The 114,750-nt window shown below is 36.6% G+C and overlaps 3 protein-coding genes across 18 annotated transcripts; 1 reads left to right on the top strand and 2 right to left on the bottom strand.

Moving 5' to 3' along the window:
- Positions 1-4,564: 4,564 nt before the first annotated feature.
- LOC127878149 (nucleolar protein 6-like) lies at positions 4,565-62,428 on the bottom strand. 10 transcript variants are annotated; one of them, XM_052424587.1, is made up of 24 exons: positions 62,307-62,428; positions 52,058-52,179; positions 45,556-45,712; positions 41,463-41,579; positions 39,492-39,674; positions 38,174-38,342; positions 37,719-37,865; positions 36,134-36,291; positions 27,435-27,555; positions 25,725-25,888; positions 22,407-22,522; positions 21,164-21,341; positions 20,741-20,863; positions 19,667-19,818; positions 19,139-19,391; positions 18,604-18,724; positions 17,765-17,919; positions 17,188-17,351; positions 16,468-16,620; positions 14,288-14,385; positions 13,731-13,942; positions 12,123-12,308; positions 11,812-11,913; positions 4,565-4,805 (listed from the first exon to the last, which is right to left on the bottom strand). In XM_052424587.1, exons 2-24 carry the CDS (start codon positions 52,177-52,179, stop codon positions 4,647-4,649), a joined length of 3,510 nt encoding a protein of 1,169 aa, XP_052280547.1. In that variant the 5' UTR covers positions 62,307-62,428; the 3' UTR covers positions 4,565-4,646. The 10 variants fall into 10 exon arrangements, with proteins under 10 accessions (XP_052280547.1, XP_052280546.1, XP_052280552.1 ...); XM_052424586.1 differs by lacking the exon at positions 62,307-62,428 and adding an exon at positions 52,866-53,003; XM_052424592.1 differs by lacking the exons at positions 45,556-45,712; positions 52,058-52,179; positions 62,307-62,428 and adding an exon at positions 45,522-45,533.
- On the top strand, positions 52,872-83,802 carry LOC127878163 (uncharacterized). 6 transcript variants are annotated; one of them, XM_052424617.1, is made up of 7 exons: positions 52,872-52,977; positions 56,542-56,688; positions 57,233-57,415; positions 81,814-81,909; positions 82,256-82,368; positions 82,667-82,806; positions 83,622-83,802. In XM_052424617.1, the coding sequence occupies exons 2-7, from the start codon at positions 56,572-56,574 to the stop codon at positions 83,756-83,758; spliced, it is 786 nt and encodes a 261-aa protein (XP_052280577.1). In that variant the 5' UTR covers positions 52,872-52,977; positions 56,542-56,571; the 3' UTR covers positions 83,759-83,802. The 6 variants fall into 6 exon arrangements, with proteins under 6 accessions (XP_052280577.1, XP_052280578.1, XP_052280579.1 ...); XM_052424618.1 differs by having other exon boundaries at positions 52,892-52,977; positions 56,546-56,688; XM_052424619.1 differs by having other exon boundaries at positions 52,931-53,004.
- Positions 83,803-87,355: 3,553 nt separating this feature from the next.
- Positions 87,356-112,561, bottom strand: LOC127878158 (organic cation transporter protein-like). 2 transcript variants are annotated; one of them, XM_052424606.1, is made up of 11 exons: positions 112,489-112,561; positions 100,586-101,073; positions 99,916-100,147; positions 97,823-98,012; positions 96,826-96,958; positions 93,195-93,295; positions 92,597-92,814; positions 92,109-92,229; positions 91,794-91,866; positions 91,290-91,383; positions 87,356-90,474 (listed from the first exon to the last, which is right to left on the bottom strand). In XM_052424606.1, exons 2-11 carry the CDS (start codon positions 100,955-100,957, stop codon positions 90,347-90,349), a joined length of 1,662 nt encoding a protein of 553 aa, XP_052280566.1. In that variant the 5' UTR covers positions 100,958-101,073; positions 112,489-112,561; the 3' UTR covers positions 87,356-90,346. The 2 variants fall into 2 exon arrangements, with proteins under 2 accessions (XP_052280566.1, XP_052280567.1); XM_052424607.1 differs by lacking the exon at positions 112,489-112,561 and adding an exon at positions 112,351-112,447.
- Positions 112,562-114,750: the final 2,189 nt, after the last annotated feature.

Raw genomic sequence — 114,750 nt, 5'->3', positions numbered from 1 at the left:
AAAATATATACTTTTTAGCTCGACTATTATATATGAAATATATATAGTGGAGCTATCCTACTCACCCCGGCGTTGCCGTTTGCGTGAGCGTGCAAATGTTAAAGTTTGCGTACTACCCCAAATATTTTCAATGTCCCTTGACATATTGCTTTCATATTTTGCATACTTGTTGACCATCATGACCCCAACCTATAAACAAGAGCAAACAACTGTATCAAGCATTTTGACAGAATTATGGCCCCTTTTATACTTAGAATAAGCATATTATTACTAAATCTATGTAAAAGTTTGACAAAACAACACCTGACATACCACAATGCACTCCACCCAAACCATCCCCCATGCCCCCCACCCCCAGACCCCCCCCCCCTAAAAAAAAAAATTGTTTTTCTTATTTTTGAAAGATCATCTATTAAATGATCACACACCCACATTATATCCCCCCACCCAAAAAAAATAAAATTGTTTTTCTTATTTTTTGAAAGATCAACTATTAAATGATCACATACCCACTTTATACCCCCCCCCCCCCCCCCCTCTCCATGATGGCTTACATTATACTGTAAAGCACTCGAATAGTCGAGTGCGCTGTCCTCTGACAGCTCTTGTTTCCTACAGGACTCGAATTTGAATGAAAAAAAAACACTGATGTGTCTTTAAAATTAAATGACATGCTGTCTCCAAAATTGTAACAGTGGTGGCATTTTGTTTAAAAGTGCCTGATTAATAAAAGTTCAGTTTAAGACTGCCAAGTGAGTGAGCAGTTCTTGTGGCTCACGCGCTGGTCAGGTGCAATAATTTTCTTAAAACAACTCCTTAACTGCTGTGCAGATTTGCGTGTAACCAGCTGGAATTTTTCTTGGTTTGCCCCTTTCAAAAGTTGTTCATAGCATATAGGTCCATTGCAAATGTAGGTCACTTGTGCTAAATGTAGGTTTTTAGTTGAAACCGCAAGGGTCAGGGGTTTAAAATTTCTTATGCACCATCCTGTAGAATAGTTTTTCTCTAAAAATTTTGTCCCAAATTGTGCTTGTGTTCAAATAAAGGCCAGGCCAAGGGGTCACATGAAATAATTATGTACAAATAAGGTAAACAACTTAAAATCTATGAAACCTCAATTATCAGGGTTTTAATACATGGTCGGAAGTATTGCAGGATGAACCTCATACAAAATTGGTTCAACTCGTACTCCTGGGGTCATGGTTATATCTGGTTACTTGCTTCCCTTTGATGTTTATAGTAAACTCTATAAATATTAATCTTTGTATTTGGCATGCAACATTCTGTGGTGGAGTTCTACTGCATGTTTTATTCATGCCCCTGGGGTCAAAACTGCCCAGACCCAAGGCGTTGACTAGTATATAGATGAAAGTGAAAATTCATAAAACAAGAGCACCGCATAACAGGTGCCATGCTCGGCTGTGAAAGCTTGTCGGAAATTGTGTTTTTTTTAAGAGGTCACAGTGACCTTGACCTTTGACCTAGTGATTCAAAATGGGTGTAGCTTGTAGAACTCCTCAAGGTGCATCTACATATGAAGTTTCAAAGTTGTAGGTGGAAGCACTTTGATTTTAGAGGCAATGTTAAGGTTTTTATGTCCCCCACTATAGTAGTGGGGGACATATTGTTTATGCCCTGTCTGTTTGTCGGTTGGTTGGTTGGTTGGTTTGCGCCAACTTTAACATTTTGCAATAACTTTTGCTATATTGAATATAGCAACTTGATATTTGGCATGCATGTGTATCTCATGGAGCTGCACATTTTGAGTGGTGAAAGGTCAAGGTCATCCTTCAAGGTCAGAGGTCAAATATATGTGGCCAAAATCCCTCATTTTATGAATACTTTTGCAATATTGAAGATAGCAACTTGATATTTGGCATGCATGTGTATCTCATGGAGTTGCACATTTTGAGTGGTGAAAGGTCAAGGTCATCCTTTAAGGTCAGAGGTCAAATATATGTGGCCCTAATCGCTTATTTTATGAATACTTTTGCAATATTGAAGATAGCAACTTGATATTTGGCATGCATGTGTATCTCATGGAGCTGCACATTTTGAGTGGTGAAAGGTCAAGGTCATCCCAGGTCAAATATATGGGTCGAAATTGCTCATGTAATGTAACTTCTGCAATATTGAAGCTAGCAATTTTATATTTGACATGCATGTGTATCTCGTGGAGCTGCACATTTTGAGTGGTGAAGGGTCACGGTCAAGGTCATCCTTCAAGGTCAAACGTCATATAGGGGGACATTGTGTTTCACAAACACATCTTGTTGTTAAAGTTTTATATTAGAGGTCAGTGACCTTGACCTTTGAGCTAGTGACCCCAAAATGGGTGTGGCATGTAGAACTCATCAAGGTGCAACTACATTATGAAGTTTCAAAGTTGTAGGTGGAAGCACTTTGAATTTAGAGCCTATGTTAAAGTTTGATATTAGAGGTCACAGTGACCTTGACCTTTGACCTAGTGACCCAAAAATGGGTGTGGCGTGTAGAACTCATCAAGGTGCATCTACATATGAAGTTTCAAAATTGTAGGTGGAAGCACTTTGATTTTAGAGCCAATGTTTAGCACGACGCCTACAGCGGACGTCGACAATAGCTTGGGTTTTCTCCGAAAACGGCCTCGCTAAAAAACTACAACTGCAAGTGTCAGAGGTTTAATATTTGGTGTGTATAAGTTCACAGGTGAACAATCTAGAGCCACATTGGTCCTCTTGTTTAAATATTCGTGCCCCTGTGATAACATTTGATATCAAAATAACTGGGGTCCTCTTACAACATATTTATATGATCTGATGTTAAAAGGTTTAGGAGTACAAGTCTTTTTCATGCTTAAAGCCCTTAAAACTCTGGCCAATGCAGCTATATGTTAAATACCCCTTTTAAAGTTGTTAAACTTGTGGACAGACTTTATATTCCCATTCCCAAGTACCCTGCAAACCAATTTGTACTAGCATTTGTCGCAAAAGTGAGGAAGAATGCCCCACACCCAAAAACATGATTTCATAGATTTATATATGTTATTAAAAGTGTGACCAGTTTTGACCATAGGGGTGTGATAAGAACATCTAGTCTAGAGAACCACAATGTTAAGCCTGAGTGTACTTTACCTTCGACCTCAAATCTTATAGGAATCTTTCCTCCAAGTATCCAACATACTATTACAGATGATAGCCTAAACACTATTCCAACTTGGATGATTGTAGGTCAAAGGTTACTTGAGATATCTGCTGAAACGAATACTTTATGTTAAGTCCCTGTAACATGGACATAATGAAATGAGATAGCTTTTTCCATTCATCACAAGTGACCAGAATGCAACATTACTTTATAATTTAAAGTGTTAAGATCTTGTGAATTTTTTATGTCCCCCACTATAGTAGTGGGGGACATATTGTTTTTGCCTTGTCTGTTGGTCTGTTGGTTGGTTGGTCTGTTGGTTGGTTTGCGCCAACTTTAACATTTGCAATAACTTTTGCAATATTGAAGATAGCAACTTGATATTTGGCATGCATATGTATCTCATGGAGCTGCACATTTTGAGTGGTGAAAGGTCAAGGTCATCATTTAAGATCAAAGGTCAAATTATATGGGTCAAAATCGCTCATTTAATGTACACTTTTGCAGTATTTCAATATTCAAGATAGCAACTTGATATTTGGCATGTATGTGTATCTCATGGAGCTGCACATTTTGAGTGGTGAAAGGTCAAGGTCATCCTTCAAGGTCAGATGTCAAATATATGTGGCCAAAATGGATCATTTTATGAGTACTTTTGCAATATTGAAGATAGCAACTTGATATTTGGCATGCATGTGTATCTCATGGAACTGCACATTTTGAGTGGTGGAAGGTCAAGGTCATCCTTCAAGGTCAGAGGTCAAATATATGTGGCCCAAATCGCTAATTTTATGAATACTTTTGCAATATTGAAGATAGCAACTTGATATTTGGCATGCATGTGTATCTCATGGAGCTGCATATTTTTAGTGGTGAAAGGTCAAGGTCAAGGTCATCCTTCAAGGTCAAATATATGGGTCAAAATTATGTCACTTCTGCAATATTGAAGCTAGCAATTTTATATTTGAAATGCATGTGTATCTCATGGAGCTTCACATTTGAGTGGTGAAGGGTCAAGGTCAAACGTCATATAGGGGGACATTGTGTTTCACAAACACATCTTGTTTTATTATGTAATAAGTTCTGGTGATTTTGAACTTTTCACCTTAAAATCAATAAGCCTCTTCTTTTCCTGCCAAGTACCCAGCAAACAAATGAAACTACATGTATATCATAGCATTGTCTAGATATTGTTAATAAACAACATGGCAAATATATAAATATTTACATGTACACATAACATAGATATGCAAGCATCAACCTACGACTCAAAAACCTTAAGGAATTCAAGAAAAACATAGTTTTAAAAGGAACCCGAATGTGTCTTACAAGCTTGTATACTGCAAACTTGTGTTGAGATCAAAACCTAATAAGGCTGGATTACCAGCACACAACTTGTTTTCAAATTTACCACTTAAGAATGAAAGAACAACAATTTAAAGATTACTGTACTTGTTTAATAACTCAATAATAAGACATTTGCACAATATATAATAGAATATAAAGTCTAATTTGCACGTGAATCAAGCTGGTTTTTTGTTCAACTCAATGGAGCGAACGATGCCTTTGCCCAGCACCTTGATATCTTCAATGACTGCATCAACATTGAGGGTGACCATCAGCTGCTCGGTTGTCTGTGAAGATGTCCCGAGATCCAGCTTTGTGTGGTTGACATGGGAAACCTACCATAAAGTACACGATTTAATAACATAGCACACAAATGCCAAGATGCATGGTCTATTTCAATATGGTTGATAACTAGTGTCATTGTAGTGACAAAGATACCCATAAAATAAATTCTATTGTCACTTAACTTTAACCAGGGTTACACATTTCCAAGAAAAAAAAACAATTAAGATGCTTTATTCTTATCCCCACGTTTTTCGGAGAAAAAGTGGGGATATTGTATTGATGTGCGTCTGTCCGTCCTGGCCACCTGCTCCTCCTACACTATTAGTACTAGAACCTTGAAACTTACATACATGGTAGCTATGAGCATATGTGCGACGGTGACAATGACGGAATTTTGATCTGACCCCTGGGTCAAAAGTTATGGGGGTTGGGGCGGGGCCGGGTCAGAGATTTTCACTTATTTTTATGCCCCCCAGGTATGGTGCATTGGCCATAACTTTTGCAATATTGATGATAGCAACTTGATATTTGGCATGCATGTGTATCTCATGGAGATGCACATTTTGAGTGGTTAAAGGTTAAGGTCATCCTTCAAGGTCAAAGGTCAAAAAAACAAATCCAAGGGAAGTAATAAGCTTTAAAGGGAGGTATGTAAATACTGTAAAACCATTAAATTTCGTGAAATACGAATTTTCATGGAATTCGTTGGTCCACTGAACCACGAATTCAAGTACCAACGATTATTTATACATTCTTTTAGCCGAAATCAGGTCATTTCGGTCATTTCCGAATGTCATTTCCGACATTTTCTTTGTTTTCGGTTATCCGAGATATTTGTTTTTTGTAATAATTACTTCACTTCAGTAGGTCACATTACACAATTTCTTGATTAATTAAAATATCTCCGAATTGAAAATGTTTTCTGCCACTGAATCGTTAGCGACCTGTGTCAATAATGCTTCAGTCATAGACTGAGCCTTTGCAAAGTCGGGCAATCCTGCTATAGTAGGGGAACGTGTCTGAACTGTTTCCGTTTTCAACCATTTTGAAAGAGACATTGTTTGATTGAGATATGCTAGTTAATACAATATGTTGTTTTCTTGATAAGTGTCTGGGTAATAATACTTTTTTACGTGACGTCGTCAAATATACAGTTTGCAGATTTATCACATATGTTAATTAGTGCCAATTAACGTTAAAAGAGATATAACGGTTTTCACACGTGTATTTTGGGGACCTTATTACTTAATTGTTACTACTAAGAGACCGATTGCGCTGATAATTGCACATATTGTCAAAACAACATTGATGGCAATAAGCGAGCAGGGACCCACATGTGCGCCGCTTTATCGATCTTTTTGACAATTATTGGCATTCGGCAACACTTTCATGTTTCGGTGCACATTAACCCCAAGTCTTGCTGTCAACACAGATTAGCAGATTATGCTTCGTTATTACTCTGGTTGTTTAAATAAAAGTTTAATTATTATTCCCCCAAAAAATGAAATCCACGAAATTACGTGCCAACGAATTTGTTGATATTTATTAAACCACGAAATTTCATACCGACGAATTTCTATATGTTTACAGTAACCTGCCAAATGATATAAAAATTTTAATAAATCAAAGTGGCGCATAGAGTTACACAGTAGTGGCGCAGAGATGTATTTAGTATTCAATTGTTTGTGTTAACTCATCTGTGAAATGGTTTAGCTCAATCTAATGTTTATACAAGGCATTATAAAATATTGGCGCAAAGGGACACCTGTATATGAGAGAAGAGATAGAATGCAGTCAAGCATGAGAAACTCATGGAATATAGCCTCAAGAATCTATAAAAGGGCTGAAATTATTTGTGCAATTACAATTTTAGACTCATTACTGAAAATCTGTCAAAGTGTGTGGGAAAAATGTGAGAAACAATTTAAAGCAAGATGGACTTTGAACAGGCACATCAAAGACAGACTTGAAATTCAACATATTCATTGTTGTGTACAAGATTGCGATAGAAAATTTCTGAGACGCTAATATTGAGTCAACCATTTAACCTCAAAACATAACTTTTCCAAAACAGATGCAAGAAGACTGGCTATAAGAGAGCATGTTCAGTCATTTCATAAGTCATTCCAATTAGGATGACATGTACATAATTGACTACAGTGAAGTTGATTCATTATTAGATTTGTAAGGAGAGCAGGATGAGGAGAAGAAATTAGGGTATAGATTTTTACTCATTTTTTAGGTTATTTTACATTAACTTCTTAATTTCTACATTGAATTACTTCAAATTTATACTGAACATCTCTTATGACAATACGGTCAATCTCAACTATGCATGGCCCCATTACCAACCCTGGGGCGCCCCTGTGTCAAACATGTGGCATGGGGATACGCGTCGGCCTCTGCCGCGCCATTTCTAGTTTAATGTTGTCATTATGTTCCAAAAAGAAAAGTACAAAATTATGCAGTATTATCTGAAAAACATAATTTAAGGGTTAGGTGAGGGGGGGGGGATTCATGGTTTTACATTTTGAAGATTGTAACCAGCAAAAAGAAGTATCTTACTTAAAGTTTTCATGTGTTATTCCTTGGCATAAGTATATTTGTAACAAAACTGGACATCTCACTATCATCAGTGATTTGCAACCAATGTAAAACTTGACACATATATGTCAAGTTTGACTTCTATATATATAGGAAAGTAGATGACAAAGGTGCTAAATATGTCACTCTGTGTGAAAGGGTAAATGGTTTCCTTTGTGGACAGATAATAGCTCCTTAGAAAATTCCGCATGCCTCACACATGTCAAACAAGGGACAATTTGAAACTAGTTTATGGCAGTCTCTGTCTCTTTTTAGTTGTGTTTGGTAATTGAGGTAGTATACTGGAACAGTTGGATTACATAATTTGAAGTTGAATATGGCTTTGATGAAAGAAAAGTTTCTTTTAGGATATTTTTAACCCCGCCATATAAAAAAGTTGATGCAAAATGCGGTAAATTTATGCAAAAGTGGGGGCCCCGTCTTATAGTCAACCCGTTTATAATAGAAGAAGTATGGTAACTTTATTGCCCTAATTTTCTAGAGATTGAAGATGAATGCAGTACAACGGACATAATACAATTCAAATGTAAAAATAATACAAAGCATACCCCTTAACTCAGGTACAAGAACAGTGTATGCAAGGTAAAAGGATTGTTTGTGGTATTATTTAACTGAATCTAGTGAGACACTTTATCGAATATGAAAAGCTGTTTGATCTGCATACAAAGAAAACCAACAGACTATCGCACTAATAGACTCATACCTTCTGCACATTTTCTTAATGACAAATTTTTTTAAGTGAAACTTTTATATAAATTCTTCAAAGGAGATAGTAGAATGGAGTACAGGTATGGCTACGACACAAAACATAAAAGTTTAGGCATGTTTTATTAAAAGCCATCAAAAGGTATAGGAGGTGTTGATCAGATATATTTTACAAACAGACAAAGGGCATTCCTATAATCTCCCTCCTGCTTTGTGGCAGGCAATAACAAGAGCACCGCCTTGCGGGTGCAGACCGTTCATCTATTTTTCTTTTCAAAGGTGTAGGGACCTATCTTAATTACAATCACAAAGGAGGGAGGGGTGGAGTGGAGAGGGGTGTATAGTGTGGGGTTGTGGTCATTTATTACATTATCTTCCAAAAAAGCAAAAAAATGCATAAACATATATATTTTTTTTGGGGGGGGGGGATTCTTGGGTGGGATGGTTGGATGGTGTTTCAAAAATAAAATAATATAACTAAATATTTGTGTTTTTTAACCATGTTTGAAAAAAACAGGCGATGTGTTTGTCAGAAACACAATGCCCCCTATTGCGCCGCTTTGAAATTATTTTTTTGACCTTGAAGGATGACCTTGACCTTGAAGGATGACCTTGACCTTGAACTTTCACCACTCAAAATGTGCAGCTTCATGAGAACACCGCTTTGAATTATTTTTTTTACCTTTGACCTTGAAGGATGACCTTGACCTTGAAGGATGACCTTGACAGATGACCTTGACCTTCAACTTTCACCACTCAAAATGTGCAGCTTCATGAGAACGCTGCTTTGAATTATTTAATTTTTTTTACCTTGAAGGATGACCTTGACCTTGAACTTCCACCATTCAAAATGTGCAGCTTCATGATAATTTTTATTTTTTTTACATTTGACCTTGAAGGTTAACCTTGACCTTGAAGAATGACCATGACCTTGAACTTCCACCACTCAAAATCTGCAGCTTCATGAGAACACCACTTTGATTTTTTTTACCTTTGACCTTAAAGGATGACCTTGACCTTGAAGGATGACCTTGAATTTCCACCACTCAAAATGTGCAGCTTCATGAGAACACCGCTTTGAATTTTTATTTTTTTTACCTTGAAGGATGACCTTGACCTTGAACTTCCACCACTCAAAATGTGCAGCTTCATGAGATATACATGCATGCCAGATATCAAGTTGCTATCTTCAATATTAAAAAAGTTATGGCCAATGTTAAAGTTTTCGGACAGACAGACGCCATTTATTTGACATTTGACCTTGAAGGATGACCTTGACCATCACCTTTCACCACTCAAAATGTTCAGCTCCATGAGATACACATGCATGCCTAAATATCAAGTTGCTATCTACAATATTGAAAAAGTTACGGCCAATGTTAAAGTTTTCGAATGGACAGACACCATAAATTTGACATTTGACCTTGAAGGATGACCTTGGCATTGACCTTTCACCACTCAAAATGTGCAACTCCATGAGCTACACATGCATGCCAAATATCAAGTTGCTATCTTTAAAAGTGAAAAAGTTATGGCCAATGTTAAAGTTTTTTCAGACGGACGGACAGACTAACTGACATACTGACAGACTTTTCAAGTGCTATATGCCACCGTACCGGAGGCATAAAAATTATTTAATTATGTTTTTGGTGTGGGAGGTATAGTATGAGGGTATGGTGGTTTTATTTATTAGATTATCTTTAATTAAAAAAAAAATGGGGGGGTGATTCGGATGGGGGGGGGGGGGGGAGGTGATTCGGAGGGGAGGGGATTCAGGGGGGGGGGGATGGTTTGGGTGGAGTCTATTGTGGTATGTCAGGTAAGAGTTGTTTTGTCAAAGTATCAATCGAATCTAATCATAAATTAAGAAGTTATGGCAATTTTAGCAAAATTTAATAATTTGACCTTGAGAGTCAAGGTCATTCAAAGGTCAAGGTAAAATTCAACTTGCCAGGTACAGTACCCTCATGATAGCATGAAAGTATTTGAAGTTTAAAAGCAATAGCCTTGATACTTTAGAAATAAAGTGGATCTAAACACAAAATGTAACCATATATTCAATGTTACTAAGTCAAAAAAGGGCCATAATTCCGTAAAAATGACAACCAGAGTTATGCAACTTGTCCTTTACTGTACCCTTATGATAGTTTGCGAGTGTTCCAAGTATGAAAGCAATATCTATGATACTTTAGGGGTAAAGTGGACCAAAACACAAACATAAACCAAATTTTCAAGTATAAAGGGCCCATAATTCTGTCAAAATGCCAGTCAGAATAACATCACTTTGCCTGCACATTCCCCTTATGATAGTTAGTAAGTTTTGCAAGTATGAAAGCAAAAGCTTTTATACTTAAGAAATAAAATGGACCTTAACACAAAACTTAACCAAATTTTCAATTTTCTAAGTATAAAAAGGGCACATAATTCTGTCAAAATGCAAGCCAGAGTTATCTAACTTTGCCTGCCCAGTTCCCTCATGATAGTAAGTAAGTATACCAAGTTTGAATGCAATAGCATTGATACTTTATGAAACAAGGGCTGTTTGTAAAACATGCATGCCCCCCATATGGGCTCTCCGTTGTAGTGACAGCCATTGTGTGAATATGTTTTTTGTCACTGTGACCTTGACCTTTGACCTAGTGACCTGCAAATTAATGGGGGTCATCTGCCAGTCATAATCAATGTACCTATGAAGTTTCATGATCCTAGCCATAAGCGTTCTTGAGTTATCATCCGGAAACCATTTTACTATTTCGGGTCACCGTGACCTTGACCTTTGACTTAGTGACCTGAAAATCAATAGGGGTCATCTGTGAGGCATGAACAATCTACCGATCAAGTTTCATGATCCTAGGAATAAGCGTTCTTGAGTTATCATCCGGAAACCCTTTTACTATTTCGGGTCACCGTGACCTTGACCTTTGACCTAGTGACCTGAAAATCAATAGGGGTCATCTGCGAGTCATGATCAATGTACATATGAAGTTTCATGATCCTAGGCATAAGAGTTCTTGAGTTATCATCCGGAAACCATTTTACTATTTCGGGTCACCGTGACCTTGACCTTTGACCTAGTGACCTGAAAATCAATAGGGGTCATCTGCCAGCCATTATCAATCTACCTACAAAGTTTCATGATCCTAGGCATAAGCGTTCTTGATTTATCATCCGGAAACCATTTTACTATTTCGGGTCACTGTGACCTTGACCTTTGACCTAGTGACCTGAAAATCAATAGGGGTCAACTGCGAGTCATGATCAATCTACCTATCAAGTTTCATGATCCTAGGCCTAAGCATTCTTGAGTTATCATCCGGAAACCATTTTACTATTTCGGGTCACCGTGACCTTGACCTTTGACCTAGTGACCTCAAAATCAATAGGGGTCATCTGCGAGTCATGATCAATGTACCTATGAAGTTTCATGATCCTAGCCCCAAGCGTTCTTGAGTTATCATCCGGAAACCACCTGGTGGACCGACCGACCGACATACCGACCGACATGTGCAAAGCAATATATCCCCTCTTCTTCGAAGGGGGGCATAAAAAGTGGACCTAAACGCAAAACTTAACCGGACGCCGACGCCAAGGTGATGACAATAGCTCAAATAATTTTGTTTATAAAATTGGTGAGCTAAAAAAAATTACCATTGGGATATGGTCAGTATTGATGACTGGGGCATGGTTTTTGGCCAGAAAGACAAATCTTAATGTTTGTTCCAGTATAGAACCCTGTCTCAGACATACCTTGAATTCTTTAGGTGTGAAGACATTTGGTTTCCAGATTAAACCAATCACATCCCCGCCGTGCTGATCATGGAAGAACAAGCAGACATCACTAAATGAGTCCTATAAATAGAAGCCATATTAATATGAATTCAAATCTTTTTAAATGGCCACATTTGTTTTCATCAAAATACCCACATGGTAATTATTACTAGTATTGTTTAAACTGACTCAAGAAAGAAGAATAAGACATTTTGCCTTGTATACTTTCATTTTAACTTTGGCAGGTTAATTTCCCACGATATTCTTGGACAAGACTGCTCACAACTGACCTTCAAGTCTTGTAAGAACAGCCGTGCTGGGTCGAACTCTGTCACTGGAAATCTCTCTTTATCCACTGATTTCCCATAACTGATTGTCTCCACACTTGTGCTTAAACCTTCCTGTTTCCGTGGTAACTGATTCTCATTCAAATAAATAAGAACGTCAAATACAGTCAGTGAAGGTCTGAACACAACCTGAAAGGTAAAGCACATGACATATGAGTAATTTCTAAATGGGCCTTGCATTTGGAAAACAGGGTTTAATGCATGTGTGTAAAGTGTTGTCACAGATAAGCCAGTGCAGTTCTCACAGGTTAATTAGGGACGACACTTTCCGCTTGTATGATATTTTTCATTCAAAGGAAATGTCTTCTTTGCAAAAATCCAGTTCATCCAGAAAGTATTCACCCTGATTAGCCTGTGAAGACTGTATAGGCTAGAAAGTATTGTCCCTGATTAGCCTGTGAAGACTGTATAGGCTAGAAAGTCTTGTCCCTGATTAGCCTGTGAAGACTGTATAGGCTAGAAAGTCTTGTCCCTGATTAGCCTGTGAAGACTGTATAGGCTAGAAAGTATTGTCCCTGATTAGCCTGTGAAGACTGTATAGGCTAGAAAGTCTTGTCCCTGATTAGCCTGTGAAGACTGTATAGGCTAGAAAGTATTGTCCCTGATTAGCCTGTGAAGACTGTATAGGCTAGAAAGTATTGTCCCTGATTAGCCTGTGAAGACTGTATAGGCTAGAAAGTCTTGTCCCTGATTAGCCTGTGAAGACTGTATAGGCTAGAAAGTATTGTCCCTGATTAGCCTGTGAAGACTGTATAGGCTAGAAAGTATTGTCCCTGATTAGCCTGTGAAGACTGTATAGGCTAGAAAGTCTTGTCCCTGATTAGCCTGTGAAGACTGTATAGGCTAGAAAGTCTTGCCCCTGATTAGCCTGTGAAGACTGTATAGGCTAGAAAGTATTGTCCCTGATTAGCCTGTGAAGACTGTATAGGCTAATCTGGGATGTCTATAGGACGATACTCTATACACAAGCATTAAGCCCTGTTTTCCCAGAGTAAGGTTCATAAAGATAAGCTGGCGACTACAAAATACTTCTTCATTCTTCATAAAACATAACAGAAATAGTCTTTTTTCAATAGCACTTATATTCACCAAACTTTCTTTAAAAAAACAAAACAAATCACACCATTGTTCTTTATCTGTTGACACATTTAAAACTTCAACTAGTTAAAACTTTATCATTTAAGGAAACATGAAACTACTGCTATTGTTTCTGATTTAGTAGTAACATTCATTCAATAGTTACCTTCACTACCCTTGGCAATAATTGAGCGTCTTGGAAAACTGGGCTTCACGCATGTAAGTTGAGTGTTGTTCCAGATAAGCATGTGCAGTCCACACAGGCTTATCAGGGACAACACTTTCCTGTGTTATGGAATATTACCTTTAGAGGAAGTATACAAAGGATCCAGTTAAGGCGGAAAGTGTCGTCCCTGATCAGCCTGTGCAGACTGCACTGGCCAATCTGCAACGACACTTTAAGCACATGCATCAAGCCCAGTTTTGCCAGAACTAGGCTCAATTGTTAAGTGCCAGCACAAGACGGTGTTTTACCTTGACCTCCTGTGTGTCGCCATGCAGTAGACTGTGTTGCAGCAGCTGTGCAGACTTGGCAGCCAGCAGGACCAGTCTTGTGAGGACTGCGGGCGAGGGCTCGTGCTTGGTCCAGTGCTGACTGTACTTGTCCAGCGGGGTGGAGATGAACATCAGTGGCAGAGTGGGGCGCTCCTTGGAGAACTTGGTGGGAATTTCAATCAAATCTGCATCTGAACAAAACAATTAAAGATTGACAACAAGAGGGGAATGTTGGCCCTGGTCGCTCACCTCAGTAGAATTAATGTTAAGTAAGGGTTGTAACAGTGTTTTGTGAAAAGGAAAAAATTGTTGTTTTGGCAGATATATAAATACATGCATCACAAATAGTTTGTTAATTGTTTGAAATTGACATTTATTACCAATTGCCTCAAAGCCATATTTAAGACTAGAGTATAAACAAGATTTTACTATAGCCAAATAAGGAAAAATGCCCTTCCCCCAGGCAGCAATATTTTTCAATGGACCGAAACCGGTACTAAATTCTGTTTGCTGATGTTCAGAATATTAACAAATACCTGTAAATTCACTGTTGAGGTTGATCAGTAGAGGGGAAGTCTTCCAGTCAAATGAGCTCAAAAAATCTAGAAACCTCTGAAACCCTACAAGCCCCGACCTGAAAATGTTAACAACAAGAGATGTGTTTGTCAGAAACACAATGCCCCCTATTGCGCCGCGTTGAAATAAAATTTCAATATATCATTTGGCAGGTTAAGAAATTATCTCCCTTTTAAAGCTTATTACTTACCTTGGATTGTATTATTTGACTTTTGACCTTGGAGGATGACCTTGACATTTCACCACTCAAAATGTGCAGCTTCAAGAGATACACATGCATGCCAAATATCAAGTTGCTATCTTCAATATTGCAAAAGTTATGGCCAATGTTTTCGGACGGACGTACAGACAGACTGAGGGACAGTTCAATGCTATATGCCACCCTACCGGGGGCAATAAAAGAGTGAAAGGCATACATCAAAGAAAATACACTGAAGAACATGGAACATATAACATTATGCATTGACAACATAACAAGATTATTTAATTTATAGGGAACATGTGCTGTATTCCATATCAGAAGACACCCAGTAAGATGTGTGAGTGAATGGGTATGGTTGTAAGCCCAGCCATGTTGTTTTTTTCATAATTTTTATTCAACCAATAAATTTGATGTCAACAGATCTTCCTTGCATAGACAAGATCAGCCCGAAATTGGTGAAAAAGGTTTAACATAGTTTTTTAATTAAAGTAACCCATTTTCCAACTCGGCCGATATTTCCATGCGACAAAAGTTTCATGAAGAGAGAGAGAGATGATTGTCGCTTCTAGTGTCCTGCAAGCTTTTTGATTAACTTAACCTCAAGACCTAGTTGTTTGGGCAAGATATAATAGGGAAACATATTATAACAAAATGTCATTAAGATCAGGCAATAAATGTGGCCTCTAGAGTGTTCACAAGCTTCTTCTATTATTGTCCATCTTATTTTTGATCCAGTGTTACCCAGTTTTGATGTCAGCTGAGATATCATTGTGGTAAACTTTATGACCAATTTAATGAAGATTAGGCATTAAGTGTGTCCTCTAGAATGTTCACAAGACTTTTCTTTGATTTTATAGTGCCTTTTTTTAAGCCCACATTACCCAGTTTTAAACTTGACCAAGCAAGTTTTATGAACATTGAATATTAAAGTGTGACTCTAGAGTGATCACAACCTTTTTCTTCAATTTGACATAATGACCTAGATTTCTACACCACATTTTCAAACTCGTCTGAGATATCATAGGGACAAATGTTCTGACCAAGTTCAATAAAGAATAATCAATTAATGCGGCCTCTAGTGTGTTAACAAGCTTTTTCTTAAATTGGACCTATTGAACTACCTATTCATCTCACGTGACCCAGTTTTGAACTCACAAGGCCAATGTTGAATATGCATGAAAGGCGACACAGGACAAACCTCGGACAAAAGGCTATCACAAAAGCTCAACATGCTCAGGAGAACTGAAAATCAATTGGTATTTTTCACTCCTCTTAAGTAACCAGTATGAACATTTAGATGATCATAGGTAAAAGCATTCTCTGAATATGTGTGGAAACCAATTTTATGATACAAACCTCTGTGACCTTGACCTTTGGAGATCTCACATTCAACAGGCATCTCTCCTTTCTCCAAGGTAACCACGATACCTTTTTGCCTGATTGTAGGTCAAAGCATGTTCAATAAATCGTGCAGAAATGAATTGACTGTGACAAGCACTTGTGAGCTGTAAACCTTGAAATCAATTGTCATCTTTCTTTCCTCACATGTAAACATCATACCAATTTAAATTGGTATCTGTATAAGGCATATATAACATGCTGAAATGTATGGTCTATGGAGGGACTAACCAATCAAACGACTGACAGACAGGTACAAAGCAATATGAACCCTTGTCTACTAAGTGGGTCATAATAAGAACACAATCGCACCATTGCCTTTATGGGCTGTATGCAAGTGCGTAAAGGGCCATCACAGATTAGCCTGTGTAGTCCACACAGGGTAATAGGGACATACAATTCCGCTATAATGATATTTATGTTAAAAAAGACTCCTCTAAGCAAACAAGTTAAGGAGGAAAGTGTTGTCCCTGATCTGGGACGACAATTTCAGCATATGTGCATTAAGCCCAGTTTTCCCAGAAGATGACTCATGTGTACCTGGGTATGGAGTATGGGGCAGGGGACAGGAAGAGGTGTGCCACTATCAGCTCCACGGCCACAGGGTGTATGTAGTCCGCCAGCATGTGAGAGCTCACCCAGCGTTTAGCCAGCCGTGCAGTAGCACAGAAGCATGAGTGCTGCTGCTGCAGTCTGTAACATGAGATATAGTGAAAATGCAAGAATATGCTGTAGTCAGTAACATGCTGATATAGGGAACATGCAAGAATAATGCAGGAGTTTTTAGTCATTTATCAAGGTCTGTTTTAAGGATACTAGCTGATCTTCAGGTAGGCATAGAACATATGAGTCGTGTTCTGACAAAACTGGGCATAATGCATGTGCGTTAAGTGTCGCCCCAGATTAGCCTGTGCAGTTCGCACAGGCTTATCAGGGATGTCACTTCCGCTTTTATGACATTTTTTGTTTGAATGAAATCTCTTCTTAGCAAAAATCCAATTTAGGCAGAAAGTGTCGTCCCTGATTAGCCTGTGCGGACTGCACAGGCTAATCTGGGACGACACATTACGCACATGCATTATGCCCATTTTTTTCAGAAAGCGGCTCATATACATACAGCATTCTAGTAGGATTGGTTCTGTATATAACTTTTTATACCCTACACTTCGTTTTTGCTACATTTTGTTGTGATTCTTTTAAAGCTTAATTCTTACCAAAAGAAAATCAATGTAAAACTCCCAGTACAGGTTCTATGCCTACCCGTGGAGTGTGCTCGTCAATCGTGGCAGTGCAATTGTCTCCCTCTCCAGTACGAGGGCCTCCTCTGTGTCGCGCTTGACCAGTTTACCGTCCGTGGTGCGCAGGCTTCTCAGCTGGCTGATCTCCCTTGTGTAACAGAGCACCAGGCGAAATACGTAATGGTCCTGTATGGAACAATGCTTTGGAATACAGATTCATTAAGAAAACTGGTAAAAATCGGCATCAAGTCCAAGCATTTTTTCCTGAGTTCTAATTTGCATTATCATAGGGCAAAGGATTCTCAAGACATTGTAAAGAAACAAGACGGTCTCTGGACAGACCATATGGCCGTGTGACAGGTGCAACAAACCTCCTCTTCTTCAAAGGGGGTCATTATTAACCAGTCCAAGGCTTTCAGGCTATTTTCAACCACTGATTGACAAGTTCTGGTGGTACATTTAGACTAGATTCAAGTTTTAAATGCTTCATTTCGACACATAAGACACCAATGAGCCGCAAACAGCATACAACCTGAACAGCCTGCGAGTTACTTGCAGGCTATTCTCATTTTATGCTGGTTGCATAAAGCAGTTTGTACCTTTACAATGTCAACATGACCGACGCCGACCCTGGTAGGCAGACTGAATGTGGTCCTCAGTGCCTGGGCAAGCTGCAGGTGGAACGCAGCCTTCAGTCGCCTCATGGCATCCAGGTTGTCTGGCCACTTACCACTGCCCTCCAGCGTGCACACAACTGTGAACACACACACCACAATTGAAAGATTTATTGGAACCATTCTGTGCTAAAGTGAGTCACATGCACACAGGTGCGCAGTCTGATCAGGACCTTCCCTGTCCGCTTTACAGTCATGGAAGATTTAGAGGCATAATTGTTGGACAGCGTAGGTCTTGACCAGACTGTGCAAATGTGAAGGCTGATCTGAAGATACACTTGCAGTATATGGCATAAGAACCATTTGTGCATAATGCCGATTTATTAGTGTTGAAAGAGTAATTAAGTCAATTAGCTAGTACTAGAAAATGGGAAGTATGAGCTGTAACATTTCTATGTCATTTATATTTTTGTGTCATAGTTTTGAAGGAGACACACAAGTTAATAAGCATTCAAAGTATCAATTATGTACTAAAAATAAACAAGATGGTGTTAAAATGCTGTGCTACTACACATTCTGTTACTTTTGTTCCATAGTGCTGAAAGTGCTTATTTACATCACTGGTAGTTATGTTCTTCCTCAATCTATGACCTTAAACGAATGTAAAGCAGGTCTGATCATAACCTGCTCACATATTGTTAGCGGTAAGCTATAGTGAAAGCCTCTTGTTTTTTGTGAATGTTAACATCGTTTAAAAACTGGAGGTCACAATTCTTTTTATCACATTATAAACACATTTACTAATTTAGGCACCAAGAATTTACCTTTCAGTAGATGTGTGTATGGAGGACACGGTTTATTGACGACCGGTATGTAGCGCTTCACTCCGTGCTCCAGTGACCGCTCCTCGGGGTGACGGAACGTGCATGGCAAGGGAGGGAATACCTGCAATATCACAATATGGAAAACAGCAGTGACATGAGATGGTACTATTATTGTTGATAGATCAGCATAGCATAAAAAGAACATTTCTGCTTCCTTTTAATATTTGGGTAAGCTATTGTTGATCCTACGGTGCAATTGACGCTGTTAACTATCACTAGATTGTAGTTTAGAGTATTTGATATACTGGACAATTAAATTGACCACACCATACAATACCATACCACACCCTACTGTACAGTACCATTCCATACCATACCATGCTATATAGTGTACTATATATCGTACACTGTTACACATACAAAATCAAACAATTAAATGACAATCAAGTTGTTGTTGAGCTTCTTTTATAAAGTAAAATGTCTATTTGTTCAACCAGCCATTGATGTTTTGCAAGCAGTAAGATCACCCACTGACCTCTGTAAAGCGGAAGCAGGCAGATGCTCCCTGTACAGTGTTGATAGTGAGGGGGAGGTCAGGCAGCTGTCGCAGCAGCTTGCACACTGAGTCGTACACAGTCATCACCGCGGTGATCTGCTCCTCTCCTGTACCATACTGAAGAGTTCCTTTCTCCTCCACCTCCTTACTGGAGAGCTTCACGGGCAGATGCAGAAGGCTGTTGAGTTGACCCCCTATATACTGGACATGGTCACCTGATATGCTAGCATGTCTGTGAAAATATGGGAATAAAGGTGTTTATATGGCAAGCATTTCATCTTAGCAAATAATGCAAAGTAAAATGACAGTAAATGTCAAGTATCAACTTGATACAAAAAACTGAACAAGTACAAAATCAATTTAAAGTGTTACTCAAACTGATGTTTAATTGTATCAACTGTTATTATCAATGATTTAACATGTAGGGTATTCCAAATTGTTGCGTACCAGAACACAAGAATGGTGGAATCATGGACAATAATGGAAGTAAAATAATGAAATTCCAACCTTGCAAGTGTGTGTTTGATGACAAGGTCACAGACTTGTTGTCGCTCAGAGATAGCACCATCTGCCATCCATAGCACTGCCTCACAAATGCCACCATCTTGAAACCGACGCAGCTCACATTTATCTCCCCAAAATAGACGGAACTCTGCAGCCTGATGGCAAAGAATAGAAAACAATAGTGTTAACAGGAAATGGCATCATCCAAAATCTGTCTTTACTAGTAGCACAAAGAAAATATTTAATTTAGTTGTACTGATGGTAAACATAATCAAGTATAATTTATGTTCCATTTGAAATAGCATCTTTTTTTCAAACGTAAAAATAGATTTGCATTCAATTCCATGCACACATTTTACACAAAACATGTAACCTTTTCATCTACTACATATGCAGTATTGATATTTTTCAAAAGAATAAATGGTTTTATTTTTTAGAGACACTCAAATAAATTAAGATCTGAATGTTTATATTTCATTAGCTTAAGGTTGTAAAGATAGAGCCAAAGAAAAAATCCGACGCCACATGTCTGTATATGTAGGAAGTTTATAAACAACAAGAGATGTGTTTGTCAGAAACACAATGCCCCCCTCTGCGCCGCTTTGAAGCCATATATTTGACCTTTGACCTTGAAGGATGACCTTGACCTTTCATCACTCAAAATGTGCAGCTCTATGAGATACACGTGCATGCCAAACATCAAGTTGCTATCTGAAGCGACATTGAAGTTATGAGCATTTTTTCGAAACCTAAATGCGAAACCTAAATGCAAAGTGTGACAGAAAGACAGACAGACGGACGGATGGTCCGATCACTTTATGCCCTCCTTCGGGGGCATAAAAATGACCATTGTGACATGGTCAGTATTGATGACTGGGGCATAGTTTTAACATGAAAGACAAGATCTAAATGTTTTTTCCAGCATAGAACCCATTTTTTTTATCCTTTGTAGATCGGCCAGAAGTGTTTATTAGAAGGACAAGATAGACCAAGCTTAATGACCTGATTTTAAGGAATTATATTGGCCAAACATCTCTGCAATGTGACTAGGGTAAGAAATAAGAGTTAAATTCTCACCATAGGTGTGTTTGCCTCTGGGCCTTTATCCAGAATACTGAATGCATGTTCCTGGTCCAGAGAGAGACCGTATGTGAGATGCATGTCCTGGGCAGGGCGAGGCACTGGGTCAGTCATGTCCCACTGAAACAAACAAGATTTCATACATCATGGTTCCAAATGTAAAATTGCTCCAAAAGGTAAATACATGTAATAAAATCAATCAAAGTATGTGAATTTAAATGTTATGTCAGCATACAAGTGTGCCACTTATGTTTTTATTGAAATGGAACAGTTATAATAAATAAATAATTCTGATTTTTTTTAAACATTAATTGTTTGTTTCAAGATTGTTCTTGAATGCAAGTGACCAGGCAATTGACACAAACTTAGAAGAGGGATTAACAATACAAATTATAAACATTCATGATTGAGAGTACCCACCTGTGAAGGTATCCCACAGTACAGCTGTATTGCGGTGACTCTCTGTCGCAAGGATCGCTCTAGGAGACTCAATATGGCCGCCTGACACGCCCCTACTCTGTCGCCCCCATGGTCTACCACCTTGAGACCAATGTCTAGTCGCTCTACCATCTGATCTATACACTGTCCAAGGCTGATGCTGAAACAGGAACAGCCAATGTATATGTGCAGAATACAAAAATACACACTGGAAATCCGATAAACATTCTTCTTGTTTTTGGGACATCACACAATATCCCAAAGAGCTGTCTTTTTTATTAATGATAATGCTGTTATCTGACAGTTATTTCATTTTAGAACAAACAGCAATAAAATGTATAACAACCAGTTTACAAACACACGGCATGGAAAAACAAAATAAATTATATTGAAGAAATTCATTGTGTCTTGTTCTGAGAAAACTGGGCATAATGCATGTGCGTAAAGTGTCGTCCCAGATTAGCCTGTGCAGTCCACACAGGCTAATCAGGGAAGACACTTTCTGCTTTAATGGTATTTTTCGTTTAAAGGAAGTCCCTTTTTACCGAAAATCTAGTTTAAGCACAAAGTGTCATCCCTGATTAGCCTGTACGGACTGCACAGGCTAATCTGGGACCATACTTTACGCACATGCATTAAACCCAGTTTTCTCAGAACGCGACTCCATTGATAATTGCCATCAGTCATCTAGTTTGAAGAGAGACGCATGGCAGTAATGAGAGGTGTGGGTGGAAGCAGTTTTGGGGAAGATGTTGTTTGCGTTAAAAGTTTAAGCCCAATGCACTACTGACTTTTGACAAAAGGCAATCCAAATAGCTTACCCACTGCACGCTGTGTAGTTCTCACCCTTATATACTAAGAAAGTTATGCTCTTCACAAAATTGTAAATCCTGAAGAGAAATTTATGGTTCTTTTACTATTACTATGCACATTCACTTAAAGCCCTTGAAAATTATGTTAAGTTTACTAGTAATTTAAATCCCTAAAATAATTCCTGAGAAATGCTTTCAACAAGAAGAGAGACAGACTGAAAAACAAATGAACAGGCCAAGATTTTGCTATGTGCCTCACTTCGGGGTATAACAATAATTATAATACATTATCTGTTACTTATTTTTTATTCCTTCATATTGTAAAATATATATCCAGAGAAATAAGTTTAAGGGTATTGAATCGTGGAGATTGATTATTATTAATTTATGACATTTTAACGACTGCTACTTACTGAACCATGTGATCAAAGGACAGGTTGAATGGCATCTTCTTAATAAAGAGTTTATCAAAGCTGTCCAGATGTTTATTATCGAGCATTGACAATGCCATGACTGCTTCATGCTTCACCTGTGGACAAAAGGAAATACATACGCTATTGATGAAATACTTTCCATAAAGGGTAAAATTCTTAATGTTTGCAATTGTTTGCAATTGCACTAACTTTTTAATTGTAATGGCGTTAATGAATAACTCACTACAAATACAACATTTTCAGGATAAAACAGATGAATTTTCATATAAATGGTGGACTTTTTATACCAGAAGAAACAAAGACAAGGGACAAAATTGTCACAAAACCAGGTTTTCAATAATAAAAAAAGTCTGATAAAGGGAGACAACTGCAACTCAAAATATGCATTGCTACTGATTGTTCATCACAATTACCCCCCTTACTTCAAAATCAATCTGTTTTTCAACCCCGTGACCTAGTTTCTGACTCGGCATGACCCATATTCGAACTTGACCTAGATATCGTCTAGATACAACTTCTGACCAAGTTTCGTAAAGATCGGATGAAAACTATTTGAATTAGAGAGCGGACAAGCTTGTTCCGCCTGCCCGCCAGCCCGCCCGCATTCGCCAATCTAATAACCAGTTTTTTCCTTCGGAAAACCTGGTTAAAAATGTCCATCAATGAGTCCGTTACTTTTTCTAGCACAACCTGCAGCTTATTCTCCATAGACAAAGGAGGAAATAAAGTGTGGGTTATTCTGCAATTATTATTGGCGAAACCTGGTGTCTTTAACATATACAGTGACCCCGCGTTCTGGACAAGTCCGTTCCGACAGAAATTACCGGATTAACGAATCTTCCGGATTATTGAACCAGTGCCGTTTCAAGAGTTAAATATTTACCTTAAGACATAAACATTATGTTTATGTACATTTTCATACTTATTTCGCATCAAGAATGATATTTTCTTGTTATGCAGACATTTATTTAGTTTAAACAAGAATATCAGTGAAACTGATAGATGCTCCCCGATGATGCGCTTTGTCAATGTATGTGTTAATAAACACCTAAAAAATCTATTATTAGCCTCGGTGACCTTGACCTTGACCCCAGTGACCACAAACCTCATGAAAAGGTAGAGGTCCATGCAAGGTACCTTTATGCCAAATATGAAAGCGATTGGTTAAGTATTGAAGGCGCCATGAGAAACGGTAGCAAAAGTGTGACAGAAGGAAGTCTATTACATGTATTAGACTCTGTGACCTTGACCCCAGTGACCTCAAACCTCATCAAAAGGTAAAGGTACATGCAAGGTACCTACATGCCAAATATGAAAGCCATTGGTAAAGTATTGAAGGCGCTATGAGAAACGGTAGCAAAAGTGTGACAGAAAGAAGTCTATTATTAGCCTCGGTGACCTTGACCCCAGTGACCTCAAACCTCATCAAAAGGTAGAGGTCCATGCAAGGTACCTACATGCCAAATATGAAAGCGATTGGTAAAGTATTGAAGGCGCTATGAGAAACGGTAGCAAAAGTGTGACGGAAGGAAGTAAGTAAGGAAGGACAAACTGGCAACTATATGCTCCGCCGAAATTTTATTTCGGGGAGCATAAAAATCAAATGTTGTTAAACATTGTTAATACAAAAACGCGTAACCGAATTTTAGTACATGTACAAACACGATGTAAAGCTTTGTGAATGTTACAATCACACAATTAAGCGTTGACAGGCTTTTTCCGCCCTATGCCACGGGTCCGAAATTCGGCCCCATTCCCAATGCAAATCTGGTTGTTTTTTTCCCAATTGAAAAAAAAAATTCCCAATTCCAAAAAAAAAAAAAAAAAAAAAAATTTTTTTTTTTTTTTTTTTTTTTTTTTTTACCCTTTAAATATATAAGTTGACCTGATCTGGTGTAGAAAATAGAAAGTATTGCATAATTAAATTATCTGTTGCCTTGAATTTGTTTTAAGAAATGTAAAATATGTTAATGATTATTTAAGACTTTCCTTATTTTCCTCAAAATCCGGCGCTTCCCGTGATTTTTTTCACCTCAAAAAGGCCAAGCCTTTTCCCCAAATTCAGATTAAAAAGCCTGCACTAATCACACATGTTCACAATATTTTGTAAAATTTTAACAATAAGTTATCAAAATAGTCGTTATTTACCAGTTAACGGCTTCTTTGAAATATAAGAAACACTGTTTTAAATAATTTACATGCGATAATTTTTCCCAATTGAGCCAATTTTGCGATTAATTTTTTTCCCAAAATGGGGGTTTTCGCGACGCGAAATTCCCAAAATTCCAGTGTGGCGTTTTCCCAAAATGGAGCGGAAAAAGCCTGGTTGATAGCTTAGTATTGAATCGATATCTCGCCGTAGTATGACAGTATAAGTTGGAATGATTTTTCAACGCAAAACATCATCTTTTTATTTTGGTAAACATACAAAACTGTGAAAGCAAACTGTTAAATTTTCTGAACTTGCATGTCATTTTTAGTGATTAACAGTTTTGTGATGAAGGTCCAATTGTAATAAGCTTCTTAATTGTAGGAGTGTTCAACTCATTAAAGACATTAATTAAAATCAAACATCTAACTGAGTGTGTCATTTAAGATGCATTGTGTAATAATGACATCAATTTAAGTTTAAAGTTGGAGTCGAATCATGTTTAGTCACGCCTATTAGCTATCACGCCTGAACACAATAATATTTCACGCCTCGGTGATTGCGCTTTTGTTTATTAGGCGGGTGGGCTATTATGCCCCCATGTTGGGAAGCATCCGGATTAACGAGACATAATTACTGCTAAATACAAAGATCAGTGTTGCGAAATCTACGTCCGGATCCGGAATGAGAGATTCCGGACTTAACGGGGCAAAATACTGCATAATAAATCCGTTCCACTTGACTTTCGTCCGGATCGCGAGATTTCCGAACTATCGAGATCCAAATTAACGCGGGGTCACTGTATCTGAAAAATTCCCGAAAATTTAACATTTAAATATATGTTCTTTATCAGAAAACACATCACAATAGTAACAAACTTTATTTGCATTTGGAAATGTACTTTGTAGGGAGATGGGTGGAGTATAGATAAGGATAGTTCTAATGCATGCACTTTTAAAATACTCTTTCAGAAAATGATAAAGGTATTTGTGTAAGAATTAAAAATATATACTTACTATTGAAGTTTGCTTTGATATAACTAATGATATAATATAACTATAAGAAATACAATTGCATGTTATCAAATCACTTGTGTGTCTCACTTGCGATTATATGCCTGCTGATATATATAAGTATATAGAATGTACCCTGTTGTACACCGATCTGTCCAGTGTGTAAGCCATGTTCAGGTAGCCAGTTGGGTCCACAAAGACAACCTCAAAGTGCTGGTGGAAGTCACTCAGTAGGGGCATGTTCACATCCTTGTGTACTGCACACATGCTGATACCATTGTCCGTCCAGCTACTTTGGCCTGAATATACATACACCATTATTCAGGGATAGGAATCTGCTCATTGATAAACTTTATACCAGCAAGGCAGTATTACAATAATAATTGAAGTTTTCAGACACTCAAGTTTCCAGACACTGTCTTTTTTTTTAACCAAAATATGTATTTTTTGTTACTTCAATTTTTGGAACAACCGGATTTTCCCCTATAAATTAAAATTTTCGTACGGTTGCATTTTATCAGAATTAAACCTATCATATTTCTGTTAATCTGGTGAAACATCATACAGGTTTCAAAACCTGAGGACAGTCATAAAACCTCTGAGATGAATGTGAGAAGTCACAGGACCGTTAATCTTGTATTACCGTGGTAAATAGGCATGTATCATGGTAATATATAATGGCTTTACCCGATAATTAATGATTGGATCTTGAAAATATACAATAGGTTCTGCTAACTAAATTCTGAGGTTTTTTATTTGCATCCTTTCAAGAACAACTGTATGATTTCAATTAGAACAACAGATGAAGATCTGATTGCATGGGAAAATAAGTACTTTGTTTATAAGAGACTATATTCAACATACAATTATCTAAAGCAATACTCCACAACAAGTGTGACAGTGGAAATTAAACATCCATATTGTATATATCAAATGCATAGTACTGTACTCTGTGGTCAAAGTACAACCTTGGAATATCTTTCTATAAAACAAAAACAAACACAATAAAATTCTATAAGATTTATTGCCCACATTTTTTAAGCATTTATTACTAAATGACTCGGTACGGTATTTACAATCACATACTATCATTCATAGTTGACGTTATGAACAGGAATATAGGAACATCCAATACATAAGGTTTATTGTCAGAGTCTCTACATATTAAGACACTTTATTTCGGAAATATGTTTTCTTAATTTTCAGACAAATTGTTAACTGTCCAAATACTTAAAAAGGTTTAGAAATATTTTCATAGCTTTGAGAATTACAAACAGTTTTGATGGACAAAGTGTTTAGCCATTCATTAAGCTAGAACCAAAATTATTTGACAAGAAGTTCTTTTTAAACATTACAGTGTCAAAAGTGGACTTTAAGCTTACAAATGTCGTGGAATACTGTTCAAACTTGACTAAACTTGATCTGTCGTGACCAGACCTGTATACAATAAATTCAATATTTCTTCAGGAAAAACAACAGACTGACAATCTGTTTAGCCATTAAGACAGCAAGAACAGATCTGTCTTTTAAAAACATGTGGGAAGTGCTCTGGGAAAATGGGACTTAATTCATGTGTGCAAAATGTTTTCCTGTGTTAGCCTGCGCATTCCACACAGTTTCAAGTTTTAAGGTGAAAAGTGTAGTCCCTAATTAGCCTAGATGTGGATTGAACAGGCTTACAATCGTCACAACACTTAACACACATGCATTAAACCTTGCTTTCCTAAAGCAATGCTCATATGTATACTGTGGACTTTGTTCTTTGTTTTGTTCTGATATGACCAGTGTAGATTGAATTCAACGCAGTCACTGAGAACAAAATATAAGGCAAACCATATTACTCACTCAAGCGTAACAGGGTATTCCGGAACACCTGATAACTGCTCATAAACGTGCTGAGTTTTTTCTGCTCCAACAAATGTACCACGTACATCGTCATCAGGTAGTTGCTGAAACTCCCATACCCCTACAATAGGCAACATATCACATGTCAGGAAACTTACAAACATACTGGTAATGTAACAAGTAAATTTTAAGCAACCTAAGTACATGAATTAAAAGCATTCACACTCAAATCCCCATTATTTAAAATGGGCACTGAACAACCATGATTATTTGTACAATACACTGTTAATCAAATATAACATGTTCTGTTATAACTCAAAATCAAATACAACGCAGGTGGGTCTTGCAGCACTTTTTTCCTCCAACCTTTCATTTAAGTTTATAGCGTTTTCTATAAATTCAAATATGGCGGCACCCTTTTAGCTTGCACAATTGCTCGATTATAATTGATTAGATACTAATCATTACTGGGGCATTTGACAGTTTAAGTATGATAATCTATTGTTTGATGCAAATAAAAGAGGGCAAAATTGCATGAGTGTATCTATTTTTTGACGCTATAATGTTGGTACTTTTTATGTACTATCGATCTTTTGAATCATTGACAGCATTGACAAATTGTACAAGGCATGTTTCATTTTATTGAGATTTGTAGAAAATATGTGTTTACATATTGTCAGCTAAAATGCAAGTGAAAACTTAACAAGCAGAGAAATTCCATAAGTAATCCAGACAGTTAAATTACATGCAATGGAAGCGTAATTGTTAACACAAATTTACTTTAATTTTCGTCTGGTTTTCAGGAAGCCACTTGGTAGCACATATTTATAGCATGATTGCATATGACGCAATAAATAATTGTTTTGTATCGTACTGCAGTCAATATAAATTTAAATTCACTTGTCCATTGGTTGTTATAATGAAATCTGAACAGTGCCCAATGAAACCCCTTGCCAATAATGCACTGTACACTTTACACCTCTAGAAAATGACGAATGTTTGTGTTTACGAAATATTTAAAAACATTAATCATAATAAAAAGCCAGCATTATTTTTCTTTTAATTGATGTTGTAATTATATTTGATTATCAGATATATATTCACATTAGAAAAGCAGTATGGATAACGTTATTGATACGGTAGGGTTTATATTTATGTATTGGCAAATGAAAACACAACAAATGAGCTCAGAACTTATCATGCGAATCCGTGTATAAAACAAATTTTCTTAAGTAAAATTCATTTTAATTATTAAATACTTACCTGTTATCTCTAGCTTACCCCTTTCCAAGGGAGTTATTTCATCCGGAAAATATTCAAGCGCTGGGAATCGTCCACCTCTATAAGAATCCAAATCAGGTTAAACATAGTACAATGCAACCTAACAGGAAATCAAGAACCACAACTCATCTTTCCTTTACGCAAACATAAAAAGGCGATGAGCGGGGTGGGAGGTGGGACTTACCGATAACAGGTAAGTATTTAATAATTAAAATGAATTTTACTTAAGAAAATTTGTTTTAATATCATAAATACGTTACCTGTTATCTCTAGCTGATTTTGCAGCTGCGGCGGGAAGGTTCGCATATTTTTTCCCATCACAGCAAAACCCATATAGAGGGTTTACAGCCAGAGATAGTAGAATCAAGTCCTCTTATAATTTTTGTTAGTACAGTATAGTACTTAATTCTCGGATGGCACCAGTGTACTTACGCCATAGAAGAAACTACAGTTTGAGCCACTACAAGAGGACCCAACTTATACAAATTGTCTTGTTGGCACTCAAGAGAACGAAGATAAAAAGAGGAGAAGGTGGTCGGATTCCTCCAGAAAGCAGCTTGAAGCACTTCAGATAGTGGGGTCTGATTAATATAAGCCCACGGAGCCGAAAGAGCTCTTAATTCATGCGGTCTTATCTTAAACAGGGATAAATCCCTCGATGAAAGAGAAGAATAAGCTTTCCTTATAGTCGAGGCTATCCAACGAGAAATAGAAGCCGCAGACACATCGCCCCCCCCCCTTTTAATGGAATGAAAAGTCTCTTGCGAGAACCTCGAATAGACTTTACCTTTTTAAGGTAGAACTTCAAAGCCCTGACCGGGCAAAGGAGTCTATCATCATCTTCATGTCCACAAGTTCTAGATAGACTTGGAACTTTGAAGGGTTTGGAAGCCATAGAGGGGAGTTGATTTTTAGCAAGGAATCCTGACTGACACAACAATGTAACAGAACCATCAGAAGAGTCAAAACGAAGATGACTATCCTCGATAGAAAGAGCATGAATTTCACTTCTCCGTTTGGCTGAAGCCATAGTAAGAAGGAAAACGGTCTTCCATGTTAGGAATTGTAATGAAGCCTGATCAAGAGGTTCATAGGGAGCCTTAATAAGGGAACCAAGCACACAAGCTAAATCCCATTTAGGAGCAAGTGTACGAGATACAGGACGACTAAGTTCCATAGCTCGAACAAGTTCTGAAATAGCTGGATCAGCACAGACTTGTGAAGACTTAGTGAAAGCCAATGTATGCGAAATCATAGATCTGTATCCTTTGATGGAACTAAGAGAAAGTTTCTTATCATCAAAAAGATAAATGAGAAAATCCGCTATTCGTCTAGCAGAGGGATTGAGGGGATTAATTTTCCCTCGAAAACACCAATTGGAGAAGAGTTTCCAACGAGCATCATAGACTGCTCTGGTGGATTTTCTCCTTGCCGAAGCAACGAGGGTTGAAGCCCTGACAGAAAAACATTTCTTCTGCAAAGATTGCCTGATAACGGCCAGACGTGTAAGTGGAACATTTTTGGGTCCGCATGTAGTCTGCCGCTTTGAGACAGAAGATCTGACCTGTGAGGAAGATTCCTGGGATAATCGTACAGGAGACTGAGAAGATCGTTGAACCAAGATCTTCTGGGCCACCAAGGGGCAATCAGGAGTATCCTGCAAGAGCTCACCCTGATTTTCCCCAATATTTGGGGAATTAGAATGGGTGGGGGATAGGCGTAAGCGTCCAGTTGGTCCCATGCGAACGAAAGCGCGTAGATTGCCCACGCTGCTGGATCGTAAACTCGTAAACTGGACTCACATACAGAGGAAGTCTGTGATTGTGTCTGGTTGCAAATAGATCGACCAGGGGATAACCGAACTTGAAAAAGATCTGGTTGGTCACTTCTTGATGAAGTGTCCACTCCGATGGAAGTAACTGGTGTTTGCGAGACAAACCATACGCCAGGGCGTTGAGGCGACCTGGTATATATTTTGCCAGCAGATGAATGTTGAGTGTTTTGCAAAGAACAAGTAATTTTCTGGTTTCCAGATACAGGGATTGAGAATGTGTCCCCCCCTGTGCCTGGATGTAAGCCACCACAGATGTGTTGTCTGTTGACACCATCACACAAGAGTCTCGAAGATGTGATTGGAAATGAGATACAGCTAGAAATACTGCTCGCATTTCTAGATTGTTGATATGAAGGTGAGATTCCTGATGAGACCACAACCCTGAAATTATCAGACTGAGAGGTTCCAGGTGAGCACCCCACCCTTCCTTGCTCGCATCCGTTATTAGATATAATGACGGTTGCGGGGGAAGAAGGGGTACTCCTGCCAACAGAGTCTCCTCGTCTAGCCACCACTGAAGATGAGACCTTAAGGAGGGAAGGATTGGAATCTGTGTTAATAGATTGCCTGGAGACCATTTCCAACAAGCTGAGAGATAGTGCTGAAGAGGACGTAGGAAGAGACGTCCCAACTGCACAAAGTCTGCTACTGAGCTCAGGATACCGTTGAGAGAGAGGAATTCTTGAGCTGTTATATGAGATTGGGACAAAACCCAGTTGACCTTCATCAGAAGGTCTGATATACGTTGAATAGACACTCTGACCCGATTGATGTGGGTCAAGAAATTCATTCCCACAAACGTAAAGTCCTGTGAAGGAATGAGGTCTGATTTGTCTGCATTGAGAAGGAGCCCTAACGAGAGGAGCTCCTTCCAAGAGAATTCTAGGTTGTACAGAAGCAATTGACGATCGAGCTGGTGTAAGAGCCAGTCGTCGAAATACTGAAGAAGAATAATCCCGTGAACTCTGAGGTGTGATCCGACATAAGTTTGGTAAAAACTCGTGGGGCTGTCGCCAACCCGAAAGGCATAGACCGGAACTGGTAGACTTGGCCTTGAAAGGCGAATCGCAAGTACTTTCGGTAGTTGGGATGTATAGGAACATGGAAGTAAGCATCTTCCAGATCCAAAGACACCCCCCAGTGCAAAGGTTTGATGGATTCCCGTATGAAAGAAGGAGTCTCCATTTTGAAAGTTGGTTTGAGGAGATACATGTTGAACACTTTTAAATCTATTACTGGTCTCCAGGAACCATTTTTCTTTTGAACAAGAAAAAGACGACTGTAAAATCCTGAAGAATAAGGATCTTGAACCCTTTCTACCGCCTGTTTTTCCAAGAGCCCGAGAATGGACTCTGGAATATGTGGATGCCGAGATACCAGCTCTATAGGGACGCGAGAAAGTGGAGGCCTTTTTTCGAATTGAAAAGTCAGGCCTTTTGTCACAAGAGAATGAACCCATGCGTCTGAAGTAATTTGAAGCCATCGATTTGAGAAGTGGAAAAGTCTGGCCCTGACTGGTATTTCCGGCATCGGAGGTTGTGGCGGTAGAAAGGGAAGGGACCTAGGGCTGATAAGCAGGAGGTGCGCCCCTGCCGGTAGAAGGTTTGAAATTCCTCTGTCCCGGCTTGGGTTTGCCCTTTTTCCCAGAATCTTTATTAGAAGACTTGTGTGACAAAGAAGGTCTGTTATAGGAAGACTGCCTATTAGGACCTGACCGTGGATTAAAAGAAGGCTTTTTAGAGAAAAGGTTATTTCTCTTAGCCGTCTTGAATGCTGGAACTGCTGGTGGCCTAGAAGCAGGATGCTTAAAGACCCCTTGGCGTTGTCCAGAGTTGTTTCTAGCTAAAGAAGCGTGAAGTTGGTCATCCTTGTCAGCTGTGATTGCTTCTTGTATCCTTCCACCAAAAAGAAACCCTGATGTGAGAGGAGCTGTTCTGAGCGAGTTCATACCAGGTTCCAACAGAAAATCTTTAGGTAAAGAAGTAAGGATAAGATCTCTACGAATCCTTAGCATCTCAGACATTGAAGAAGCAGAAGTGTGAGATAAGGCCAGTGTGGTCCGTGAGAGATGAATTAACAAATCACGGAGTTCCTCCGGAACAGATTCCGACCAATCACACACCATTTGTAAAATTGTCGCTAGCATGAAGTCAATTTGGTTAGTCAAACCTAATGATCTACGTTCCCTCATTTCCCAAGTTTCCAACATTGAAAACGGAACAGAAACTGAATTGGAACCACTTGGCATTACAAGAGATAGCTTGCTTATGTCCGGATCTGGAACCGGAAGTTTTGAAAAATCCAACCCAGATGTTGCATGTGGTACAGGAGGTTTGTAACTTTTACTACCTTCCTGGTGTTTTGGATCAGCTAGTTCCTTAGGAATTTTCCATGTTTCTCCTCGTTTTGGAATAGTCTTATTAGCTGATTCCAATGATTGAAGAACAGATAGAACAGTAGAACCAATGGGAAGTCGTGGGTCAGTACGAGCCGTCGACTTAATAACCCTGTTGGGATCAAATGTACGAAAAAGTTGTTCTGTCACAGAAATCGTCGCATTTGAAGACAGTTCAGCAGGTCTTGGACAGTAATCTTCACCAAGAGTACGAAACATCAGTTCATAGATCTGACCAATCGGAGCTAAATATTGATCCGTCTCAACATTAGATTCTGCATCTGAATCAGAATCACTCTCTAAAATACCAGCGGTTTGTATAGAATCAGCAGGAACAGAAGTGAGAATATCTTGTACCGGATTGTAATTGTCTGGTAACAGCGAATGATCATCCCCGACGTCAGTAAACTGATAATGTAAACCGGAAGAAGGTAAATTATCAGCATTGACCGGTACAAAATGTCCCGCCGAATTCTGTATCCATAGTGTATCAGGATTCGACAGGGTAGCTGTAGGGGGTACACGACTAGATACTGTAGATGATACCCGTGGTGTTGACACTGACGCCGTAGTAGTGAGATGAGCTCCTGAAGATGCAATACGTGTGGCAGTCAACGTTGGAACCGACACATTTGGCATGGAAACATGCGATTCCATAACGGAACACGATGGTGAACGACTATACGTATGGTAAGTCCGATGCTGTCTACGTGAACGTTGCCGATGTCCTCGTTTCCTGCAATGTCGAGATCTGGATCGGCTGCGCTGTCGAGATGTGGATCGGCTGCGATGAGATCGAGATTTTTTGGAATACCGTCTCCGTGAGTGACGACGTGATCGCTTATGAGCGCCGCGACGATGATAACTGCTCGACAAAGAAGAGCGTGTCCGATGTCCACTCCTTGATGAAGACGATGTATTCGACGACGAATCGGATGTAGAAGAATACGCCGATGATGAAGACCGAGTTCTTCTTGACCTGGCGATTGGTGTTATCGGTGGCAGGCCCAACTGATGACTGTTGACCGGTGACCGGACCGGACCGGTGATCAATGACCGGACCGGTGACATGACCGGACCGGACCGGTGACATGACCGGTGACCGGACCGGACCGGCCGGTCATATTATGACCGGTTACGTCACCGGCCAAAGACCGTAGAATGGCGGCTGCCATGTGGTCTGACATTGATCCAGTCGTTCCATGATCAATGTCGCCGGTATGCATGGTGTGAGTCATAAGATCTGATGACGATCGACTGACAACAACACCATCTTGCCCGGTACCCAGTGACTGACAAAACCGCTGGTCATCCTTGACCAGTGGAGTCACCACGTAATCAACGTCGGATGGAGGTTCGTTGTGTTTGCGGCTGATCGACGTCCTCCGGCGACCTGCTTTTGTCCATACGTCGTAAGCCCACAAATCGCAAACCGCACATTTGTTATTAAATGTGCAACCGGTACATGCCAAGCAAGTATCGTGGGAATCCCACCTTGCTTTGATATGACCACAAGAACCTCTATCCTGTAAGTTCATTCTGAAATAAAAGAAACAGAAAGAACCTACAAAAGACAAATTAATGATTATAAATTCAAATAAAAAGTTAAACCACAAAATGTAAACACAAAGAACGCTGTCCAATTGACCTCAATTACTTATTGGGGAATAGGCACGAATTCCTCGTGGTTCACGTGCTCATGACGTCATGTACATGAGCGACGATGCAAACAAAGAAACCCAGCAAAAGCAGAAATATGACAATTACTGCAACAAAAAGTATAGAAATATAAACCGAATGATACAAATAAAAGATAAATAAACTTTATCCTTTTAAACTCCGCCAAAAACACAGTGAAAAGAACACATAAGTCCTGAGCCTAAAATAGGCGTGCACATGGTTTTATCCGGAAAGGAAAGATGAGTTGTGGTTCTTGATTTCCTGTTAGGTTGCATTGTACTATGTTAAACCTGATTTGGATTTTTATAGAGGTGGACGATTCCCAGCGCTTGAATATTTTCCGGATGAAATAACTACCTTGGAAAGGGGTAAGCTAGAGATAACAGGTAACGTATTTATGATATTAAAATAGTCTTGTGGATTGGACCCCGTCATTCGCATTATATTGGTATAACTATGTTATTTTCTGTATAATTGCTTCTTTGTTAAAGTATGTAAACTTTGTTCTAAATTGTCAGCATGCCTTTATCATGCGACTCAAAATAATTTCCTTTAATAAAATAAGTGTTTAGCATAATTGCTATTCCCCTGAAGCTGCTTCTTCAACTGACGTTTGACAGACCCTTAATTAACAAGATGTGTTTGTGAAACACAATGTCCCCCTATATGACGTTTGACCTTGAAGGATAACCTTGACCTTGACCCTTCACCACTCAAAATGTGAAGCTCCATGAGATACACATGCATTTCAAATATAAAATTGCTAGCTTCAATATTGCAGAAGTGACATTACATGAGCAATTTTGACCCATATATTTGACCTTGAAGGATGACCTTGACCTTGACCTTTCACCACTCAAAATGTGCAGCTCAATGAGATACACATGCATTCCAAATATCAAGTTGCTATCTTCAATATTGCAAAAGTATTCATAAAATAAGCGATTTGGGTCACATATATTTGACCTCTGACCTTGAAGGATGACCTTGACCTTTCACCACTCAAAATGTGCAGCTCCATGAGATACACATGCATGCCAAATATCAAGTTGCTATCTTCAATCTGGCAAAAGTATTCATAAAATAAGCTATTTGGGCCACATATATTTGACCTCTGACCTTGAAGGATGACCTTGACCTTGACCTTTCACCACTCAAAATGTGCAGCTCCATGAGATACACATGCATGCCAAATATCAAGTTGCTATATTTAATATAGCAAAAGTTATTGCAAAATGTTAAAGTTGGCGCAAACAGACCAACCAACCAACAGACCAACCAACCAACAGACAGGGCAAAAACAATATGTCCCCCAATTCTATAGTGGGGGACATAAAAATTAACTTGGCAGTTTGCAAACTAGTATTATGACACTCATGGTAGTTTGTTCTAGTGTTTTAAAGACTGAGGTGTCAAAAATACCACACTATTAAGCAGCCTAAAAAAACTCACACAAAAATTGACTAATTCCACGTCACTGTTCAATCCAGATGAAAGTGCAGTACATACCATGTTGAGCCCTCTCTGTCGAAGCCATACTTTCAGCAGCATGATTCCCTCCTTTAAGCCAGGGGAGCTTACTGTGAGTTTCTCTTGCAGAGTGCTGTCCCCTGTCTGGTAAACAATGTCCTCCAGAATGCAACTGTTGTAGAATGGAGTGGGAGATTCTGAAAAATGTCCACAAGTGCAAGGTTATATATGGTAACAATTCTTTGGATATGGTTTGTTGGTAGTGGCATTCTGTTGTAAACATTTTGTGCATGTTTTACATATGAATTAAATTTATTCAGCAAATAATGTATTTTCTGGTTTCCTTTAAAATCTAATTGATAATGTTCATACCTCTTGACAGGTGTATAATCATACAAATATTTTATCAATCTAAAAATCTTAATGCATTATACATGTACTACTAATTTTATATTTCCAGATAAAATTGTAAAACAAGGGACAAAATTGTCACAAAACCAGGTTTTCATTGTGAAAAAAAAATCTGATAAAGGGAGAAAACTCAAACTGAACTTTTGAAATGAACAAACAAAATTAACCCCCTTTGTAAGTTTGTTTTTTAAAAAAAAATATTTTTAGTCGTGGCGACCTTGACATTGGAGATATTGACGTGATTCTTTCGTGCGACACACCGTCCCTTGATGGTGAACAAATGTACCAAATGATTTTAAAATCTCACAATGAATGACATAGTTATGGCCAGGACAAGCTCATTTATGGCCATTTTTGACCTTTGAACTCAAAGTGTGACCTTGACCTTGGAGATATCGACGTAATTATTTCGCGCGACACACCGTCCAATGATGGTGAACAAATGTGCCAAATGATTTTAAAATCTGACAATGAACGACAAGCTTGTTCCGCCCGCCCGCCAGCCAGCCCGCCCGCATTCGCCAATCTAATAACCAGTTTTTTCCTTCGGAAAACCTGGTTAAAAATATTGTAAAAATACACAATTTATGTGTGCTAGCAATCATTATTTTGGAAATTGGTGTGCATTTTTTTTCATGGTCACAAAAACTGTGGCACCAACATATTAAAAATAAATCCAAATAAGGAAAAACATTTTGTTGACTTTTCTTTCCACATTTCATATAAAAACATCATTAAATTGATAAGTGATCTAAAATTAGCACAATTTAAAAGGGGTGTGCTCAGATTCTTAATTTCATATAAGCAAAAATTGTAAATTTCAACAATAAATAGAACAAGACATGTGTTTGTCAGAAACACAATGCCCCTTACTGCGCTGCTTTGAAGCCATATATTTGACCTTTGACCTTGAAGGATGACCTTGACATTTCACCACTCATAATGTGCAGCTCCATGAGATACACATGCATGCCAAATATCAAGTTGCTATCTTTAATATTGCAAAAGTTATGACCAAGGTTAAAGTTTTGGGACAGAATGACAGACAGACAGGCCAAAAACAATATACCCTCGATCATTCGATCCTGGGGCATAAACATTCTGTAACATTCAACAATAAATAGAACAAATCTGGCTGGTTTTCTTGAACTTCCAATTTCATTGACTGCCACTTTGATATATATGGCGTCTAACACAACTGATTATATCTCACCTTTCTCCTCTGTCCCTTTAGCCTCACTGTGACCCAAACACCATGAGGACCTTACATTGTTCTTGTTGGCATGGAAACGGTTTAGTTTGAATACCCCAGGGTGGGCGACAGCATGCAGGTGTAACACCACTGGCTTGTGAGCTCCAACTATGGGAGAGTAACACAGTCACCATAACTGAATAATATTTGTATGACATATATATATAATGTCTAACAAATACTTTCAGCAAAATATAAATCTTGTTTTAATAATATTTACAGACACTATAATATAGTACACAAAAATAATACTATTATCTTAAAAAATCTATCCAAACTACATGCTTGTTTTTCCAAAATGGTATAAAACCATTTTGGATGTTTAATAGTTTTGAATACAAGTGGACTGGACATTTTACGTGTTTGAATATCACTAAATAAAAACTAACAAAATAAAAGTATTTTTTAAATCTCACTTTTAACTGTAACAGCAAGTAAGGGCCTCATGCAATTTCCATGGTGATGGGTAAACTTGATATCCGTGACTTCTGAATGTTTCTTCAGTGTCTTAGCAACCCAGACGAGATATATGGCTCTCTTGCGAATGTACCGCTGATTGAGATAATCCATGCTATCAAAGCACTCCTGTAATGAGCACTTATAGTTATAAGCGTATACCTGTGAAATATTTGAGTCTTGCCCCTGCAAAATGGGGCTTAACACATGTGCGTAAAGTGGCGTCTCAGATTAGCCTGTGCAGTCCGCTTCGTGAAAATCTAGTCTCGGCGGAAAGTATTGTCCCTTATTCCGCACAAGCTAATCTGTGAAAACACTTTATGCCCCGTTTTTCAACAGCGCGGCTCATTTATAACAAAAAAGCCAAAAGATATTCATCTGGGATCCTGTTAGAATTTGCCTATGAAATATATTTAGCAATCAATGTTGCTAGGTAAGGGAAGGAATGTCTTAGAGTGCTAAATTTTTCCTTAACATATACCAACTCCAAGCAACAGTCTAACATGACCTAGTTTCAAATTTAGTCTATTCAGAAAAATGTTCTAACAAAGTTTCATTTATAATGGACAAACATGAGGCTTCATTGGAGTTCTCGAGCTTTGTAGTTTCCAAATTATCCATAAAAGTAAAAATGCCAAACCTTCTTTTGGCTAAAGGAACAAAACCTCTGTCAAGATACATTGTAGTATGATGCAAATGTTTTAACTGAATTAACAATAACAGTGAAAACTATGTGAAATTCGGAGAGTTCACTAGCTTTTTATTTAGAGAGTTCACTAGCTTTTTTTTCAGCTTGTCACATCTACATTTTGACATCACATGACCAAGTTTGAGACCAACTGAGATATCACAGGTACAAATGTTCTGATTTGATAACCATTGGCCTTTTGAGAGTACACAAGCTCAATGTTGACAACACGAAAAGCATGATGGACAAAAAGTGATCACAAAAGCTGACCATGAGAATATGTTTTCATGTCAGCTGAAAAAGTCCAAATGAAATTTCTTGTAAGCACTTTAGAAGGAGGAACACATAATTGTATCTAATCAGTAGGCAAAGGAAGTGACAAGTAAAATTGTTCTAGAGAATGTCTTTGCATGATTTTTTATACATAGGTATTGGTAAAATTGCTTTCAAATTTAATGGTCAGAAAGTCAATTTGATCTAAAAACCAAAATATTTTTTATAATCACAATTAAATCCTTAAAAGTCACTGCTTGGTACTTCTGACACAATTTATGTTGCCAAACTTATTTAATAGAAATATCAAATCATACCTTGGGCATTTCCAGCATAAGATCTACACTGACACCAGGCCGGGTGCATACATCGCTCCCGTAGCTACCGCTTACCACCACCTTGCTGGGTGGGAGGAACTGAAACCGGCCTTTGTCAGTGGGTGGCTCCATGGAAATGGGAACCGGAACTCCAAGCTTGGCCAGTAACTTGCTGTCTTGTAGCTGAGAAATGTGTGCAGATGGTATTTGAATACTTTTATATTAAATGCATTCTACTACAAATTTTACTGAACATTTAAGATTCATTGTATGAAACGGGATTTATGGATGTGCGTCAAGTGCACATTTCCCACCAAAACTGGAATTTCATTTAGAAGATGAAATAAAAATATGATCATTATACAATGTTTAAGTATTCTTTTAACTAGAGCTTTGTCACAGACGTGACGTATACCCCCACGTAGCACATTGACACATACTATTTTGCATGTTGTCTGCACAAAACAGGAGGATCATTATGCCCTTATCATTTATGGTCATTTTGACCTTTGAACTCTTGAATTCTTTCGCATGACACGCCCTCCAATGATTGTGAACAAAATTAATGTACAGAGTCATTTTAAAATCTCAAAATGAATGGCATAGTTATAGCCCGGACAAGCTCTTTTATGGCCATTTTTGACTTTTAAACTCAAAGTGTGACCTTGACCTTGGAGATATTGACATAATTCTTTCGCATGACACATAATCCAATGATTGTGAACAAATGTACCAAGTAATTTTAAAATCTCACAATGAATGACATAGTTATGGCCCGGACAAGATCATGTATGGTCATATTTGACATTTGAACTCACAGTGTGACCTTGCAGATATCTACATTATTCTTTCGCATGACACACCATCCAATAATAGTGAACAAATGTGCCAAATGATTTTAAAATCTTACAATGAATGACATAGTTATGGCCCAGACAAGCTCATTTATGGCCATGTTTGGCCTTTGAACTTTAAGTGTGACCTTGACCTTGGAGATATTGACGTAATTTTTTTGCGCGACACACCTTCCAATGATGGTGAACAAATGTGCCAAATGATTTTAAAATCTCACAATGAACAACATAGTTATGGCCCGGACAAGCTCATTTATGACCTTTAAACTCAAAGTTTGACCTCAACCTTTGTGATATCGATGTAATTCTTTCGCGCGACACAATGTCCAATGATGGTGAACAAATGTGCCAAATGATTTTAAAATCTCACAATGAACGACATAGTAATGGCCTGAACAAGCTCATTTATGGCCATTTTTGACCTTTGAAATCAAAGTGTGACCTTGACCATGGAGATATCGACGTTATTCTTTCGCGCAACAAACCTTCAAATGATGGCGAAGAAATTTGCCATATGATTTTAAAATCTCACAAAGGACGTAGTTATGGCACGGACAAGCTCATTTATGGCCATTTTTGACCTTTGAACTCAAAGTAAGACTTTGACCTTGGAGATATCCACGTAATTCTTTCAAGCAAAACACCATCCAATGATGGTGAACAAATGTGCCAAATGATTTTAAAGTCTCACAATAATCGACAAAGTTTTGGCCTGGACAAGCATTTGACCTTTGAACTCAAAGTGTGCCCTTGACCTTGGAAATATCGACATATTTTTTACGCGCGTCACACCGTCTAACGATGGTAAACAAATGTACCAGGTCATTTTAAAATCTAACGATAAATGACATAGTTGTGGTCCGGACAAACTTTTGGTTAAAAACGCACTAAGTGACCCCTTGACCTAGTTTTTGACCAGGCATGACCCATATTCAATTGTGACCTAGACATTATCTAGATACAACTTCTGACCAAGTTTGGTGAAGATTGGATGAAATTTTCGGGACAGACAGACAGACATACAGACCGACAAAGTGACTCCTATATTATTTACCAGTAATGGGGGTTTAAATAGAATACTTACAATACATAAAGAAGTGTGTCATGATATAGTTACCTCATATTTTTTGCTGGATTTAATTGCCTTTAGTGTAGTTTCCATAAAACTGACAGCACTGTCAATCTGTTTTTTCCTCTTCTCAGTCAATTTCACCTCCGACAGCATTTCTGATATCTGAAGATTCAACAAAACAGCAACCACTTAATTTACATGATTAAACTGTCAAACATTTCATTTTAAGAAAAATATCTACATGCCACAATGTTTTGTTGTTAACTTGTTCTCTACAATAACTTTAATGAAGAGACTTTGCATGAATCAAACAAATAACCATCCAGTTAAAGAAGCTCCGAAATAAACGATGTCAGAAATATATAAGAATTCCACAATGTATCAAACTGGTCTTTGCGGAAATTGCCTATCAGCGTATCATTAATGTTATTCTGTGTGGACTTCTCATTACCAAAATAATTTATTTGATGTTCTTGTAGTTTTTAAGCTAGAATTTTAAGGGTTCACTGGAGGTTCAATCACAGTTATAATCAGTATTCTCCTGAAGCACTGGCAACGGTTACTAACTATCTTGGCGTCAGGTACTTTTCTCCAAAATATAAATTCAAAACAGCGCAAAAACGCCCGTTTTAGTTCTTTGTTGCTGGCTACTTTAAAAATATGACTGGCTACTCAAATTTTAATTGAGAACACTGATTTTAATACTTAATATCAGCTTCAATATTGTATAATTATGAGCCTCTCTCTGGAAAAACAGGACTTAAAACACATGGGATAGTGGTGAATGCATGTGGGATAGTGGTGAATGCATGTGGGATAGCAGTGAATGCAAGTGAGATAGTGGTGAATGCATGTGAGATAGTGGTAAATGCATGTGAGATAGTGGTTAATGCAAGTGAGATAATGGTGAATGCAAGTGAGATAGTGGTGAATGCAAGTGAGATAATGGTGAATGCAAGTGAGATAGTGGTTAATGCATGTGAGATAGTGGTGAATGCATGTGAGATAGTGGTAAATGCATGTGAGATAGTGGTGAATGCAAGTGAGATAGTGGTGAATGCAAGTGAGATAGTGGTGAATGCATGTGAGATAGTGGTGAATGCATGTGAGATAGTGGTAAATGCATGTGAGATAGTGGTGAATGCAAGTGAGATAGTGGTGAATGCATATTGGATAGTAGTAAATGCATGTGAGATAGTGGTGAATGCATGTGAGATAGTGGTAAATGCAAGTGAGATAGTGGTGAATGCAAGTGAGATAGTGGTGAATGCATGTGGGATAGTGGTGAATGCATGTGAGATAGTGGTGAATGCATGTGGGATAGTGGTGAATGCATGTGGGATAGTGGTGAATGCAAGTGAGATAGTGGTGAATGCATGTGAGATAGTGGTAAATGCATGTGAGATAGTGGTGAATGCAAGTGAGATAGTGGTGAATGCATGTGGGATAGTGGTGAATGCATGTGGGATAGTGGTGAATGCAAGTGAGATAGTGGTGAATGCATGTGGGATAGTGGTGAATGCAAGTGAGATAGTGGTGAATGCAAGTGAGATAATGGTGAATGCATGTGGGATAGTGGTGAATGCATGTGGGATAGTGGTGAATGCAAGTGAGATAGTGGTGAATGCATGTGAGATAGTGGTGAATGCATGTGGGATAGTGGTGAATGCATGTGGGATAGTGGTGAATGCAAGTGAGATAGTGGTGAATGCATGTGGGATAGTGGTGAATGCAAGTGAGATAGTGGTGAATGCATGTGAGATAGTGGTGAATGCATGTGAGATAGTGGTGAATGCATGTGGGATAGTGGTGAATGCATGTGGGATAGTGGTGAATGCATGTGGGATAGTGGTGAATGCATGTGGGATAGTGGTGAATGCATGTGGGATAGTGGTGAATGCATGTGGGATAGTGGTGAATGCATGTGGGATAGAGGTGAATGCAAGTGAGATAGTGGTTAATGTATGTGAGATAGTGGTGAATGCATGTGGGATAGTGGTGAATGCATGTGGGATAGTGGTGAATGCATGTGAGAGTGGTGAATGCATGTGGGATAGTGGTGAATGCATGTGGGATAGTGGTGAATGCATGTGGGATAGTGGTGAATGCATGTGAGATAGTGGTGAATGCATGTGAGATAGTGGTGAATGCATGTGGGATAGTGGTGAATGCATGTGGGATAGTGGTGAATGCATGTGGGATAGTGGTGAATGCATGTGGGATAGTGGTGAATGCATGTGGGATAGTGGTGAATGCATGTGGGATAGTGGTGAATGCAAGTGAGATAGTGGTGAATGCATGTGAGATAGTGATGAATGCATGTGGGATAGTGGTGAATGCATGTGGGATAGTGGTGAATGCAAGTGAGATAGTGGTGAATGCATGTGGGATAGTGGTGAATGCAAGTGAGATAGTGGTGAATGCATGTGGGATAGTGGTGAATGCATGTGGGATAGTGGTGAATGCAAGTGAGATAGTGGTGAATGCATGTGAGATAGTGGTGAATGCATGTGGGATAGTAGTGAATGCAAGTGAGATAGTGGTGAATGCATGTGGGATAGTGGTGAATGCATGTGGGATAGCAGTGAATGCAAGTGGGATAATGGTGATTGCAAGTGGAATAGTGGTGAATGCATGTGGGATAGCAGTGAATGCAAGTGAGATAGTGGTGAATGCATGTGGGATAGTGGTGAATGAATGTGGGATAGTGGTGAATGCAAGTGGGATAATGGTGAATGCATGTGGGATAGTGGTGAATGCATGTGGATAGTGGTGAATGCATGTGGGATAGTGGTGAATGCATGTGGGATAGTGGTGAATGCATGTGGGATAGTGGTGAATGCAAGTGGGATAGTAGTGAATGCAAGTGAAATAGTGGTGAATGCATGTGGGATAGTAGTGAATGCATGTGGGATAGTGGTGAATGCATGTACTTAAAGGCTAAGCCATCAGGGACAACACTTTCCGCCTAAACTGGATTTTAGCTAGAAAACACTTCTTTTGAAGAAAAAATACCATTAAAGCAGGAAAGCATTGTCCATGATTAGCCTGCATTGACTGCACTGGCTAATCTGGGACGACACTTTACACACATGCATTCAGTCCTTTTTCAGAGAGCGAGGCTCATAAAGATCTAAGAATTGAACATTACATTAAAAAGATCTATTTTCCCAATAAATATATTCGTCTTCCCCAGAATGGTATTCAAGCCAACCATACTTACAATGTACTACACAATACTAAAACTAGATCACACCTGCATTCTGAACAATATTGAACAGAACAAACACCTGCATTCTGAACATTAATGAATGCATGACACGCCTGCATTCTAAACAAGAGCACCGCCTTGCAGACCGCTCATCTATTTTCTTTTTAAAGGTGAAGGGACTCTCAATTTCAATCACAAAGGAGGGAGGGGTGGAGTGAAGAGGGGTGTATAGTGTGGGGGTGTGGACATTTATTACATTATCTTCCAAAAATGGGGGAAAAAAATGCAAAAAAAATAATAATAAATTTTTTCTATTTCAAAAAATAGATGAGCTAAAAATGATGAATAGAACACTCACCAGCATACGAAACAAGATAAATGGATCGCACAACTGCATTCTGAACAATATTGAATAGAACATACACCTGCATTCTCAACAATAATGAATGCAACACACGCGTGCATTCTGAACAATGATTAAATGAACTAACACCTACATTCAAAGGAATGTTGAATGGAACACACAACTGCATTCTGAACAATTATGATGCAAAATACACCTGCATTCTGAACAATATAACACACACTTTCATTCTGAACAATGATGAATGGAAAACACACGCGCATTCTGAACAATGATGAATGAAACACACACCTTCATTATGAACAATGACAAATGGAACACACATCTGCATTCTGAACAATGATGAATGGAACACACACCTGCATTCTGAACAATGATGAATGGAACACACACCTGCATTCTGAACAATGATGAATGGAACACACATCTGCATTCTGAACAATGATGAATGGAACACACACCTGCATTCTGAACAATGATGAATGGAACACACACCTGCATTCTGAACAATGATGAATGGAACACACACCTGCATTCTGAACAATGACAAATGGAAAACACACCTGCATTCTGAACAATGATGAATGGAACAGATTCTCTGTCTCCTTGAGCTCATTGATTTCCTCATTGGTCGGCGGTTTGTACAGGTGACTCCTAGAAGGTCGACTCACTTTCTTCATTGGCTCACCTTCTGGTGGGCCTGTGTCATCATTCAGCAACCTGTGAAAGTGTATGCCCTAGTATAATGTCAATTAAATAAAACAAGAGGGCCGTGAAGCAATTACCAGACTTCAAATGGTACAACAACTGATCTGACATCATGAGCTCGTTTTGACCCAACTTGATCAAGATCTAGATAAAGTCACTATAAAAAATCTTACCAATCTCACCAAAATTGAGTTATAAATACAGCTTTAATGCTTAAAGGTTTACTAAAGGCAACTAAAATTATGCTCCTAGCAAATAGGATATATTAAATAGTCACCAACTTGGGGGAATCCTTTTTAAATCAGTCAGTGACTCTTTTTAAACTAACAGCTTGTCTGGGAGCCACCTGATTTGACTGTCTATGTTTGATATCAGAAAGTTATAAAAACTTCATCAGTGACATCATCACATATTCATTACTCATGTACATATGTCTTGCATTCAAATCCACAAGTTTCATCAAGATTAGGAAAAATCTTTGACCACTTTAATGGTTACAAGCCAAAATTTGGCAAGTACTACACACACTACATGACCAAGAGTGATCAGAAAAGCTCACATTGAGAACTTCATGCCAGGCTGAGCTGAAACCTGGAACTGTTCTGAATGTTTGTTACAACAGCAGTCCATTTTGTAATTAATCCACATTTACTAACATAAAGTTTTGTTCTGCATTGCAAAATCACTAGCCTAAAGTCTTCTAGCTTGATGTCTTGTTAAAAGACCAGTTTTAATAAAATACACTTCACTGCATTGTTTTACCAGCCATTAAATATCAATCTATTCTTCACTATTACATTATTTTTATGTGTGTGATGCGCTTTTAATTTATCTGTTTAGAGTATTGTACAGTCCTCTAGAGAAGATTTAAAATGAAATATGAAGATGGGGCATCCTGCTACTTTTTGCTTCCCCTCTCTTGCCCCTTTGGACATGCAAACACGAAAAGTGTGATACTCTTATTCTTAAATGTAATATTCTTGTGCAAACATTCAATTGCAAATGAAAAGACTTTACTCTATAACATTCCTTGCAAGTATTAGAATAGCAAACTACTTGGGTTTAGAATATTATCTGTAGATGTCACCAAGACTGATCCGGCTTTCCACCCTGCCCCTTTTAGCAGCACCCTGTTCTTTCTACTGTTAGATCAGTTCCCCAAGTATATACAAATTATTATTGTATAAATTATGCTGAGGAAAAAGAAATTCATAGCAGGTTTTGGGGATTCGGATAATGACGTCACGTTTGCACACGCTCTAATTTTGGCCGTAAACACTGCGGCCATTTCGCTATTGTTTGCATTTTATGAACCGCATATATATCGTGATAAGGTAACCATAACAATCTACTTCGCGACCATTATTAAGAACAAAACAATACTCGGAAATGGAAATTCTTTCAGAATAAATTGAATTCAATGAACGAACACAAATAAGGACGAAGACAATTAACAAATAGATTTATTTTATGTAATCAACATAAAGTAACTGACTTGAACCTTTATAAGTCTGTTAAAACTTACCTTGTTACAGATTAAATAAATCCTCTTGATAAATGTAAATTGTTTTTAATTAATTGTTCACACTAATTTTGACACTCTTTGTTTAAGCATTTTCAACAGATACCTTCATGTCATCTCTTTAATTGGCATATTGAGCAGACATTTAAGCCCAATGTTAAAGCCAAATACTTAACAGTTGCTTTAATAAAATATTTTAATATATTTAAAAAATAGACATTTGTCCAAAATGGATTAACAGGGACTATATAGAATATATTAGCCAGTTAAAACATTATAATGAAGTGTTTAATAACTATAAATTTAAAACAGTGTACACATTTACTGCTACACAATTAACGTGTATGACGGGTACCAGCAAATGTAACCTCCGCTATTACAAGTAAAAATCGTACGTTACTGCAGTTTTATCATCATAAATAAAAACATCATCATAAAAGCAAGAGGGCCATGGTGGCCCTGTATCGCTCCACTGTTTTTTTAAGCAAAAAAAGCGTGAAATGTGCATGGGTTGAAATGTACTCAAGCATGTGACTTTCTCTTTCTATCCCTCGTCCCACTGGGCGCTTAAAGTTGGAAGGGTGAGCATTTTTTATATATGGAAAACGTTACTACGGTGTTAACTAAACAGACTAAAAAGTCCGGGAATTGTCGCACAGGTCCTTTGCTTATAACGTAGGTACATTTATCTCTCCAAAAGATATTGCCGTTCTTTCTATTTCACATATTTTTAGATGCTGAAGATCAAATCTATGCATGTTCTACAAGATTAATGAAAGTTCCTTCACTCAATCATGAATCTTTTTCCAACATTCCAAAAAGTGTTTGTAGGTTTCAAATTTTCTGTTACTTATATAGTTCATGACATATGCAAAATACCTAATGACGTAGATCACCTGAACTTTACTTCATTCTTGAGGCATTAGTGAGTGTAGCAGGATTGTTAACGTGGTGAAGAAATTGTTTATTGTACAAAGAAGATATTTGCCTGAGGAAACATAAAGTTACCAGTTTTTCAGGTTCATGAGGTGCTGAAAGGCAGTAGGAATGATAACTTTGTAGAGGTTGTTTGTTAAACAAAGTAAATGTTTATGAGACAAAAAATTGAATTATAATTCATCAAGATGTTGCGATCATGGCAACACTACTTGCATATGGTGTGAGGTTTAAAGAGATATCATGACAAACAATTAGCTTGACCTAACTTTCCTTTACTTTTTCCATCTGACATTGGTTACCTGTCATGTTTGTTTTTGAAAAATACTAGGATTGCCATATATTGAAATAAGGTATCTGACCTATTCTCTGATAGGTTGCTAGTAATAGACTTAGCGGCAGTCATGTTATAAACAAGGGGATTGTTCACTGCATTGGTAGAATATACTTTTAATAGATACATCTTTTTTAAGTTGGATTCTCCTTACTTTTTTGCTACTGAATATTAAAATCACTTAATTTCAATGTAACAATTTGTTGTTAAGTTTATCTTGAACAAATATTTTTTGCAATCTGTTTATAAATCATAAAATGATGTCATGCAAATATTTTTTTTGATAAATAGGGCCTATAATAAAACAAGAATTTTGAGAATGTTAACATAAAAGAATAATACTTACCATTAGGTGAAAACAAACAAAACAATACAATTTTTTTTATAAAATGTTATAAACAAACAAGGTTAATGGACTAAATATAAACAAACACACTTGAGTGTTCTTCTTGTGTTAATGATGTATTAAACTGAGCTAAATTAATATATATAATTTGTTTACCTTTCGATATCTTGCATTTCACATCTTTAGTTCAATGCTTTTTCAATTAACTGAACAGCATGACAAACATAATAAAGCAGAATATGCATATGAATCTGATTATACACAGATCCACTATCATATAAATCAAATCATGTTTGTCTATTTCCATGTTCGAAAGATCCTCTTCTAAATTGTTTTACTTCGCGAGTAGACTGAACTCCCAATTTGCAAACAGAAACACTGGTTTCCGTGACACAAATTCACTGTGCACATTTCTAAACAAAATATGTGTTTCTTGTATCTAAAACGTAGTCTTTTTCGTTGAAAAACACATTTCATTATTCCTTTCAAACTATATGATGTCAGTCGTTAATTCGATTGATATTTGTCATTTCAATAATCTTAATTTTCGCTTCAATGTAAATGAAACGAAAATAAATTCAATGTAAAAGAAAATTAAAACTGCATTATTTTTTTTAATGTATTGCGCATTTTAGGGCTTTGTTTTATAATTGATATAATGCACCTCGAGTTGCTCTAAATTTCGATCGCTGATGAAAAACAAGAGCTGTCAGAGGACAGCGCGCTCGACTATTCGAGTGCTTGACAGTATAACGTAAGCCATCATGGGGAAATTGTTCATATTCAATAATTTATTAGACGATCTTTCAAAAATAAATAGGGGAAAAAAAATCTTTTTTTTTGGGGGGGGGGGGGGGGTAGGGGGGATGAGAGGGGGGTATAATGTTGGGTGTGGTAATTTCTAAGATGATGTTTAAAAAAAAAAATGGGGGGTGATGGGGTAGGGGGGGGGGTGGGGGGGGTGGGGGGGGAGTGAGAGGGGGGTATAATGTGGGCTGTGGTAATTTATAAGATGATGTTTAAAAAAGAAATTGGGGGTGGGTGGGGGGGGGGTAGGGGGGTGGGGGGGTAGGGGGGTGAGAGGGGGGTATAATGTGGGGTGTGGTAATTTATCAGATGATGTTTAAAAAAAAAATTTGGGTGGATGTGAGGTTGGGGGGTGGGGGGGGGGTAGGGATTCTGGTAGGGACGTGGGGTATTGTTTGGGTGGAATCCATTGTGGTATTCAGGTAAATGTTGTTTTGTCAAAGTAATAATAAAAAAATGTGATCATAAATAAAGAAGTTATGGCAATTGAAGCAAAATGTTCAATTATCTAAGTGTAAAAGGGGCCCTAATTATGTCAAAATGCTTGATACAGTGGTCTGCTCTTGTTTATAGGTTGGGGTCATGTTGGTAAACAAGTATGCAACATATAAAAGCAATATGTCAAAGGATATAGGAAATATTTGGGGTAGTTCGCAAACTTAAACATATATTTATCAATAATATGCATATTCTAAGTATAAAAGGGGGCAATAATTATGACAAAAATTCTTGATAGAGTTGTCTGCCCTTGTTTATAGGTTGGGGTGATGTTGGTAAACAAGTATGCAAAATATAAAAGCAATATGTGAAGGGACAATGAAAATAAATGGGGAAGTACGAAAACTTTAACATTTGCTGCATATTCTAAGTCGAAAAGGGGCCATAATTATGACAAAATGCTTGATAGAGTTGTCTGCTCTTGTTTATAGGTTGGGGTCATGTTGGTAAACAAGTATGCAAAATATGAAAGCAATATGTGAAGGGAAAAAGAAAATTTAGGATAGCTCCACTATATATATTTCATATATAATAGTCGAGCTAATAACACAATAAAATCAACACCATTTATAATTATAATCAAATTATTATATGTTTTATTTTCTGAGATATCATTTATTAAAGTCTTACTTTAAGACAGAATACGGCTAATTTATAGTTTTGTTTTGTCAGTTTTTAGTGTTCCGACCACCTTTACTCTGATGCTAATAACTAATTTGTATTTTTATAAAAAGGAAATTATATTTATGAATTAACATTTCCAGTCTTCGAAATTAGCTTTGAAAAGTTACATGCCAGTCGGGTCAGTTACTTAAGAATTTTTACATGCCCAACATATTTTTTACATGCCCAAACTTTTTTAACCAAAATTATAACAAATCACAACATTTTAACACTTACATGCTACACATAGTAAAGCAGAACATTTGTTTCAATAGTAGTGAATACAACTACATCTAATCAGTCACTAGAATTAAGACGGTCGATCGTTACACCAGTGCTATTGAAAAGAGCGTTCTCTGGTGTCCTCGTACCATTTCTTGGCTTCCTTTTTCTTTAAATCATTGTCAATTTTCTATTTTGGAAGTGCTTTATCGGGCTTAGCCCCATCAACATACCTAAGATACTGCATAGCCTCTATGTCGACAATGACATTTGTTTACATTGACAAAAACGGAAGCGTATTACTTGATTGAAAAGATCGATTCAAAAAGCATCTTCTCGATTAATGTCTAGAGAAACCGTCGATAAGAACCGAATGTGACCGAACTGCATCGGTCAAAAACAATAACGATGATGTGTGCAAGAAGGTGTGTGTTGTTAAACCAATCGAATTTCATTGTTTTACAACTTACGGCAAGGTGTTTGTTCGTAAAATTGAAAAATAGATCTGCAAATATCAAGAACCGCTTACGATTTTTTTTATCAACTGTCAATTGGCTTCAATAATTTACATGCCCGGCAGGCCACAAACGTGAATTTTTGTATGTGCCCGGCAGTAATTTTACTCGCCACGGGCGATCGGGCGTGTGCTAATTTCGAAGACTGCATTTCTAGGTACTAAATATGATATATTTGTAATATTATTTTGGTGTTTTTCGTGTTTATTTCGAATTTTTTTATCGATTTATTGACTAAACAAAAGCCCTTTGTTCATCATTTACGTTACTGTAACCAGTGCTATTGACGGCCAATCTATTTTTAGTAACGGAAAACCCCTCTTGTGACGTCACGCCAAAACCTCCTATAAAGTTTGGTAAACGCCATAATAATTCCCAATTTTAAATCTAAAACTAAATCAAGTGCCATCTTTTTGTACATTCTGAAAAACCTGCCATACATCGTGTTGGGTTATGATTATCCCAAACAAACAATTTTTATTACTGACCCAGTCATAAGGATGGATGCACTGACCGTTTATGTGGCCTGCTAGGTGTTCTTGATGGTTGAACCAACTCCTTTTGGCTGCTCTCAACAAAACTACCACTTTCATCCCCACTGGATTCTTGGATATCTGACTCTTCATCGGAAGACATCTTGAATATTAAAAATATATAAGACAAATATTTACTGAGTTAGACATATTGAATAAGTGACATTGATTTATAATTTAATATAATTTTTTCTTTTCAGTTTGTTTTCTGCACAGAAATAAAATGTAACAACATAATATCTTTCTTTTATTTATATAATTATAATTTATAAAAACAATAAGGTTTGTTTTGTTCCATGACCCAGAATATTTCTAGATAGATGGATAGATATGACAGAAAGATAAATATGATTTACTGCTGCATTACATATTTACATAAAAGGCACATACATATAAAACATTAGTACAGTTCAAATATTTACCTTTATTCATTCAAGTTCAACGCTCAAGAAGATAAAATGTGAATGAAACATAACAATTTTGGTATTTAGTTATGAACTTTTGCTAGATAAGTTGACCTTTATTTTACTTACAATATTTTTGAAAACAAGTTCTTTTTCGTGGCAAAAAAACACGCCATTATATGAAAATCTTATAACAAAACTACTCTGTCCGAATATACCACAATCCGAAATACGTACAAATCATTATTTCAAACAACTGACACACGTCTTCAATGGAACCGTAAAAATGCGAAACTAACACCATCTACAACAAATTTAAAGTTCCCAATCGTATCATTCCAGAGCAAACACAAACATAAAAAACGAACGAAAATTAGAAATTTACCGTAACACGTGTTTTCTGTTTATTTCTCTACCAGGTGGGAGTGATCTGCCCTTGTGTACTCTTACACTGTCAAGTCTCCAAAACGACATGTGAAAGTCAATCAGGATTTTATGTAAAACTTTTATCATATTTGTTGAAGTTAAGTATAAATGTTAACACATGCTCGTTTGCTCAATCGAATCACTTTTTGGAATAACATTATAATTAAACGGCATATACCGCTGCCTTACTATATAGCTGAACAATTTTCGGATGTATACATTTCGGATATTTATTTGAAGCAACATTTTTTCAATTTGATTTTTTTATTTTATAACTGCGACCTCCTGAGTGGTAGTCACACACTCTAACTTCGTCATTAAAGAGCTTGCCCAACAGCAAGGCTGTTGAAAGTGACCTGATTGTACGACAATCTTCCCCCTCTTAATGTTTCAAGGCCCAGACATGCCGGCTATAGCATGTCTTGCATTCGCATGGTCCACCACCCAGAAACTATAAAACAGCTCTCATCCACTTTCTGCATTGTTTGCCTTGTCGCTATTAAAGTGAAAAATCCTGAGCTTCAATGGAGGATTGAACTTGCAAATTCTAGAGTGTAGTCAGACACTCTAACTTCACGCAAAGAAGCTAGCACAACAGCATGCCTGGATGATGGCTTTTGGAAGTGACCTTATTTCACAACAGAAGTAACACTTTTGTCGATCATCACTCCTCCCACAAAAATGTCCTCCATTTCACTTTTATTATGCCCCCCTTCGAAGAAGAGGGGGTATATTGCTTTGCTCATGTCGGTCGGTCGGTCTGTCGGTCGGTCTGTCCGTCCACCAGGTGGTTGTCATACGATAACTCAAGAACGCTTGGGCCTAGGATCATGAAACTTCATAGGTACATTGATCATGACTCGCAGATGACCCCTATTGATTTTGAGGTCACTAGGTCAAAGGTCAAGGTCACGGTGACTCGAAATAGGTAAAGTGGTTTTTTTAATGATAATTCAAGAATGCATACGCTGCCAACAGGGCACACTCTGAACAATATTACTGAAGCAACTGGTCTGTAATCCTAAATCTATAATTATCAGTCCAATGAAACATCATCCTTTTAGTAAAATACAGTGGATCAGTAAAAATATTATCAGAATATGAGATTTTTTTGTATATTTTGTATATTAAATATTGTGTTAATGTTTAACTTTGTTGATTAATATAAATATTGACCTTGTCGCAACATCCGGGCACTTGCGTCAGTTAGAGTTACATGCCCCTTGACGATGGTGAAAACAAAAGCGCTGTCGCCATTTTATTTGCATTGAAATATTTAACACTGCTCGCAATTTTCTTAAGTTAAAGCACATCTTCGCGACTATTTTTTATAATAAAAATACCCAGAAATAGAAATTCTTTCATAATAAATTTATGATACCTCTATGTCATCTCTTATGATACTGAGCAGTCATTTAAGCCAAATTTTTAATGCCGAAATAATTGAATATACAGTTGCTTTATAAAACACGTTGACACCTTAAATAAACATTTAATTAAATTAAATGCAATATTTTTCATTTGATTGTTTGCATCAGTCTTAAAATCGTGTAAGCTTTTGTATTCTGGTGTTTAATTGCCCCTTTGTTTTGCATAATCCGATTATCTCGTTTTGATCAAATATTGTCCAAACTTAACTGACAAGAAGGTGTCATAAACCACACTGGGTGGTCCAGACAGTGTCATTTAACACGATAGATGCCACCATGTCTCCTCTTTCTGGTAGTATTAAGCAGTCATTTGGATGAATAATTAACGCCGATGTACTTAACAGTTGCTTAAATTAGATATGTGACATATGGTCAAATATAAAATCATGTCCAATTTGAAATTTACACCGTAAAGATACAAGCCCGATTAATTTATTAAAGTATTTAATAATTATAAAATTTACGTAAAAAAAAGTAATGTATTTAGCGTGTATCAGTTAATTAAAAAGACGTCATTCCGTATTAAGATTTAATGTTACGACAATAAACGATCGACATCATAAAAAAGAAATTACGTTTGACAGCAACGGGGGTAAATAATGTTTGAAAAACAAATATTTATACAGATATATGTGTGTTAATTTTAATATTTGTCACTCGTATTCATTACAATGAACACAACTAAGGCTTTCAGTAAGTCATGTACCAGATGTCCCTACGTATTTTACAGCTTCACATTAGCATGATAAATTGACATAGTAGAAATATAATTATAATGTTCGAAGATGAATGAACCCTGAAAAGAACGACAATACTCATTACATCAACATCTACAAGGATACTCCCATTATTACAGAATAAACGAATTTACCCGGTGTCTCAGTGAGAAAGTTAATCATGAATGTCGCCGTACTCGATCGTCGCCCACTTGGTCGGGTCATTTTTCCAACATCCAGCTTGCAATTTGTACGGACATTCATTAAGTCCAATAAATTTTATTTTCTGATCATATCGGGCTTTCGAAGTGCAATCTAACCCTTCATAATAGTCAAAAGACATTTTAAACACCAATTACAGGACATTTAATTACCTATCGACTTCCCAATAGGAATGCACTTGACGAAATATCAGCAGAGGTGCTCAATCAGCGTAGTAAATCGACCGTATCTAGGGCATTGTTTTCACCGTCGCTAAAGGACTGCCCCTTTTGTGACGTCATCGCGATAAGGTCAATAGCAGGACAGGGGAGGTAATACACCAGAGGGGAAACAAATGCAATAAGTTTAAATCTATTGTTACAGATTTGCCTCCCTTGTAATATATTTAAATTTTATCAAATGTAAGGCTAACTGCATTTTTGTAATGCATACTACTACTACTACTACTACTACTGCTGCTACTACTACTGCTGCTGCTGCTGCTACTACTACTACTACTACTTCTTCTACTACTTCTACTACTACTACTACTACTACTACTACTACTACTACTACTTCTACTACTACTACTACAACTACTACTCTACTACTACTACTACTACTACCACCACCACCACCACCACCACCACCACCACCACCACCACCACCACCACCACCACCAGTGACAAAAAACGTATTCACACAATGGCTGCTACTACAACTTATAGCCCATATAGGGGGGCATGCATGTTTTACAAACAGCCCTTGTTTCTTGTAGAGTTCTGGTCATTAAAGTTAAGAAACTTTTTCTTACATAGCTTGATTGTCTGAAGATCCATTGAATATTACAACTTAGTACTCTTAAGTACACTTACAGAAAATATAAAACATACCAGGAATAATAACGCTTAAATGGTTGTTGTAGACTTTTGGAACTCATACTGAAAAAATATGTTTAGGCAGGTTTTGTTCAAAGAGAATTTTGTATCGGAGTCCGTAGCGTGTTTGACTCCATTGGATTTTGGCCAGGAATACAAATTGGGTACAGTCTAAATTTGCTGGGTACATTTGAGTATATTTTCCATACCAGGAGTACATGTACGAATACTTTTGAGTTTTTTTAGTTTCCGGGGTACATTTAAGAAGTACCGTAGCAGACTAAGACCAATTGAGCCTTAGTAGTGTTATCAGTATCAGTTTATACAGGAGAAGAATTAGTAAAATCCTATATTTTGTAAGTAACTGTAGAAATGCATTGAACAGGGTTGCTTATTTATGTTTTTTTCAGACAGTGTGTGGTCATACGTTTTTTCCCACAATGAGGATAACAAATCAATTACTTAAGAAAGTAAAGGATGCTTGCAAAGCTGTTGGTGAAGATGAATTCAAATACTGGAAGAAATTTGTTTATAGAGAACAAGCTCGTCATGTTTATGTAAGTTGTGTTATCAGAAGTGTAATCTTTATAAAGGATTCATGCAACAAATTCAATAAGAATACCTACCATGTTAATAAATTCATAGTCTTGCAAGATTAGCTTTACATCTTTTTTGCACTTTAAAACAAAAGCAAACCATTCAACATTACACACCAATCTCATATTTGCATAGGTTCATATGGAACGGAATGACTTAAGATGACCATATAGTTTTAGACTAAAACTCATCCCTAGGAATGCAATTTAATTGAGTCTCGTTCTGAGAAAACTGGGCATAATACATGTGAGTAAAGTGTCGTTCCAGATTAGCCTGTGCAGTCTGCACAGGCTTATCAGGGACAACATTTTCTGCCTTAATTGGATTTTTGCTAAGAAGAGACTTCATTTAAACAAAAAATGTCATAAAAGCGGAAAGTGTCGTCCCTGATTAGCTTGTGCTGATTTCACAGGATAATATGGGACGACAAATTAAGCACATGCATTATGCCATGTTTCTCAGAACACGACTCAACTAACCACCATATTTCACACATGTTGCCAGGGTCCAGATGTGTGGCGGCCACTCTCAGGGTGGGAGACCCAACGGGATAATCGAGTGCCCCAGCAGTGGTATCATAACCAGTACCCAGCCTATTCCAATATGAACATCTCCGCCCAAATGGTGAGGAAAAAGATGCCCATTGTTCAGCCCATCAAACAGTGGGAGATCTTTCTAGGAGACAGGGTAAGTTGTGTCTTGTTTTGTTTGACCCATTCTTAAGAAAAGGCCTATTCATTTTGCGATACACCGTACATGTATAAATGTAATATCAATATGGTATCTTGGATCGTTTGACCTTGACCTTTAACATACGAGCCAGGTTCCTGCTCTTGACCTTTTGCCAATCATGCTTAATTACATGTACTTACAATTTTGTTAATGGTGAATACAGTTATCAATATACTCCAGACCAAGTGTTAAAGGTTGAATTCCTTTCAAGCCATGCAGGACAAACTGCTAAGATTTCTTTTCTTCAATTTGACTTTTAATTGGCAATAGTAAGAGTTACATCCCTTTGTTAATATTGTACTTGCGTTTTGTCAAGATCTTAAACAAGGAATGAGGCATGAACTTGAAACTTAATAGTTAGATAGATCTAATTGATGAAATGTGAAGTGCACAAGATTTTGATTCAAGATTTTTTTTTAAATTACTTTGATCCAAATTGACCAATACACGGTGGCCAATGAGATCTTAATGTTCAGCAGAAGACAATTCAAACAATTCTGGTCACCTTGCCACGAGGGGACAAGGCAACTTTGCCCAGTTCTTGCTGACAATCCACATTAACATTTTCCTTGCGTGCTGTGCTGCCTTTATGGCTGTTCTTGTCGTCCACTGGAGCCCCAGAACAGTCTTCCTAGCAGGTTGAGCTTACTGAATACTGCCGTCCTGGGTCCAATCTTCATAAGGCCACCTCCTTCAAGTCCTGGTCTGCATCGCTGCTCCAGGTTTGCCTGGTCCATCTACTTCTGCTACCCCGCTTCTCCGTCCCTCTGACAACAATGTAGAGAAACCCCTATCCACCCACCGTCAATTTCCATCTAACTCGGCTATTCTTCCAAGTAATGGGAGTTAGCGAGAGAGGACGTCCGGATCTAGGTATGAAGGTACCGATGATGTAGGGAAACCCCTATCCAGCTACAGGCAGTTACCACCCAGCTGTGCAATTCTTCTGAGAAGTCTTCAAGTAGATTATCTCCAAGTGACTCAGGCTGCGGTTGCGATGTGCACACTCCAGCTGTTGACCAAGCAGTAGAAGTAATCAAATGAATTATTCACATGGAGTACATCTTTTCGCATGAGCACTTTTTTTGTAGAGTGCAAATTCCATCATAGGTATCTATTGAAAAAAATGTGTTTGGCATGGTTTTATATTTTTCTTACAGATTTCAAAACATACACCATTGTTATTCCTTAAGGAATTTGCATGGTTTTCAAACATGTCTTCATTAAGAGGTAAATTACTTTATATGCCCTTTTAACAAGCAATATGTGTATGGGTATTTTTTCAATACAATTTGAATCAAGAAATGCCCAAGTCTCTCATGCAAAAAATTGGGACACTATTTTTTAGCTCACCTGTCAAGAAGTGACATGGTGAGCTTATGTGACCGTGTGATGTCCGGCGTCTGTTGTGCGTGTGTGCCTGCGTGTGTGCGTGCGTGTTTGCGTGTGTCCGTCAACAAATTGTTTGTGTAGACAGTAGAGGTCACAGTTTTCATCCAATCTTTATGAAATTTGGTCAGAATGTTTATCTTGATGGAATCTGGGTTGGGATTGTATTTGGGTCATCTGGGGTCAAAAACTAGGTCACTAGGTCAAAAACTAGGTCACTTAGTCAAATAATAGAAAAACCTTGTGTAGACAATAGAAGTCGCAGTTTTCATCCAGTCTGTATGAAATTTGGTCAGAATGTTTATCTTGATTTAATCTGGGTTGGGATTATATTTGGGTCATCTTGGGTCAAAAACTAGGTCACTAGGTCAAATAATAGAAAAACGTCAACAATTTGTTTGTGTAGACAGTAGAGGTCACAGTTTTCATCCAATCTTATGAAATTTGGTCAGAATGTTTATCTTGATGAAATCTGGGTTGTGATTGTATTTGGGTCATCTGGGGTCAAAAACTAGGTCACTAGGTCAAAAACTAGGTCACTAGGTTAAATAATAGAAAAACCTTGTGTAGACAATAGAGGTCACAGTTTTATCAATCTTTATGAAATTTGGTCAAAATGTTTATCTTGATAAAATCTGGATTGGGATTGTATTTTGGTCATCTGGGGTCAGAAACTAGGTCACTAGGTCAAATCATAGAAAACACTTGTGTAGACAATACAGGTCACAGTTTTCATCCAATCTTTATGAAATATTGTCAGAATGTTTGTCTTGTTAAAATCTGTGTTGGGATTGAATTTGGGTCGTCTATAGTCAAAAAAAAAGGTCACTAGGTCAAATTAAAATAAATAAATTTGTAGACAGTAGAGGTCACAGTTTTCATCCAAACTTAATTAAATTTGGCCAGAATGTTAATCTTGATGAAATCTGGGTTGGGATTATATTTTGGTCATCTAGGGTAAAAACTAGGTCACTAGGTCAAATCATACAAAAACCTTGTGTACACAATAGAGGTCATAGTTTTCATCAGGTCTTAATGAAGTATGGTATCTGATTTTGGATCGTATATGGGTCATCTGGGGTCAAAAATTAAGTCACCGGGCCAATTCTAGTAAAACCTTGTGTAGATGAAAGAGGTCACAGTTTTTATCACATCTTAATGACATTTTGTCAGAATGTATTAATTAATTAAATCTTTCTTGGGATTGTATATGGGTCTGATAGAATTTAAGTTGATGTAGCAGTGTTTTTTTTCATTCAAAATCGGGTCCGGTAACCGAACCCATTCCCAATGGAAAAAAGTATATATTTTTCCCAAATGGGAGCTAAAAGGTTAGTCAGGTGAGCGATTCAGGGCCATCATGGCCCTCTTGTATCAAATATCACCTATGGAGGTAAGTTTAAATTTCTAATTTTAACATAAAGACTAAACAAAACTTTTCTTGCTTGTTTGATGCTTTTAGATAATGTCGGTAGATTATTGAAAAAACATTGACTAAAAATGTGTCACAGACACTGATCCCCCACAACACGTGTTTGGAGACAGACACAGTGGACACAGACACAGTGGACTTATCTACAATGTCATAAAAATTCCTAGGGGCATATTTCAACTAAAATAAGTCGCAGACACTATTGCTTGCATTAAGATCATCTTCATTTAAAGGTAATTCAATTTGCAAAGTTTTTGCAAACAACCAGTACTTGACAAGTTTGATAAAAACACAAACATTTTGTGATTGTTTAACTTTATAGTGGAAAAAAAAGAAAAGAAAAATGCCATACATCTGCCAAAGCTCGTTATTAGCCATAATGTACACATGAAGTCATTCAGCTGTGAAAGTTTGAGAAGAATGCATCTAGTATGTAAATATGAGCTAATTAAAAAAGCAATTGGGACTACATATTCTAGTGGAGAAACAAAGGGACAGATTTCAGTCCAAAATCGTTGCAGCCAAAGTTACTTTCTTAATGATCATCACCCATATAATAACTGTACAAGTATAAGCAATATCCATCATGTGATTACAGAGGACTTCAAAACACAAATGCCTGGCTTTCTTACTGTTTTACTACTCTGGGTATTGGACGGACAAATACAAATCTTAAAGCCTTCCACCCAGGTGAACCCGTGGGGAGGGCATACATATGAAAGTGTTGGGTAAGAAGAGCCATTGAGTGTATAAACATGCTTTTGTTTTCGCCTTTCACTGCACTGTCGAAGTTCATAAATTACTTTATATTTACATATATTTTAGCCGCAAAAATAAAGCAAACTGCCAAAGAGACACGTGTTGTAATCGTTTGACGACGCTCTTGACGCTTTTTTCAAGCAATACTTTAGTACCACGTTGCATGTTTGTAATAATATAATAATAATTATTATTATAATAATAATAAAACCTTTATTTTAAGAAGATAGACTTGTTAAGAAATTCATAAGATAAAATTACATAATATGCAATTTATAATACATTTCTTTTTTTTAACAAGGTCTTATAACATAATACAATTTACAACAAATACATCATATTTCATCTTGAGCAATAAGAACAAAACATAATTATAAAGTGTACATATATCTGTGTTGCAGAGAAAAAATATACTAGGGAGAACACATCAAATGTGTCCTTTAAAGGCTTATTATAAGTTTATTTCTTGACCATCCAACTATATGGTATCTTTCTATTTGAATATCGGGCAGTTTTCTTTCCACACATTCAAATGACACTTTAAGAGCCGCGTCATGCGAAAATGGGTCTACTGGCGTTTCTGTCCGCGTTGCTCAATCCCAGTCTGCGCAGTCTGGCCAGGAGCTTTGCTGTCCGCTACGAAATCACTCAAGGCTTTATGGTCCCAGTAGAAACCTCCTGCCCAGACCACACGGCGAGATGAACAGACTGGGCTACAGCAACGCTGGTCGCATATTGCGTAAGAACCATTTTAGCATGACGCGGGTCTTAAAAAATTTCATTGTGTCTTGTAAATTGAACACCTAAGCATAATACTTTTCGATAGGAAATTGAAGTCAAACTGTATTAATTTTCAAGCAAAATGGCAAATTTCGACAACCTATTCGGGCTTTCAGGAACGATTTCGCGACGGAAAACATTTATGTTAAGATAATTAAACGATTTCTTTGTTATCTTGACACTATTTGTTCTTAATAGTAAACTTAAAGTTACCTCAAGTGAAATTTGATAGGCTTAAAACAGGCTGGCTAAAACAGATATAACCGACGCATTACGGGGCGCATTCAATGAGATGAAAACAAAAGGCAAACAGGTATAGTCGTAAAGACGTGTGATGACGTGACTTCTGATTACCGGTAGATACTCAGAGTCACTTGAACAAATATACTGGTTACAATATATGATAAGCAAGTAAAGCACAAACCGGAATGTTTTATTATTAATTAAAACAACCAAAACATGCCTTTAATTGTCTCTGTGACCTACCGTTTAAGCCTACTCCGTAGAACGTACATACGCTCGCACACCGTATTACAGACTTTACAGCTCACACCTTTTTACAGTGCGCTGGAAGAGAAAACCTCAGAGCGAAGTAGTGAACGAAGCGGCGAAATAGTCTTGATATCTCTCTCTCTTGAAGGAAGCCAAAAAGTTGGTCACGGCGTACGTTTACACATGTTACTTGTCAGAGAATGTGCAATTGATAAACGAAAGATGTTTGCGAAAGAATCATCTAAGCAATGCGAGAATAGATTCACATTGAAAGTTCATGACATAATATGCACCTCGCATGTGCTTACACGAATAATGGCTAATTATAGCGTTATGAACATAGAGTGGCATCATATTAACTGCTACATACTGTATTAGAGACAAGAAAAACCTCGCACGGTCAAATAAAGAACGAATTAATTGTTCTGTCCTTTGCCTCATATATAAGGGAATGCACCTTTTTTCGGCGAAGCTGTATACGCCAGCTTTTCGCCTTATCCTGACCTTTGTAAGCGACCTATCAATTTGATTATAAAATTGCCCGACGGTAGGCCTGAAACTTTTCGCAGTAGAAAACGTACCAATCTATAAACAGATTTTGCATTAACATTTATATGTCATTCCATCGACTTTCTATTTTTGGCAAGTATAGCGTATGAAAAGGAATACTATTGTTCGTTTAGCAACGATGTTAACTACGTATTCAGCATGACACAATTGTATCTCTAATGATAAGGTTTAAGAGATAGAGCAGTTTCACACTCATTTCTCGACATCAATACAGAATGTTTGCCCCTTTTTATTTAGAAGAATGTGTCAGCGCCAGAGCGTTTTTTATTTAAAGGCTGTGTTCTCATATTTGGTAATTACTACGATATTGCATTCTGTGCACTCATACATTTTAGATCATATATGTATTATTGTTCAGTAACCCGATAAACGCGTTAACGAAAATATTTAAAATTGTTTTCGAAATTTGACCGTTAAACATGTAAATGTTTAAAGGTTTTAACAAGCCGTCGTTCCAGCAGTGGAATTGTTACATCACTTTATTGCATTGCATTCTTTCCCGCAAGGTATCAAGGTCAGTTTGTGGTCAGTTACAGAAATCGTAATATAAACGCTATCGCGTAAACTTTGTGCACTTTAATTTTATTTTGATCAGAAAGATACTAAATAAAGATATTTGGCGATATTATTATGGTATGTCAATCAAAGATTGTTAATGTTTAACAATTGCATGACAAGGACCAAATTTGTTTAATTTAATTAGAAATATTTATCCATATAGACCAATTTATAAAGCATGAGCATGATGATTCACGATACCGTTGATAATGAAATCAAATAAGATTGGAGTGTTGCCGGCTGACCTGTATGCTTTCATTTATTTTCATGCTTCTTGTGTTTTTCTATTCTGTAAATATAGATATCTTGAGTAATAATATCTAATAAAAAGAAATGAAGCACGAAATCCGGCGCAACACCCCGTAATTGATTTGCGTGTGATGCAGCTAAGAACTGCGCAGAAAAAAGGCATTCGCTATTTTTGATCTCATAGATATAGCTTTGTATCGTTCATAAACACCGACCACAATAAACGCCGTATAACTTTTGTGAAAGATATTTCTTGTTCAGTTTAACAGTTATGCATTGATATAAGTTCGTTTCTGTTAATTTGATTTACTAGAAAGAATATCAAGCGTTTCATTCAGACTACTTTTTATTTCGTTATATATATATTTGATAGTGATTTTTTTTCCCTAAAATTTAATTTTTCGTTATAATATGATTATTTATCATTCAAAATGATGTTTTCACTAATAAATATCATAGCCACACGCTAACCACCTGTGTTACTGAGTGATTGTAATATTGCGTATAATTTGTGGTCATTTGATGGTATTATTTAAAATATGCTTATTCGAACTTAATTTATTTGTCTAGTGTGTATTACAATTATTTCAGACGCCGAATATCTTGTGGTACGATATTTATTTTCAAAGAAACAACTCATCTACTGATCAATCTCTTTCAAGGTTGTGAGTCAAAGAAACATATCACACGTGAATACACACGGATATAGGCCACCTTGTTTATGGGTTACATGTACGTTGTTCCGGTTAATTATCAGTTTCACTACTGTAATATGAGTAAACATTGATGAAAGGCTTTACAGTTGTTTAACTCGAAAACCTGATGGGACTTATGTCAGGGTTAGTGCCGCTATCGTTATGTGTACATGTATGATACCTATATTACTATACAGTGAGTAGTGTAAACTGCAATAAATTTAGGCAACTAGTGACAGGCAAATTGCCAGGCATTGTTCTGACTTGTCTGTGATGTGGTGATTATTCACGGAATGCTGACTGTCAAGAACTTGCTTCGCATTGTGCGGAGAGACTTCTATAATAGCTACGATCGCGGGCCATTTCAATTCTGTTTGCAAAGGAATTTTGAAGCGAAACTTGGAAAATCGATCCGGATCACTCAGACGCTTTGCTCTACCAGACGATTTTACTTTCAGTTTGAGGTAGGTGTATCTACTGAGGATTGCTGTGGTAAATGACCTCTTTAAAATGTTTACAGTTTGTTGCTTACAACGGAAGTGCTGATAAGGCTTAGATTATTAAGTAGGTCACGGAGCAGTTACAACTAGCAGGACAATTGTTTATGAATTAAATAAACTAAAAACACAATAGTACCAACAATGCCGATGGATTTTGAAATTGATGTGGAATTTCATTTGGAGCCAACAAAGGTGAAGGGATAATAGTATAACCTTATTTACATATTTAAAAATAAAATGTCAACAATAGTTACCGTGTGCACGTGGCTTTCGACTATATCGCATTGCATGTAAAATTGTAAATCATACATGTATAACTGTAACTTCTTTTACTATCACATATGACTATTCCACAAGACCAAGGCCTTTTAACTTTTAAAGTTAAGTGTACTCATAACTTTTGTTTGGGTAAAATTTTAAAGACCTAGTTTAAGTAATGCCAGGTCCATTTATTATTATGCCACTCATTCTTATTTATTATGCACCTAAAATATCTCTAAATGTCTATCATCTTATCGATTCAAATCAATACATGTACATTTATTGTATTGCTAACTTCTGATAATGTTTGCTGATCTGTGACCTCAGTGGGTTGCAGATTCATTAAAATACAATGCACATGTTTTAGACGGGTGGGGGTCAAATAAAGGCTGAATATAGGCCTTAAAGGCATTCTGAAAAAATAATTGTGCACATTTCAGAAGTACACTTCAACCATGTCGCGGCAAGGTCATCCAGTACAGGAGGGAGTTTTGATGGGCATCGGAAACTCATTGCTTGACATTACAGTAGTGACTGATGAGAAATTCTTGAAAAGGTTTGGCCTGAAACCTAACGATGCCATAATTGCCAGTGACAAACACAAGGAGATGTATCATGTTATGTTGGATGAATTTAAGCCATCTTTTCTTCCTGGTGGGGCAACCCAGAATAGCATCCGTGTGGCACAATGGATCCTGGGACGCCCAAACGCTACAACCTTCTTTGGATGTGTTGGCAATGACAAGTTTGCTCAAATCCTCAGGACTACTGCAGAGAATGTGGGTGTGAATGTGAGGTACCAAGTGGTAGAGGGCTTCAACACAGGGAGATGTGGAGCAGTCATCACAGGGGAGGATCGGTCACTCGTGACTGAACTGGGAGCAGCTGGAAAGTTTACTGTCAGCTTCCTCGATATACCAGAAAATTGGGAACTAGTGAAACATGCTCGGTTTTACTACATAGGCGGCTTCTTTTTACCAGTGAGCATGGCTTCAGTAAAAAAACTTGTTGAGCATGCTGCGGAATCTAACAAAACAGTTATTATGAATCTTCATGCTACCTTCCTCTGCCAATATTTTGCAGACAAAGATCTAGATCTCATGCGTTATGTTGATGTTTTGTTTGGCAACGGGGATGAGGCTAAGACATTTTCAGACCTCATGGGCTTTAACACATCGGATGTTAAAGAAATGGCAGCCAAGACTGTTTGTCTTCCAAAGTACAACAATCAAAGGGAAAGAATTGTTGTGTTTACTCAGGGACGTGACCCCACCATAGTTGCCTGCGGGGGTAAGGTGACGGAATACCCAGTGAAGGCTATTCCACGGGAAGAGATTAAGGATACAAATGGCTGTGGGGATGCCTTTGTTGGGGGATTTCTGTCCCAGCTTGCTCAGGGAAAGTCGCTTGATGAATGTATTCGGTGTGGTTCCTATGCTTCACGGGTTGTTATCAAGTACTTTGGTTGTAACTACCCTGCTGAACCAGACTTTCAATAGGATATTAAATTAGCCTGTCCTTTAACAATGAAAGAACATGATGTCGCATGTTTGATTGGTAACTGTTTTAAAATACAGTTGTTTTTACCCTCTGCCTAGTGGCATGTCTATAAGCTTTACATAAAAACTAAATTTACAGTATGCTGCTGTGTTTTTGTTATAATAGTATTATTTTGTTTATAAAATGTGTTTAATACTGCTGAAATAGTGTGTTTTTATGCCCCTTACTTCGAAGAAGAGGGGGTATACATGTATTGTTTTTTACCTGTCTGTCATTCTGTCCCAAAACTTTAACCTTGGTTAAAGTATGATAACTTTTGCAATATTGAAGATAGCAACTTCATATTTGTCATGCATGTGTATCTCATGGAGCTGCACATTTTGAGTGGTGAAAAGTCAAGGTCATCCTTCAAGGTCAAAGGTCAAATATCATTGTATTTTTACCCTTAGTTAACCCTTTCCCACTCAGAGGAAAACTGAAAATGACTATGTGCAAACAGCATAAAACCAGAACAGCCTGCGAGTTACTTGCAGACTGTTCAGGTGTTATGCTGTTTGCTGCTCATCAGTATCTAAGGATTGGAAATGAAGCCTTTAAAACTTGAATCTAGTAAGAAAGGTTTTTATTATCCCCACGCTTTTTGAAAAAAAGGTGGGGATATTGTGGTTATCTCCGCTGTCCGTCCGTCCGTCCGTCTGTCTGTCTGTCTGTCCGTCCGTCCTGGCCACTATCTCCTCCTACACTAAAAGCACTAGAACCTTGAAACTTACACACATGGTAGCTATGAGCATATGTGCGACCCTGCACTATTTGGAATTTTGATCTGACCCCTGGGTCAAAAGTTATAGCGGTTGGGGTGGGGCCGCGTCAGAAATTATCACTCATTTTTTAGGTTATTTTACATTTACTTCTTTATTTCTACACCGATTCACTTCAAATTGATACTGGACCTCTCTTATGACAATACGGTCAATCTCAACCATGCATGGCCCCATTCCCAACCCTGGGGCGCCCCGCCCACATAGGCCACACCCACCAAAAATTTCCATTTACTATAATTTTTTCATTTCTACACGGATTCACTTCAAATTGATACTGAACTTTTGTTATGACATTAGGGTCAATTTAACTATGCATGGCCCCAATCCTAACCCTGGGGCGCCCGCCCACATAGGCCACACCCACCAAAAAATTCCATTTACTATAATTTTTTCATTTCTACACGGATTCACTTCAAATTGATACTGAACTTCTCTTATGACATTAGGGTCAATCTCAACTATGCATGGCCCCATAACCAACCCTGGGGCCCCGCCCACATAGACCACACCCACCCAAAATTGCCTTTACTATAATTTCTTCATTTCTACACCGATTCACTTCAAATTGATATTGAACTTCTCTTATGACAATAACGTCAATCTCAACTATGCATGGCCCCATTACCAACCCTGGGGCGCCCCGCCCACATAGACCACACCCACCCAAAATTGCCTTTTACTATAATTTCTTCATTTCTACACCGATTCACTTCAAATTGATACTGAACCTCTCTTATGACAATACGGTCAATCTCAACTATGCATGGCCCCATTACCAACCCTGGGGCCCCGCCCACATAGACCACACCCGCCCAAAATTGCCTTTTACTATAATTTCTTCATTTCTACACCGATTCACTTCAAATTGATACTGAACTTCTCTTATGACAATACGGTCAATCTCAACTATGCATGGCACAATTACCAACCCTGGGGCGCCCTGCCCACATATGTCACACCCACCCAAAATTGCCTTTTACTATAACTTCTTAATTTCTACACCAATTCACTTCTAATTGATGATGAACTTCTCTTATGACAATACGGTCAATCTCAGCTATGCATGGCCCCATTACCAACCCTGGGGCACATCTAGGTCAAACATTCGGCGTGGGGATACGCGTCGGCCTCTGCCGCGCCATTTCTAGTATATATGTTACTTTCTTGGGACTACAAACGCGTCAAAATATGTATCTAAGTGGTAAAGAGTTAAAGTTTGGTCATAACTTTTTGTATATTGAAGATAGCAACTTATATTTGGCATGCATGTGTAACATGAAGCTGCAGATTTTAAGTGGTAAAAGATCAAGGTCATCCTTCAAGGTCATAAGTCAAAAAATACAATCCAAAGGAAGTAATAAGCTTTAAAAGGGAGATAATTTCTAAACCAGCCAAATGATATATTGAAATTTTATTTCAAAGCGACGCAGTAGGGGGCATTGTGTTTCTGACAAACACATCTCTTGTTTGTTATTACTTAGGTTTTTATTATTTACTTTTACAGTGATTAGCAATATAAAGAGAGCATTTAGTAGTGAACTGCTAGTCCCCAGTATTAATGAAAAAAAGAATCGACTTGTGCAATACAGATACTAACATTTTTGTTCACTGTTGTTTTGTTGAAATTATAAGCAACTGTAGTTATTTAAATTCTATATTTTTCATGGAATATTTTATCCAACTGGTACCAAACACCCGGGTTTATTGCCTTGACATTTATACTGGTGCTACAATTCAGTGCCATATGGTGCAGTATTTGTAATATTATTCATGTATGTTAATATAAATTAGCTTGGTTTTCAGGCCGACATTTGTTCTCTCCTATATTTGAATAATAAATAATTGTAGCATTTGTCATACATAATGGGTTCAAATTCCATGCAAACATATAGAGAGATGGAGAGACTTAATGTATTAGCTTTACATCTATGAGTTTAAACATGGTTTAGCTTTTCTTGTTTATTTCTTTTGTCGTATTATTGCAAACATTTTGTAGATATGTTTTACCTGAGGAAGTGCTGAATATTTAGGAGAATCTCAACAAAGTACTTTTCAGCCATGAAATTACGTGTGTTTTAAGAAGTGGTTCATTTTTCAGATTGCAAATTATTGATATTAATGTATTGACTGCTTTCCATTCAACCTTATGTCATTGTCATTAATGGATGTAATATTTTTGAGCTGTATTCTTCTTTTCCAGTTGTCAGTATTATGCAAGATCAATTACTCATTAATCAAATATTCATGACAAAAAACAAGCCTTTTCTGGATTCCATGTTAATACTTTGAATACTTAAGGTATTTTCATGGTGCATCGGGAATGATTTTGATCTGCAAAAATATTGTTATTTTGATTACCGTAGGTGGTTTCTTTCCCAGCTGGCCAATTATATATTTGTATTTGTAAACTGTTTTAAAATAAATTACTATATAATCAATAATTGTTCTACCTGAACACTGGAAGATGTACCAATTTTAAATCATTCTAAGCTTGTATCTTTAACACATGTTCTCTTTCAACACTGAGTGCAGCTGTTCAGTTGTAGTAGTTTCAATTTTTAAAGATTGGATTGCTGAATTGCTTGTTTATTTAAAAAAAAACTTTGTTATATTTAAAAACTTACCATACCTTTATTTATAAGTTATTTGATAACTCAGGAATGAAAATAGACCTCAAATCTTATTTTGTTTTTATGTGTCTATAATTCTATGTAATGAAGCCACTATATTATAATGAATTTTTTATGCTACCCCAAAAATGTATTTTGGGGGGAGCATAGAGTCGCCGCTTTGTCTGTCCGTCCGTCTGTGCACAATTTTTGTCCGGGCTATTTCTCAGCAACTAATGACCGGAATTCAATGAAACTTATGGGAAGCTTCACTACTAAGAGGAGATGTGCATATTATCAGCAGGTTCTGGTCGGATGATTTTTCACAGAGTTATATCCCTTTGAAATTTTCCATTAACTGTACATAAAGTGCAATTCTTGTCGGGGCTATTTCTCAGTAACTAATGACTGGCATTCAATGAAACTTATGGGCAGCTTCACTACCAAGAGGAGATGTGCATATTATCAGCGGGTTCTGGTCGGATGATTTTTCACAGAGTTATGGCCCTTTGAAATTTTCCATGAACTATACATATAGTGACATTCTTGTCCAGGCTATTTCTCAGCAACTAATGACCGGAATTCAATGAAACTTCATGGGAAACTTCACTACCAAGAGGAGATGTGCATATTATCATGGGGTTTCGGTCCGATGATTTTTATACGCCCGTTTTTAAAAACAGGACTTATTATAATTTCACCCTTGGCTGGCGGCGGGCAGGGGGTGTCCACAGCAGTGTCCACTCTCTAATTCAAATATTTTTCATCCGATCTTCACCAAACTTGGTCAGAAGTTGTGTCTAGACAATATCTAGGTCAAGTTCCAATATGGGTCATGCTGGGTCAAAAACTAGGTCACGGGGTCACTTAGTGCATTTCAAGGATTAAGCATGGTGTCCGCTCTCTGATTGAAGTAGTTTTCACCCGATCTTCACCAAACTTGGTCAGAAGTTGTGTCTAGATGATATGTAGGTCAAGTTCAAATATGGGGCATGCCGGGTCAAAAACTAGGTAACGAGGTCGCTTAGTGCATTTCAAACATTTAGCATGGTGTCCGCTCTTTAATTTAAGTAGTTTTCATCTGATCTTCACCTAATTTGATCAGAAGTTGTTTCTAGATGATGTGTAGGTCAAGTTCAAATATGGGTCATGCAGGGTCAAAAACGAGGTCATGAGGTCACTTAGTGCATTTCAAGCATTAGCACGGTGTCCGCTCTCTAATTGAAGTAGTTTTCATCCGATCTTCACCTAATTTGGTCAGATGTTGTGTGTAGATGATCTTGAGGTCAAGTTCAAATATGGGTCATGCAGGGTCGAAAATGAGTAAATGAGGTCACTTAGTGCATTTCAAGCATTTAGCATGGTGTCCGCTCTCTAATTGAAGTAGTCTTCATCCGATCTTCACCTAATTTGGTCAGAAGTTGTTTCTAGATGATATGTAGGTCAAGTTCAAATATGGGTCATGCAGGGTCAAAAACGAGGTTCTGATGTCACTTAGTGCATTTCAAGCATAGCATAGTGTCCACTCTCTAATTGAAGTAGTTTTCATCTGATCTTCACCGGATTTAGTCAGATGTTACGTCTAAATGATATCTAGATCAAGTTCAAATATGGGTCATGCCGGGTCAATAACAAGATCTCGAGGTCATTTAGTGCATTGAAAGCAATGAGCATGGTGTCCAAAACCTTTGAACAGGCGTATCTTGTGACAGTTTGGCACTTTTGTTCACAGAGTTATGGCCCTTTGAAATTTTCCATAAACTGTACATATAGTGCAATAATTATTCTTGTCTGGGCTATTTCTCAGCAACTAATGACTGGAATTCAATGAAACTTTAATGGAAGCTTCACTGCCAAGAGGAGATGTGCATATTATCAGAGGGTTCTGGTCAGACGATTTTTCACAGAGTTATGGCCCTTAGAAATTTCCATTATACATATAGTGCAATTCTTGTCTGAACTATTTCTCAGCAACTTATTATGGGAATTCAATGAAACTTTATGGGAAGCTTCACTACCAATAGGAGATGTGCATATTATCAGCTCGTTATGGTCGGATGATTTTTCACAGAGTTATGGCTCTTTGAAATTTTTCATTAACTGTACATATAGTGCAATAATTATTCTTGTCCGGGCTATTTCTCAGCAATTTTTGACTGGAATTCAATGAAACTTTATGGGAAGCTTCACTGCCAAGAGGAGATGTGCATATTTTCAGCGGGTTCTGGTTGGACGATTTTTCACAGAGTTATGGCCCTTTGAAATGTTCTATAAACTGAACATATAGTGCAATTCTTGTCCGGGCTATTTCTCCTCAACTACTGACTGGAATTCAATAAAGCTCCATAAGGAAGCTAAACTACCTTGAGGAGATGCGCATGTTATTTGTGGGTTCTGGTTAGATGATTTATTTAGAGAGTTATGGCCCTTTGAAATTTTTAAGTTGCTAAACCATCCATTGTATTATTATGCTCCCCCCAAAAAAAATTGGGGGAGCATATTGTCGCCGCTTCGTCTGTCCGTCCATGTGTCCGTCCATGCACAGTTTTTGTCCGTGCTATTTCTCAGCAACTAATGACCGGAATTCAATAAAACTTTATGGGAAGCTTCACTACCAAGAGGAGATGTGCATATTATCAGCGGGTTCTGGTCGGATGATTTTTCACAGAGTTATAGCCCTGTGAAATTTTCCATCAACTGTACATAGAGTGCAATTCTTGTCTGGGCTATTTCTCAGCAACTAATGACCGGAATTCAAGGAAACTTTATGGGAAGCTTCACTATGAAAAGGAGAAGTGCATATTATCAGCCGGTTCTGGTTGGATAATTTTTCACAGAGTTATGGCCCTTTGAAATTTTCCATGAACTGTACATATAGTGCAATTCTTGTCGGGGCTATTTCTCAGCAACTAATGACTGGCATTCAATGAAACTTATGGGCAGCTTCACTACCAAGAGGAGATGTGCATATTATCAGCGGGTTCTGGTCGGATGATTTTTCACAGAGTTATGGCCCTTTGAAATTTTCCATGAACTATACATATAGTGACATTCTTGTCCAGGCTATTTCTCAACAACTAATGACCAGAATTCAATGAAACTTCATGGGAAACTTCACTACCAAGAGGAGATGTGCATATTATCATGGGGTTTCGGTCCGATGATTTTTATACGCCTGTTTTTAAAAACGGGACTTATTATAATTTCACCCTTGGCTGGCGGCGGGCAGGGGGTGTCCACAGCAGTGTCCACTCTCTAATTCAAATATTTTTCATCCGATCTTCACCAAACTTGGTCAGAAGTTGTGTCTAGACAATATCTAGGTCAAGTTCCAATATGGGTCATGCTGGGTCAAAAACTAGGTCACGGGGTCACTTAGTGCATTTCAAGGATTAAGCATGGTGTCCGCTCTCTGATGGAAGTAGTTTTCACCCGATCTTCACCAAACTTGGTCAGAAGTTGTGTCTAGATGATATGTAGGTCAAGTTCAAATATGGGTCATGCCGGGTCAAAAACTAGGTAACGAGGTCACTTAGTGCATTTCAAACATTAAGCATGGTGTCCGCTCTTTAATTTAAGTAGTTTTCATCTGATCTTCACCTAACTTTGTCAGAAGTTGTTTCTAGATGATGTGTAGGTCAAGTTCAAATATGGGTCATGCAGGGTCAAAAACGAGGTCATGAGGTCACTTAGTGCATTTCAAGCATTTAGCACGGTGTCCGCTCTCTAATTGAAGTAGTTTTCATCCGATCTTCACCTAATTTGGTCAGATGTTGTGTGTAGATGATCTTGAGGTCAAGTTCAAATATGGGTCATGCCGGGTCAAAAACTAGGTAACGAGGTCACTTAGTGCATTTCAAACATTTAGCATGGTGTCCGCTCTTTAATTTAAGTAGTTTTCATCTGATCTTCACCTAATTTGATCAGAAGTTGTTTCTAGATGATATGTAGGTCAAGTTCAAATATGGGTCATGCAGGGTCAAAAACGAGGTCACGATGTCACTTAGTGCATTTCAAGCATAGCATAGTGTCCACTCTCTAATTGAAGTAGTTTTCATCTGATCTTCACCGAATTTAGTCAGATGTTACGTCTAAATGATATCTAGATCAAAGTTCAAATATGGGTCATGCCGGGTCAATAACAAGGTCTCGAGGTCATTTAGTGCATTGAAAGCAATGAGCATGGTGTCCAAAACCTTTGAACAGGCGTATCTTGTGACAGTTTGGCACTTTTGTTCACAGAGTTATGGCCCTTTGAAATTTTCCATAAACTGTACATAAAGTGCAATAATTATTCTTGTCTGGGCTATTTCTCAGCAACTAATGACTGGAATTCAATGAAACTTTAATGGAAGCTTCACTGCCAAGAGGAGATGTGCATATTATCAGAGGGTTCTGGTCAGACGATTTTTCACAGAGTTATGGCCCTTAGAAATTTCCATTGTACATATAGTGCAATTCTTGTCTGAACTATTTCTCAGCAACTTATTATGGGAATTCAATGAAACTTTATGGGAAGCTTCACTACCAAGAGGAGATGTGCATATTATCAGCTCGTTATGGTCGGATGATTATTCACAGAGTTATGGCTCTTTGAAATTTTTCATTAACTGTACATATAGTGCAATAATTATTCTTGTCCGGGCTATTTCTCAGCAACTTTTGACTGGAATTCAATGAAACTTTATGGCAAGCTTCACTGCCAAGAGGAGAAGTGCATATTTTCAGCGGGTTCTGGTTGGACGATTTTTCACAGAGTTATGGCCCTTTGAAATGTTCTATAAACTGAACATATAGTGCAATTCTTGTCCGGGCTATTTCTCCCCAACTACTGACTGGAATTCAATAAAGCTCCATAAGGAAGCTAAACTACCTTGAGGAGATGCGCATGTTATTTGTGGGTTCTGGTTAGATGATTTATTTAGAGAGTTATGACCCTTTGAAATTTTTAAGTTGCTAAACCATCCATTGTATTATTATGCTCCCCCCCAAAAAAATTGGGGGGAGCATTTTGTCGCCGCTTTGTCTGTCCGTCCATGTGTCCGTCCATGCACAATTTTTGTCCGTGCTATTTCTCAGCAACTAATGACCGGAATTCAATAAAACTTTATGGGAAGCTTCACTACCAAGAGGAGATGTGCATATTATCAGCGGGTTCTGGTCGGATGATTTTTCACAGAGTTATGGCCCTTTGAAATTTTCCATCAACTGTACATATAGTGCAATTCTTGTCTGGGCTATTTCTCAGCAACTAATGACCGGAATTCAAGGAAACTTTATGGGAAGCTTCACTATGAAAAGGAGAAGTGCATATTATCAGCCGGTTCTGGTTGGATAATTTTTCACAGAGTTATGGCCCTTTGAAATTTTCCATGAACTGTACATATAGTGCAATTCTTGTCCGGGCTGAGAATTAGCAACTTATGACTGGAATTCAATGAAACTTTATGGGAAGCTTCACTACCAAGAGGAGATGTGCATATTATCAGCGGGTTCTGGTCGGATGATTTTTAACAGAGTTATGGCCCTTTGAAATTTTCCATTAACTGTACATATAGTGCAATAATTATTCTTGTCCGGGCTATTTCTCAGCAACTAATGACCGGAATTCAATAAAACTTTATGGGAAGCTTCACTACCAAAAGGAGATGTGCATATTATCAGCGGGTTCTGGTCGGATGATTTTTCACAGAGTCATAGCCCTTTAAAATTTCCATTGTACATATAGTGCAATTCATGTCCGAGCTATTTCTCAGCAACTTATTACGGGAATTCAATGAAACTTTATGGCAAGCTTCACTACCAAGAGGAGTTTTGCATATTATCATCGGGTTCTGGTTGGATGATTTTTCACAGAGTTATGGCCCTTTGAAATTTTCTATAAACTGAACATATAGTGCAATTCTTGTCTGGCTTATTTCTCCCCAACTACTGACTGGAATCAATAAAGCTCCATAAGGAAGCTAAACTACCTTGAGGAGATGCGCATGTTATCTGTGGGTTCTGGTTAGATGATTTATTTAGAGAGTTATGGCCCTTTGAAATTTTTAAGTTGCTAAACCATCCATTGTATAATTATGCTCCCCCCCAAAAAAAATTGGGGGAGCATATTGTCGCCGCTTCGTCTGTCCGTCCATGTGTCCGTCCGTGCACAATTTTTGTCCCGGCTATTCCTCAGCAACTAATGACCGGAATTCAATGAAACTTTATGGGAAGCTTCACTACCAAGAGGAGATGTGCATATTTTCAGCGGGTTCTGGTCGGATGATTTTTCACAGAGTTATGGCCCTTTGAAATTTTCCATTAACTGTACATATAGTGCAATTCTTGTCTGGGCTATTTCTCAGCAACTAATGACTGGAATTCAAGGAAACTTTATGGGAAGCTTCACTTTCAAGAGGAGATGTGCATATTATCAGCGGGTTCGGGTCGGATAACTTTTCACAGAGTTATGGCCCTTTGAAATTTTCCATAAACTGTACATATAGTGCAATTCTTTTCCGGGCTTAGAATTAGCAACTTTTGACCGGAATTCAATGAAACTTTATGGGAAGCTTCACTACCAAGAGGAGATGTGCATATTATCAGCGGGTTTTGGTCGGATGATTTTTCACAGAGTTATGGCCCTTTGAAATTTTCCATTAACTGTACATATAGTGCAATTCTTGTTCGGGCTATTTCTCAGCAACTAATGACGGGAATTCAAGGAAACTTTATGGGAATCTTCACTATCAAGAGGAGATGTGCATATTATCAGCGGGTTCTGGTCAGATGATTTTTCACAGAGTTATGGCCCTTTGAAATTTTCCATTTACTGTACATATAGTGCAATTCTTGTCCGGACTATTTCTCAGCAACTAATGACCGGAATTCAAGGAAATTTATGGGAAGCTTCACTATCAAAAGGAGATGTGCATATTATCAGCGGGTTCTGGTTGGATGATTTTTCACAAGAGTTATGGCCCTTTGAAATTTTCCATTAACTGTACATATAGTGCAATTCTTGTCCAGGCTATTTCTCAGCAACTTGAATATAATGACCGGAATTCAATGAAACTTTACGGGAAGCTTAACTACCAGGAGGAGATGTGCATATTATCAGCGGGTTCTGGTCGGTTGATTTATGGCAGAGTTATGGCCCTTTGAAATTTTATATAAAAAAATTCTTGTCCCCCCAACTACTTTGCCCTCAAGACGTTTCCTTTTATCTGAATATATTGAGCAATATTGTGACAAAAAAAACTACTTTGGGGAGCATCACCCGTCTCCGACAGTTTCTTGTTTTTTCCAAAGTTATGCCCCTCAAGACGTTTCCTTTTATCTGAATATATTGTGCAATATTGTGACAAAAAAAACACGACGGTTTCTTGTTTGTTATGAACATGAGGTATACATGGAAATAGGAAATGTAAATGCCATATAATAATTATTTTCAGTAAAAAATACTCAAATGTGATTAAAGTAGTTTAAGATCAATTCCATTTGTTTGTCTTTTGATATAAAAATGTTCTGAACAAAACCCCCCAAACCAAGTGGGAATTGATCAAAATAAAACAAGTAATTTACATAAGATATATGGAGCAAACAAGGTGCCTTCAGTTTATTTTATCATTACATTAACGATCAAGGACACACGTTCAGAAGGAAATTCAAATTGATCAAGAACAAAATTTGGACTGGAAAAAGTTTGAAAAGGTGATTTTTGTGAATTAACTGTGTTCCACTGTAGCTATGCCATAGTATGTCTTACAGTATTACCCGATACTCAAATAACCATAACTTGTTCACAAACTTTCCAACAACACGTGGTTAAACCCGACCGGTTTCACCCCAGGGGACAATATGTTAACCTCTTCTGCATCTGTCTGTCCATTAGAATAAAATTAGTATGGACCCTGTGTTTACTCAAAAAGTTCTTAAGCTTGGTGGAATAGAGTGCTATTTTGGGTTTATGCTTGTTATATTAGTTGTTTTGTTGGACATAAGTTGTTTTTCGATGTGTACAGAAGTAAGTGAAAACTGTTGTATTGATTCTGCAATATCTCAAAAAGCACTTAAGCCTGTTAAATCAAGGCCATGTGTGAATACAGGGTCATACTGAGAATATGCTCATTATTTCAGCTTTTTAATGGGAAAAAAATGTGTGCTTGCTTTAGTAACAGAAAAATAGCAAACTAGAATCTGTATTCTGCGATAACTCAAAAGTATTAAAGATAGGGTGATGAAACCAGGTTGATGTAGGTCAAATTTGGAATATGGACATTATTTCAGTTCTTATTGTTATGCCAAAAATTTCTTTACACAAATACTGGTAAGTGAAAACTATAAGCTGTTACAACATTGCATAACCTGACAATGGTTCCACTGTTTTGTCTGTGACAAAGGTCTTGTTAAATTAGTTTAAAATATTAATGTGTGTGTACCATAGTTCCATATACCATCTGGAATTCACAGTTATCATGATTATCAAATTCATAATTTTTTAAACATTAGTCAATAACTAATAAAAAAAATTTCCAGCCATTGAACAACTAATACGAGTTCTTTTCACTGGAATTCAACTACTTGTATGTGAGAATAGGTAGATGGTTGAAAACCATAAGGTTCTAGCTTTCATTAACAAGAAATATATTTTCAAAAAGATGTTTAGCTTATATCCTGACTTAAAAATAAAGGTAGAAATATTTTTTTAAGTACAGTAGACTCTGCCAATACCGGACTCTCAGAATACCGGAAGTTTCCCGATTCCGAACGGTAGGGCAAGTCCCGTATTTTACCCTAATATTTCTTTGTTCGAAAATGTTGAATAAACCGAACTCTCTCAAAACCGGAAACCGAACGGATATCTCCTTGAATTTTGTCATTTTCAACGCAAAATACATTGAGTACACCGGACGGTCCTAATTATCAAGATGCCCGAGGCGTGTAAATTACAATACTTAGTCAGCAGGGCGCGTGCGGTGTCACGCATTCCCCTTGCGCAATTATCGATAATCGGATTAAACATGCCATAAAGGTGTCAAGTCGTTACCGCGCTATTGAAGTCCGATTAAATAATGCAAAACAAACTGTTAATGTCTATTAGAGACGTGCGGTAACACCCAAAAGTGATTGACGCTATCGTTTTATTAAGCTTATGATAAACAATTTAATTATATAATGAATGCATGCCGTTGCGACAATCACTTTCTTGCGATCTACTTGGGTAATTTAAAGGATCATATAGACATGTTTTCAAACGCTTGAATGGTTGTTTGTTTGTTTGTCAGATAAAACTGTGAGAAATATGACCGTTAAATATCCATCCATCTGTCTGCAAATTTATTTATTGCCTTTTTGTAATTTCAAACGCATCTTCAGTATTAATAATCTAAAAAGAAGGTATAGAATGTTTTATTGCTTGTAATTGAATACAAACACATTATTTAAAGAATACTTTAAATATAAACATTACATGAGTACAGTTATCACATGGTACATGATAATAAGATAATTTATAGAGATTTGTCTTCTATCATGGACTCTACTATTTGGTAGTTCTGTCACATAAAACAAAAACAATGGCAATTGCCAATATTTTTAGCCCACCTGAGCACAAGGTGCTCATGGTGAGCTTTTGTGATCGCTTTTTGTCCGTCGTGCATTGTGCAGCGTCAACATTTGCCTTGTTAACTCTCTAGAGGCCACATTTATTGTCCAATCTTCGTGAAATTTGGTCAGAAGATTGGTTTCAATGATATCTTGGATGAGTTCAAAAACCTTACGTTTGCTTGAAAAACATGGCTGCCAAGGGGCAGGGCATTTTTCCTTATATGGCTATATATGGCTATAGTAAAATCTGGATAACACTCTAGAGGCAACAGTTATTGTCTGATCTTCATAAAACTTGGTCAGAAGATTCATCCCAATAATATCTTGGACGAGTTCGAAAATAATGCCGATTGGTTGAAAAACATGGCCGCCAGGGGGCGGGGCATTTTTCCTTATATGGCTATAGTAAAACCTTGTTAACACTCTAGAGGCCACATTTATTTTCCGATCTTCATGAAACTTGCTCAGAAGATTTGTCCCACTGATATCTTGGATGAGTTCAAAAATGGTAACCTTTGCTTGAAAAACATGGCTGCCAAGGGGCGGGGCATTTTTCCTTATATGGCAATTGTAAAATCTTGTTAACACTCTAGAGGCCACATTTATTGTCCAATCTTCATGAAACTTGGTCAGAAGATTTATCCTTATAATATCTTGGACAAGTTCGAAAATGATGCCGGTTGGTTGAAAAACATGGCCGCCAGGGGGAGGGCATTTTTCCTTATATGGCTTTAGTAAAACCTTGTTAACACTCTAGATAAGTCCAATCTTGATAAAATATGGTCAGAAGATTTGTCTTAATGATATCTTGGATGAGTTCGAAAATGGTTATGTTTGCTTGAATAACATGGCCGCCAAGGGGCGGGGCATTTTTCCTTATATGGCTATATAAGGCTATAGTAAAATCTTGTGAACAATCTAGAGGCCACATTTATAGTCCGATCTTCATGAAACTCGGTCAGAAGATTCATCCCAATAATATCTTGGACGAGTTCAAAAATGATGCTGGTTGGTTGAAAAACATGGCCACCACAGGGGCGGGGCTATTTTCCTTATATGGCTATAGTAAAACCTCTAGAGGTCACATTTATTTTCCGATCATCATGAAATTTGGTCAGAAGATTGGTCTCAATGATATCTTGGATGAGTTTGAAAATAATTATGTTTGCTTGAAAAAAAAAGGCTTCCGAGGGGCGGGGTATTTTTCCTTATATGGCTATAGTAAAATCTTGTTAACACTAGAGGCCACATTTTTTGTCCGATCTTCATGAAACTTGATCAGAAGATTCATCCCGATAATATCTTGAAAGAGTTCAAAAATGATGCTGGTTGGTTGAAAAACATGGCTGCCAGAGGGCGGGACATTTTTCCTTACATGGCTATAGCAAAAACCTTGTTAACACTCTAGAGGCCACATTTATTTTCCGAACTTCGTGAAACTTGGTCAGAAAATTTGTCCTAATAATATCTTGTTATCTCAGGTGAGCGACTTTGGGCTTTTAGGCCCTCTTGTTTCATTCATTTCTTTCCTGTAAATTATGCAAAAATCAGCCCATGGAAATATTCAAATGTATTCATTCAGGACTGCTGGCGTTGTGTAGATGTCATTTAAGTTGAAAAGCAGGGTTAAACAGCCAAGTTGAAAAACAGTATTAGATAACTGAGTCTCTTCTGATTTTTAACTTTACTAGGTATATAAGTAGTTACATAACTACTTACTGATCATCTGTGATGTTTTACAGGGTAAGTATTTTAAATTTGGGCAGGAGTTTAGCTCCAGTTCAATCAAAATGTACTACACTGTATCATATTCTGTGGGGTCAGAATGTAGTCTTATCATGAATAAATCTTACTTTTTATCTGCATTAATAACAGGACAAGTTATCTTTACTGTATTAGAATATATATGTGTGCCATCATGTCAGTCACTTACCCGATATTGAAATTACTGACCTAATAAAAAATGCATGTTCCGCATGCGAGCATGCTAATCCAATGAATAACCAGTATTCTCCACAAGTTAAGATAAAGTATAACCCATTTCAGACCAAAACCCCCTTCATAGTTGCCTTGATTTACCAGGCACATTTTCAGGCAGCCAGTTATAATGTAAGACTGTACTCTCAGTTGCTTTGGTTACCTTTCAGGTGGAGCTGCAGGTGGGGCCAGACAAGGGCAAGATTGGCGAGGTGTTCAGAATCGTCAAGGAACGCAACTGGGTCTTTGTCGAAGGGCTACATATTGTATGTGACCATTGCTTCTTCACATAAAATATTATTCATTATTATTATTTAAATATTCAAAGGGAAAACAATATTCTTCCTAGGACATTTACTGGAGTATGTTTGTGTTTAAACGTTCTACTTAGCACATTTCTTTGTACAATGTATGCTTATGTAAACAAGAATATAGGATGAAATTTGAAGGACTGAAGTAAGTGTACAAGTACTTTGATAATCTATTATGTTAATGCGCTATTTACTTAAATAATTAATACTTAATTTGCGCTGATTTATATATTAAACTAATGGATGTATGATGCCCACACCTCGATGTTCTTGACTCTTTTATTATCTCTTATTTTCTAAGAAATATGAGACTGAGAGAAGCGATTACGACCCTGCATCCATAGGGAATATCAACAACACAGAGGAGCCCCTCCTGGTCCCACATGAGGTCAAGCTGATTGACCCGGCTGACCTGTAAGTGACCTCCAGTTGAAATGGAAGTGTTTTTCAGACCAGTAATTTTAGAGAATGCTCTACGCCAAAATCCTTATTTCGCTGCAACATAAATAAAATACATAATAAATTAGTATATACATTGAAAGGTATGTTACCCGATCTGTGGAAATGTCTGAAATTTATCCATACTTATCGTAGGTAAATATAAATTAGGGTTGGTCTGGGATGTTACTTTCACATAAATAGTATTTATGATTCACTTCCATTGTGGGTAGAGAAATATGTCAAGAGAACATTCTTCTTTCATACTGTTTAGGAGAGCCACAGACGTAGTGTGGCGGTACACAGAGGATGGGGCCAGGGTAAGGGTCAGCGCTCGCACGGGTCGTGTCATCCCCTTTCCAAAGTTGCATCTAAACACCTGGGAAGATGGTACCAATGCCATCGAAGAATTTGGTTTGTGCTTGTTTTATTTGTTTGGAATTTTGCATTGTTTTTTATACATGCTTTAAATAGGGTGTGGGATGTATTCACACTTGCCATAGCATGTTAGGCTGGTCAGTGTTTAAGCAGTACTAAGTACACATACTGAGGCCAGTATTAAACACATAACTTTATTGAATTAAAGTTATGGGAATATGGTCAAAGAAATAGTTTCACTCTGCATTCCCACATTAGTTATGTGGCCTGGCTGTTAATCTGCAATAAATGTTGGCTGGACAGAAACTCTCCCAGAAAAAGGCTCTCCCCCAAAATGTGGGAGTAGAAATTTTCTATTTTGCTATTTAACCACCCTGGGCTAAATATCTCCCAAGATTTTCTCAGTCCGAATAAAAGCTCTTTTGGACGGTAAAATCATGGGAGTTTTTGTCCAGGAGTGCTGTCCTACATTCCTACATAGCTAGGCTGTTTGTGCACTGCACACCCACACCATGTGTATGATGAACAATACCCTTTGAGGCATCTGGAATAATTGCATGTTTTGAAAATAGCAATCAATGTTCCTTTGTTAACTTTTTTATCTTTCACTATTTGTAAAGTCATTTGAGTTATGCTCTCACATGCGCAACTGTAAAATACATCATCACACAAAACCAAGGAAACAATTTGCATAAAATCAAACATTTATGCTTAAGAATAATTTTACAAATTCATTATTTCGTTTGCATACAATTACTGTATTCATTTTTATCTAGAGCTTTAATACTCATGACTTTGTATATTTTTTTAATGACATAAGTATGGAGAGAAGAATGTTACTTTTTTTTCAGGTGGTGAACAGGACACTGATATGAATGAAGTCAAGAAAGTCACGTTCCAGCCAAAATTGTGCACGTTTGAACAAGACATTTGTGAAAGCATGAAAATTGACTATACTCCACGTAAAAAGAAAGGATACTGGTATTGATGTGTAAAGTTTTTATGAATAAAGTTGGAGTACTTTTTCAGATATTGAAAGACAATACTTTAAGTGATTTGTTTACAGATTTGCAATAAGAACAATTTTCAAAACATAATCTAGATACAACTTCTTACCAAATGTGGTGAAGATTGGATGAAAACTACTTTAATAAGAGAGCAAACACCATGCTCAATGTTTAAAACGCACTAAGTGACCCTGTGACCTAGCTTTTGACCTGCAATGACCCATGTTCAAGCTTGGCCTAGACATCATCTAGATACAACTTCTGACCATGTTTGATGAAGCTCGGATGAAAACTACTTGAATCAGAGAGTGGACATCATGCTTAATGTTTAAAACGCACTAAGTGACCCCGTGACCCAGTTTTTGACCCAGCATGACCCATATTTTAACTTGACCTAGACATCATCTAGATACAACATCTGACCAAGTTTAGTGAAGATCTGATAAAAACAACTTGAATCAGAGAGGGGACACTAAATACGGACCGATGGACAGACCGACGACAGACAAGCTCACTCCTATATACCCCCTTAACTTCGTTTGTGGGGGTATAATTAGCTCCACAACCATAATAACCCTTAAGCACTGACCTGAGTACACTAATTCTTAAATTCTTTAGCAGGTTACCTTGTATTTTACCACACTTGACCATGTTTCTATACAATTGAGCCATTTATGTGTACGTTTAAAAAAAAATACATAGTGACCTAGCTTTTGGACATAAGCAACCCAGAATTCAACTTTACCCACATACTTTGAAGACAAGAGGGCCATCAGGCCCTACGGCACTCACCTGAAAGCCAAAGGAACTAGACTATTCTGAAAAAAATGCAAGCTGATGCATGAAGATTATTTTGGACCAAAAAAGTGACTTTTAACATGTTTTTTTATATTAGACCCTGTGACCTAGTTTTTGAGCTCATATGACCCAGCTTCAATCTCTGGCAAAATTTCATTGGGACAAATGTTCTGACCAAGTTTCATGAAGATTGGCCAATAAATGTGGCTAATATAGTGTCAACAAGTTTTCACTAAAGCCATATAAGGACAACTGCCCCCCCCCCCCCCCCTGGCAGCCATGTTTTTCAACAAACCATATCCATTTTATAACTCACTCAAGCTATTGGTAGAACAAATGTTCAGATCAAGTTTCATAAAGATTGGATAATAAATGTGACTTCTAGAGTGTTAACAAGGTTTTGTAGTAAATAGCCATTTAAGGAAAAATGCCACGCCCCCTTGCGGCCATGTTTTTTTACTGATCTCAACCATTTTTTAACTTAGCCCAGATATTATTAGTATTATTAGTTCAAATATTCTGACCAAGTTTCATGAGCATTGGACCACAAATGTGACTTCTAGAGTGTTAACAAGGTTCTACCATACAGTAAAGCCATATATGGAAAACTGCCCCGCCCCATGGCGGCCATGTTTTTCATTCAACTGGAACCATTTTCGAACTCGTCCAAGATATTATTGGGACACATGTTTTGACCAAGTTTCATGAAGATTGGACTAAAAATGTGACTTCTAGAGTGTTAACAAGGTTTTACTATAGCCATATAAGGAAAACTGCCACGCCCACTAACGGCCATGTTTTTCAACCAACTGAAACCATTTTCGAACTCGTCCAAGATATTATTGGCACACATGCTTTGACAAAGTTTCATGAAGATTGGACTAAAAATGTGACTTCTAGAGTGTTAACAAGGTTTTACTATAGACATATAAGGAAAACTGCCACGCCCCCTGGCGGCCATGTTTTTCAACCAACCGGAACCATTTTCGAACTCGTCCAAGATACTATTGGGACACATGTTCTGACAAAGTTTCATGAAGATCGGACAATAAATGTGACTTCTCGAGTGTTAACAAGGTTTGCTATATATAAAACTGCCACGCCCCCTGGCGGCCATGTTTTTCAATCAACCGGAACCATTTTCGAACTCGTCCAAGATATTATTGGGACACATGTTCTGAGTATGTTTCATGAAGATTGGACAATAAATGTGGCCTCTAGAGTGTTAACAAGGTAAATGTTGATGACGCACAACGCACGACGGACAAAAGGCGATCACAATAGCTCACCATGAGCACGTTGTGCTCAGGTGAGCTAAAAAAGATCTGACCAAGATTCATCAAGATTAAGTCATAAATAAACTTCTAGTGGTTACAAGGCTTAACTAAGATTTGATCTGTTTTTGGACACACATGAGCCAAATTCAAACTTTGGTTAAATATTGTAAAGGTAAACATTCAGACACATTTTTTTTTCAAAATATCGTCATACATTCAAGATTTTACCTTATGGAATACTTTTGTGGATGCATAATATCCAATTTCAAAGTTGACCTTGATATTGACATGTTATTCATTTAATCTACAAAGGACAAAGACACAGGGCCATAGTTCACAGGGCCATAGTTCTATTGTTACAGACAAAATTTCTTTCTTTACAATCAACAAAACATTAAGTAATTCGGCTGTTAATGTTTGAACAAAAATCTTCAAGCGATTGAGAAGTTGAGTGCGCAAAGTTCTGAGGTATATTCTATAGTACACACAATTTTGGGACTTGCTATTGTGGATAAACAGACAACTGGCCTTAGTTCTGTCAAGACTCGTTACAGTAAGAATTCCTTTTTGTACAATCATCTACACATCTACATCTTTCTATCAAATGTGATGGTCGGAGTAAAATCTGGCAACCAGTTCAAGAGAAGTTGAGTACACAAAATATTGCGACCTATAAAATTGAGTGAATCACGAGACAAAGGGCAATAATTCGGCCAAAACTGGTCACGGTCATGATTCCTTCATTTACAGCAGTTACAGGTTGAGCTAGATCCAATCAGGCTTTCAAGATGAGTTAAAAACAAAAGATCTACAGACTCGGTGTAAAAAGGTCAAGGGCCCTAATTCTTCCAAAACTAGTCACAACCAAAATTCCTTCCTCTGCAGCTGTGAAAGTTTGAGCTAGATCCATCCAGCTATAAATGATGAATTGAAAACATAGATTTGTTTTATACTGAAAAAGACAATGGGCTATAAATCTGCAAGAAAAGGTCACACAATTTCTTTCTTTATGATCATGAACAGATTGTATTTTATATGTAATACAGTTATGAACGTTTTTACATGTAATACAGTTATGAACGTTTTTACATGTAATACAGTTATGAACGTTTTTACATGTAATACAGTTATGAACGTTTTTACATGTAATACAGTTATGAACGTTTTTAGATTAGTCAGTATTGGGACGACCATACAAACATATGGATAGACGAGTGCAATACCTTATGACTCACAATTCTTGTCATGATGCACAGAGTGTTAATGAGCTAAAGTTTGTTTACACAGGACCATGAAATGAGCATTATAGCTCACCTGGAGCACATTGTGCTTCTTCTTCCAAGCATTTACAAATCCCACTATGGGGGATAAATCTTCAGAATAGGTCTTCCAACAAAATCCAATTTATTTTGGTCAGTAAACTAAATAATATTATATTATTTGTACACATAAAAATTTAAAGGAATAAGCAAACCTTTCAGAATGGAAACTCAAAAGTCTACCTCAATCCAAACAAATTTGTACTTTATTTGGCTTAAGCAATAACACATACGGTACAATGTAAACAAAGAAAAACTAACAATAAACACTAAATTTGTATCCTGATAAAAAAAGAATTAAAAAATAAAATTAACATTCTAATAAATCATTGACGCCAATAAGCTGTGGAATTTTTAACCACCTCTACAAACCTCACCTCTACAAACCTCAAGGCCTTACAAGCGCCATTTAGAGTGTACTGGTTGAATGTTTGTATAAGGACAGGCCACTCAAACAATTCCTACATTTTTAAATTCCTAAAAATGTAAGTCAAATCTGTAAAGTCATTGTTATTTGAGCCAGGTCATGGTTAAATGAATCTTATGCCATATGAAGCCAGCCTAGCTCTAGACCAGCCTGTGCAATTATGCATTTTTGTCTGGAGCTACCCTGTCCTCTGAAACTCTGTGACTATAGTTGAAAGCAAAGCTGTTGACCAGAATGCAGGCTTGTTTGGTGCTATTCTGGTCACATATGGCTTAGACCCATTTTCGCATGATGTGGCACAATTGCATTCCCCTAGTTTGAGGTTGGGCCTACAGACCTTCAAGTGGGCTGAGTTTATCAGTTCAGCTGGTAGAAATTATGAGGTTTAACACGTGTTGTTATATAAATACTATTACTGCCATAACCTATTTCAATAGCCTGGAAGGAATTCGTTGAAAAATTCTTTCTGAGTTGTAAGCACTCCAGTTCAAGAAGCTTTATTTAAATCAAATGCCTAGTGTTAATGGATAGTTCAAATTGTATCCACAAATTGCCTTGATATTTTACACTTAACATCATTTTGGAGACAAAGGGCTGAGCATAAACCTTACAATCACCATGTTTTAATACTTGCAAATGCCCTACACTATGTTATGTAAATTTTATAGAATATTAATATTTTATAAAATGTTTAGGACCACATGCTCCAAAGAACATCCACCATCTAAAACCAGACTCCTGCCACTTTCTATTATACAAATTCCTGGGATTGAACAGTCAAGTATATCTACAAGCAGCATTCAATAATAATAAATATTTATCAAAAATACAGCTGAAATAAGATTTTATTTAAATAAACTAAACAATACAATTAAATTGTATAATCCTTATATTAAGGAATAACACAATAGTGACATTGTTAATGAATGCTGTATATTCACTACATTCTTAATCTTGGTATATAATTCCTTTTCAATAACACTCGCTAAAACATTTGCAACAATTTTTTTTATAAAAGATTTTCTTAAAATATTTTACTATCAAATTTTGATGCATCCTAAAACCAATCTGGCCCATTATCAAAAGGTAATAATGTATCAGTTTTTAATATTGTGATCTTTTTTTCAATGTCTTAAGTATGGAGAAAATTATTATTATGTTATTATACATTTTATTTTTTTATAATTTAATGTAATTTTTCTGCAATTTATTTGTTTATGAACAGTCTGACAAAATACACCCAATTTGCATTAACATCAAACTAAACACTCAGATAATATTTCTTAAATAAATTCACTTCACATGTAACACATTAAATATTTTATCACAAATAACAAGTTAAAACTAAAAGAACGTCACAAAGGCAGTCATTCCAATAACAAATACAAGAATATGTACATCAAACCACGAACCATCTGTATAATAAACAAGAGGACCAAAGCGCTCACCTAACATCCTAAGGAAAAGTTCTGAATAAGTAGTGTTTCACTACGGGTATAGCATAAATTATGAGGAAAATTGCCGCCCAACTAAAGCAGCTCTTTTTCGACCAAATTAAACCAATTTCTGAACAAGAAACACACATTATTAGAACAATTTGTCTGAGCAGGTTTCATTATGATTATGAAAAATATTACATGTAGAGTGTTCACAATGTTTCAAAGCACATGACAGACAAGAACAACCGACAAAATGTGATCACAAAAGCTTACCAGGAACATGCTGAGCTCAAGTGGGCTAAAAATAGTCCCTTGGAAGAATTGTAACACAAGTATAAAGCATTCAGCAAACAAGCAATATAATAGACACAATAACATACCACAAGTCAATAAAAGTTTTGTTCGGTAAATGTATTCTGACAATGTATATTTTACAATGTATATGAAAGCACCTCAAATTATATAAATAGCAAAGTAATGGATTGTATAGTTGAGCATTAAATGGATTAAAATATGTTGTGGTTTTATTTCCAAGTGGTCAATTACTACAAATGTTACTAAAGCACGAAGTTTCAACTAAAGATCGTGGCAATCAAGGCTAGACAATACTGGTTAAAATTGATGCAAATATTCTAAAAAATAAATTAAGACATCACACAAACAACTGTAGTTTGTACCTCACACAATGTATATAAAGTATAATGTATTGAACAGACAAAATGCTGTATTTAAACACAGATCTTTTAGCAAGTCATGTATGGACATTTATTAAAAAATAATGTTAATCACAAACAAGAGTAGGTAACTTTTAAACACCCATGAACTAGAAAGTAACAGATATTCAATGCATGTATATCTCAATAAAATTTGAATTTTACTAGGCGTACATTATACATGATATACAAGAATTTTTTTAGAGCGAAACTACTACCACTTAACATACTCATATGTTCAAAATGTTCAATATGACTTATTTATGATGAACAACTTTTCTGTGATTGTAATTGCCCCAAAACAAGAACATTTGTGCATTGCTCTAGGCTTACTGCATGTGAGTAGTGTCCCCCCAGGTGAGCCTGTGAAGTCCGCGCAGGCTAATCAATGACGTCACTATCTGCTCTTATGGAATTTTTCACTTGTACTAGTGAAGTCTCTTCTAAACTAAAATCCTGCCTTGGTGGAAAGTGTTGCTCTTTAATAACCTGTGGAACAGCACAGGCTAATCTGTGATGACACGCACATGCATTTAGCCCCGTTTTCCCAAAACAAGGCTCATTTGATTTTCAATGACATGGATGTCTGATAACCCTCATGCAGTATCTCCTGCAGAGTCCCCGTTGTGGATGGCCTGTAGGGGGACACTCTCAAGTTTCCCCTCTGTAGGGTGACCTGCATGGCTGGGCCGACGCACAATCAGCTCATCCTGTAGGGGCACACCTGCACAACAGTGAACATGAACACTGTGATACCTAACAGTACTACTAGTATTTTGTAGATTAACTCTTTCTTGCCCAGATACACATTTTGACGTGTTTGTAGTCCCTTAGAAATTAAATTAAAGTCATCTATATTAGATTGAAATTTTAAAGGCCTCATTTCCAACCGGATGAAACTGATGAGCAGCAAACAGCATAAAACCTGAACATCCTGCAAATTACTCACAGGCTGTTCTGGCTGGTTTGCATATAGCCATTTTCAATTTGCTTCTGAGAAGGAAAGTGTTCATGTGGGCAAATGAATCACAGCGGGTTAAACATCAGAATGGAACATTTGAAAAGCAGTTTAAACCCCCTATCCTCTGCAAATCTTTGCATTTTGTATAGATCTCATCAGTACAAAACCTAAGGCTGATGCAAAGTGTCAGTAAAAAATAAATAAATAAGCTATTTTGATACTAACATGATCTGAAAAAATAACTAAAAAAAGAAATATACAGAGAATGCATGGTTAATGTCCAAAGATAAGAGATTAATATCTGAGGAGGACAATATCAGCAAAATAAAAATGCAAAAGTTTTTTCCAAAATATTTATTTAAATAATTTATAAATAATGTGTATGTGTAAGTCTTTGCGTGTAGTAATGTTTGCAAAATATTGTGCCAGACACTTTCCGCTTTTATGCAATTTTTTATTTAAAGGAAGTCTCATCTAAAGAATAATCCAATTTAGGTTAAAGTGCTGTCCCTGACTAGCTAGTGGGAATCTATTGCCTTGTTTTTTGAGAGACCTGCTCATTTCTGTCAGACAGTTACCTCTTGTTTCTGGCAGTAGCCACACTGTTCCACCTGCTATAAGGGCAATAACTCCAAACACTGTGAAAGGCAGAGGAGCTGCCCCTTGACTTCCCTGGAACATACAGTCACAGCCAATCAACATCACAAACATTTGTATAATAGTTTTTTTCTACTAAAAAAAATGGACAGACATAACTACAGGTCACATGTGATTAACAAGTTTTAAAGTATATCAGCAATTCCATAACACCAAATCCTTACTTTTGCTCTATTAACATTGGATGGGCAGTATTGGTTAATGATGTCATTAGTTCAGCTGAGCTATATGATACTAAACCAGCATTTATCAATTAGATTATTGTCCTAGCCCAAGGAACAAGCACCCAAAGATAATGAAAACTACAACACCTTTCATATTAAATCAAGCCAAAAGGTTAAAAGCTGGGCAATAAAAATGGATAGTAAAAAATAATCATATAAGTAATTGAAACTTTGATAATACATAACATAGGAAACACTAACCAGAAACACTATCTGCGGAGCCACTATAGCGCCAAGTCTTGCACAAAATGAGCAGGCGCCAACACCAATGTTCCTAAAAAGAAACACAATCATTGGATTAAATTGAAATTCTTAGGATTTTATAAAATTGAAATTCTTAGGATTTCATTTTAATAATGAACATTTAAACTTAGTCTAGAAAGATGTTTCTAGTTATAACACAAAAGTTTCAAAAATAATTCTAACTCCATTCAGAAAGCATGCAAAAAACAGTATGTCACATCACTCTTTTAAATACACTTTCCAGACGACTTTATTACACCAATCTGCGCCCACCTTATGACAGTAGGGAAGAGCTCTGCTGAGAAGACTTGCAAGGCTGCCCAGCCCCCAGAGATCCCCGCCTTGCCGATCATCGCAAACGTCAGCGTTATCTTGGGGTAGTTGTCCAGGCCACCTAGAACCAGAGGGATATGAACATTAAGATACTCCAGAAAAACCTTATGCTCAAAAACTAATCAAGAATGACAGTGAAGTTGAAGGATGCCCAAAACAATTCTAAGCTACTTTACACTCGCTTATTATACATTATGAAGTGCAACTGACTACTTTCATTTTGAAATGGCGAGGTTGATATGGTGTCCCACTAGCGACCAGAAGGTTACTGATTTAATCCAAACATTTTGAGCATTATATAGATCTCTCCCGGTACTAATGCTACTCAGGAAACAGACTCGTGATCGTTTAAAAATGCCCTAGGCTTTGGATGCCATCAAGCTTAAATAGGTTTAAACTAAATTCCCTACATGTGAGTAAGATTTTACCTGACAAGTCAAGGATGAGAATGGCAAATGAGAAGGCTCCAGCAATAAACATGAGCAAGGACACAGTTAGCCTGCGACCCAGCTTGTTGTGCACGCACACAACAAATATGAGAGCTGGAATCTCCACAAGGCCAGAGTAGAATATGTTCATGTAGAGGTTACCAGTGAGGTTCTTTGTGTTGAAGTTCATACCGTAGTAAACTGAGCTGGATACAAACCTGCAACAAGCAGTGTTGTGTAATTCATTTGTAAAGAAGGCACTTTAAATTTACATTTTTTTCCTTTCATTATAAGTTATTTTCCTCCTCGATAGGCGAGTGGTTCGATGGTACCCCACTCAACACCATACATAGTAACTGTTTACAAGTAATATGCATATTATAATACAATTTACACATATTACAAAAAAATAGCTTTTACATTACATTATGAACACTCATATTGCTTTTTTTAATGAGAGGCTATGGCAAATACCAGATGTTTGACTACAAGATGCTCTAGTAATTAATTATGAAAATTAATGATTATGTATGGATGTTTTAAAACAAACTTTTTTTTTAAAGAAGTTAACCCCCAAGTTCCAACTGATGTTACTTACCAGCCATACATAAGAATCATAGCATTTTTTGCAGACTTCCATGTGTTACACAAATGCCAGTAAGTGTACTTGGTTTGCTGTTCTCTTGCATGCATCTCAGACTAAAACAAATCAATGTTGTCATAGAGACAATAAAGCAATACTGTTTCAATAAACAATGCACCATAAGTGAGGTTAAGAAAACTTAAAGTAACATAGATACTTTAAATCAACGAATACTTCGCAAAATAGTTTGTAAAATAAAGTTATACCATTAAAAAAGAGGGCCATGATGGCCCTGAATCGCTAACCTGACTAACCTTGCTACATCAACTTAAATTCTATCAGACCCATATACAATCCCAAGCCAGATTTCATTAATTAATACATTCTGACAAAATTTCATTAAGACGTGATGAAAACTGTGACCTCTTTCATCTACACAAGGTTTTACTAGAACTGGCCCGGTGACCTAATTTTTGACCCCAGATGACCCATATACAATCCAAAATCAGATATTATCAAGATAAACATTCTGACCATATTTCATTCAGATCAGATGAAAACTATGACCTCTATTGTCTACACAAGGTTTTTCTATGATTTGACCTAGTGACCTAGTTTTTTACCACAGATGAGCCAAATACAATCCCAACCAAGATTTCATCAAGATTAACATTCTGGACAAATTTTACTAAGTTTGGATGAAAACTGTGACCTCTGCTGTCTACAAAAGTTTTTTTTTAACTTTGACCTAGTGACCTAGTTTTTGACCACAGATGACCCAAATTTAATCCCAACCCAGGTTTTAACAAGACAAACATTCTGAAAATATTTCATTAAGATCTAATGAAAACTGTGACCTCTATTGTCTACACAAGGTTTTTCTATGATTTGACCTAGTGAAGTAGTTTCTGACCCCAGATGACCCAAATACAATCCCAATCCAGATTTTATCAAGATAAATATTCTGACAAAATTTCATTAAGATTGGATGAAAACTGTGATCTCTATTGTCTACACAAGGTTTTTCTATTATTTGACCTTGTGACCTAGTTTTTGACCACAGATGACCCAAATACAATCCCAGCCCAGATTGCATCAAGATAAACATTGTGACCAAATTTCATAAGATTTGATGAAAACTGTGACCTCTATTGGCTACACAAGATTTTTCTATTATTTGACCTAGTGACCTAGTTTTTGACCCCAGATGACCCAAATACAATCCCAACCCAGATTTCATCAAGATAAACATTCTGACCAAATTTCATAAAGATTGGATGAAAACTGTGACCTCCATTGTCTGCACAAGGTTTTTCTATTATTTGACCTTGTGACCTAGTTTTTGACCCAAGATGACCCAAATACAATCCCAACCCAGATTTCATCAAGATAAACATTCTGACCAAATTTCATAAGATTGGATGAAAACTGTGACCTCTATTGTCTACACAAGGTTTTATAATTATTTGACCTAGTGACCTAGTTTTTGACCCCAGATGACCCAAATACAATCCCAACCCAGATTTCAACAAGATAAACATTCTGACCAAATTTCATAAAGATTGGATGAAAACTGTGACCTCTACTGTCTACACAAACAAATTGTTGACGGACACACACACACATGACGGACGCCGGACCCCACACGGTCACATAAGCTCACCATGTCACTTTGTGACAGGTGAGCTAAAAATCAGTGTTTCTTATAGCAATAGCCAAAGTTTCAAGGCTAGATGTGGTATGGTAACACAGATTTAAAGAGATAAAAAATGCTCTGTTTTATTTTTAGAGGCACAATATATTTAATTTTAATTTCCTGCAACAATATTTCTTCATACGACACACGAATACTTACATGGTACATGAACATGTGTTGAATATATATTGTCCAGCAAACAAACAAAAAATTTTGCAAAATATATGTTACTACACCACATCTAGCGTTGAAATTTTGGCTATTGCTATAAGGATTATTGATTTTTGTATGTGTAAACTTTATTTTTGAAATATTGTACAAAATATTTGTTGATTTTGAGTGTGCATGGGATTTCAAATAAGCTCATTCCAAATACATAAAGATACCCTGGCTTCAGATTTATTCAAATACAAGCCTTTATTTATGTGTTATGTTATGTGGATAGAATAAAGAACATAACATGTAACATATTTAACTTACACAAAACATTAAAGATTTGTACTGAATTTATATATCGAATCAATAATTAAAATGCACAACATACATAATGTTGGACCTCTAATAAGCACGTTCATAACTTAAGATTTAATAACAAGACATGAAGAAAAACAAGCAAATTTGTTGAATTGATATCCCCCGCCAATATGCTTCTGGACACAAAAGGATTATATTTGACACTCAAAAAAGCATTTTTTCAAGATACAAAGGGCCATAACTCTGTTATTAACAGATGGTGTACAATGCCATTTGGTGTGAATCATCCTCTTATCCATATATATACTCATAACAAGTTTCAATGAAATCCGCCAAAGCAATTCCAAGATATGGCTCCGGACACACACAAAAAGCATTTTTTCAAGATACAAAGGGCCATAACTCTGTTATTAACAGATGGTGTACAATGCCATTTGGTGTGAATCATCCTCTTATCCATATATATACTCATACCAAGTTTCAATGAAATCCGCCAAAGCACTTCCAAGATATGGCTCCGGACACACACAAAAAGCATTTTTTCAAGATACAAAGGGCCATAACTCTGTTATTAACAGATGGTGTACAATGCCATTTGGTGTATATCATCCTCTTATCCATATATATACTCATACCAAGTTTCAATGAAATCCGCCAAAGCACTTCCAAGATATGGCTCCGGACACACACAAAAAGCATTTTTTCAAGATACAAAGGGCCATAACTCTGTTATTAACAGATGGTGTACAATGCCATTTGGTGTGAATCATCCTCTTATCCACATATATACTCATACTAAGTTTCAATAAAATCCGCCAAAGCACTTCCAAGATATGGCTCCGGATGGACGGAAAGATGGAAGGACGGACAGACAACGCCAAAACAATATCCCTCTGCCTATGGCGGGGGATAACTAGAGCTTAGTCAAACCATTCTAAATGCCCATGCAACTATTTGATGTAGTGTCTGGCACATCTACATTTCTGATAATGATGAATTTGTTGTTAATGTTATCCTTAGAGAAATGTTGAAGTAATTGGCTCCACAAACTTATAGCATTTTATGACCGTCAACCAGTGTGTGTTTTTTCATTCAAATTTAGGGCAGGTATTTGGCCCAATTCCCAATGGAAAAAAGTATATATTTTCCTATTTTGGGACCTAAAAATTCCCAACTGAAGACCTCCCCCCCAGTTTTTTTGTTAGCTCTCAACATTTAGTTCAGCTATTTACACTTCAATAAGTTGAACCTAAATAAATATAATATTGAAAACACTTTTATTTTCTATTTTGAAGCATTTTTAGCAAAAATACAACACCAATTTCCAAATTTTAGTCAAAACGCCACTATTTTTTCCAATTCCAAAGGAACCTGAAAAAAGCCCTGCCAACTGACACGGTGACTCCAATATACCCTTCTCTGTCCAGAAAACAACAAGTGAGACTTCTACAGCTTATTAAGCAAGTGTGTTCTTACTGCTGCAGATTCTCTGAGTCTCGTGAAGTCTGGTACTGGCTTCCTGTTGTATTTGGCCATAGCAGTGAGGATCTGCTCGGCCTTCCTCACTCGCCCCTTACTCAGCAACCATCGTGGAGATTCCGGTACAAACCTGCAGCAAAACACTTACATGTACAGACATTCAGTGGTATATTTGCCTATTACTACACATAGAAATTTCATCCCATCATACAGAAGTAATTTTGTTTATCTTCTAAAGTTATGTGATGTTTATGTTGTTTAGAAAAGACAAACCATAAAATGGCTATGGGATAAATATATTTCCAAGTTAGTGTTAAGTACATATTATGAAATAATAATTTTTGATGTGCACAGAAACCTGAACCACTTGCCAAGGCTCATCTTTTCTAACACTTGCTAAATAAACAACCTATTCTATATATATATATCACTGTAATATTTGCCAAAGCGTATGTATCATATTAGCAGATTTGTATAATTGGTAACGCAAATCCAAAGTCACATTTAGAGCAATTGAATACTGGTCATGCAAATCCAAAGTCACATTTAGAGAATTGAATAGAGAATGTGTTCTTTAAAATCATAGTACAGAGAAGCTGTATGACAAACATAGCCAAAATGTTTAAACAATGCAAATAAAGATTTGATGCTTTCTTCCCCTAAAAACAGATAGAAAAACATATTCGTTTTTACTTCCATAGATACTAAACTATTTTTTTCACATATCCACAGTTAAATGAGAAACTGTTTTATAAGATCAAGCAGCCCACCCTCCAGACTCGCAATTTTTATTAGCCAAATAATAGAATTACCCAATGAGCTTTAGTTTTATCTACTAAATAACAATTTATTCCATGAAAATACCCTTTAAGAAGCAGCACCTTCATGCCACAGATTCCAGGGACATCAAATTGATGTCTTAAACAAAATTTGTGTCACTTGACTACAATTTCTACATAATTGCACATCACTCACAGCCCAAGACTATACGCACCACCAGGAGAGCAGTATGAAGATACTGGAGGTTGAGGTTGCTATGACGAGGTACTGCCAGTCTCTGATCAGGTACCCCCACAGTCCCAGCCCCATTAGCCCCACCGCCCACAGGCCTATACACCCACAGAACGTACGCCACTCCGGGGTCACCAGCTCTAGCGGCAGCACAAAGTTCACCACCAGCACACCTGCAACATCAACATACAGGATTAAATTGTATATAAGACTCAATCTGGGGAAATGGGGTTTAATGCATGAGTTTAGTGTAATCCAGATTAGCCTGTGCATCGGCATAGGCTTATCAATGACGACACGTCCGCTTTTATGTTTTTTTTTATTTAAAGGATGAATCTTCTGAGCAAAAATCCAATTTTGACAGAAAGTCCCTGATTAGCAAATGCAGACACAGGCTAATCTGGGAAGAAACTTTAAGCACTTGCATTAAGCCCTGTTTTCCCACAGTGCAGGGCTCGACACTAACAGTGGTCCGTTGACCCGGGGTCAGTAAAAAATAGGGAGGACCAGTGAAACTAGAAATTTGGTTGATCCGTCGGACCAGTTAAGAATCCTGGCCAGCTTATTGTGAAATACTGGTGGAAAGCCGTTTTCATCAATAAAACAACTTTATATGTTCATAATAAACCGATAATTTCATCATTATTTTATGGGCCGACTCGAGACCGGGATAAAAATAGCAACATATTGGAAATTTCAATTTTTCTAGATGCCCGGATGACAAAAACCTGTTGTCGCATCAAAAAATCGATTTGCGATCTGCAAATGTCTCCCAAAAATGTCTCCGGACTTCGCTGTGATCAATACACAAATTAACATAAAATTCTAATCGTTCGGATCGAGAAATGAACAAAATAGTATTTATTATTTTGAAAAAGCAGCAATAATCAGAATTTTATCGATGTTAATACCATCAGAATATACTTTGTTTACCGTAAGAATTTATACTGGAGGGCGCTGAATAATGTTTTGATATTGCGGGAGAGTAAACGTGCGTATTTTCAAGATTACAAGTTTTCACGATGTGGAATTTCATTCTGGGGATGGTTGAACCTACGCCTAAAAAACCTAAAACTAACGAAGAGAAGCTTGAAGTAAAGCGAAAATATGAAAGGGATATTGAAAGAGTTTAGAAGATAGTAGTTTTCTTTTTATAAATGCACAATACATTGTGGATAGTCCGGAAAGTAAGTTGAAATTTAGGTAAAATAACAGAGAAATTGTCGGACCACTTGTAACCTTGGAGGACCAGTAATTTCTGAAAGCTGGTGGTCCTTTGGGTCAGTAGGTAAAAAAAGTTAGTGTCAAGCCCTGCAGTGATCCTAATGTGTAAATTGTACATTGAAATGACACAAATAAGATATAAGAAACAACATGACATGGTTTCACACACTAGTGAATGATCTTGTGTACTTCACCCCGTGATTGTGAACGTAGAGTGTTAAACTGGTTAGGGTGCCTAAACTTTAACATTAATATACAAATACAATAGTTTTACCCTTTTTAAATTTGTCAGGCTGCATTTAGTATTTACATTAATGAAGAATATTATAAAATATTGTATTTAATCTTTACACATTTTTTTTCTAGAAAATTTTAGTTCTGGAATATTATTGTTTCAAGTTAGTAATTGCAGTAGTAGTAGCTGTTAGTAGTTACATGATAGTAATTAAATAACACATATTACATCTATCTTTTCCGACTTCTATTAAACTTACTGACAGAAATTTAATTTTAAAGCACACTTTTCAAAATATATGACTAATAAACCCATCCTTGCTCAGAGCAAAGTGAAAATGGCTATATTATATAAAAACAGCATAAAAACAGAACAGCATGCAAGAAGCTTGCAGTCTGTTCAGGTTTATGCTGTTAGCTTCTCATCAGTATCTAAAGTTGGAAATGAAGCCCTTCAAATTTTAATCTAGTGAGAAAGGGCTTACATGTTAATTCAATTTTATTTTTTCATATTTCCTAACAGACTACAAATGCATCTGAGAACGTATCTGAGTCACAGTGGTAAATGTTTAAAAACATTTTAACCCAAATAAAGCACAAAATATGTGATGGCATTACCTCCTGTCAATGCTCCTATCACAAATCTGAGCCCCGCATACACAGCCCAGCTGCTGGCAAACGCGCTGGAGAACCACATAATGACCAGAACAAAGTGCTGGATGAACAGGATCTGACGTCGACCAAACAGGTCGGCCAGTTGTCCCGTGAGCACGGCCCCTACCAGCACCCCAGCCATCTGTATTGACGTGATGGTGTCTGCTAGTATTGCCTGGTTACACACTAGCTTAAACTGAAAATATGTCAACGCTCATTACATTTGAGGTTTGCTCTGAGAAAACAGGGTTTATTGCCTGCACAGGATGACACTTTATGCACATGCATAAAACTGTTTTCCCAGAGCACAACCTAATTTGTACGTACATATTCAGGGCTAAGTGTACAACAGTTTTGTGTTCCACTGTTGTATCTGTTTTTTATATTTCTAAATCAGATACAAATGTACATGTAAATTAGAACAGACTCAACCCAACATGTACACAATTAAACGATTCCATCCCAATATCTTGATAATCTGCAATATGAATTAAGTTATAATTGGTTAAGACACAAGGTAAGTAAAAGACTCCATCAATTTTTAAATGAACAATACCCTTTTTTTTATTAATATTCAATGATGTAAAAATCAGAATAACCAAAAAGATAAAAACAATTCATTACCATCACTTACCTGAGAAACGATAGAATTAATTCCTTGTTCAAATTCAATTCCAGTACAAATTTCATTATTTGGGCCACACGTGTTCTTAGTTCTATTCAAAGTAAAATTCACTGTAGAGTTATACAAATACTTATAATAATCAAGCATTTCTATATCTGTAATACGAGGGATGACAGCTGGATCTATTGCACTTTCATTATAAAGTGTTTGATGAATGGACGGCCAGTCGTAGCAATACCAGTCTGGCTTGTAGTTCAGCAATATGGGAGTGAGCATGGCCCACGCCAGCGGCGTCTCAAACATGCTCACCAGGAGGAATGCACGTCTCTGGTAGGGGCCAAATGACCCCAACTGTTCCAACACTTTTTCATACTCTGACATTTTTTTGTACGCGATTAACTCCTGTTTAAATATTCTTTATGACGTAAATTGGTACATCACTTCATAATTGTTGTTGTTGCCACTTAACTGTTTATAAAATGGTCCATCCGTATCACCTGAAATTAAAAGATATTCATAAAATTACTTTGAATATACATACAGTCTAATTTATTTGAGTTTCTTTTTTCAAACACCTAGCCAGAAGAAATGTGTTTTCAAACAGGACACCCACATATATCTGCTTTGTCTACATGCATACTCATGAATTTTCAAAGAATTGATGACACAGCATGACAATTGAAAATTGCATGGCCCCCAAAGCATAGTCAATCCTTATTAAAAACTGAGTGCAAGTATCAGTTGTGAACTTGTGTAGAATTTCTTGCCAGTGTTGTTTTGTATGCTACAATTGTATGTTTATTCTTAAGTTAATACACTATATACATGTAATGTCACAATATAAAACACTCAGTAGATTGTCCTGATAGGCAATTAAAAAGTTCAAATGAAGAAAGTGTTCAGGCTAAACAATTTCATAGGGTTTCAGGTTCAAAATATTCTTGAGCCAAATTTATCTTACACTTTCAAAGTTTCTTTTGTTTCTGTTATTATGTGGGCATCTATGACAAAAAGTTGCAGCCAAATAAAATTTCCTGCTTTAGTCAAATGTGCTTGTTAAATTTCCATGATACATACTGGTATTTAAGTCTTAAAATCATGTTTGATTATTGAGGATATGTGCCACAATGGCATTAGATCGCTCATCAGTGTAATAGGGCATGGCCAGTTTCTTACCAAGGGGTGTGATTTGAACATTCTTTGGAGAAGACCACTATACCATGTTACAAAACAAATATTAAACCCCTGACTCTTACAGTTTCAGAGATTAAAATATTATTGACACTAACAGACTAAATAAATCATGTGAATACTGGTGGGTGGCTAGTTTGGAACCTTAGGGGCATAATTTGAACAATCTTTGTAGAAGACAACAACACAATCGTACAAGCCAAACATTAAACCCCCAATTCTTGCGGTTTCACAAAAGATTTTAACAGCAAGAGCTTTTTCTAACCATTATGGGAATATGACCTATACCAGCGAATTTTGGAATTTTAGTGTTGATTTACTTTTAATTGAAAAAAGTATTATTTTTTTATTTATAACTTTTGAATAATTATTTATAATAAGTTTTGTCACAATCTGTCCCATTGTTAAAGAGGACATCATATGTCATTAGAATGAAATTTTTCAGTTAACAGATGCACAATTGACAAAAGGGAATCCCAAAAGCTCACACTTAACATGTTTTGCACAGGTGAGCTAAAAATGTATGCAATAGTTAATTACATGTAGTTACATGAATATGCAAATACAAATGTTGCATAAAAACTTTAAATTTTAGTAATTGTTCATTATTGTTTCGTTTCAGTAACAAAAACCCTTTAGTTGAACTTGATATAATGTGCCAGACATTAAAAATGTACGATTTGACAACTTGAATTTTGTATTTTTCCACTGTGGATATGTATAAAAAATCAGATATCTATCCTAGAAAAGAAACTTAAAACAAGAGGGCCAAAAAGGCCCTAAGTCTCTCACCTGAGATAACAAGATATTATTGGGGCAAATCTTCTGACCAAGTTTCATGAAGATTGGAAAATAAATGTGGCCTCTAGAGCGTTAACAAGGTTTTACTATAGCCATATATGGAAAAATGCCCGGCCCCCTTGGTGGCCATGTTTTTCAACCAACCGGTATCATTGTTGAACTCGTCCAAGATATTATTGGGATGAATCTTCTAACCGAGTTTCATGAAAATCGGACTATAAATGTGGCCTCTAGAGTGTTAACAAGATTTTACTATAGCCATATGATATATTGCCACATAAGGAAAAATGCCCTGCCCCTTGGCAGCCATGTTTTTCAAGCAAACGTAAGGTTTTTGAACTCATCCAAGATATCATTGAAAACAATCTTCTGACCAAATTTCACGAAGATTGGACAATAAATGTGGCCTCTAGAGAGTTAACAAGGCAAATGTTGACGCTGCACAATGCACGACGGACAAAAAGCGATCACAAAAGCTCACCATGAGCACGTTGTGCTCAGGTGAGCTAAAAAGGTTGAGATTGTGAAAATATACCTTGGGGAAAGGACCGATATTCGCCGCGTCTCAAAGACTAGAAACAAAACCTGAAGCTGGTATTGCTGCATTAATATTTTTTTCTTTTTAATGCATAAAGGATCAACATAATAGTTAAATATACATGTACATGTATATCGGATAATTGTTTTTTATAAATAAGTTATCAGATTGCCAAACTGCGAAAACAGACCTTTTGATGTTGATACAAGTAAAATTAAAAGAATTTAAGATGCAAAGATATATATACTTTTCACACAAATTTTTAACATGTCTTGACTTAGTTCAAAACAGGATAAGGTGGTGTCAATAACAGGTCACTTATTAGATTTAAGCAAAAGTTTGTGAACATTCTAAAAGTCACATCCTTTGAGTACTGTCTATCAGTGGGTACCATCTGTAATAAATGTTATCCAAATATTTGCTGTGTTATCTTTTATTTTCAGTTTGAGTGTTCACTATTATACATGTATTCTCAAGGTATATTTTGTACAAAATATAAACAAGAGCACTGCATAACGGGTGCCACGCTCAGCTGCGTGTGCAGTTTTGAACAAACAAATTTGTTGAATTGATATCCCCCGCCTATATACTTCTGGACACAAAAGTGTTATATTTGACACTAAAAAAAGCATTTTTTTGAAGATACAAAGGGCCATATCTATGTTATTATCAGATGGTGAACAATGCCATTTGGCGTGCATCATCCTATTATCCATATATATACTCAAATAAAGTTTCAATGAAATCCGCCAAAGCACTTCCAAGATACATGTATGGCTCCGGACACAAAAGTGCCTATAGTAAAAAGCATTTTTTCAAGATACAAAGGGCCATAACTCTGTTTTGAACAGATGGTGTACAATGCCATTTGGCGTGCATCATCCTCTTATGCATTTATATACTCATACCAAGTTTCAATGAAATCCGCCAAAGCACTTCCAAGATATGGCTCCGGACACAAAAGTGCCTATAGTAAAAAGCGTTTCTTCAAGATACAAAGGGCCATAACTCTGTATGTAACAGATGGTGTACAATGCCATTTGGCGTGCATCATCCTCTTATGCATATATATACTCATACCAAGTTTCAATGAAATCCGCCATAGCACTTCCAAGATATGGCTCCGGACACAAAAGTGCCTATAGTAAAAAGCATTTTTTCAAGTTACAAAGGGCCATAACTCTGTTTTTAACAGATAGTGTACAATGCCATTTGGCGTGCATCATGATGACATCCTCTTATGCATATATATATACTCATACAAAGTTTCAATGAAATCCGCCAAAGCACTTCCAAGATATGGCTCCGGACACAAAAGTGCTGGACGGACGGACAGCCGGATGGACGGACAACGCCAAAACGCCAAAACAATATCCCTCCGCCTCTGGCGGGGGATAATAAATGAAAGCTTGCCAGATTTTTTTTTTTTAGAGGTCACAGTGACCTTGACCTTTGACCTAGTGACCCAAAAATGGGTGCGGCATGTTGAACTCATCAAGGTGCAGCTACATATGAAGTTTTGTTTTTTTTTTCTTCTTTTTTATTGATTTTCAACATACATCTCAATTACAACAAGGTAATACATATGAAGTAACATAGTTATACATTCCAAAGTATCATATATATTTACGATTTATGTACAAGCACATGTTTTTGGTATATACTAACAATAGCACGTTATAAATGCATTAATTTGCTAATGCTTGATATTGTTCCCAGAAAATACATTTTGAGACGATGCTATATTATTTTGGTGAAGAGTGAAAGAGAGAGGGGAGAAATGTTTAATTATGAGAGAGAGGTAGAATTTATAAACATCTTCATGCCTATAGAATCTTCATATTTTTGTATCTCTAATTTTAGTTTTCTATTTTTGTATGTATGTATGGACATCTTTAAAATAGAAACTTACTGGACAAACCCACATAATAATATTTACACACCCTCCCTCTCTTTAAATGATTAAATTATGCACTCTGAACGTAAAAGGGCTTAACAATAAAGAAAAACGCATTAAAATCTTCAAATGGTTAGACGAAAAAAAATATAGTATATGCCTACTACAAGAAAGCCACTTGACACATACTTTAGCACAAACCTTAAAAGATGAATGGGACGGAGACATCTATCTTAGCGGACAACATACTAATAAACAAGGCATTGCCTTTCTGATAAAAAATAATATAGGGATCACAGTCAATAACTTTAACGAAATAATAATTGGCAGACAAGCAAGTATAGATATCAAAATACACGAAACAGAATTAACATTAATCAATGTCTACGGCCTTAACATAGATGATTCCACATTCTACGAAACATTACAAACCTTTATAATTCATAACCAAGATAAAAACATTATAATCGGTGGTGATTTTAATACTGTTCTTAACCCATTATTAGACAAAAAGAATGGAAACCTTTATTCTCATCCTAAAAATAGAAACATTTTAAATAACATAATTGAAAACTACAATATGATAGACATCTGGCGTACAATATATCAAAACGAAAGCAAATTCACCTGGCACTCAAACACAAAACCAACAATATTTTGTAGATTAGACTATTTTTTAATATCTGAATCTCTTTGCAACATTATTGACACATGTAACATAAAACCAGGATTTATGACTGACCATTCTCTAGTTGAACTTAAACTGCACAATATACAACATGAAAGAGGCCCAGGATACTTTAAAATTAACAACAGCATCTTATTAGATACACAATATCAAACACAAATAAAACAGGAAATATTAAATACAGTCCAAAATAATAAAGATGCAAACCCAAACACCTTATGGGAAGTAATCAAAGGAAATATACGTAACACAACAATTAGATACACATCATTTAAACAAAAAGAAACACACAAACTTGAAACTGAAACCATCAAAACCATTGAAACACTTGAAAAACAATTGCATCAAACAAACACAAATGATACCACCGACATTGAAAATGAAATAACATTAAAAAAACAAATATTAGATGGAATCTATCATACACATCTCAATGGAATAATACTAAGAGCGCGTGCTCAGCATGTTGAACACAATGAAAAAAACACAAAATATTTTGCAAACATTGAAAAACGTAGAAGTGAACAAAAAACTGTACACAAACTAGTAGTCAATGGCAAAGATATAACAAACAGAACTCAAATACTAGAAGAACAACGTTTATTTTTCGAAACCCTCTATAAACGAAAAAATGTTGAAAATAACACCCTTTTTAAAAATACACATCACGCTTTAAACCAGGAGGAAAAACAACTGTGCGACGGATTGCTTAATGAATATGAATGTGGACTAGCCCTAAAAGAAATGCAAAATAACAAAAGCCCAGGATCGGATGGCATCACAATCGAATTTTATAAAATATTCTGGAATGATATAAAAACACATCTAATTAATTCACTTAACTACTCATTTAACAACGAAAACTTAACTACGCTACAAAAACAAGGTATTATATCACTTATTCCAAAACCTGGAAAAAACTTAGATTCCTTATCAAACTGGCGCCCGATTAGTTTACTAAACAATGATTATAAAATTGCAACTAAAAGTATAGCAAACAGAATTAAAAAAATATTACCATCAATTATTTCAAATTCTCAATCTGGTTTTATAAAGGGACGATACATTGGTGAAAACGTTCGTCTTATCCAAGAATGCATAAACTATTTCAACAATTCAAATAGTCCTGGTCTAATATTCTTTGCAGACTTTGAAAAGGCATTCGATTCGCTTGATCATTCATTTATGTTCTCCTGCTTAGAAAATATGAACTTTGGTGAAAGTCTCATTCAATGGGTCAAACTATTCTATACCGATATTAAAAGTATAATCATTAACAATGGCTTCTTTTCAAACAGTTTTAACATCGAACGGGGGGTTCGACAAGGATGTCCACTGTCATCATCGCTATTTATTATTTGCATTGAGTTTCTATCACATCACATCCAATCAAATAAACACATAAAAGGCATATCACTAGAACCTGACGAAGAAATCAAACAATCCCTATTTGCTGACGATGCAACTTACTTTTTAAACGACAATTACGATTCTTTCCATAACCTAATAGAGTCGCTAACCCTTTACGGAATGACATCGGGTCTAAAACTAAACAAAAGTAAATGTACTGTGCTACGAGTAGGTAAATTAAAACAAAGTAATGTTCTATATAAAAAAGAAATGAAATTTAATTGGACATCCGATGAAGCCACAACGTTAGGAATTACTTTCACAAATAATGAAAAGGATACAGTTCTTAAAAACATTCTACCTAAATTACAGAATTTTAAAAACTGCTTAAAATCATGGCATCATCGTAAACTTACACTAATCGGAAAAAACACAGCATTGAAAACGTTTGCACTTCCTAAATTAATATATGTATTAACAGTTCTCCCAAATCCACCAAAAGATGTTATTAACGATATAAAATCAGCAATATTCAATTTCATATGGGACGGTAAGCCTGATAAAATAAAAAGAACTCAGTTAATTCAATCCGTAGAAAATGGAGGTATCCAATTAACGAACATTGACTCATTCTTGAATGCAATCAAATGCAGCTGGGTTAAAAGATACCTAGATAATACCAATACGAGTAAATGGAAATTATTCTACCAGAAAATCCTAAAAAAATATGGTGACTCCTTACTCTTTGAATGTAACATCAGCAATACTATCTTACATGAAATTGCAAACGAAAACATATTTCTGTCTGATGTTCTATCAGCGTGGAGTGATGTCATTCATAAATTAGAAACCCAAACTAGCAGTAAAACAATTTTATGGAACAATAAAGACATAACTTCAAACAATAAGACGTTTTTCTATAAAGATTGGTTTGAACGAAGCATTAAATATGTCGACCAATTATATGACTATAGAATTAAGGATTTCTACTCTTTTGATAATATATGCTACATACATGGAATACCTTCAAATAATTTTCTGAAGTACTACACACTAATCAAAAGCATACCCATACATATTAAATCTGAAATCAATACAAATAATACACCATGTACTCAAACAACATTTGTAGAAAACATACTTGGAAGAAAAAACAAAACAAATAAAATATTTTACAAACTACAAATTAAAAACCCTACGGAAAACTCCAAAATCCAAAATAAATGGCAAGTCCTTTTTGGAGAAAATGAACTTAATTGGAAACACATATTTACCATGCCATATAAAGCAACTATTGAATGCACACTGAGAAATTTTCAATATAAATACATCCATAGAATTATAGCTACAAATAAATATCTCTTTAAATGCAAATTATCTAACTCAAATCTGTGTGACTTCTGCAGTGAAAACATTGAAACTATAGAACATCTTTTTTGGGAGTGCAAACACATCCAGCCTATCTGGAATCAATTAACATCTTTTCTTGAACAACAGCAACTAAACGTTAAACTATCTTTCTTAAATGTAAGTTTCGGAATTAACTCATTGAAATCAATAGACGGTAATAATATTGTGAATTTTATGGTTATATTGATGAAATATTTCATCTTAAACATGAAGTACAAAAAACAAGTACCAAATTTTAATTGTTTTGTCCATAGTCTTAAACTAAAAATCCAGATTGAGAAAGAAATAGCCCTCAGTAATGACACATTACAAATCTTTGAACAAAAATGGAATCGGATTAAATTCTCATAATGTTTTGTCCACTTATATACATTTCACTTTTTTTTATCTTTCTAAAAAAGTTTTTGTTTATATTTTTTTTCAATCAGACAAGATCATTGTGAATTTACAACAAAACACACAAATCCAGTATGCTTTCTTCCGACTTAATACAACTCATCATTTTTCAAAACTATTCCTCTGTTGTTCTTTTCTTTTCTCTCAAAAAAAAAAATATATATATAATAGCATATCTTGTATTACATGTCTGAACTTTATTGCTTTATACAATCACTGTGTTGTATGATCATATACATGTTTACATTATATGTATGATATTGAATAAAAAAAAAAAAAATGTTAAAAAAAAAAAAAAAAAAAAAAAAAAAAAAAAAAAAAAAAAAAAAAAAAAGAATTTATAAACATTAACACAAATAATCAAAAAGCAATAGGTGTTTTTCTAATTTCTTAAATTTCCGCAAAAAGGAGAAATGATGAGAGATACAATAAAAAACCAAGACTACAAAGAAAGATCATATGATGATGAGGATATAGGCAAGATTTTTTCAAAATGTTATTGCAAAGTTGTGCCATTTTTTATTATGTTGGTCAATTTTATTTTTTTCAAAAGCAATTTGCTTTTCTAATGTAATTTTCATTCTTAAGAGCATTTTTGAAGGTCTCAATATTTGGCTTTTCGGCTTTTGATCTAGTATTAAATATGTAAGACTTCATCAGAATAATTATATAGTTTATCACTTGATTATAATTGCCTCCTTTTTTTGTACCAAATACAAAATTATTTACATTCAGATCCATGTGTAATTGTCTACTATTTAAAAATAATGTCAGCTCCCGCCATATCGGTTGTACAGAATTACATTCGTATAGAACATGTATAATTGTTTCTTAACAACTTGAACAAAAAGTGCAGAGACTTGAAGATATTAAATTACATTTAAATAAATATGAATTAGTTGGTAATATGCATTGCAGAATTTTGTATTGAAAATTGCGTAAACTATTATCAATGGTGGCTTTAAATGGAGTTATATACGCGTGTTTCCAGTCTATACTTTGTTCATAGGGGGACATTATTTCTTCCCATTTCTGTTCTTGTTTGGTTTTATTTTCTTCTAAGGTTTGTTGTAAATTATATAAGTATTTACACACTGTTTTTGTTTTTTGTACCTTTTCAAGTAGTGTGTTATTATTGAAATTGACATATTCCATTTCCGAAAGTTGTTGTGTGTAAGTTATTGGTATACTTTTGATTAGTGTGTAATATTTAAGATAATCTGTTGAGGGTATGTCATAAAGGGTTTTAAAAGCTTCGAATGTATAATAGCTTTTTGACCTAAAGTCATAGATGTGTTCTAGGTACTTAACACCCATATTAAACCAGTTTTGGTAAAAGAAGGTATGTTGGTTATTTTTTACTATTGTCGAGTTATTCCATATAATCGTTTTAGTGACATGTCCTTCTGTTTCTTTTGATTTAATTTTGTTCCAGGAAGAAATTACATCTCTGAGGAATACATTTTTAAAATTTGAATTAATATGTTTGTCATTAAGGGTACTTTCAAAGACAAGATCTCCACCATATTTATAAAGTTCATTTTGATAGAAAATTTTCCACTGCCCTGTATTATTAATGTCTGTCATTCTTTTGACCCAACTGGCCTTATTAATATTTGCGTATAAAAAGGCGGTTATATCAGTGAGTTTGAGCCCTCCCTGCTCAATTCGTTTAACAAGAGTTGTTTGTTTTATTTTGTCAGGTTTACCATCACATACAAATTGGTATATAGATTTATTAATTGTTTGTATTATATCATGATTAGGGTTTGGGAGTGCTGACAATGTGTACATAATTTTTGGTAAGGCAAATGTTTTCACCACCGTGACTTTTCCGAGAAGTGTTAATTTTCTGTGATGCCATTGTTTTAAACAATTTTTAAAGGCTTGCAATTTTGGTTGAATGTTTTTATCTATATTGAGGTTTTCATCATTTGTGAAGTAAAAACCCAGTGTTTTGGCTTCTTCTGACGTCCAAGTAAAATGTTTGTATTTGTTAAATATAATTTGTGTATTTTTAAGTGCACCAACGCGCATTACAATGGATTTTTGTGTATTAAGTTTGAAGTTTCAAAGTTGTAGGTTGAAGCACTTTGATTTTAGAGCCAATGTTCCAAACCTTAACAAAATGTTAAGGTTATAGCACGACGCGGACGGCGGACGACGAGCTGGCTATCACAAAACCTCGGGTTTTCTCCGAAAACAGCCGAGCTAAAAATGGCATTTCTAAGACAATACAAAACATGTTGGACTGGTTTAAATGTATACAAAGTTTTAGTATGGTTATTTAGGATTGGCTAAGAAATGCAGATTTTTGATACACTTTTTTGCATAGACAAAATTCTATAGTCACATTTCAAGTCTGACATACTGCATGACAGATGAAGCTATATATTCCCAAACATACACAAGTTACCTGCTAACTATTACATCTGAAAATGGATTATAAAAGATTTGTTATTTATTGTATTGAAGTTCTTTATTTTAAGCTCTCTTTCATCACCAAATTCAAGCTTTAAAAATGTTAAGATAAAAAAAAGTTGGAAACACTTTGGTTTGAGTTGTTCAATGCTTTTATATTATTATAACACTTCTGCTTTTTTTTATCTGATGCAAAATTATTTTTATTATAAAAATACCAAAACAATATACAAATAATAATTTAAACCAATATGTAATTTGTTCAAATTATCTTTCATCTCGTCAGTTACATTGTTCATAAAAAGTTAATTCTTGCAACCATTCAGAGAGATTCATTTACTTTTACATCAAACAAGAGCACCGCATAACGGGTGCCAACGCTCGGCTGCGGTTGCATTTTTTAATAAATGGAAGCTTGTCAGAATTAATTTTTTTTTAGGTCACAGTGACCTTTGACCTAGTGACCCAAAAATGGGTGTGGCGTGTAGAACTCATCAAGGTGCAGCTACATATGAAGTTTCAAAGTTGTAGGTGGAAGCACTTTGATTTTAGAGCCAATGTTCAAAACCTTAACAAAATGTTACGGTTTTAGCACGACGCGGACACGAAGACAGACACGACACAACACGACGAGCTGGCTAAGACAATACCTTGGGTTTTCTCTGTAAACAGCCGAGCTAATAAAATTATGGCTGAAAATAGTATAATGCAGCCGATATATGATTTTGAGCAAAAATGCACCAACAAACCAACATTTATTTTAATTTCTGAATAAAAAGTGTCAAGAACTGTAAATTGATGTTTCTTCTGAAATTTATTGACTTTAAAAGTTTATATGGGAGGACAACAACTTAATTAACTATTAGACAGTAACACCAGGCTATGTAGTTTTAGTTTAAACATACACAAGCATCTATTAGTTACAGTAAAGTCAAATAACTTGCAATATTTTTAATCGGTGTTTAAATTATGATCTTTCAATTAATTATATATTTTCAGTTTAAACTCGCGCCGCTTAAATGAGTAAGTTGATCATAAACTTTATGAACTCTATTCTTAGTCAAGTTCACATTAAGTCACACCTCCGTCGCGAAATCATATGACACTCCTCTAACATAAATTTCACAAATGCCAAATGTAAACAACTTATTCTCTTATATATAAGCGAAATACTAGTACGTCTTTAAAAGCTAACACTGAACACAGAGCACAGAAAATACCTTCTTATATAGCAGACAATTTCACAATCACAAGAAATTTAAGTCCGCTTACATCATTAACTAGAGAAAAGATAATTAATGACCAACAAGTAAATATTCAATTCACGTAGGTCGGCCTTCAGTCTTCATTCATGTATTCAATTCATTCGATGTTAATTATGATAATGATCTTATTTATTGATTTATTCATTTTTACATTATGTATTTATTTATTTATTTTACTTATTGATTATTATGGGCATGAATATTATAATAATATTACTACTACTACTACTGCTACAACTACTGCTACTGCTGCTGCCGCTGCTGTTGCTGCTACTACTATGACGACGACTACTACTGCTACTACTACTACTACTGCTACTGCTACTGCTGCTGCTGCTGCTGCTGCTGCTACTATTACTACTACTACTACTACTACTACTACTACTACCAGCTCAGTAAAATTGGCATTAAAAGTAAAAGTGACTTTTTTGCCTAATCGTAAAGTGGTACATCTTAGTACATGTTTAACCCCATTTGATAAATTATTTATTGTGTGAAAAGATACTTGATACGTTTGGAGTTTGCAGTTTGTCCGCACCCGATGCATTATGTTGATTTCAATTTGTGGATAGTTCAACGATTAATTAAGGGATCCAGAGTTCAAGTATAACCGTCCCAAAACAGCGCATTCGATTATTCATAGGCTTCGACAGTTTAATGCTTATTTTCTGTAAGAAACCTTACATAATAACCCCGTACACAAATTTGAAATTTCCTTTCTATTAGTCACGCATATGTAAACTTAATCCAGAACATTTTAAAGAATACGAGAGTGGCAAATTCAACTAAACCGACAGTTAAAGTTGTCACCATTTATGTAATACTTTTATTTTATGACGATAAACTAAAAAAATTGTGTACATCTGCAGTATATATACAGAGATACGTACTTGCTGAACGCAAACCTTACGCTGAACTTATTAGTAAAAGTGACGGGTTAATTTAGATAAATTGAATGGTCAAAGTTATGTCTCTTGGCCAGTGATCTGAAGAATTAATTAAAACGACCACCATCAAATTGTGATGGCTCAATTATATGTCACGTTGGTGTATTGGATATGGTGCCTCGCTTGGGATGAGAGGTCACAGGTTCGATCCTCAGTTGATGAACGTTCTCGGGATCTTTCCAAATAACCAAAGTACTTGTTCTTTCTATGAAACTAGAGTCTCCATATAAATCATGGCGAGCAAAAAATAAATAAAGCTCAATCTTTGTTTTTAACCGCATCGAATTGCTTCTTTTAACCGAGAATATGTAGGGCATCGTGCATCTGCACCTAAACAACACAAAGTTGTTGAGAGTAGTATTCAGAGTTCACCAGAAGTTCATTTAACAAAAATCTACGTTCTGTAAATTCATTATTATTCGTGGGACACTATTTTTTTATATTTCAATCCACGGATTTAACACAAACACATCGTGAAATGACCGAAGCAAAGTCCTCATTTATCAGATATCTACGAATTTACTTATCCAACAAAAATCTTTTGTACCACGAAATTTCATGCATATAATTGATTTTCCAGTACCCGGTACCTGCCACCACAGCCAGGTCGTACATGCACCATGTCCACCAACAATTTATATTATATTTAAATACCATAATCCTGTTAATAGGAACGGACAATACCAGACAAGACTTCTATGAACAGCGTTTCTAACCTAACACTCCACAAAATTGAAACCCACCGTTTTGGTCGTGGAAATTTAATCAACTTAAGGAAAATCGTTTACTTATTCGACATGTGCATGCATGTAGACTTATAAATTGTGCACTTTGATGCTTAGGACGTACAAACACACGCCTATTCCATTTGGAGTAGATTGCATGCATTTGATATAAAGATACACGTGCATTAATTAAATAAACAAAAAGTGTGCCTGAGTTATTTTTAGTATCAACATATTTGTTAAAGGTTTTAGAACTGTAATATGCTGTAATATGCTGATGAATAGGAAGTTCAACTACATGTATATCCCTCCCCCTCCCCCCCCCCCCCCCCCCCCCCCGTGGTGAGACCCGAAGGAACTGAACTTTTTAAAGCAGCTTTTGTGATGTGTGAGTGATAAGTGTAATGATGAACTTGCATTTAAAACTCGGCTAAGATGTCATTGGATGTTTAAACTTATAGTAATGATCAAATTTGTCCCCCCCCCCCCCCCCCCCCCCCGCTAGCGGCAATGTTTTTAAACGGATAGGAAAAAGTTTCGAACTC

Source organism: Dreissena polymorpha, chromosome 4, assembly GCF_020536995.1.
Source record: "Dreissena polymorpha isolate Duluth1 chromosome 4, UMN_Dpol_1.0, whole genome shotgun sequence".
Classification (NCBI taxonomy): Eukaryota; Metazoa; Mollusca; class Bivalvia; order Myida; family Dreissenidae; genus Dreissena; species Dreissena polymorpha.
This window is presented reverse-complemented; position numbering and strand designations above follow the sequence as displayed.

Excerpts from the sequence above, each read along its gene's own strand:
- LOC127878149 (XM_052424587.1), bottom strand. The coding sequence starts at position 52,179 with ATGTCTTCCGATGAAGAGTCAGATATCCAAGAATCCAGTGGGGATGAA. Across the intron at positions 38,343-39,491 it reads TTATGCTGGAAATGCCCAAG|GAGTGCTTTGATAGCATGGA; the intron begins GTATGATTTGAT and ends TGCTCATTACAG. Across the intron at positions 20,864-21,163 it reads ACTGTGGGATACCTTCACAG|TGGGACATGACTGACCCAGT; the intron begins GTGGGTACTCTC and ends TGTTTGTTTCAG.
- LOC127878163 (XM_052424614.1), top strand. The coding sequence starts at position 64,678 with ATGCTGACTGTCAAGAACTTGCTTCGCATTGTGCGGAGAGACTTCTAT. Across the intron at positions 64,849-65,585 it reads GATTTTACTTTCAGTTTGAG|AAGTACACTTCAACCATGTC; the intron begins GTAGGTGTATCT and ends TGCACATTTCAG.
- LOC127878158 (XM_052424606.1), bottom strand. The coding sequence starts at position 100,957 with ATGTCAGAGTATGAAAAAGTGTTGGAACAGTTGGGGTCATTTGGCCCC. Across the intron at positions 100,148-100,585 it reads TTAATTCTATCGTTTCTCAG|TTTAAGCTAGTGTGTAACCA; the intron begins GTAAGTGATGGT and ends ACATATTTTCAG. Across the intron at positions 96,959-97,822 it reads TTCATACTGCTCTCCTGGTG|GTTTGTACCGGAATCTCCAC; the intron begins GTGCGTATAGTC and ends GTTTTGCTGCAG.